This window comes from Akebia trifoliata, chromosome 8, assembly GCF_017979445.1.
Source record: "Akebia trifoliata isolate Shusen 1 chromosome 8, ASM1797944v1, whole genome shotgun sequence".
NCBI classification, from domain to species: domain Eukaryota; kingdom Viridiplantae; phylum Streptophyta; class Magnoliopsida; order Ranunculales; family Lardizabalaceae; genus Akebia; species Akebia trifoliata.
Window position 1 is genome coordinate 47,392,111 of NC_141382.1, and position 116,299 is coordinate 47,508,409.

The 116,299-nt window shown below is 34.2% G+C and overlaps 7 protein-coding genes, 1 non-coding gene and 2 pseudogenes across 11 annotated transcripts; 4 read left to right on the forward strand and 6 right to left on the reverse strand.

The window, feature by feature from the left end:
• Positions 1 to 2,928: 2,928 nt before the first annotated feature.
• On the forward strand, positions 2,929 to 4,832 carry LOC147397306 (putative UPF0481 protein At3g02645 pseudogene; annotated as a pseudogene).
• Positions 4,833 to 15,844: 11,012 nt separating this feature from the next.
• Positions 15,845 to 17,713, forward strand: LOC147397307 (putative UPF0481 protein At3g02645; annotated as a pseudogene).
• Positions 17,714 to 23,870: 6,157 nt separating this feature from the next.
• On the forward strand, positions 23,871 to 25,254 carry LOC147397308 (uncharacterized). Its single transcript, XM_086449800.1, has 5 exons — positions 23,871 to 23,998; positions 24,130 to 24,176; positions 24,301 to 24,379; positions 24,734 to 24,789; positions 24,904 to 25,254. Exons 1-5 carry the CDS (start codon positions 23,941 to 23,943, stop codon positions 25,099 to 25,101), a joined length of 438 nt encoding a protein of 145 aa, XP_086305926.1. The 5' UTR covers positions 23,871 to 23,940; the 3' UTR covers positions 25,102 to 25,254.
• Positions 25,255 to 29,849: 4,595 nt separating this feature from the next.
• Positions 29,850 to 33,864, reverse strand: LOC147397309 (putative protein phosphatase 2C 27). Its single transcript, XM_086452863.1, has 4 exons — positions 33,549 to 33,864; positions 32,572 to 32,772; positions 31,141 to 31,352; positions 29,850 to 30,627 (listed from the first exon to the last, which is right to left on the reverse strand). Exons 1-4 carry the CDS (start codon positions 33,726 to 33,728, stop codon positions 30,066 to 30,068), a joined length of 1,155 nt encoding a protein of 384 aa, XP_086308989.1. The 5' UTR covers positions 33,729 to 33,864; the 3' UTR covers positions 29,850 to 30,065.
• A 9,892-nt stretch (positions 33,865 to 43,756) lies between these two features.
• Positions 43,757 to 48,070, reverse strand: LOC147397310 (small ribosomal subunit protein uS17-like). Its single transcript, XM_086452864.1, has 6 exons — positions 47,954 to 48,070; positions 47,647 to 47,687; positions 47,459 to 47,559; positions 44,310 to 44,454; positions 44,132 to 44,221; positions 43,757 to 44,026 (listed from the first exon to the last, which is right to left on the reverse strand). The coding sequence occupies exons 1-6, from the start codon at positions 47,963 to 47,965 to the stop codon at positions 43,933 to 43,935; spliced, it is 483 nt and encodes a 160-aa protein (XP_086308990.1). The 5' UTR covers positions 47,966 to 48,070; the 3' UTR covers positions 43,757 to 43,932.
• LOC147397311 (small nucleolar RNA snoR143) lies at positions 45,788 to 45,964 on the reverse strand. The gene has a single exon (XR_015181264.1). It is a non-coding gene; the product is annotated as a small nucleolar RNA snoR143 (small nucleolar RNA).
• A 3,348-nt stretch (positions 48,071 to 51,418) lies between the features above and the next one.
• Positions 51,419 to 59,336, forward strand: LOC147397312 (Cyclophilin-like peptidyl-prolyl cis-trans isomerase family protein). 3 transcript variants are annotated; one of them, XM_086452868.1, is made up of 3 exons: positions 51,419 to 52,210; positions 56,296 to 56,515; positions 56,672 to 59,336. In XM_086452868.1, the coding sequence occupies exons 1-2, from the start codon at positions 51,436 to 51,438 to the stop codon at positions 56,502 to 56,504; spliced, it is 984 nt and encodes a 327-aa protein (XP_086308994.1). In that variant the 5' UTR covers positions 51,419 to 51,435; the 3' UTR covers positions 56,505 to 56,515; positions 56,672 to 59,336. The 3 variants fall into 3 exon arrangements, with proteins under 3 accessions (XP_086308994.1, XP_086308993.1, XP_086308991.1); XM_086452867.1 differs by having other exon boundaries at positions 56,700 to 59,335; XM_086452865.1 differs by lacking the exon at positions 56,672 to 59,336 and having other exon boundaries at positions 56,296 to 56,633.
• A 5,816-nt stretch (positions 59,337 to 65,152) lies between these two features.
• Positions 65,153 to 65,575, reverse strand: LOC147397313 (uncharacterized). Its single transcript, XM_086450195.1, has one exon. The coding sequence runs from the start codon at positions 65,573 to 65,575 to the stop codon at positions 65,153 to 65,155; it is 423 nt and encodes a 140-aa protein (XP_086306321.1).
• Positions 65,576 to 69,636: 4,061 nt separating this feature from the next.
• Positions 69,637 to 74,010, reverse strand: INH3 (inhibitor-3). Of its 2 annotated transcripts, XM_086452869.1 has the most exons (4): positions 73,876 to 73,998; positions 73,591 to 73,792; positions 71,089 to 71,509; positions 69,637 to 69,849 (listed from the first exon to the last, which is right to left on the reverse strand). In XM_086452869.1, exons 2-3 carry the CDS (start codon positions 73,593 to 73,595, stop codon positions 71,116 to 71,118), a joined length of 399 nt encoding a protein of 132 aa, XP_086308995.1. In that variant the 5' UTR covers positions 73,596 to 73,792; positions 73,876 to 73,998; the 3' UTR covers positions 69,637 to 69,849; positions 71,089 to 71,115. The 2 variants fall into 2 exon arrangements, with proteins under 2 accessions (XP_086308995.1, XP_086308996.1); XM_086452870.1 differs by lacking the exon at positions 73,591 to 73,792 and having other exon boundaries at positions 73,876 to 74,010.
• A 25,448-nt stretch (positions 74,011 to 99,458) lies between these two features.
• LOC147397315 (uncharacterized) lies at positions 99,459 to 109,613 on the reverse strand. Its single transcript, XM_086452871.1, has 5 exons — positions 108,997 to 109,613; positions 106,859 to 106,906; positions 106,455 to 106,517; positions 106,291 to 106,359; positions 99,459 to 101,802 (listed from the first exon to the last, which is right to left on the reverse strand). Exons 1-5 carry the CDS (start codon positions 109,324 to 109,326, stop codon positions 101,545 to 101,547), a joined length of 768 nt encoding a protein of 255 aa, XP_086308997.1. The 5' UTR covers positions 109,327 to 109,613; the 3' UTR covers positions 99,459 to 101,544.
• Positions 109,614 to 116,299: the final 6,686 nt, after the last annotated feature.

Genomic DNA, 116,299 nt, shown 5'->3' on the forward strand with positions numbered 1-116,299 from the left:
AGAAGCTATTCATGAAAATCCTAATATGATGGAGATTGCCCAATTTATATTCTGATTATTCACATAGCATAGCCATTCTTGAACTTATCTAAGTAATGGTTATCTAAGTTGGATCAGAATTATAAGTTGGATTACCTTAATCAGAATAGAATTTTCAGAATTAAAATATGTAAGCAAGCAAGAATTTAAATCTACACTAGAGGGATTAATTTGCTATGGCTTCCTTCACTTCTCTAATGAGAATTTAGCCAATCATTGCAAGCATTGTAATTGCAGAAAAATAATAAAAGAGAAAAGAGAGAATAGGTGAAGAAGATGAAGATGATGATCGATCCGAATTCTTCTTTGATTGCTCTCCCAACAATTTACAAAGAAAAAGAATTGAGCACTCTTGATGTTCTCACTACACTCAAGAGATCTCTCAATAGAAAATTACAAAAAATAAAGAGAGGAACAATCAAAAATTAGAGAAGAAGAGAGCAAGGAGAGGGCCTAAGAGGGATCCAAGAGGGGTCCCCTTCTTTGAAATCAACCCTCAAATTTATAATGTTCTTATTCGGGTAATTGGGGTGATTTAGCAGATAATTCGATTCAAATGACTCAATCAGTTACAACCACCGAAGCTTCTAGAAGCTTCTGTAAAAATCTCGAGGATAAATTCCTCGAAATGACCGCGGCGCGGTCTTGGCTAGCCGCGACGCGGTGACGTGGCGCCCAAATCGATCGATATTTTTCTAGAAACTTCCTTTCGGCCCGCGTATTGTAACCATAATTGTTATTTCTTTTGTTGATTTCCGAATGTGCCATTTTCACCTGAAATTAGTAACAAACAATTGTTAGTCACATTAATTTGGGATTTAATAAAATTATTATTATTTTAAGGGAACTAGTATTTATATGATGGTAATCTCGGTGAAATTACGGTCCCAAAATGATATTATTGGGACCTTATCAAATATAAGTCGAGTAATTTTATCTAAGTTCAAGATTTACAAGGATATTCTTTGTTTACGATCAATTTCTAATCGATTTATCTTTCGATCCACGAACAATGACTTGTTACGTGGATTGAGTTAAAATTGAAATTATTAAGCATTATGGATGACTTGCAATGGTTGATTTGAACTCTCTAAACCCCTTTTTTCATTATTTTCAATATCTAATTTCTTGTTTCAATTTCTTATATAAATTAGTTACCGTTTTCTCTTTTGTTTTTACAAATCTGTTTTCAACTTTTGTTTTGATTTTTAATTCGAAGTTTAAGTGAATCACGATTGTTCCTGTGGAACGAATCCTACTTACCCAAGTTTTATTCTCATTATTTGTTCAATCTGCAATCTCTATATCAGTTTTCAATGATCAACGTCTACCAAACTTCCACATAACTCCCAACTTAAAGATGAAATTAAAAATAAAAAATAAAAAATTACTTCTGGGCATGCTTATAATAGGTTGTAATCCTGTTATTTCTGGTTGGGGGTTTGCCTAGACACCCCCCCCCCCCCTCCCCCCTTTTAATTGACAAAAAAAAAAAAAGAAACAGTGAAAAGTTACTTTTTTTTAAACAAAAAAAAGTTCAAAATTCATAGAATTTCTTCTTCATCAACCCTAAAGCATCGGATCATGTTTTTGGATGCCAAGAAGTAAGCCCAAGGACCCTTAGGCTAGGGAGACTCTTTTACTTTTTGTACTCGACAGAAACATTATATAGATTTGTTGCATTTTTTAGCTGATTCGGCCAAGTTGGTGAATTGACTCAATGATCTTACTATGTTGACTAAAAAAGTCGGTTTTGTTGAGCTTCCGGACCGAGTCACCTCAAATTAAATCCAAACAAATTGAGTGTACTCGACCATGTTTCCTGTCAAATTGACAAGTTTTAAAACTATGGTCTATGGTCTAGACATGTGCTTCATTGCTCTTATAATTAAAAAAGAAAAAGAAAAAGAAGCTCATTAACCAAACTAATATGCGATGGGAATTGATAGTTATGAGAATCTTTGCTCCTATCTTTAAAAAGGTGCTTATGCGATATGCACCACCTCTGGGCATAGATTCTTCAACTCCAAATTAACTACCACCATTTAAAATGCAAAGGAGAACATTATCAAAGAACTTATTTTTGCTTTATTCCAAATGGGTTAATTGGAATCATCTTCAATGATGATTAATGGAGAATTTTTAGAAAAAGAGAAAGAATCCACACATGACCATACACACATGATCTTAGCTATGTTTGTCTTGGGTTGGATCCATTGGTTAGAAAGTACAAAGTTTCTACCCCAACTTTGTTTGGAGAAGATTATGTTGGAAGTATACACACTTTCAAATTTCTTGCTAAAATAACTGATATATATCAGTTGGAATTCTTATTCAAGTTATAAATTCTTCTAGTACAATTATATAATTAATTACTATGGGATATATATTCTTTCTGTTTTTTATTAGATGAATTGAAGTCGACTTTAATTCATCTAGAAAGAAAGAAAGAAAAAAAGAGTAGTACAAGATGTTCTAAAGTAGCCACACATCCCTCTTAAAAGATCAAGCATGAAGTCAGGAAAGAGGAACCAGACACAAAGATCATGAAATAGACAAGCAGACCGTCCTCTATTCTCTTACCTAAAATTAGACTGTTTACAATCATGTCAAGCAAGTGAATGACATAGGTATTCGCCATCATATATTTGATCATTTTGCCTTTTAATAAATGACGAAAATAAATCAGATTTAGCTAATTGGCAAGTTTTAAGTCAAGTCATGGTTGGATTCTTAAAGTAATTATGTTTCCACCACACTACATGAACCATTACAATTTACAAGTGGTACTATTTTAATGAGAAAAAAGAAATCGGTTCAGTACTATATTTTTTATGTTTTGAATTCAAATCATAGAAAAAGTTCTTTTATTGATACTCACTTTTATCTACATTGCAAACTCTATAAAAGTCTCATTCTCCTCTCTCTCATCGCATTCATAGCCTTACAAAACATCAACCCTGGTTCATTAAAGTTCAAGACTAAAATATGTCCTCCCCTCTCCTGGCCACCATCAAGACCTCAACTTCCTATCCCGACTTCGACAAGCAAGAACAGTGGGTCATTCATATGTGTCAAACTCTCGAACAAGAGATCGAAGATGATACCATCTCCATTTTTAATGTACCCAAGGCCTTAGTGTCCAGCAAACCAGAAGCGTACTTTCCTCAACAAGTCGCTCTAGGCCCGTACCACTACTGGCATCCCGAGCTCTACGGGATGGGGAGATACAAGCTTGATGCAGCCAAGAGAACCCAAAAACAACTTAACAGCATCAAATTCAAACTCCTCGTTGAAGAATTTGTGGGAATGGAAACAAAGATTCGTGCTTGTTACCAAAAGCACCTCGATCTCAATGGAAAAACACTCGCATGGATGATGGCCATTGACACTGCTTTCTTATGTGAATTCCTAGAAATCTATTCCATCCAAGAGGGTAAGCACCTGGCAAGTATTTCATTTGGGATGCCTAATTTGGTCGAGCATAAGGTAATGAAATCTGTGCGGAACATGATCCTTAGGGACATACTAATGCTTGAGAATCAAATTCCACTATTTCTCTTGAGGAGGATGTTAAAATTCCAGAACTCGTCATTAGAAAGAGCTGATGAGATTTTATATTGGATGCTAATTGGTTTATTTAAGGAGCTCTCCCCATTCAAAGTGACAAAGAACTATCCAAAAATGGATGTCACGAAGCCAGCACATTTGCTAGACTTTCTGTACTACATGATCGTGCCCAAATCAGAAGAATCTCCCGAGATCAATGAGCATGATGAAGATCAAACTGAACCCGCCAACAATGACCAAGAAGTATCATTGGAGCATTTGGACGATGTAAAACAGCTTTTTCATGTGGTATGGGAGTTGCTGTCCAAATTAAACAAAGGGCCAATTCCTTATTTAAAACAAGCCTTGGTTTCTAGACCTGTCAAATTGGTAGAAAATTTTCCTTCGAAAATTATTGATGGTCTTCCAGGTTTTTCAATATTACCACAACACTTCAATTCTGAAAATGAGAATTCAAATTCAAATTCAACCGACAAACCTCCATTAATGGAGGAGATAAAGATCCCTTCAGTCACCCAACTAGCTAAATCTGGTGTTCGATTCTTACCCACTGACGGAAATATCACAAGCATTACTTTCAATGAGAAGAAAGTAACACTTCACCTCCCTACCATTTATTTGGACGTTAATACTGAGGTCATACTGAGAAACTTAGTAGCATATGAAGCATCAATTGCATCAGGACCGTTGATTTTTACAAGGTACACCGAATTGATGAATGGGATCATAGACACTGAAGAAGATGCAAAGTTACTTAGAGAAAAAAAGATTGTTTTCAATCATTTGAAGAGTGATAAGGAGGTTGCAAACCTGTGGAATGGGATGAGTAGGTCTGTGAGATTGACGAAAGTACCCTCCCTCGACAAGGTCATTAAAGATGTGAACAAGTACTATGATGGTAGATGGAAGGTTAAAATCGGGAAATTAGTGAAGATTTATGTGTATGGTTCATGGAAGGTTCTCACATTTCTAGCAGCTATTTTTCTCTTGCTGTTAACAGTTTTGCAAGCTTTTTGCTCTGTCTATCATTGTTCTCCTGTTCTCCATGTTGCAGCTGATGATGGATATTCTGTGATATAGCACATCTCCCTCCAAAGTAATGGTCCCATTGTTCGATCTTTGCATTCATATCATGTGTACTTTCTTATCGATGATCAATCATAATTAACAAAAAGGAATAAACTGTGTTGTTGTGCCTTAAAAGTTTAGTGCTTTTCATTTTGATCATGTACATGATGCTAATTAAGTGGCTATTTGGTACCAGACCAAACATCACCATTACTATTATAAATTGTTTTTATCTTATGGCAAAATCAAAATGCATGGCATAAAGGAAAGTAGTGTTTAATATAATCGGCATGGATTATCTTTTGGCAAAACCCTAACCTACCAACTGAAGAAAAGTGGTCTTTGATCTTGTATATTTATGGTATAAGTTTTGAGAATCCAAAGAAAGGGCTCTTTTAAATCTTTTTTTAAAAACCCTTCTTCAGTTTGGATTGCAGGAAACAACTCGTTTCCCTCAAGTGAGATTGATTTTTTTTTTTGTTAGATTTAATTTTTGATGGCTAGTTATCAAACTGAGGGGTTCCCTAATTTATATATGTTTTCTATTTGACAGAAAAACATTAGTCCAAACCTGGTCTAAAGTATAGCTTTATATATGTTTTCTATAGACCGTAGTTTTAATTAAAATTCAAAATACTCTATTCAAGTTGAATGTCCATCGAGTTATGTCAACAGCTTGCAAGTTTATTCGAATGAGTTTAATTTTTTTTTAATTAAAATTAAAATATTTAAAATCAGATTTAATATTTTAAAACAAATAAAAATATTTTTTTTGTTCTCCACAATCTTGTAACTCGGTTGATTTTTACCAGATTCAAACTTTTTTTTAGCTGTCTCGGCTTAGTTGACATGTGTTGACTCAGAGATTTGCTTAGTTGACTCAACAAATTGATTCTATTGACCAGTTGGACTGAGTCACTTCAAAGTCCAATCCAATCCAATCAACTCGATCAAGTTTTGGGTCCGCATGAAGAGTTTTAAGACTATGGTCTATACCTGCATGTGTTACCAGATTATCCTATTATGCCAAACTGCCAATCAATACGAGGGGAATCTTCACGGTAGAATTCGTATTGGGTTCGTGGAGAACAACAAACCCACTATACCCCAATACTAATTCAAAAATAAAAAAGTCAATTATTTGACAAACCTAATTTTGATCAAATTTTTTGATGAGGTGGGGCATTAAATTTCTCTAAATTCATTGACTTTGGGCAGATAGATTTTGTTAGTTTTACATGGTGCTCTATTAACAAAACAACATGATATGTTTCGCCCCCATCAGTTGGGGAACAAAACATGTTAGAGAATAGGATGTATTGCATTAAGGTGCATGAGAGACATTCTATCATTGCTAATGTATCTCAACGCAAGTAAAAAGTTGTGGTAGGGATTGATATATTTGGAATAAATCACTTAATATTTTCTCTATTAAGAATGATTGGAAAGTAAGATATTTAAATTTAAACATTAGCAGTGATCCGTGTTAATTAAGATTTTTTTATTAGGCTTATCTTTTATATCTTGGTTGCATATAATCTCTATAAATACCTTACGAGGAGGGTTCATATAATGATCATCCAAAAATGATCAATAAGTCATTTTCTTCATGGTATCATAGCGTAAGCTCTATTGAGAGCATGATCTTGGTGTGTTGTTATTTGACGATGAGGCCATTGCTAGGGGTGTCAACGGATAGTCGAAATCCGAATTCGAATTCGAATTTGAAAAATCGAATATCGGATATCGGATTCGGATGTCAGTTTAACATTCGAATGAGTTTTGGATACGAATTCGGATATTGCGATATCCGATTCGATAATATTCACTCCGATAATAATATATATATTATGTATTTATGTTTTACAATAAAGTTTTTATATATGTATATATATCATGTTATGTATTCGTGTCATACAACAAAATTTTATTTTTTAAACTTTATCTTCTCTCAACCACCTTCAAACGTGAAGAACCAGACGACGTAACCAGGCACATACAATGGTTTCGATTGAACTCCATAACCACTGTCTTCTTCGACCGGCGACCATCAGGTACATACTCTCTCTCTCTCTCCGATCTGAACCAGTCGGAGTGATTTTTCGAATAAAATATGTGGGTATCGACTGTGTGAACTCCAACACGTCTTCTCCGGTCGGCGAGTATCCAGGTACATTCTCTCTCTCTCTCTCTCTCTCTCTCTCTCCGATTTGAACCAGTCGGAGTGATTTTTCGGATGAAATTTGTGAGTTTCGACTGTGCGAACTCTGACAAATTGAGGATGACGGTATTTTGTAGGATTTTTATCGGATCGGATATTATTGGATATCCGATATGTTTTTTGGATTCGAATTCGAATTCGGATAGCATTATTTTTTTTCGGATTCGAATTCGGATATAGCACTATCCGATCGGATACCTATCCGTTGACAACCCTAGCCATTACCATGGCGGCACCATCGTCGAACCTAGATTTTTTCCCCACTTTTTTATTATTCTAGTTTTCTTCATTAAAATCACCCTCCTATATCTACACAAATCTCTCAAGTCTATACATTTATATCTTATAATATTATTTTTTTTATCTTAAATCTCTCCAATAAGAATTGTTTTATTTAAATCGCACAATCCTACTTTATATGCTCTTAGGAGAAAACATGATAGACTTGGCCTCATAAGTCATCGGTTTTGACAAACTCAAAAAAGAGCAAAATGCGATAGTGGAGGACTTCACAAATAGACAACGACCACTAGGAGGCACAATTGGATTTTGAGCGATCTAATAGGATATCACTTAATGAGATCAAGGAAAATTATTCAGAGAAGCCAATTGCATATTCCTTCTTCAAAGGACCATGCAATTTCGAGAGGGTGTTACAGAATAAAGTGCATTGCATTAAGGTGCATAAGATATATTGTATCATGGCCAATGTATGAGTATCTCAATCAAATAGAAGGTTGTGATAGGGATTGATATATTTAGAATATATCAATTAGTATTTTCTCTATTAAGAATGATTGGTAAATAATATATTTAAATTTAAATATTAAAAGTGATTTATGTTAATTAGGATTTTTAGATTAGGCTTACCCTTTGTATCTTGGTTGATATAACCTCTATAAATAATCTAATCATCCAAGAATTATCAATAAATCATTTTCTTTAGAACATGACTACATTACACCTATAAAGTCTTTGGCCCAACAAGATACGACCCTGATTATGGAGTAGCTTACTAGTGGCAGTGGCGTGCTATGGTTTTTCCACCTCCGCTTATCAGGTCTCCAATTATTGCTAGAACACTAAGCTTGACTTGATTGATTAAGCCCCATTTGCTAGGCCTCCTCCATTTGCTCCATCTCGCTATTGAGCACTCATTGGTATGGTTTCCATTCCGTCAGGCTTATCTTTTCACCTTTGTTATTTCAAAATTTGGGATGGGATTCGATAATATTGTGATTGAGAAGCTTTGCCCCCTACCTTTAAAAAGGTTCTTATGCACCACTTATGGGTATAGATTCAAATTTTCTACAACTCAAAATTATTACAAGCATCTCAGTATGCCAAAGACAAAGCAGTGGAGTAAAGGATATGACAAGAAGAACATTATCAAAGAACTAATTTAGCTTTATTCCAAAGGAATTAGTTGTTTGAAAATCATGCAAGATGATTAATGGAGGAACTTTAAGAAACGAAGAAGAATCCACATGTGATTTTTATTGCATGATTACATGCACAGGATTGTGACTATACATGGATCAATTAGTTAGAAAGCATAGAGATTCTAAACCAACTTTGTTGGAGAAGTTAATGTTGGAAGGATGTGCACATGCAAAGTCAATCGCACTCCTTTGTTAAAACAATTATCTCACTTTGAGATTCTTATTCAAGTAATATTTACTAATCTTCATGCACAATTATATAATTACGATGGTCGTATTCCTGTTTTTATTTTCATTAAATGAATTAAAGTCCACAACTTGTATTGTAGGACACTATAAGTTTTGTGCAGAGATCCCATCTGTACACTATTTTTTTATCAATACAATTGATTCCACTTAAGCAAAAATAAATAAATAAAATGTGTGCACAGAGGACATGTTAGTGAGATTCCTTGTAAACTTAGAAGGGTCACAACTAAAGGTGATATATTGGACATCGGGTAGCGTTCTTTTGACAAAATCCTAGCCAACATTCTAGATAAAATTTTGTCTTATATGGTTAAAATATTTTGGAATGGAATAATTTTTTGTGAGGATGATCTTTAGAGTCAGTAGATCATCCTCACAAAGAATCAGCCAATTCTGAAACTTCGACCCCCATGAAAAGTGGTCACAAATTAATGGTAAAAATTGATTGTTCACGATTCTTCATCTTATAACTAAGTTTAGCAATTTCAGAATTTGCTGATTTTTTGTGAGGATGATTTTCTCATCATAGATATCATCCTCACAAAAAATCAGCCCATTCTGAAATTTTTGGCCCATATAAGACAAAATGTTTTGTCTAGAATATTGTATAGGATTTTGTCAAAAGAACGCCACCCTTGGACATCCTATATATATATGGCTTGACACACGTGGGGTATATATAAGATCGACTTATTTTTTCCCGAGTCATTAAGTTGACTTCAAACTTAAATACGAACAAGGCACTATGTGAAAATTGAAAATTTTGACAAGAAAATTTAACAGGCCAAAGCCCACAAATTTTAGAAAGTGAATTTTGACGACTTATGGCCGTTGAAAATTTTGATGATCCCCTAATTTGACGGCTTAGAGCCATCAAATTTCTCCCATCCTCCATTAATTTAACGGTTTTGATCCATCAAAAAAAAATATAATGAAAATTTTGATGCCTTGGTTTGTCAAATTTTATGAAATTCGACAACCTTAGGCCATCAAATATAGGTTTTTTTCACGTTGTGAGGATGTTATATTATAGTTTTTTTTCCCAACTATAACTTTTGAGAATAATAAATAGTTATTCTACTTAAAAAAATAATGAATAAATACATAGATTTATAGCAAAATAGTAATACCAATTCGGAAACTAATTTTGTTATAAAAAAGAAACAACTAATTACAACAAAAAAGAAGAAACTGCCTAACTAAGATTTAAAATTTGAAATACTAATTTCAAAAAATAAACATCCTAACTACTTCCTAAAATTTCGACCCACCCCCCTCAAGTTGGTATATAGATATCAATCATGCCCAACTTGCTAATACGAAGTTCAAAATTAGGTTTGAATAATCCTTTGATAAGGATATTGACTATTTGTTGCGTTGTTGGAACAAACGACATACAAATAGCTCCACTATCAGTCTTTTCCTTTATAAAGTGCCTATCGATCTCCACATGCTTTGTACGATCCTGTTGCACTGGATTCTATGTAATGTTGATGTCAGCCTTATTATTGCAGTACATTTTCATTGGTATGTTCACTGGTAACTTCAACTCTTCTAGTACCCTCTTTAGCCATAACATCTCACAAATCCCATAAGCCATAGCACAAAATTTTGCTTCAACACTACTTCTTGCAATCACATTTTATTTTTTACTCATCCCATGTGCAATACCCTAACGTAGATCTCCTGTCAGTAATTGAACATGTCCAATTTGCATCAGTGTAGGTGTCAATTATTTGCTGTGTAGTCTTCTGAAAGAGTAAGCCTTTACTTGGTGTACCTTTTAAATATCTCAGGATTCGATAAGCTGATTCAAGATGTTTCTCATAGGGTGAATACATAAACTAACTTACTAGACTCACGAAAAATGCAATATATGACCGTGTATGTGATAAGTAAATCAGTTTCCTTACCAATTTATAAAACTGAGATGTATTCAATAGGATCGCCTTCTTTGTTATTTCCAAGTTTCTGATTAGGATCAATTAGGGTGTCTGCTGGTCTACAATCACTCATTTCGGTCTCCTTAAGTAGATCAAGAACATACTTCCGTTGTGAAACAACAATTTCCTTCCTCAACTGAGTTATCTTCATTCCGAGAAAGTATCTTAGAGATACCAAATCCTTGATCTCGAACTCTGATGCAAGAGACTTCTTCAATTGGTTCATCTCAAGTAAATCATCCCTAGTGAGGATTATATCATTTACATAAACGATTAACACAACTATCTTTCCTTCCTGCGAGTGTCTTACAAACATGGTGTGATCAGCCTGTCCCTTTGTATACCCTTGGCTTTTAACAATCTGAGAAAACCTCTCAAACCAGGCCTTTAGTGATTGTTTCAACTCATATAAGGATTTCTTTAGTCTGCACACCTTTGAACCAAATTTTTCATCGAAGCCTAGGGGTGCATTCAAATATACCTCTTCCTTCAAGTCTCCATTAAGAAAAATATTTTTCACATCTAATTGCTACAGGGGCCAATCAAGATTTGCTACAAGTGAAAAGAGAACTCTCATAGTATTTAACTTTGTTCTAGGTGCAAAGATTTTTAGGTAGTCAATGTCATAGGTCTGAGTAAATCCCTTAGAAAACCAACCTAACTTTATACCTTTCAAGTGATCCATGTGACTTTTAACTGTGAACACCCATTTACACCCCACAATTGTCTTTCTTCTAAACAAGTCCACCATCTCTCATATCTGATTTTTCTCAAGAGCCTTCATCTCCTCAAAAACAGTCTCTTTCCATTTGAAAAGATTTAGAGTATCCTGCACATTTTTAGGAATCTCCATACAAGACACTTGTGAGGTAAAAGCACAGAAATTGAGTGAGAGATTTTCATATGACACATAGTTGGACAATGGATGTTTGGTACATGACCTTACACCTTTTCGGACAGCTATAGGAATATTGGAATCAATAGACTCAAACCTATGATTAGTACCTAAAGTAAATGAGATTGATTGTACAGGTTTAGAGAAAGCATTACCTAAAGGATTTGTGGACTCATGGCGGTGTGGGAGATCATACGACTTTTCTCCTTGAGTTGTATTCTTTCGCGAGTGGACAATATCAAAGGTTGTTATCTATGTGTTCTTGGTGCTTATTTTCTCCATGCTTATTTTCGGACAGCTATAGGAATATTGGAATCAATAGACTCACTAGGCTCAAACCTAGGATTAATACCTAAAGTAAATGGGATTGATTGTACAGGTTTAGAGAAAGCTTTACCAAGAGGATTTGTGGACTCATGGCGGTGTGGGAGATCATACGACTTTTCTCCTTGAGTTGTACTCCTTCGCGAGTGGACAATATCAAAGGTTATTATCTATGTGTTCTTGGTGCTTATTTTCTCCATGTTTGATTCATTGAATTCATGACTTTCATGTGATGACATTAAGGATGGGCCTGTATTTTCATTATTTAAATACCCTAATTCACAAAAATCTAGTACAATAATGTTTGGATTCTCAACTTCGGATATACGTGTAAGAGACTGGTCAACTTCGGTTATGGATACAAGGGAATGATCAATCGACACATCTTCAAGTTGGAAATATACATCCGAATCTTCATTTTTTCTCCCTCCATGAAGATGAGTATTAAAAAATGAATTTTATTCAAAAAAAAAGTTACATCCATGGTGACAAACAATTTTTTAGTAACCGGGTCAAAACATTTATATCTTTTTTTATTATAGGCATATCCAACAAAAACACATTTTTGAGCTCGGGATTCAAGGTTTCCTCGGTTATGATCATGAATGTGAATAAAAATAGTGCACCCAAATATTTTTAGAGACAAATTTGATGAAAGCCTATTATTAGGATAAAACTTATGGAAAAAATCTAACGGAGTTTCAAAATTTATAACCTTACTAGGCATTCGGTTTATAAGATAGGCTGCAGTGAGAATAGCCTAGCCCCAAAGATATTTAGGTACTTTAGTTGTAAAAAATAATGCCCGAGCTACTTCTAATAGGTGTTTGTGTTTTCTTTAAGCGACTCCATTTTGTTGAGGAGTGTTATTGCAAGAGCTTTGATGAACAATCCTTGTTTCTAAGAATTTTTTTTTTCAAAACTTTGATAAAGTACTCTTTGACATTATCACTCCTAAATATTTGAATTGTTTCACGAAATTAATTTTGCACCATGGTGTAAAAAATTTTAAAAATCGCTTTTATATCAGATTTTTCCTTCAGTAAATAAACCCAAGTTAATCATGTATGATCATCAATAAATGTGACAAACCATCTTTTTCTATAATTTGTAGACACCCAACAAGGTCCCCAAACATCACTATGGATCACTGTAAATGGCTTAGACGCTTTGTAAGGTTGGGGAGAAAAAGAATTATGATAGTTTTTAACAAGCTAACAAATCTCACATTAAAAAAAAAGATGGACTTTTATTTCTAAAAAAAGTCGAAAACAAATACTTTAAATATTGAAAACTTGGATGGCCTAATTTATAATGCAATAACATTAATTCATTATCTCTAGAATCAGAAATAAAATTAAAACAAGTACTAATGTTTAATTTACTTGAGTTGGGTCCATTTTAAAAAAAGTAAAGTCCAGCACACTCCCTAGTACTACCAATCATCCACCCCAAACTCAAATCCTGAAACTCACAAAATGATGGAAAAAAAATTAACACGACATTTGTGAGCAAGGGTGATTTTACTAATAGACAATAAATTACAAGAAATGTTCGGAATATGAAGAACATTATTAAGAATTAAAGAAGAAAAGAGTTGAACAGATCTGATTTCAACTATGGTAGAAAGGGAACCATCTGCAATTTTGACCTTTTTATTGCCTACATAAGGACTATAAGAGGAAAAAAGTTTTGAGCAACCGGTCATGTGATCAGTCGCTCTAGAATTGATGATCCAAAGATCTACAGAATTTGGGAAGACATTAAGGAAGGCTGAAATAAAAGAGTTACCTTTTTGAGCTAAAGAGCAAGAAGGAGTTACAGATGATTTTAGAGATTGAAACAGTTTGTACATGTGCTCTAATTGCTTTTTTGTGAACGGGACCATTTTCAAATTGACTTGATGCTCTTGAGAATACTCAATTACAGCCTGGAATGCATGTCTTTCTCCACTATTCTTCTTCTTCCAATTTGGTGGTTTACCGTGAAATTTCCAGTAGATATCTTTCGTGTGCCATGGCTTTCTACAGTGTTCGCACCACGACTTTTTCCTTTTGTCACCTTTGGAATCCAATCCTCTAGACACAAGAACCAGACCCTCTGGTTCATTGTTTAAACTCGGCCCTAGATTTCGCAGCATTATCTTTCGTCGGGATTCCTTACGTCGAACTTCAGAAAACATCTCACGGATTGAGCGCAAAGGAGAAATAATATTCTAGTTGAGGTATGTATTAGCCTTCAAAACCATGCTTGTATTCTCACATGCCTCTTGCATCAATCCAACTACAAGGAGCATGGGTATGTTGTGTGATGCATTGTACATAATAAGTGATTCGGCTTATCTTGGCCCAAAGAGCTTCCGAATCTCTATCAAGTTTCATTTAACTCAAAAGAACATCTGAATCTAGAATGATTAGGCTCCATATATATTGAATTTATATAGATAATAAAGGAAACAAATCCTATAAAAAATTAACTCCAACTAATATAAGGTAGCATAATCTAATCCCAATCGAATTGAATTTCTATCCTAGTCTTATGCAAACATGATTTGGTGATCAATATGCACCTTATTACAAGATCTTAAACATGATCAAATATACCTTATTACAATGAGTGCATGCACACTATCCCTAATAATCGATTACCCTGGCCAACGAACTTATGGAGATCTCATATCACATAAAAGCCCATGTCGAGTCCAATGAAACATATTAGAACCCAACCTAACCATTCTACTAAGAGAATGTATTTTATTTTATTTTTTCAATGTGTTTTTCTTTTATTTTTTCAAGGAACCTCAACAAAAGTTTAAAATAAAAAAAATTGGAACATTTTAGCTTCAAACTAATCAAGGATAAGCTTTCAAGAGGGATGAAAAATATAAAAAAACGTGATAATTCTAATCACTAATTGAGCATGTTGTTATGTAAGTCAAAGGTGTTGTTATCGGGATATAATATACAGCTCCCTCTTTTGACATTCTCACCAACAAGGAACGTATATACAATAGAGATTAAAGAAAATAAAAGAGTGGGATAAGAAAACTAAACATCGTAGCTTGTTTTTATATTATCTTTATTCAATTAAAAATATCCTCATTTGTCTTAAGCATCCATGTAATCAACAAGCCATTAGAAATTTACATTTATTATATGAATATACAAATGAAAGAGAAGGGGTAATATATACATATTATTCATCATCTATTTCGGATGGACGATCATTTGTGCCCTTAACCGCATATTAGCACTTGAAAAGATTGATCAGTATATCAACATAGAACCAAAGGAGCTTCTGCAATGGGCTTGGTACCATTAATAGGGATGTTCAAATCAATTTTTCTGCTTTTTATATTCCTTTTTCTTGTAGTAATTTTGAACCCAAAAGATCGATAATTACAGATCAATCTTGTGTACTTGATATGTCTTTAATGAAGGGAATGAATGAAATCAGAGAGATATGGAAGGTAAGGTAGCTTCTCTTGTAAAACTTTATGCAATTTTTTTTTTTTAAATGAAAATTTTAATCAAAAAATAAAATCATTGGCCTTAATGAAATTATATTCAGAAAAAAAAAAATTAAAATTAAAATTAAAATAAAAAAATTTGTAGCAATTTGCAGAAGGATAACCAGGCACTCAAACCCCCTGAAAAAAATTTGTATCGCAAAGATTTCCAGTCATACAAAGTACAGTCATAATTCGAAAATAACAGTCCTTGTAACTTTATAACTTCACCCATCAATTTTTTTTTATAACTTCTAGTTGAATTGCTTTTCTTTACTGTTATTTTCAAAAAAAAAAAAAAAAATTTGCATTTTTGTTAAGATTATCGCCTTATCAACATTAAAAGATATTTTCATAGTCTCTTTAACCTTTCTACAAAAATCTAAATAAGAAGCCAAAAGTCTATAGAAATCAAAGTCACCGTTAGACCTTGTATTTCCTCACATTTTTCACCTTTGTAGTACCATTTTCTATAAAATAAGGTGTAGATTGTTGTCCTTTTGAAGTTTGAAACTGTAAACATACGTGGAAAAAACGTTTTATAAATTTATTTATTAATACCTAATGAATTTACATAAAGCCCCATTTGCCTAACTTCCATCACATTTAAACACTCAAAACGGTCACTCCTCACTAATAACCTCTTTGAAGACAAACATGCCCTACTCTTCCCCAGTCAATGTGGCCTCAACGTCGAATCCCAACTTCGACGAGCTTCGATGGGTCATCCAAATCCGAAGAACTCTTGAAGAAGAGCTCGAAGATGACAACGATATACCCGTCTGCATCTTTAATGTCCCCCAGGCCTTAATGTTGAGCAACCCAGAAGCCTACATTCCTCAACTAGTCGCATTAGGCCCTTACCATTATTGGCGTCCCGAGCTCTACGAGATGGAGAGATGCAAGGTTGCTGCTGCCGCAAAGAGAATCCAAAAACAACTCCAAAGTCTCAAATTGCAACAGCTTGTCGAACAATTGACGAAATTTGAACCAAGAATCCGTGCTTGTTACCACAAGTACCTCGATTTCAATGGCGAAACACTCGCATGGATGATGGTTGTTGGTGCATCTTTCTTGCTTGAATTCCTACAAATCTATGCCATTAAAGATGGTAAGATTCTTACTAGAGTTTCATCTAGGATGTCTCATTTGGTTGACTATGCAGGGAGGAAATCGGCCCATAACACAATTCTCAGGGACATAATAATGCTCGAGAATCAAATTCCGCTATTTCTCTTGAGAACAATGTTAGAATTCCAATACTCAACGTTAGAAATAGCGGACGACATACTATATTCGATGCTAATGGGTTTATGCAATGAGCTTTACCCATTCAAGATAGAGGCCCACACGAGCATCAGAGTCATGGAGCAAACACATTTTCTAGACTTTTTGTACCACATGATCGTGCCAAAATCAGAAGAACAAATTGAAATCAACGAACCCGAAGATCAAAATGAACACATCGACAACGAAGAAGGATCATTCACGCGTCAGATCACATAAAACAGCTCTTCAATGTGGTATGGAGGTTTCTATCAAAATTAAACAGAGAACCGATACGTTGCTTTAAAAAGGCCTTGGTTTCAAAACTTGTTACATGGTAATTATGTTACCTTGTAAAATTATCACTAAATTCCTGTTTTTGCGATATTAAAACAACCCATCGAATATTTATTCTGCTCTCGAGATAAAGAAGATATCAAACCAGAAAATGAGAGTTCAAACTCAAACAACAACAAACCTCCATTAATGGAGGAGATCATGATCCCTTCAGTCACCGAACTCGCTAAATCAGGTGTACGATTCCTACCCACAAACGGAAACATCACAACAATTAGTTTTGATGAGAAGACAGTAACACTTTACCTCCCTACAGTTAGTTTGGATGTTAATACAGAGGTCATACTGAGGAACTTGGTTGCATATGAAACATCAATTGCATCAGGACCGTTGGTTTTTACAAGGTACACCGAACTGATGAACGGGATCATAGACACTGAAGAAGATGCAAAGTTGCTTAGAGAAAAAGGGATTGTTTTGAACCGTTTGAAGAGTGATGCTGAGGTTGCAAACCTGTGGAATGGGATGAGTAAATCTGTTAGATTGACGAAAGTACCCTTCCTAGACAAGGTTATTGAAGATGTGAACAAATACTATAGTGGCCGATGGAAGGTTAAAATGGGAAAATTCATGAAGATTTATGTGTTTGGTTCATGGAAGTTTCTCACATTTCTTGCAGCTATTTTTCTCTTGCTGTTGATGGCCTTACAAGCTTTCTGTTCGGTTTATCGTTGTTCTCGTACTCTCCATGTTCCAGTCACTGAATGATTCTGTGTGGCACATCATCATAGAGTAACGGTCCCATTGTTTTCATTTGTTCATTGTGCATAATTTGTTGTTGATGATCAATCATGCATGATAGCTAGAAATGAATAAAGATGTGTTCTAGTTTCTTGGGTTGTTGATGCTAAACATTATCAATTTATCATTGTTTCATTACTGTCACAATTCTTGATTTTTCATGGGTAAGCTGGACACTGGGCCTTTTGTCCAAGCCCAATAAATTATTGACACACACAAACCTGGAATGGTCACCTCTAAGGGTGAGTTATATATATTGCCAGATTAAATGACACAGATCTTAATTGGATTTATATAGACAATAAATGAAACAAATCATGTAAAAAATAAAAATAAAAATCTTATCTAATTAACATAAGATAACATAATCATTTCCAATAGAATTGATTTTCTATCCCAGTCTTAAGGCTAAGATTTCAAGAGAAAAATAAAAAACGTGATAATAATATGAACCGCTTATTAAACTTGTCAGTATATCGGTCAAACGTGTCATTTTCGCAATATGTAATATAAGCTTCCCATTTTGACATCTGCTCCAACGCGGAAGGTATATAAAGTGATTGAGAGTAAAGAAAATTAAAAAAAAAAAAAAAAAATTGAGTTTGTTTTAATGTTAGTTTTATTTATCAGTAAAAAGAAAATCTCTATTGTCGTAGTCATTCATGCAATCAACAGGAGTGATCCTCTGTACCTCTTGTTCTACAGTTCATAGAACATCACATCTAACAAAAGCAATAAAACAGCGATCTTGTACTCATGGTTTAGAGCAGATTTGAAAAAACAAAACAAAAAAATCTCTAATCAAGTGTTTGAAAATGGACAGTAATGTACTAAAACAATATTTGTGGAGTAGAAGAATTTAAGAGGATTTTCTGATGTATCATACTTTCGATGTACAATAGGAGAATTCTAGATGTGGTCCAGGAGAGATCAAAGGAAGGACGTATAGAATATTAATTTACGGAAAGTGTAACAAGGAAAATGGAAAATGGAAAATGTGACGTGATGACAATGAGAAATAACTTTCACTGATATCAATTTCCTACTGCCAGTTATCTGTGAACTCTACCTATGATACTTAACAAAATTAAAATCATATTCAGCCAAGCAAATAGATTTTCTGCATTAAATATTGGCCTAAGTGTGAGCATTCAATGGTTGTTTATTAATACACTAGAGTTTTCCCATCCCTATGGGAATCCTCTTTTGAACTAAAGAGGTAAAAGAGGAAAGATAGTATAGTTAAAGGGATATTATTAAAAAAGAGGTAAAAGAGAAAAGATAATAAAATTAGAGGAATATTATTGGAAGAGGAGTCAGAGAAAAGATAATAAAGTAGGAGTAGTGAACAGAACAAGTAATATTAAAATGGGATGGTGTGGACCTCACTCCATTATAATTGAGTTGGATGTTTATATCCCGAAAAAAAATTATAGTTAGAATGAAATCCACCATTGTGTTTTATTATATATTTTCCTACAATGTCAATTATGACCATTCAAGTTATTTCACAAATGATTTGATTGATTATTTAGTTTTTATTGGCATAATGAAGGCAATGTTTAAGGGGTTGGAATTCGGTAATTCATAAAAAATACGAAATCCCAAACATTAAAAATGAAATATAATGATCAAGAAATATATAATACATATTCTAAAGCCATACATCACATATACCTAGGACAAATGTCAAATATCAGATTGAGTCATGACATGGCATGTGCACTTCATAGATCTTTTTCTTTTAGATACACAAGGAGATATATCTATGGTTCTATGCGCATGCCACGTCAAGCGAGTTACTTTTTTCAAGACAGTTTATCACCATTCTATTAAATTTCGTGCTTTTCTTCATGAGTCAAGATCCGAAAGGTGCCAACTTGCCATTAAGTCGGTACAAGTTTGTGAGTGTTGATACCACAACTATGGTTCAAATTGAACCCACATTCACCTATTAGTTACTAACTAATAATTCCTTTGCTTTAAATAAATCAAAATATTCCTAATCCATGTTTAAATTAGACAGAAAACGGTCTGATAAAACTTTTTGCTCACTTGCTTATTAAAAAAATCCCAACCCCTATTTAAATTAGATGGAAAATTGATCCCATAAAACTTTTAGTGAGACATTTAGGTGGCTCCATCAGTTTGAAATAAAAAAGAGAAGTATAAGAGAAAAAGTAAGAGTCCTGATAGCATGACTCGCCAGGAGGCATACTCAATCGACTCACTGACGTGGATAAGTTTGAAAACCATAGATCTTTTCGCCTTGGGATACACTTTTTTAAAAGGAAGTGCAATCATGCATACCAAGGCGTACAGATCTACGAACTTGTCACGTCAGTAAGTAGATTGAGTATGACACTTGGTGAGCCATTTTCTCACGACTCAAAAAGTAATGCATATCCACAAGTGGGATAGATTAATTCAATGTGTCATTGGGCCAATGACACATTGAATTAATCTATCACATGGCCAATGCATAAAAGTCAATGGTGTGGACTTATCCTAATGTATGTGATGTATGATACATATTTTTGTTAGGTGGTCCCTCTTATGTGGGCCCCACGTGAGTCAAAGGTTTTTTTTTAAGAAAAAAACCCTTGCCAGCTCAATGTCATATAAATCACAACAAATAATAAATAAAAAAAGAAAGAGAAATAACCGTCGTTTTTGAGAGAGAGAGAGAGAGAGAATTAGGGTTTTTTACATAATCCTTTTATTAGAGATTAGAAGATTGTTTATGGTCCGATTTTGATCAAATTCCAGCATATTGTTCCTGATGACAAGTGCTACGCATCGATTGGTGTCGATCATTGATTTTCTTCTTCAATTATTTGGTGAGATCTTTCTTATTCTTGTTGGAATCCACTTTATATAGTGATGAATTTATTTTTAATCCAAGAATAGATATATTCTTGATAAACTGGTAGTCTCTAGATATCTCTCTAGAGAAGATTGTGTATCTTATTATTATTTATAATGGAAGTTTTGACTGGACTAGGTCCCGTGATTTTTTCTCTTCTCCTTGGAGGATTTTCCACGTAAAATTTATGGTATCGTACTTGATTATATTTTCTACACTGTGATTGAGTTATTTTATTGGTATTGACTATTTAATTTATACAAAGCGGGTAGATAAATTTCACTGTGCTTTGTGTTTGGTGTTCACCCACTTAACAATGTTATACTAGTGTGTGGTTTCTATGTGTCCATCCATTAATTAACCATTAACCATTAACCATTATTAAGTGGAAATGTATTTCATACTTATCTAGAAACATGCACCTGTTTTTGTAGAAACGCCAAATTCAAAATAAAAAATTTCTTTGACAACTATGGTCAAGGGTCAAGATCAAACTGTTCAAAGATGTACCCGGCCCAAGGGGGTGGTTCAATGGAAATTTCGAATCTAATAAGTGGTGAGAGTCCGTAGGTTGTGTGTTTGATATCCAACATGAGCAATATTTCCTTTGGGCCACCCATGAGGGCATTCCCTCACTTATCTAGTGCGTTGATGAGCAGGTGTTGCACCCATTACCACAAAAAAAAAAAAATAAATAAATAAATAAAATTTCGAAGATGAATCACCCTTACCAAGGTCAATGCTTCTAATTGAGAAAATTCAAAAATATTAATTGAATCAGGGTTAGAAAGCAAGGCACGTACAATGGGATTCGCACAACAAAAGAAGTGGAACAATACAGTGTGCATGACACCAACTTGAGCCAATATTTTTTTCAAAGACTTGCAACCGTTGTCAAAATTAGAGCTTAGACCTTCCCTAAAAGAGCCCACCACGTTGCCTCGAATCAACCAGAAATCCCTATCTCCAAGTAACTTATTATTGATCATTTTATAGTTTATATGTCTGTTTAGAGACTCAAATGACATGTAGTTAGCAAAAATTAATGTGAAACACTGAGTCTCGATCTGGCTTTCCGAGGTTGAAATTAGAAACCCTATTTGATAAATATTAGTTTGACTTTGACCAATGTCTCTCTAGAGTCTAGCCTGGGGCACAACCACAGGTGTGTCAGCTGGACTTCCACTGGGATGCACTTTTATAAGAATTGTGGTTGCAAAATTTGTTATGTGGTGATGGTGCCTAATGGATAGGATCTCCTATTTGATCCATTTGCTCGTTAAACCCAAAAAAAGGTTTTTTCACCTTTGGATTTAAATTTTAAATCTAAGAGCTCAATTGCCATCTGCTTTTAAACTTATGATTTAACTTTAAAAATAAAAATAAAAAAAACTCTTTTTTGGAGATTTTTTTTCTCAAACCCAATCTACACCATAAACAAGAGGGTTGAATTGTCATTTGGACCAAGAGGATAGTCCATGTGGCCAGAATGTGGGCCTTGGTCCATACTGTACAGGCCCATGCCGAATGATTCATGGGATAACATGTGACCTCAACCATGTAAATATGAAATTCAACGGTCTTGATTTACATGTATTCATATAACACAAATCTTGATGATAAATCTCAACCGTTGGATTTTATGTTTACACGGTTTAGATCATGTGAGAGTCATTCTTCATGAGTCAATGGATCCAGCAATATAATCTCATTCAAATCGATATTTTTTTCATTTTAAGAAAAACAGTAGACCAATAATGGGCCAAACATTATTAATGGGTCATTGGACTAAAAGAATATGCCAAATGGGGAGAAAGAACAATCGAATTTGCAAAATTAATATCTGATCCAATACAGGTTTGAGCGTACATCAAACTCTTAACAGTTGAGACGTATGGAATATCATTCATCTATTTTTTCTGTAATTTATTTTACAAACATTGTATCAAGTTGAACTTATCTCCTTTCACGATAGGCACATTATTGTTTGGAAAAAGAAAAAAAAGAAAAAAAGAACTGCATATTATAGGTACATTACCAATTAAAAAAACTGCATATTATATCTCTTCAAGACTCGACCAATATGTTATTATGTTATTTCTGAGATAATTTTAATAGTTTTTTAGATTGATTTCTAAAGATCTATTTGCCAATCACATATGTTTTGTCACCCATATCAAGCATCTTGAAATTCTTGGCAAGATATTTATAAGTTTCATAAAACAAACCAAGATCATTGTTGGCTAACAGGATGTCACCCACATATAGAACTAACATAATAAATTTGCTCACGTTAACATTCAAATATATATACAAGTCAACAATGTATTCCTTAAATCCAAAGGAGATAAGCATTAGAGCTAAACTCTAATATTTGTTACAAAGATTTGCAATGTGAAAAAAATAAAATAAAAACATTTTTCTTACTAACTTAATTAGATTTTAACTATTACTAACGTACTTGACCTCAAATTGATTGTCATATTGGCAAATCCAACACAACAGGCCTCTAGATTTCATCGAAAAAGTAGGATGTAAAAAATAAATTTTGGGGCTTGATCATTTTTTGAAAATGGATGACTACCGAACTCCCAAATTTGAGATTTATAAATTTATAATTAAATTTCAACCGAGAAATTTAAAAAAAAAAAAAAAAAAAAAAAAAAACATAGGCTTGATCCAAGGTTTTGTCCTCTTCAACCCCGTAGCATGGGATCATGTTTTTGGATTCCACAAGATGAGCTCAAGAACCTTTAGTAAAATTTGAAATCTTACTAAATTAGTAAGGCTAGTCAAATTAAATAAAATAACACATCTATCGGTCTGTCTCCATTGGAAAAACACTTGACATTCACGTATGGAATTTGGGCACATTTCCTTAAGTTATTTGGTATATTAACTTGCTTGCCCAAAACAATAAAGGACCTTTTCACGAGTTAGACATCAAGTGGATGTTTGTTTGGTGGCATGAAGAGGTTACTTTGGAGTACTACACCATTTGCAATATGTTGAGAGATGTGGCGGGAGAGAAATGGCCGTATCTTTGAGAGGAATCAAAAAGATGGCACAGAAACGATTATTTTCATTTTGGACCTTTTGTTTTGTTGGTCCAAAGTTTTTAGAGAATTTAGGGGGATCTTCTTTGAGGATTTTATCTATAACTGGGATGGGATGCTTTGTATTTCTGGTGAGTAGTATGTTTGTAAGGCCTTGCTAGGTTAGTCACATTGGCTGGCCTAGTATTATTTTTTTTTCATATGAATATATTGCTAGTTATAAAAAAAAAAAAAAAAAAAAACACTTGACATTCTAGTAGGTTCTTAAAAGGAAGAAAGCAACGAACCTTTTCTTTTTCTTTCTCATTCTCACTTGTGAGTAGTGTCCAAATCTGTTCTCATCCCTCAATCTCTGCTCTCTTCGTGTTCTGTTTCCACTACAAGTTTCTCCAAACATGAGACCTGTTTTATTAATCTCTCTTGTTCTGTTGGTCCTCCTAGTGGAGGCTCAAGGTCTGTACCCTCTACAATATATCTCTTGAACATTAAGATATATGATTCTTATGTGAAACACTGTATCTGATTGGTTAAGATGTATGATTCTTATGTGAAACACTGTATCTGATTGGTTTTTTGTGTTCAAGGGATTGGTTTGCAAGGGTTGATATTTGTTGGTCATCAAAGAACCCAAGTAGGTATTAAAATTTTGAAGTTCTAATGATCCATTTGAAGATAATTTTGGTTTTCTGAAATGGGTTTTTTTTTTTCTTTTCTTTTTATAAGGGTTTTAATGGTGACAGTGTGATTGTATGCAGAAGTTGAAGAATACTAGGTTGATTGAAGTTGAACTAAGTAGTGGTGATGTGGTTCTATGCAAAGGTGGGCCCTATTCAGGTACCTTGAAGAGAAGATTATCTATGGTAGCAAAAGAAGGAAGTCCACCTGCCAGGATTTCATGAAGATTACTTAGGACCTAAGGCTCACCAGCCTAAGCACCACTAATTTTTCTCTAGTTTCATTACTTACTTTTAACTGTTAGTGTTGATTGAAGTCTGATGAGAACTGGGTTTCTAAAGATACAAACCCATCAACCATATGTAATCTATATAGCAATTTTGTCTCCAAACATCTCTTAGCTCTTATCAACAAATTATTTCTTAAATGTGCTGATGTTCACTTTGTTAGTTTTTTTTTTTTTTCTAGGTTTCAAACCATCTCTCTAAGTACCACTCTTATATGTTGGTGCAGTGGGGAGTAGAAAACTTATGATCGCCAGGCCACCCTCTACAACTACTACTTCAAAGGTTGGTGTGTTGTTAACAAAAAGAATATTAAAAAAAAAACCCAGTTTCTATCTCTGGGGTCTTAATTCTTCTTCTTCTTCTTCTTTTTGTTATGATTCCATGCTTCATTTCCAGACTGTGAAGAGTGGATGGCTCAAAGCCGAAGACACTGCTTCAAAGCTCCAATCGAGCAATGAAGGGCTCGGTAATGTCCAGCATCAGGAGGCCGCCCCCAAGCACTTTTCAGATACCATAGATATAGCTTCGAGTGACTATTCACCTCCACAACACCCCCGAACAATAAAAAGTTTGACAATGGAAAACAAGGACTAGAAGGATATTTACAGAAATAATGCAGGTTTTTTAGAGTTAGGGTTTATTTGATGATCACTTCATAAGGCTTTGTATGATAGCCATCAAAATAACTTGAGTTTAATGTTGGTTGGTGACCCATTAAGCCTCTACCAGCTTTTGCATTTTCTAATTGTGGTGGGTTTTCTCCTTAAAAAAATAAATTAAGTCAATAATGTATGGATAAATTGAGTGTTTCTAATTTTTGGGAAATCCCTATTTGGAAAGGATGATCTACGCCCTCTATTCTATATATTTAAATATGGATCTCCTTAAATATTTTCAATCAAGAAAATGAAGAACTTCAAGAACTCGTAGCTGGGATATACATCCAAACTGTAGAGAATTCGTTATTCGCAACAATCGATTCAATGACAGTGGCTAAGATTCCATATAAGTATCCAAAACCTTTTGGATAATTATTGGTTAATGTTCATCAATCCGAGAACCAATCCTTAATCATTCTAGAATAGTCACTCGATTTAAATTCCATATAATAGATTGTGTAAATCGTGTTAAAGATTACGTGAGCATGTGAATGATGAACCAAATTGATGCTTACATTTGATGTTTTTAGTGTGTTTGGTGAATGATTAGCTGGAAAAGGTGTATTGAGAGAGAAATCCCTAGTTGTTAAAAAAATAAGAAATAAAAAACTTGAGTCGTTCTTAACTGACTTCCCAACACTCTGCGCTTGACATTGCACTGACCTGGTAATTTGTAGAAAAACATTTTTTACCTCAAGATACAACTTAAAATTTTCCGTTCTCTATATATCGCGACATCAAAACAGTGTCGAAGAAAGACAATTCCAAACGACAATGCTGAAGTGACACACCAGGACTCTACGTGTGACACTGAGATGGCGTAGAGGTGTGCATGGAATCATGGATACTATATGAAAATGGGGTAAATTTGATGGACGTTGACGTCGAATTTACCCCTTTTTCACGTAGTAGATGCTTCCCTCGAGATACTAGTAAAAACATCATCGGATCTACGTTCACTTCCACTTCAACTCAATGTCAAATGCAATGTCCAGCGCAATCACTTTAAGGAAGCTCTTCCTAAAATCTTAAACCCCAAAAGCCTTGGTGAGATGGCCATAAGCCCAAGTCCAATGGTTTCAAATCTCGGTTTGACATCTTGTCTCATCCATGGACGAGACTGAATTTTCTCGGAGAGTTAACTCATCTTGGACGAGATAAACCATTTTACTCAGTTTATTTACACACACAAACACATACACACAGATGGGGTTACATGGACCACATGTCAACATGGCACCCAAATACACCATCGGATACCACATGTATGTAGAGCACAAAATTTTATGAGCTCCCAAAATAATAGAATGGAAAAAATGAGATTTTTCTCACCGTTGGATTTAATTTTTAATCTCGGAGTTCAATGACCGTCCATTTTAAAATCAGAATCTGATGCCAAAAAATATTCTCTTGGGAATTTTTTTTTTCAAGCCTAAACTAGACTACAAACAAGAGGCCGAGTTGTCATTTGGACCAACCGGGCAATCCATGTAGTCGAAATGTGGACCATGTCCTACATGGTCCCTTGGTCCATGCAATCTTTTCCCCTATATATAAATAATTATGATTCTTTATACAAAATGAGGTAGATTAGAAGATGTTTTATTATAAAATCATATTTTATTTAGATAATAGATGTTTAAATTCTATAGTAAATAATTATTTTTATGAAAATAATATAAAGTCTAGGTTGATTCTGGCAAGTTTTACTGAATTGGAAGAGATTGTCAAAATATTATCCGAGTCAACTCGTTTATCTCGTGAGATTCTTCAGATGTGAGATGCATATCTCGTTCATGGACGATATCGACTCAAACGAGATTTAAAACCATGCCAGGACCACGGTTCATGAGGTGAAGGTCTTGAGTTCAAATTACACCTGTCCCAGGAATTCATGGGTTTTGTTAACATGTGCCCTAAGAGAACACGTCGAGATCTATTAAATAAACTTCCAAACTTTGTTTCTCTACTAACAATACCTCCACACAAAAAAAAAAATTCATTAAACATGTGCCCATACGGCACACATTAACAAAACTTATATAGTATTTTTATTTTTATTTTTTTAAAACTGAAGTATCCGAGCCTCACACTCGACTATTTCTCGAGAGAGGTGCAGTCCACTCCTCCCATATGCACCAGGTAATTTCTAGGATAAATTGGTGGTCCCAAAGGGAGATTCGGACTCAAGACCTCCCATTTCCTGACGTCTGGGCTAAGATGGGCCTCTTATAATCAGGTGCTCTATAAGACGTTTGGACACCTCGCTATAATAAATAAAAAAAAGTAACAAATCTTATATGGTCACACAAACTTTTCTACTTAAACAGCTATGTATTTTGCATGATCACCCCTAAGGAAGTGGAGGTCTTGAGTTAAAATCCCTCTTAGGGGCCACCCTCGGCGATTTATCTCAGAAATTACCTAGTGCGCATGGAGGGAGGGGACTGCACGTGCTCCAATGATTGATATGATGCTCTAAGAGGACCAGACACCTTGGTTAACGATCAAGACTAGAACCTAATATAATACATTTTGGATTCCAGCTTGATCTCTGGATCCTGTAGCTTAGTTTGCCCTTTAATTTTATGAACCCTTTTGTACAGCCTGATATAGTCGCCAGAGCAGAGCGGTGAGCACACCCATCTCAACTTTAAGGAGAAAGAAATTAGTTGCTTCTCCGAGGAGGAATCTGGAGGCGCAAGCATCATCAAGAGAACAATTCCATGGGAAATTGGCAATTCCCTCGATTTCGGTTTATAAAGAATTCCTTGTTGTTGATGTGACTGTTGTTGCTGCTCTTGCTTCTTCCCTCGTGGATGTGACTTCTGTTATAGATCAGATATAACTCATATTTAAAATCCAGAGAGGCAGTTACAAGACTATAAACTAAGTGACGACTCCACAAATCTAGAAGATCCATTTGACCCAACCAAAGCCCGACAAGATGAAGCAATTCCTCGTATACCATATTTGGGTGGAGCTTAGGCCTGAAATTTGAACCTGATTTACATTTAAATGAAAGCTAATTACCACGTGCATGATCTTATTTACCACATGCATCTGATGATTGAATTGGATTAGAGTGCTGATAATCTGACTTAAGCACGTGGCAACTCAATCGACTTACCTGACGTGACAAGCTTGGGAACTGTTGATGTGCTCTTCTCAGGATATAGAACTATAGTTCCCCATTAAAAAAATATATACAGTTTTGTATCCCGAGGAGAGCAGATCTACGGTTTCCAAACCTGTCACATCAGGTAAGTCGATTGAGTATGCCACGTGCCTAAGTCAGATTATCACGACTCATTGGATTAATCTCATAGGCCATAGATGCATCCTGCAATTTTTTGCCACATACATATAAAATATAATCGATGGATCACATACGATCGGACCCTTTGGTTGCACAAGCATGATCAAATCTGATGGCCATGTATTTGATTGACCCAAATGTTCGAACAAACACAGTTGGCATCTGACGATCATGCATATTTGACCTCATTGATTAAATCCACTCAACCCCATTGATTGTTCAGAGTTGTTTCATTGTATGCATGTTGATGACTCCCAACTTCTTTCCCTGACAAATAGAGGGACTAAATGTGATTAGCATATGTTGGAATCAGTAAAATGAATCTTGTTCCTTTTTTCATTTCATGAATAATGATTTTGTGACGCACCCTCCAACACAAACCCCGTGATGACTTCCAACTTCTTTCCCTGACAAATAGAGGGACTAAATGTGATTGGCATATGTTGGAATCAGTAAAATGAATCTTGTTCCCTTATTTCATTTCATGAATACTGATTTTGTGACGCACCCTCCAACACACACCCCGTGATGTGGCAAGTGCCAGAATCATATATTCTTTACTCGAGATACACAACTGCACATGTTTATGGGGATGTACAGTTGTGTATCCCGAAGGAAAAAAAAATCTATGCTTCTAGACCATGCCACGTCAAGAGGCATGTGTCAGAGGGGGTGTCAGAAAATCACAACTCTTATTTCATTTTGTCCGTAATCAAGTCTTTTATAAGATTTAAGATATTTATAGCAAAGATGAGGGTGTTGAGATAGATGTGTCTGTAAGATAAAGAAAGACAAAATCAGAAATGAGAGAAATTCATGAAATGTAGGAACTATCCCAATGTAAGAGAGAAAATAAAGAGAAGTTGTTCAATTTTGAACATATAAAAAGACAATTGACCAAACTTGTAATAAAATGTACTTAGGTGGTGTGAGTAAAAGAATCTAAAAAGAAAAGTAAGAGGCCGAAATGAAATGGATGGAGATAATAAGATATTAATATACATCCTCAGATTGAAGCTTCGGCCCAAAATAGAGAAGGATGAAATAAGTTGTGTTACCAATTCCAATGTTTGGGACAAAGTGCAAGACCTCACTGAAAGCCAACTAAACAGTAATTCAGTCAAAGAGATTCCGAGGAAACCAAATAAAGCATATATTTTTAACACCATCTATAGATTTTGCGTGGAGTACCAAATATTTTCAATGGTATTGAGAGGCAGTTTAAGAACTTATTTGATCTAAATATTGGAGTGCCTATAGCCACTGTGTCACATAATTTTTGATGATTGCTGATGAGCTAAATACATAAATTTGTAGACATAGACAGTTCAAAAGAAAATGAGGAAATAAACAATAATAAAAAATGAACATAAAACTAATATTTAAAATTGCCTCATCGGCTATTAAATGTTTGTACAGATTTCCGTATATATAATTTCAGAAAGGCAACAATAGCAATATTATCCCTTGATATGACACAGCCTACCCCTCTCAACAATACCCAAAAACTGGTGGAAATATAAATGCAAATTTTTGCTTCCCACATAAATATATACAGAAATACTTAGCTTATAGCACTTCTATCCTTCTAGTAGGCATTTGAGATTATGAATCCCTTCTAAAGATATGCTTCTTCGGATCCTCGGCCTGTGAACTACAGCATTTGGAGGTAAATTAGAATGAAAGCAAACTATCACAATTGTCAGATTATCTGTTGCTTCTCGCTTTATCGCCTCCTCCACCATTTCCTTGCAACACAACTTGACGTCATTGTGCTCTTGTAGTCTCCTCCTAGCGAAGTCTATTGCATTTTGGCTTCTAAATACCTCCCAAATTCCATCGCTGCCGATGATCAAGAACTCATCCTCTTTTGTTAGTGTAATTAGTTTCAGTTCTGGCTGAGCACTCAAGGGCCCACCTTGTTCACTAGCTTCTTTCATCCCTTTGATGTGCCAATCACCAAGAGCTCGAGTTACACCCAACTGCCCATTCAAATAGCCACCAATAATGCACCCACCCAGAGATTCTATGCGATTCTTTTCCTTTGTACAGCAGGGTCTGTGATCCTCAGACATTTCAACAGCCACCCCAAGTCGCGATAGCACCGCCCGACAGTCTCCAGCATTTGCTACTAGAAGAGATCTGTTCAAAATTTTCCATTAAACAATTGGTTTTTGCTAGTAGAATCCGAGTCGGCTCCGGATCAAAAAAATTACGGAACTGGATATGGATATACTCAGATCCTACCCAAACCTGACCCATTTTAAGCACTATCTGGTACCCAATGGATGGGAAGACCTCAACCCATGGTACTACTAGGAATGTCAAACCCTCGACCTCCCAACAAAGGGATGGTACACATCAGCAACTCAATCAAAAAGCAATGTTTAAGGGAAAATTCGAAGACAGATATATGAGGAGAGGAGGGGGGTGGGGGGTTGAGGATTTTTTATTTGAGTGGAATTTCATATGTAAGGCAGCATTGTAAGGTGAGGGCAATAATGTTTATTGTTTTTTTCTTTTTATTCATTTTCTGTAACTGGTAGGTGTCCTCTACCTCTTTTATCCTTCTTTTAACAATAGAATTTTTTACCTAAAAGGGAAAAGATACATAGAAGCAGAATGCCCAATCAGTTGGAATGAACAGGAACTCACCTCCCAAATATCATTGCACTGAGTGCAGTAGTGCCGGAAGCCAGGGTGGACTGAAGAGAGCATTTCTTTGCAAATGCAGCATCTGTCTGCATAAATGACCTTGCAACCACTTTTTCAAGTTTCAAGGGGAAATCAGCATCTTCCACTATGATCCTTGGCAAATTGTCACGAACAAAATATGCGGCATCCTTTCCTTCATGTCCATCGAATACCTGTGAGAGAATTCAGGTCAAACTCTATTTTAGACAGTTAATCCTGTGGGGTGTCTTTTATGTTGTGCTAATATCATACATTTGTCGAAAAAATTGATTTGATTCAATTCAATACCATAAGATGATATATGCCATACTATCGTCCTGGAGGTATTTGAGTAATTCATTATGGCAGCACTAATCCTCATCGTAATACCCAAAACCACCTAATATAAGGCCATCATATCTTCTTGCTCCAAAAGTTCTGACTAGAATTTTGTATGTCGTAAGGTTGTGTTTAGTTCATAAGTATGCTCGTTCTTCAAAGAAACACATATTTTTAATTCTTTAAAGGAAAAAAAAAACACTTTCCAGCAGAATATCCTTCTGTGATCCAAACAGATCCTAGCTTTATTGGTACAAGTAGTTCATAACAATATGTATTCAAAGAAATCAAAGGGTTTTCTATAATGTGTTCTCGAGTAGAAAAAGAACCCTTTGGGCCCTCACCCCTTTGGCCAAAAGAGGTCAAAGGCCAAGGGGTGGATATTAATTTTCAAGAATTGGTTCTGGAGGTTTTAGGGTGATTGATCTTTTGGAGTAAATTAGACCCACACTTTAAAGAGGTGTTTTTTGAGGAATTTGTCTTTAGATGGGAGTCTTTGTGTTCAAAGTAGTGTCGTAAGCTTCTTTTTCTTTGTACCGCGGCAGGTTATCTCAATTGCTGTTTTTTCTTTGGATTAACAAATTCATTTACCTATAAATAAATAAAAAATCCACATTGAAAGACCAAAAAAACTTCCCAGAAAAATATCCGGACGTGACCCAAAAAGATCCTAGCTTTATTGGTACAAGTCATTCGTAACAATACAAATTCATATTTGTATCATTGTATCAATTGGTAAGGCCGGCATCACTCAATGAAAGTTCTTGGGTTATCTAAAGTGCAAGAAAGCAACTCTATGTTGGGAGAGGGATCATCATCAAAAACTAGAAATTAAACTATTTTATTGCTGGAATCTGAAGCAGGAGTGGCATGCTAGATTGAAGATTCATTTGCACATTTGAGTAACTGATCTTACTAAAAACAAAGTTCGTAAAAAAAATAAAAAAATTTAAATCTCCTTGTCTAGAACAATGGATTAAGAAAGATAGGTTGGAACCAATATATAGACTCGAAAATATATGGATCTAGATCTAATGCAGCATGAATAGTTCAATATGATTAAGTGAAACTTACACCAAAGAAGGATATTGTCTCCCCATCAAGGAAATGGTAACCAAAATTCTTTGCCAAGTCAGCAATGCAGACATGGGTATCCTCCATATCGGATCGGCCGCCAATATCGGACCACTCTCCTGACCGAACAGCAGGTACAAAGTTTTCCAATAGATTCTGTTTTCCATCTGTAACCTCTGTATCCTCACAAATGCTTCCAAGCTGCAAAACCCAGTCTCTTCAGCTTTTATCACAGATCATGTACCATTCTTCCTAAGAAACTCTAATTAACATTAGAAGAAAGTATCAAATATGGGTCCTCAGGAAATTTGCATACAAAACCAGTAAAATAAGATTGACGTTAGTAAACAAAAGAGATAATAAATATCAATCACAAACCTAATTGGGCCTTACCCCTCAAAAATTAAAAACCTAGATCATTGAAATTGTTTGTAAATTGATTTATTGTCTTGTTCTTAAATGTTTTTAATCAACATATAGTTATAAATAAAAAAAACAGAATTTGGTGACAAAATTATTTCTACTTAAACTTTAATGACCTCATTTAGTCCAAATCTATGGGGATCTCTCTCTCTCACTCCCTTCATACTGAACCCAAAGAGGACAATTTCAGAATCCCTTATCAGTCTCTTATTTCTACACCCAAAAAAAAAAAAAGTTCATTTTTAGAGTTTCTGAAAGACCAAAAAAAAAAACTACAAATAGGGCAAGTGGAAAAATAGCAAAATTTGTGCTTCCAAACAGGACTTAAATTTATTGTCCCTTTTTATTTATCTAATTAATGTCAAACTGCCACACTCACACACACACACAGAGAGAAAAATTTTAATTAAGAAAGAATTACGACTACACATGCTCATAACTCTGATTTTCAACATCAGATCATCCATCTATGGGTTTTAAAAAAACCCAAAAAAAGAGAAGAAGAATAAAGAAAGAAAGAAAAAAAATTAGAGATGAAAGAAAAGAATTGCTACAGTAGATGAATTGGTGAGAAGCGAATCATTTCCAGAACAAATCCGATCCAGAGAATCTTTGTCCCAATTTTGAATCTGGGTGTTGATGAAACCTGAATTTAAAGGGCAAGATTGCTCCTTTTCACAGAGACTCAGTTCTTCCATTCTTTCCCCAACCTCTTCTGCGTCCTTCACACACATGCTTTTACAAATCTCAATGGAAGAGAGTATTGGATGGAGAGAAGAAGATTAAATGGAGCCGTAGTTTAGCTGCTTTTATGAGAGAGAGAGAGTTGCAAGAAGTCCAGATTTTTCTACGAAAGCGTGGCTGGAATCAGCTGTCGTTGGTGATCTTTTTAAAATGCAGTTTAATCTCAATTTACCAAATTACCCCTCGTCTTCTGATTTTTCAGGCTCTCTTCTTTTTTTCTTTTCTTTTTTTATCTTCTCTAGAATATTTCTTCATCCAGTAACTGTTGAAAGGGATAATTGCGTATGTGAGTGTGACTCAGTCCGAAAGATGGGACTTTTATTCTTTTTTACAGTTTACTTATAATTTTGAAAAATATTTTCCTTACTAACTTAGTAAGATCTCAAATCTTACTGAGGGTCCTTTTGCTCAAATAAATTATCACATTAACAATCCAATATAATATCCCTCTAAATTTCATAAAAAACCTCATATCCCAAAATATATATATATTTGAATTTGGTACAAGATTTTTAAAATGAATGTATGGACCTTCAAATTTTAAAATTAAAATTCAATGATAAAAAAAAAAAAAATATATATATATATATATATATATTTTAAAACAATCAAAATTCATAAAACGTTGTCCTCTACCACCTTGAATCATCGGATCATATTTTTTATGTCACAAAGATGAGTTCAAGGGCTTAAACTCATAGTTCAACTAGTTTGACATAGTGCAAAACAACTTTAAGGTCGTGGGTTCAAGTCCTGCTTACCCATAAAAAATAAAAAAATGAGTCCAAAACCCCTTGGTAAGAATGAAATCCTTGGTAAGACGTGGTCGGACTCTATAATTTTCGTAATTTTTATATTATTTGAAAAAAAGATTAAGTTGTGAAAAATAAGTTATTATATTTCCAAACCAACTTTTTTTTATAACACATCAAATAATAAAATCAACCCATCCAAATTACTTTATACACGACCTGGGATCAAAAGTTAGTTTCACCTATTAATTATCGATCACTAATCTTGTTACCCATGCAAACAAAAGGTAAAAATGGGAACAAAATTTTCTATCCAAAAAATTACTCGAAAGATCTAAAATTTTGGAATAAGAAAAATTATTAGTCAAACTTTGTAAATTTGCATCGATTCCATAGCTAACCCAAAGGATGGGTAAAGAATAATTATTAATGGTGAAGAAGTCATAATCTCCAAAAAGTGTGTGTATAATAAGAAAAGAGCCTCCACCAAAAATATAGCTATCAGAAATTTATAGGATTATTTCAGGTTGGTAGTAAGTGGAGGAAAGCGAAAATATTAAATGGGTACTTCTTTTGGAAAGACTAATGATTATCTAACGCGAAAAGTTTTACTCAATTGATGTGGCAAGTGCACAGAATCGTAGATCTTTTTCTTGTGTATCCCGAAGAAAAAGATTTATAGTTCTGTGCACTTTTCATGTTGATCGAGTGAAATTTTCGAATTACAATATTGCGACTCTTTTAAAAAATATACATTCATTTATATAAATTTGAAAAAAAAAAATTTAATACAAAGGTAAATTCAATTTAATATCTTCACAATAGATATCCACTTTCATTCAGTCGATGTGGTAAGTGCACATAACCGTAGATCTTTTGTCTATCTCGAAGAAAAATATCTATAGTTCTGTGCACTTGCCACGTTTTCCAAGTGAAATTTTCAAGTTAGAATATCGTGACTCTTTTGAAAAATATCCATTCATTTATATGAATTTGAAAAGAAAAAAATACAAAGGTAAATTCAATTTAAGATCCTCACAATGGATATCCATTTTGGTAAAAATAAATACCAAAAATGGATATATGGCCCTGTTGATAATATCTCAAAAGCTTGACTAAATTATGTATCCATTTTGGTAAAACATCCAGGCAAGACTTACAATTATATACTAAACCATTTATCATATTTATGGAAAGTCAAAAAATGATGATGATGTATGGTTATGATCATCATATCATGGTGTGGGGTTCACAATTATTGAACCCTTAATTTCATTTATAAAATCAATTAGTCTTTGATCATCAAAGACTTTCTTTAAAATTTTAGAATTCTATAATCATTGGAGAGGAGAGAGGAAAGTTAATTCTTATTTCGGCTTGGCTTGTACGCAATCACATACAACAAAATATACTATTTGTTACATTAAATATTGCAACGGATGTAACTGTTATTGTTCGTTTAATTCTTATATACAAGTGGTGTAGGTGTCAATAAGAGGTGGAAGTCCTTCTTAGATCCAGACCGTTAAAATTTCCTAGGGATAACATCAACGCTGAGTAGTAGATCACCACATGTTTTATGTGCACTATTATTTTATAATTAATTTAACTTTAAATATAGACCAATAATAAAACAAAACACCCTTTATATATGATCATGGTCATTTCTATCCAACCACTATCTAGGACTCTTGGCTTTCGATCACATATATAATTCATATATATTCTCACATATCCAAATAAATTATTAATATAATTTATATATTTTCTCACATATTATTAGATTAGGTCATAACATGATTTTAAATTTCGTTCGAGACCGAGATAACTCGTTTTATATATCTCGATATCATCTACCAATGAGATGGATAGAAAAGTCAAACGTATCGAATAAGATTTAAAATTATAATTCATTTTTCTTATTGTTGAATGAGACAACTCAAACGTATTTAAAATGAGTTTCGAGACGACTTTGTCTCGTTCAAAGACGAGACATTAAAATGAGTTTTTAAATCATGGGTCCTAATTAGATTGTGCCGTAGTTGATCCAAGATTAATCCGTTAAATTATCAAATCGGATTATTATCAGATTAAGTTTTTTTTTTAATTTAAATCTTTAAATCTAAATCTTAAGTTATTTGATCAAAATGGAAGAGACTTAGCGATTGTTATATTTTCAATTTTCAACATAATACAAATTTCGAAAGTTATGACAACATATAGAGAATTAAATTATGTAACAATTGTGGTAAAATTCAAGTTCAATAAGACCTTATGAATGATTAATGCCACGTCATAAAACATGAATAGATCCGACCCAATTGGATCATTGAAAGTTCTGGACCTTTCCTTGTGAAAATATCTCATTCATTCAAATATTTTCATTTGTGTGTTCAACGTTTGAATGTTTTAGACATGAAAGGTCGTTTTCAGGGGTTGATACTTTTATTCAATGTGAAAGGGATGTAGTTGGTTGGATTGAAAAGTGCCACGTGAAATCAACGTGAAGGTGTTGGTGGAATGTGACGTGGCACAATACCAACCAATTGTGTAGTGACATGTGACGCAACAAGACAGGTACTAATGGTATCTGACGTGTTGCAACTCACCCAATGGGCGTTGAGGTGTTGTACGCGCGATATTGAAGTCCACCTTCCATTAATGCGTCTGCAATATATCTTGAGCGTTAGTGTTGCCACACAACCATTTACAATTATTAGGTGATTTACATGGGAATTAGTGTGATATTAGTAAAATTTGGAGTGGTAATAGCAGCTCTCTATATTTTAAGCACTATCATAGGCACGACGCATTTTAAGGGTGCAACTTGGTTCGATTTGATTCAGTTTGAGGTCAAATTGAAATTGAACCGACATAGGGTTCCACAAAATAAGAACCAGAACTGAACAAAATTCCACTGAAATCAACGAATTAAAATCAATTTGGTTTTGTTTGATTCTACAGATTGCCAATATTCTATAAATTGTAAATAATATTTTTTAATGAAAAAAACATAAAATTTTATACAACAAATCATAAATTTATTCATAAAAAATCATAAATTTACTTATAAAAGATCATTAATCTATGTCCTAACTCTTAAAATAATTCATAATAATTATTATATACATATATATTTATTTAGTGCATAGGGGTTCAATTTTCGATTTGGTTCGATTTTATACAAGAAGGGGCAGAGCTAGTACGGAGACGTTGGGGGCAATTACCCCTACTCAACTTTTTTGGGCATTTTAGATATCCTTGAATTTATGCATAAATTTGAGATACCCCTGCATTTTGAACTATTAACATACCTCGTTTGACCCTGTTGCCCCCACTCCCTCCAATTTTTGCCCCTTCCCCCTCCAATGAATTATAAGTTTGCCCCCATTAAAAGAAAATCTTGGCTCTGCCCTTGTATACAAGCTTGATTCGAGAATCAAATCAAATTGATCGGTTCTCCATTTTCGTAACCTAGAACTGAACCAAATCACCCCAAAGCTATCAATTTGGTTCGGTTCTCAGTTTGAACAGGACCAAGTTGCACCCCTACGACACATGCCATTTTTAGTTGGGTTTTGTTAACATGTGCTCTAGGGAACACATTAAGGTGACTTAAATACACCTTGGAAATAAACATTTAAGGGTATTTTTGGTAAGAAGATATTTTTTTGAGGAATAGAGATAATCTACCTACACTCAATTGACTTCCTTGCATGACAAGTTTGGGAACTATATACGTCTCGAGAAACACAATTGCACTCCCCCATAAAAAAGAGTATCCCAAAATTATGTATCCGTTCCTTAACTTGTCACGTCAGGAGACTCGATTGAGTATGCCATGTGGGGTAGTGAGATTATCACGATTCTTTTTTTGAGTAATGATTTTATGACTCTTCCACGTGACAGACTCAAAATACTCTCCTAATGTGGCATGTTCTAGAACCATAGATTTTATGCCTTCGGATACACAAATGCACATCCCAATAGAAGTTGTGCAGATGTGTATCCCGAGGTATAAAATCTATGATTATAGTACATGCCATGTGGGGGAGTCATATTATCACGACTCTATTTTTAAAGGGGTCCTATTAGGGCACACGCTAAAGTGTAATAAATACACTTGGAAAATTGAAATTTGTATTGAAAATACCCTAAAAAATTCTTTTTTACTAAAAAATCCCCAAGATGTTTATTCCCAATGAGTATTGAACTGCTTCCCCTTTCTAGAGAGATTTACCCAATTATTGCATTTTTTTTTTACAAAAACTCTCTTGGAGTTCTGGCAACTCCAAGGGAGCCTTACTTTATCAAATTTGTCACCCAAAAAACCTTGAAGTGGAGATATACATCATAAAATTCAAATTAATGCTATAAATTGTTAGTCAACATACATTAGAGTGGATCTTAACCACATCAATTTGTGGTACCCAAAAACATAATCTTATGCCACATGATTATAAATAAAAATAAAAAATTCTAACGACTTTGAAAAAAAAGAGGTTAATTTTCATCGTTGAATTTAAGAGCTCGGTAACCATCCATTTTCAACACTTTGGATCAAGTTCAAAAGATTTTTTTTTTTCTTTCTTTTTAATCTGATGTTTTTCATGAAATCTAGATGTTCAAAATTAAGAGAATATCATTCTCCACTCTTCGTTCATGATCAAAGATCATCAAAAATGATTGCAATGCAATCATTGTTGGAAAACCTAATTATGTGAAGAAGATGAGAAAATTGTAGTTTGGATATTTCAAATACCTTGTATAAGTGAGATGAGGTCCAGGGACCATTTCGAAAGGAAAAGTTTACTAAATGTCTAAATAAGCTATAGTAAAAAACGTAAGGACTATTTAGAAAGAAGTCCCTCCATGAGAGTTCTTTAAGTAATTTTTCCTAAAGGGAGTTTTTGTAATAAAATTGCAACGGATAGATCTGCCCGATAAATGTCTGTATTTTTTTATGGAAAATAAATTTTTAACGTATGTTTAATTAAGGGTGCACATTGGATTGGGTAAATCCGAGAATCGAACCAATTCGAAACCTTTTGGATTAGATTGGTTCGGATTGAACATGGTTTGGTTCGGGTATGGATTGTATATAAAAAAATCTGATTGATTTGGTTCAATTTCGGATTAGGGGTATATTAGAATCGAACCAAACTAATCCGAAGTATATATATATATGGGGACGGTTCAGTAGCCCTAAAGTTTGCCAAGTTTGGTGCTAAACATTTTTCAAAATATGGGTTAGAAGCTTTGGAATGAGCTGATTTTTTGTGAGGATGATCTCTATGAAGAGGAGATCATCCTCACCAAAAATCAGCCTATTCCAAAACTTCTAACCCCATCAAAAATGATTTACAAAAATTGGATGGTCCACGATTCTTCAACTTGTAAACTAGGGTTAGAAGTTTCAAAATCAGCTGATTTTTGGTGAGAATGATCTCTTCACCGTAGAGATCATCCTCATAAAAAATCAGCCTATTCCAAAACTTCTAACCCCATTAAAAGTGATTTACAAAAAATGTTTGGCACCAAACTTGACAAACTTTAGGGCTACCAAACCGCTCCCTATATATATATTTATTTATTTAAAAATAAAACTCTTTCTTAATTTCATTATTCTATCATCTATTTCTCTCTTCTTTATGTTTGAAGAAAACATAGCCGTCGTTCATCTCTCTCACCTCGCCACTCACCACCTCATCGAAAAATGAAAAGGTAACCCATCTCTCTCTCTCTCTCTCTCTCTCTCTCTCTCTCTCTTTCTCTCTCAATTATATTAGTATGTTACGAAGAGGTAACTCATCAAAGTCTTCAACTTTATCTCCTCTATTTTTTCTAACAAAAACTCATAAAAAAAATGTACACAAATCTCTCTCTCTCTCAACTCTCAAATGGATCAACTCATTTATGGAAAACCTTTTCAAAGAGTTTAATTCCTTTTTTTTTTTTTTTACGAGAACATTTATGTTGTGTTTGTTAGATGAGATAATACTATACGAACCTAGACTTGAATTCGTTAATCTACCATTTATAGATTAATTTTCTCACTAATCCATTAAAAATACTAATTTTAAAATTATAATTTTTTTTTTAGTCTCATTGAGTTTCCTCTAATTTTCAATTTATATAGATTTTAGTGAAAATTTAATCATAAAATCATTTTCATTTTTAAAATAGGTATTATTTATGATATGATCCAAACGGTTTCTCTTTACTAATTTTTCTGTTTTGAAAGTATGAGAACCGAGAATCGATTCGAACCAATCCGAACGAACCAAGGTTGATTTGGATTGGTTCGGTTCTATAGGGTAATTGAATTGACTTGCTTTCAAATTTGTAGAACAGATCATATTTGATTTAAAATCCGAACCAATCCGAACCATGTGCACCCCAGTTTAATGCACCTTAACGTGGGCCTTTATTGCACATGTTAACAAAGCCCAATAAACAATCATAATTAACAGGACACCTGGCACAAGGTAATTTTAGTTCCGGTGATAAATAGAGACGTCCTTTGTTTTCAAAGAGAGAGATTCGAAAATGAATGACTAAAACACCCTCATCTACAATGACTTTAGTCCTACTCCCATCATCTTCATCAAAGTAAATATTTAAGGATAAAGCTGAAGTAACATTACAATGTACATTTCAACGAGGTGGTGCACACATTACCATACATGTTTTTCACCTGTATCTGTGCACACCATCACGTCAGATTGTCAAAATCGATGTCCATTTCAATTACTACAGCACAACTCAATATTTAAACAAAATACGCTGAAGTGACCTCAAGATTGTACTGCACGTCCTGACGTGAAAGTGTATAAGAATCATAGATACCTTTCATTGAGATAAAAGTGAAAAAGCATCTATAATTCCTATCCGCTTTTAAGGTCAAGATGAGCAACATGAGGAATAAACTTGAAGCCACTCCAGCACGACTCTTAAACAATCTCTACTACCCAACAAACTTATCTTGTTCTTGATGTTTGATGGCTTGAGTAAAGAATCTTTAAGTTGAAGATGATGAATTAAGGGAAATATCAAGGTGTTTTGACTAAGTTTGGGGATAAGGATACTTCAATCATTTTATGTCTCTCATAAAAGACTGAAGTCAAGGAAGGGTTAAGTCTTCAGGTTGAAAACACTGGAATTATCCAAAACCTATAGAGCTTCTTCCTCAAAATTATTATGTGATTATATAGTGTTTTAACATATATATATATAATTGACTTGAGCTCTGATTTTGCAGAGGAAGGATGTGTAATCACTTTATCGTGATTTGTGAATATGGGGTATAATCATAGGTAATGGTGTGATAATACACCATAATTGAAATGATCTTTGATCAAAACCATCCATTGAGAAGCCCTACCTTCAATTATCGATGTCTAAGATCTACTATCATGCAGTGGAGATTAGATCTACATTGAAAACAATGCCTAGCGTTAATGCTTATGTATATAAATGCGAATCCATAGTTGTTCGCAGTTGTCGTAATTTTTTGTAATGATTTGCAGAACATCCTATAGTTGTTCAGAGATCTTTTCATGCATCACGTCAGATAATCAAGGAAAATCCATTCTGGCTTCAAAGGGGATTTCTCTAACTTCTACAATCCAGATTACAAAGAAAGCTTTTAGTAGACAAATCCAACATACCTCAAGAGTTAACCATAGTTGGAAACCGTTGATTAGAATGTCAAACCTCCACACACACACACACACACACACACACACACACACAAAAGGTTATAAAAGAGAAGAAAAAAGGGCTTTACATTGCCACACACCAAATTATCATTAACCATTAACATCAAATAGTAAAACTATTAATTACACACCAGATAGGAATATTTTAACACATTCTAAGGTACTGTGGGATAATATAAATAAATAAATATAATGAGGAAAAAGTGAAGGAATGGTTCTTCAGCTATCCAGCATCTAGGATGAGCCAGAACCAAACCAATATAAGCTCTTTAAAGGAATAGAAAGATAGGAAAATGATCCCAATAAATAAAATTTTATTTAATGATTTTTGCAATAAAATTTGGTGGCTATTTAAGTTAAACCCTCTAAAGGAAGGGGGAAAAGGAAACAAAAATTTGCTATGGGAACATGAAGTCAATGAACCAAGATGGTGTGGCAATACATGTCACTAAAAGAAATAGAGGCGCAATGTATGCCGCCTCTAAAAGAAATATAGGCAGATAACGAGCATCACACACAAACACAAGCTGCTATTGGCACCCCAATTCCATTTCCTTGTTCATTTTAATTCCCAAAAAACATGCTTTTACAGTGAATTCATCACTTTTATGATCTACAAATTCGTAAAATACAAACATCAAATACATGGATTATACAAGTGACGAATTCACTTGAAAAACACATTTTGAGAATTAAAATAGATAAATCAATGAGATTAAGTAAAAGTTAGGGTGAAAATACTCTTTTTTTCAATTTCTATTTGCTAGATTTAAGATTTTATATGAACCTAATCCAGTGTCAACAAGCAGAGAAGTTCTGATTGTGTTCTAATCAGGGGCGGATTTAGAGTGGGGGCACTTGCCCCCATAAGAATTTTCAAACCTTTTGTGGAGTATTGAGCTATTATGACAGATAATAGTGGTGGATAAAGAAATCTGCTGCTATTACCCTCACAATTTGTTTTACACTCTTAATTGCCCCCCACAAAAAAGTTTCAATTCTTATATTGCCCCCACAAAAAAAAATTACAAACTTTTTTGCCCTCACAAAAAAATTTCCACACTTACGTCGCCCCCACATGAGTAAAATCCTGACTCCACCCCTGATTCTAATGGTTTGTAATATTGAGGTAATAACTTGAACATAACTTAGTAATATTCGAATGGTGAGTTTTAGTCTTTAATTAGGGTGAAAAACTTTTAAGGAATTGGGATGTAAAAAAGTAGAAATTGGGGCGTTATATGCACATTCCGAGCACCCATATTGGAGCCTTGTCCTCCAAAATAAAATACAAATTCATCCAACTCAAAAGCTTCATTTATCCATGAGCTAACCCCTATTAGCTTAAACATGAAGTAACCTAACTACTCTCCAATCTCCATCACTGTAAACAACTAAGATCCAAGAATTTCATACAGATCAAGAATAACAAAATACGAAAAATGAAAAAAATAATGCTTGGGAGTACACCCAAACTACACAACAAGAAGAAAACTCCCAAGGAATGGCTTAAAAAAAAGTAGAATAAACCAATCTACGCGAGAATTGAATATCTTTAAGAACATTATGCATTAACAAAAAGCATAAAAATAGTTCTCACACATAACACCATTCTGCATGCCGTTCAAAGTTGAAAATGTTTCCTCTGGCTTACACAGTTCAATCTAAATCCATAACCTATAATGATAATCCCTCGCTAATCAGAGAATTGGAAAGCAAACCTAGAATGCAGTAAAAGCCTTCTTCCCACCTCCACCAGAGGATCCGGCCGGAATTACTTTCAAAACATTGAACCTCACTGTTTTTGACAATGGCCTGAAATAGAAAAAAAGAAAAATATATTCGAATGGTGTAAGAAATGAGGGCATGTGAACCACTTAAATGTACAAATAAAGAGTGCCCTTCAGTTGAGTATATAACCTGCACTGGCCAATGGTAATGTGGTCTCCTTCCTTCACACGGAAGCATGGGGATATGTGTGCCGGTATATTAGAATGCCTCTTCTCATATCTGAAGGAAATCATACCACACATTTAAAAGCCTCCCATATTAAAGAAAAAAGATAATTAGTGGGAATAGAGCAGAATTTAGTCCTCACCTTTGGTACTTCTTGACATAATGAAGGTAATCTCGTCGGACAATAATGGTCCTCATCATCTTGGCACTGTGGCAAGTGCCCGACAGGATGCGACCCCTTATGGAAACATTGCCAGTAAATGGGCATTTCTTATCGATATACGTACCTGAACATTTGTGTAATACACAATCACAATTAATAATCCAATGCTTATAACTAGTTTAATGGAAAAAAGTAAGAACCACTACAGAAAAAAGTTCTTAAAAAAAATTAAGGGTATTTGTGTGAACAAAATACCAGTCTTTCATAAATTATAAAATAACAGTCTTTTAATGTGATATCTGCCTGAACAAAATATCAGACAACCTTCATAAATTATACAATACCATAGATCCAAACTGTATGGAGCCTGACAACTAAATAATATAAAAAAAAAAAAAGGTGGCATTGCTTGCGAGATAGAAGTTCAGACTATGAAATATACCAACAGTATATCGCTAAGAACACTTTCTACATAAGAAAAGAAGTTTGTAAAGCTCTTGGGGATAAATATGGATTGCCTATAATGTTCCCTTAACAATAAAACTACGTGTTGGAACTTCCAAAGCTTTCAAATCTCAGGTTCAATGATACACTAATCAGAATTTAACCTACCTAAATTGTTGGTTATTTTTTTATAGCCAGTTCTACACTATATTAGAATTTCTAAACAGCTGATAAATTTCCTTCCCACGTAAGGTTACATTATGTGATATATTGAGGATGCTGCAGCAGTTGGTTTCACCTCTACATCATGCAGGCGGAAAGGTGTTGTGTCTAGGGTAAGGGGTATAAATCGGTCTGGACCTAGCTTCCTTCAGGTTGGGCTGGAATCACCTAACTCAAGTCCGACGTGCAGTCCTACCCTATAGCGAGCTTCAGGCTCAACTCAGCTCTATTTTGTATAGAAATAGAAAAAATAACTAAAAAATTCAACAACAAAAAAATTCCAAGAGCATAAATGCTTTGCATGAGGAACACATTTTATTAGAAAAAATAGAAAATGAGTTACCAAAGTCCACCTACAATGTCTATGACTTCATGGATTTTGATGGGAAAATGTGATTTGCAGGTAACTACGTAAATGATTGCGCATTTTACTAAAAACTAATTTCTCACAAAACGATGTTTCTCAAATGGTGGATAATGTGATTTGCAGGTAAATTTGTAGATGAATGCCATTTTAACTAAAAAACATATTCCCACACAATGATGCTTCTAACTTGGTGAAAAATGTTATTCCAAAAGGACCGAAAAAAGTATGTTTGCGCAATGACAAAAAAGCATTTTCTCAGGAAATCCATGCTTCTATAACCAATTATTAATAACATTTCACTTCTCAAGAATCTATCTCTATGCAATCATACAAACCCTTAAATTTTAATCATGCAATCCAGGCTACGACGATAACAAATTTTGATCCAATCACACAACCTTAAGATGAGAAAATTGCAATAGAAAACTGTGAGATGCAATTAGTAGACAAATCGGGACTTGATTCAACCCGTCATCTGTGGATATACACCTCTACGGTTGTCTGGCCGCTGCCAATATTTTATTGGCTTTCTCTGTATGCACTGTTGATTTCGACAAGAGAAATTAAGGGGGAAAACCCCATCTCTCCTGTCTATCTGTAACTCAACAAATGCAAATTTTTTTTTTTTAAATTGAAAAAGAAAATCATTTTTGGTTCGGCTCATATCAAGTGTAAATTTTTGGAACTCTGTCATGGTGGTAAACCCATTAACAAAAGAAGAAAATTTAATAAAAGAGAAGATGCCTAAGCCTTCACTGTAAAATAATACAAAGAGACGGCACCTTCTCCTTCTCCTCTAAAATTGAAGGGTCCATGAAACCCCACTCGAGCCCTCTCTCTTTCTAATCACAGCCATCAAAAATTAAAAACAACAAAGATACAAAAACCCACTGAAACACAGAAGAGACAGATGAATTTTGGTAAAACAATATAGAGAACATCTCCATTGCAATGAAAACAATGATAAAGGTTCCTGATACTACGATTCCTACATGTAAGGCTACTTTTGTCTGCAAAAACCTATTTCCAATAGAAGGAAACTAGGGTTGTAAGCAAGCTAGTGCTGCAGGCCAGTAAGACCAACTCTATATGCTTCTACATTCAATAATAGAAGCAAAGCAAGTTACTCATGTAATATTAGCAAACATGGTCATAGCCTACCCAAGAATGGTTTTAAAACTCATTTTGCCGTCTCATCTTGTCCATGAACGAAATCAAGTCGTCTCGGATGAGTATTCCAATTGAATCGTCTTGTTCAACAATGAGACAAATGAACCATGGTTTTAAATCTCGTCCGATACATCTGACTGGTTTATCCATCTCATTGGTGGATGATACCGAGATGTATCGGACAAGTCGTCTCAGACTTGGACGAGATTTAAAACCATGCACTCAAGGAAGTCTTATTTGATTAAATAAACATACCACCCCACTTCAACATTAATAAAGATTTCTATGCATATTTTGTTCAATTATTTTATTTTATGCATTCATAAATACTTGTATGCAATGCAAACATGATAAATTACAATAATTTTTTAGTTACAAAAATAACTTTCAGATTTATTGCAAGAATTACAATTTTCCCCAATATTTGTAGTTTCTTTTTTTTCCTTGTAAAAAAAAATATTTTACAGGCTGTGCGCAATTACCAGCATATAAGCCCGCAACCAGCTAATACATAATTCATTACAAACATGTATGAGAAATGGGTAAACAAATTAGGGTCCTCAAACAATCCCCAATGCAAACCTACTTGGGACTTCAATCCAAGCTAACAATGTGAGGATCTGGGAGACAATCCAACCCCATTTCTATAAATCTTAAATACCGAAAAATAGTTAATTTTTTTAAACGTTCATCCCCCTTTACTATATCATTTTTATCCATGAATTAAATGCTAGCCTTCTCAACCTTGTTTGTATCCAACCATAATAAACAACACATTTGCAAGCCTCCCCAACAAAATTAATTTTTAACTAATCTGAAAAAACACTCAAATAACAAATGTAAAGACACCTATGACTCATCAACACATATGAATCAAAAAAATTATATAAATAAAAGGTTGAATATATCTAAGCATCAATCAAACCTTCAATCGCCTCTCTGGGAGTCTTAAAGCCCAACCCAATACTCTTATGGAAGCGGTTTCCGCCCTTTCCAGGCCTCTTTCCCTTCCCGGACTTCTTCGAGCTGCAAAATCAAGAAACAACTTCACAGATCAGAAAACAAGAACAAAGAGAAAAGGAGAGAACAAACAATAGAGTAACTGTTTCTCACCAAAGAAAAACCTTCGGCTGCTTCAAGAACGCCTTCTCCGTCTGCAACAGCAGTAAAATCACGAGATCAGAACATTAACAAAATCAGATTTAAGCACCAATCGTTTTTCAAAAACTGTAGATATATGGATGAAGATCAACTTCGAAATATCCTAATTTTTCCATCAAATAAAAGATTTAAAGAAAAAAAAAAAAGATAAAATATTTCCGTTCATTCTACAATCGTTCAGATCTTACTGTTTTAAAACTAAGATCATGGAGAAAAAGCAAAGAAACATAGTTGCAGAGAGAATGATAGAGAGACTAACCTGTTCCGCCATGATCGAGTATCTGGGTAAGAGGAAGAAAACTGGAGTATTTAACTACTGAGCCAGAAACCCTAATCCGGAAGAGAACGGAAGCACCCCCTTATATATGCATTTATAGAGTACGCCCTAATACTTTTTAATTGACCAAAAAGCCCCTCTCTAAATAGAAATTTACGCTATTTTAACTCGAGTGGGTCTATTAGTATCGAAAGTTTGACTTCGGTATGGCAATGGATTGGTTCGGTAATATCAAACCACTACCGATCCAAAATTGTTACCCTATGATCCATATCTGATTTGATCCGATCGAATTAATAAATCTTTGAACCAAATTCGAACTGATTAAACTTCTACTCAAACCAGAATCAACCCTATGATTCATATCTGGTCTGATCCGATCGGATTAATAAATCTTTGAACTGAATCTATTCTGATTAAACTCCCAATCAAATCAAAATTGATTCGATCCAATTCAAAATCAATAATATTATCTTGTAAAGAACCTAGATTTTGGGAAGAAAAACCTAGGGTTTGTGATAGACTTAGAGTTTGGGAGAAGATAGAATATAAAACTTTCAAGAAAAAAAGCTCAACTCTACCATGGATCTTTATCTCCAATGAGAGAGAGGCATAATTATGAAAATACATGGGTAAGCACATATCGGTGTTCTCTGGTGACCTTAATGTTTTTGTTGCTTGTGTATTCTAACTTCTAAGTGCTTCAACGATACACCTAGTGTTTGCAACATCATTAAAGACCTTCACAAAGCTTTTCTCTTATATGTAAAAGTGTCGAAGAGAGAGAGAGAGAGAGACTTAATCGGACATTGTCTTGTATGGGCGGTTTTGACGATAATGACTGTAGTGGTGGCTTCAGCGACTATGGATCTTTGTGTTTGGATGAGTAGACAAAAAAGGAAAAAAAAAAAAAAACATGAAACCCAAAAATCCAAATGAGGAAGAGTGATATGTATGAGAAATTAAAGAAGGAAAGTCATAATTAAATTGGTTATGGGATTTCTTAACCAAATTTAATCCAAAAAATCAAAAATCAAATCCAATTTTTTTTCCTAAATCAGAATAGATCAAGACTGGATAAAATCCAACTCATTGTCAACCCTAGTTTAACTCTGGCGAATGAGCGAAATAATGCTTTTTTATATGAGGACAAATGTTTTGAAACTCTTTAATTTCTATTGCTCTTTTGATCCGAGTTAGGTTTAAATATTCGTTGTTTGATCAACGACTATCTGTAATTGCAATCTAACAATCAAATTAATAGAAAATTGTGTAAAATAAGAGATTTAGGAAAAATAAATCGATTATATTTTACCTCCAAATATTATGTTATCACTAAAATCTATATACTTGAACGTATCAAAATATTTCAACTTGTATCATGTTCATAGACATTGACACATTCTATCCAATTCATGTTGGCATCATACCAAGTTGTACCCCCATTGCCAATGTGATGTGGGCACGTGTTAGGGCATCATTGTGCATGTCTTTCATAGGTTATCAACCTTGAGAAGTTAACAATTCCATATGAGAGTGTCATTGACGACTATCAACAACGTGTCATTACGTTTGATTGGACATGTGAATCACATGTCAATGCGCATGAATGGTTAATGACACGTCCAACTCTCTTAAATTGAAACCATCTTGGGTGAATTTATCCCCATATCAAAATAGAAAAGATTTAGGATCCAGTATGGTGTCTTGTTCTTATAAAATAGGAATGGTGTTTACATGACACTCTTTAGCTGGTGTTTAAAACACCTCGAGCTCCTAACACCTAGCCCAACATGTTTATTTTCCAATTATATCGTGCCTTATAGACATTGCCTCTATAGGAATGGGATATTGCATTGGATCACGACTCAAAGAAAAACCGTAACTCATACGTCCCATACTCAATATGTCCCCCACATTGTCAAATTTCACAATGGGTACTTGAGGCACTTGGGATATGTCTCAAACTCATTTGGACTTATATGGACATTTTTCATTCACCCACACCATGATTTAGATATTCGTGATCTTATGGAAGAAAAAAATTTGCAACCGGCCATCTACTAATTATTAATGTAACTTATAATAAAAATATTAATCATGATTTTCATATAAAAGTAGAGATCTTCTATTGCCACACTGAATTTTACTAAGAGCACTCCAATCATAGCTATTAGCAACAGTTGGTGTGGCAATAGAATCTATCTTAAAAATAATATTTATGAAAAGGGACATGCTATTGACACCCACTTCTTTGCTCGTTACACCCACTTACCCGTTTAGCCCATCGTTCTTGTGTGTGTATGCAGCAGTTATTTAATCACTGTTTCACCCACCGAATTGTTTTAAAACTAAATTTTTGTCTACTGAACATTTTTAATATGGTTCGATATGTACTTGTCAAACTAAGAACGATACTTTTAATAAGATCATATCGAAAATATGAGAGACCATATGGTAAATACATGCTAAAATATATGCTTTCGGTATATACCTACTAAAATAATGTTGATGAGTTTGGTACACGCTGGGAATTAAAAAAAAAAAAAATTAAATGCAAATGATCGGGGGCAGATTTATAATGGAGGCAGTTGCTCTCACAAGATTTTTTAAAGTTTATGGATTAGTGAGCTATTGCAACAGATAAAAAATTTTGCCACTACTACCCTTACAAAATATTTTGCCATGCTTAGTTGCCCCTCACATGGGCAAAATCCTGAGTCCATCCTCGCAAACGATAAAAGATAAAATCGATTTTTTGGCATGGTTCATTTGCAAAACAATTAAAAATAATTTAAAGAATAAACAATGATGAAAATAAATGATAAAAACTCACACCCGTCTACCAAAATGCTTAATTCACACCAAACAATTATAAATATTGGATTTTAGTGAATAATATCCTTCACAGATAGATCAAAACACGATCTTTTGATTAATCTCTCAAGAAAATTCATTTAGTGATGTGGATTCGATTGAACTTTTGTAGGATTTTTTGTTTGAGATGTTCCGATGGGGTTAACATGCTTTGAATTAGTATGATGGAAATTTGCGATGTGTTCAATGAGTAAAACATAATAAAATCAAAAATGATATTTATGTACTTGCATGTTATTGACCACTAAGGTTGAAGTTGGTGAGACGAAGAAAAAAAATAGGTGTCAATAGCTTGCCCATTATGAAAAAAATAAGAATCATGATTTTCTGACGCCCCCTCTAATATACGCCCTCATACACGGCATAGGTTATAACCATAGATTTTTACAAGGTTATAGGACATGCCACGTCAAGGGGCGTATGTTGAAGGGGACGTCAGAAAATTGTTATTCAAAAAATTAAACGATTTCAACGTTTGACTCGTTCGAAGCGACTCAGAGGGGTCAACCCAGTGGCTGGGTGACGATACGAAACGGGATACCGTGTTTTAAAACCATGGTTGAGATGCAAAACTACTTTCCACCCACATGGGCTGCTCAGCAACCACTTCCACCACTCCATTCCGCCTCCACCACAACCTTCCACCCCACATCCCCAAATCCCTTCAAATCTCAGCCAAATCCCAAAACCCTAACCCTAAATCCCACTTCAATCGTCGATCTCTCATCTTCCTCTCCTCCTCCTCATCCCTCTCTTTCCTCTCTCCTCTAGTCCTTGCTTCCAATGAAAATGCCACAAACACACCTCCGCCACCACCACCACCACCACCATCGCCACCTCAACCTGACACCACCATCACAGACCGTATCTTCATGGACTTCAGCATTTGCCCCAATTACTTCCGCAACGAAAGAACACTTGGTGACGAATTCTCCGCTTGCCAAGATGCCGAGCCGTTAGGCCGCATTGTCCTCGGCCTTTACGGAAAGCTCGTCCCCATAACCGTTTCCAATTTCAAATCCATGTGTACCGGTTCATCCGGTTCATCATATAAAGGCACTCTTGTTCAGAAAATCTTCCCTGGTCAATACTTCATTGCTGGTAAGCAAGGGAGGAGGGATAAGGGGGAAGTACGTCCGCCGTCGGATTTAGCGAGGAATACAGAGACCGTTGATTCTAAGGCTTTTGTTCTTGGGCATTCGAGGCCTGGTGTGATTTCATTGTGTTTGTCGGAGAATGACGATGATGAAAATGTCAAACTAGATCCAAATTATAGGAATGTCGAGTTCTTGATTACTACGGGACCGGGGCCTAGTCCCCAGCTTGATAATGGAAATATTGTCTTTGGAACAGTGCTTGAAGGTTTGTCCTGTTTTGTGTGCATTTGGAAGATTTAATATTTTTAGTAGAAATTTACGTTGGAAATACTAACTTTTTACTGTTTTTTGGTAATTAGGTTGTTATTTTCGGCCAAAAGATATGTAATAATTGAGTGGTTTTAATCAATCATGAACTTATATCTATATCAAAATTATTTGTTCTTTGATATGTGGAACGTTATAGGTCTTAATTTGCTAGGAAATCGAGTTTAGGGTCTTTTGTAATTAGTAGGTGAAGGCGGGTTTTGAACACTCAAAGACTTTAACCAACTTAGCAAGCTAGCACCTCTGTCAAACATTATAGTCACTCTCAGTACTCTAGTGGCTTGATCTCATACTCTTTTGTTCTGATTTAACTCAGTAGAAAGAAGATTAAACATAACCTTGGGTTTGTAGATATAGAGTTTTTCGCCTTAGATGGTGCTTGGATGTTCTGATTTGATCTTATTTGAATCCAGTTTCTGTTGTTTAATGTGTTTATTAATGCAGTGATGCTTGTTGGATGATTCGTTATTTTATATTTAATTGTATGTGATGTTCTTTTTTGTTTTTAAAATGTCTTGGAGATTAAAAGACGGGACCTCTGTAATTTCAAGTTTGTGCATTAAATATCAAATCTTTTAACAGCTTATTTTGCTTATGATTAAGAGCTGGTACTCCAATTAAATATGGTTGTTGGCTTGTAAACCAAAGATGGTTGTTGGTTTGTGTTCTTAAGAAGCTTGATGGAAAAATTCAAAGTCCGATGCAGCTTTTGTTCACCATTCAACATGCAACTCTGCGAGAATTGAGATGCTATAATTAAGATGTTCTTGCTCCCATTGGTGGGGTCACATGGAGATCATGTTGGACAATGGAACTATACAACATGTCCTTGCAATCCAGGACAAAGTCAGGATTTTGTCTACGTGGGAGCAGCTAAGACCCTTACAAAATTTAAAATTTATTATGGGGGCAATATTGGCGGATTTTGTTTTCCACTGCTATTATCGGTCACAATAGCATATAAATCGTATGATTTTTTAAAATTCGTGTGAGGGGTAACTGCTTCCAATGGCCCCACTATAAATTTGCCTCTGCTTGCAATGGTGAACATTATGATAAGTTAACGTGAAGTAGTAGTTTAGTTGGCAATCCTAATTATTTTTATAAAAACAAAATTTGCAATTTACGATATTAGGAATGCTAGGATGTGGTGTGGAAAACTTTACATTTTCTTTGAGAATGAATACGGAACGCAATCGATGATGAGAATTCCTACAATTTTATTTCCCTTGTGGCGAAATCTTCTAGTCAAGGAGAATTGATGGGGACATCAAATCATAAAGAGTAGATTTTAGTTTTTTTATTTAGATTTCTGTTTTAGGACTTTATTTTAGTGTTTAGGATGAGTATTTGAAGTTATTTTCATGTTTTATTAGCCTATGGTGTTAGTATAAGTGTTTAGGGGCAATTTGATAATTTTATATTATTTTTTTAATGAGTTTTTATAGGCTGAAAATTCAAAGAAAATAAAGTTATGGGATTGGGATATAGATGGTATTTTTGTTTTTGTTTTATTTAAGTTGTTTTAAGTTTATTTACAATTATTGGATCTCCTTATTTTAGTTGGATGGTTGAGATTAGATTTAGGATTTAGAGAACATTATAAGTACTTATTTCATAAAATTGAGATTGAAGCTTTGATATTCCTATTAATGGTGTGGTGTGAGGCCATTTTGGAGTGAGTCCAATATCTCTTTCTTCTTCTAATCTTTACTTATTTTTTTATTTTTATTTTCTTGAATTCTTGATTCTTGAAACCCCTTTCTTGATTTTTGATTTCTTGAAGTCTTGGATTCTTAGAACCTCTTTCTTAATTCTTGAATCCTTTATTCCTAAACCGAATCTATCCTATATCCAAATAACCCGATTCCCCAATTTTTTCAAAATCAAATTCTATTTTCTTATCTCTTCTATTGTCGCCCAAATACCCTAAACCTTCCTCTAATCCAAATACTTTCAACTTTGTAATTTCAAAATGTTATAATTGGAAATCTTTTGCAATTGTCGCCCAAATCCTTAATTCTTAATCCAATCCCCAATCAAAATTTTCCTAAATCTCTTACTTTTCCAAAATCAAATTCCATTTTCTTACCTCCCATCATTGTCCTGCATCAGATTTGGTATTAGAGCCTAGGTTCATCCAACACTAATTAGCAGATCGTGTTGATGGGAGATAAATTCAATAAAGATGTTCTTAGAGGAGTTGAAATATATATTGTCAGAATTATGTCGAACGCGCCACTCTCAGGCATATTTTCGGATTGTTCATGACTGTATTATAAAGGAAAACGAAGAGCACATGCAATTACATGATACATGGTATGAAGAATTCAGACAACAAAACTTGTGCTTCAAGTGTAATCATTTTAGACACTTTAAATTAGAGTATTCAAATAATGATAATGAAGCAAATGTAGCGAAAGTCTATCCTTCTAAACTCAAGGCGAGTAATGAAAAAATCTATGAGCTTTACATAAGCGATAGTTAGATTGAGGAGTGTGAGGTATCATTATTGAATCTTGAAGAAGATCATGAAGTAGAAATTATGTCCAAAGAGCCTAAAGAAGATCTTTTGGAGACAATATCTACAGTTTGTGTTCATGATGCAGTTGTTCTACCTCAAATCGACCTAATCATCTCAGACAAGTACAATGGAGACTTTGTCAAGATAGAAGATCGCAATTTGAAATTAATAGTTCAGCACAAGATTAAGACACGAGGACGAATCTTCACTAAAAGGGATGAACCACAAATTGTCATGGTCATTCTCAAGCACTTTAAAACTCGAGGACGAGTTTTCTCCAACCAGAGGAGAATAATGCAGAACGCAACCGATGGTTAGAATTCCTACAATTTTATTTTTTCAGTGGTGAAATCTTCTCAGTCAAGGATAATTGATGGGGACGTCAAATTTTAAAGAGTAGATTTTAATTTTTTATTTAGATTTCTGTGTTAGGACTTTATTTTAGCCTTTAGGATGAGTATTTGAGGTTATTTTCATGTTTTATTAGCTTATGGTGTTAGTATAAGTGTTTAGGGGAAATTTGATAACTTTATATTGATTTTTTTAATGAGTTTTCATAGGCTGAAAATTTAAGAAAAATAAAGTTACGGGATTGAGATAGAGATGGTATTTTTGCTTTTGTTTTATTTAAGTTGTTTTTAGTTTATTTACAACCATTGAATCTCCTTATTTTAGTTGGATGGTTGAGATTAGATTTAGGGTTTAGAGAATGTTATAAATACTTGTCTCTTTCTGTAATTTTCTTCAATGATGAATAAAATTGAGATTGAAGCTTTGATATTTCCATTAATGGTGTGGTGTGAGGTCATTTTGGAGTGAGTCTAAGGTAACGTTTGTTTTATCTATCGATTTCTCAATCGAGGTAGGTATTTACTCTTTTTTTTTTTTTTCTTTTTTAACATCTTCTTTCTCACTTTCTTTATTAAATTTCTGTTTTAAATCTCTAAAGCATCCATAAACCCTAGTCAATCCACTCTATAAACCAAAACCCCATCGACATTCTCTTCTCCATTGAAACCTAACTTTAATACCCATAAAAATCCGATCCAACCCTTCCCTACTCACCACCTAAAATCCTACTCACCTTTCGTTTTTTTTAGTCTACAATTTATCCAAACATTGTTAACTTGCTACCCCCATAAATTAGCACCACTTAATTGACTATTTTTGCATTATAATTGGACCTAGAAATCTGTTTTAAACATCTAACTGAAACTTTAGACTAGAGGAAGACTTGTTTTTTATTGGAACCTATTGTTAGTACTTGAATAGCTATTATTGTGGGATTGTGACGAATCTTAGGATTATTTTGATTATCGCTTGGATTCTCTTGCATATCCATGAATGTATGAGCTAATGATTTATATTTGCATTGCTTATGTTAATTCAGTCTGATCTCAGATTTATCATCCTAAGGTAACATTTACGGTCTTGCATCAGAATGATTTGGATTTGAATCAAAGACGTTTTCCTCACCTTTTGGTTCAATTGGATTTCAGGGCTAGATGTTGTGACAGCCATAGCTTCCATTCCCACTTACAAGCCGTCAGAACAGATTCTCCAATTCAATGATTTTGCTGAGTTTATTGGAGATGAAAGAGCCCAGAATGCCCGTACAATATGGAACCGGCCTCTTAAAACCGTTTATATCAGTGATTGTGGAGAGCTTAAAGTGGCCAAGCCTTCGTTCTCTCCCAGTCTTCCTTAAGTACACCATGGGTAAGTTCATTCCAGAACTTTTGCTTTACTTTTTCTGTTATCAATTTTGCTGCAAGTTCATTATGTAACTTAGGACAGAGAACAAACATAGTTCAAGCTATTTCAAGTTCCCCACTTATTCTTAAGCTTATCAATCCTTTGGGATATTAATCCAAGGGAGGTGAAATGCACCCTTGTACGGCAGGGTTGTCCAAGCAAATGACGAAAACTTCGATGGGTCACAATCACACACCGATTGGAGTGGTCCGCAGTTGCTTCGTTAAGAGAATTTACGCAGACATCCATATTTATAGTGACAGTAAAAAGAAAGTGATTAAAGGTTTGATGGTTTAGATCGAGGTTTTAAAACTTGCTTGATGGAAACCAATCATGTTGTTCTTGCCAAATATTGATAAATGTCACACTCTTGGAGCTGTGTCTGATTGTCTCAACCTAGGAACTTTATTGCATTAAGTGGGTATGGTTGAGAGAGCATGAGTGTCAAGTTAAAAGATATCTTAGGGTGTAGAGTGCATTTAGAGTGTAAGCTTATAATCCTATTCAGTTGCTCTCTATCCCTTTGTTTGACCTATTCCTTCTCCATTTACCCTTATACTGATACAACAAAAAATTATCATTTACAATTTCAAATTGAAAATATCTCTAAGATGATAAATCAATTTCATTAGGTAATTATGCCTTGAAAAGAAAAGAAAAAATTCATGGGTTTACTATTGTCCATAATTTAGTTATATTTCCAATCATATCGTATTTGTAACTTGATTGCATTTTTACTCACCTATTGCTATGGCTTGACTAGTATCACATGTGTTGCTACTCTATCAATCTTATAACCTCCAAATAGGTACAACCAAATAATTATTGATCGATATTTTAATTTAGTTTTAATAAATACTTAATATGTTTTTAACAATTAAAATTTTCTTGTACTGGAAAGATTTCAGATGAAATTTGTAATTCAACAGCATTTTAGTGTTTTTTTTTTCTTTCCACTGTTACATTAGTTTTGGGCACATTCAGGATCAAGATTTATTTAATTTAAAAAAAATAAAATTAGTTAATAAGATTGATGGAATATGATTTTTAGAGGGAATTGGGATTCAACATTTGATAGTCTGGGTTTTATATTTTGAAAACAAAATTAGGAGAAGGTTTTGCTTCCATTGGGGTGAGGTTAGGGAGTTGGTCACACCTTTTGAAAAGGATCCAATCACTAAGGATAATTCTCTGGTTCAACTTACACCTAAAAAATCAGTCTGGTTGGTGACTTTAGTAGTTGGATTCGAGCAGTTTTATGTTGGACTTCTTGATCAGGTTTGTGAGTGAAAAGAGTTAAATCCTTAAGGTCTGGATCTTTCTTTTGGGGACGTTTCTGCCTTCAAACCTCTTCTTAACATTTTGGGAGTTGATTCTTCTTTAATCTCCACTTCATGTGTTGGAAACACCACCTCTATTAAGAATTTCGTTTCATTTACTTTATTAACTATTTCTTATTTTCTTAAAGCAAATAATGATTCCTTTATGTGCTTAAAAAACAATAATTGTAAGAGTCGTGCTAGAGTGACCTCAGCGAGGGACACACAGGGGACATCTTGACGTGGTGGTGCGTGCATGTCTGTAGATGTGTTCTACTCGTATCTCGGAGAAAACACATCTACGGGCATGTGCGTGCCACCAAGTCTAGATGTCCCCCGTGTATCCCCCACGAAGGTCACTTCAGCATTAATCTAATTGTAACTAAGAGGTTACAATTGTATAATAGTGGAATAAACTAAATTGTTGAAATTATAAAATTTATCTCAAATCTTTCTAACTAGTATAATTTTTAAAAACATATTAGAGCTTCATTATTAATAAATAATAATATTGATTGTTTGGTTGTAGCTAGTTAAAGAGGTTTTGAGTAAAATAACAACACTGAAAGTATTAATAAATCTTCAGGATGGACAATGGAATGTAAACAAGTAATAGGCATGGATAAAAGTGAAATTGTAATTGTTTTTTCTTTTCAAGGTATAATTTAGTAGATGGATGTGTTATTAGATTTTAAGTGGTAAAAAATGTTGTATTGTTTTAATAAGAGATTGGAATAATGGTAGAATAGGTAAAGCAAAGGGAGACAAAGTAGGACGAAGTTGATATTTGATCATGATACTTAGGGGAGTTTTTTTTGTGAACATAAAAGTCAATTCAGGATTTTACAGAATCTCAAATTGATCAATCACAGGATGTCATGTATATTGAGAGTTATCTTATTGTAGGTATTTTGATAAACTAGGGGTGCTTTCAATACATACGCACCCTACGATTGGCTAATCTGAATTCTGTAAAATCTTGTATTAACTTTTTTGTATGTAAAAAAAATTCTTTACTCAATGGGATGCTAGTTAACTTCATAATCTAGGATTGTCAAAAATACTTTTAAAAAATATTTATTGTTTTGTCTTAATACAAATAGTTAGAGTGTCAATCACTTTTTTTTTTTTATAGCACTAAAGGATAAAATAAAAATTACATTTTAAGGGTATTTTTATGTTGTGGTGGTTATTAATGTGTAGGTGAATCTTGGTTATGGTTAGGGGAAGATAATGGATCTTGGGGGGAAAATTTTCAAGTGTTTGGTTAGGGGCTGAAGAAGAGGGCATTTAAATAATTTTCTATTAGTTCCCTAGAATAGATGGAAGTCAAGGGATATTTCATCATAAAAACGCAGGGAGAACCCAAAACCTTATTACAAAGGGGTATATTTTAAAGGGGAAATTATAAAAAACAACCTAATAAAAAAAATTAATTCGTAAAAAAGTACCAAGTTTGTAGAAATTGTCAATAGGAATCCATTTTGACCCTTTAAGGGTTGTAAATTTGTTCTAAATTAAAAAATAATAATTTTTACGAATAAAAAATTAAACTTTCGGCCCTTGAAGGGCCGAATTTATTTTATATTATAATATTCCAAATTTTGAACCTTAAAGGGTTGAAATTTTGTGCGTCGAAATTTTTTTTTTTAAAATTTAAAATTCACAATTTCGGTCCTTAAAGAGTTGGATTTTATTATTATTATTATTATTATTATTATTTTAAATATTATAAAAAAGAAGTCAACAATTGCGGTCGTTATTTTTTTATTTTTATTTTTTTCTGGCACGTTTATGAGCGATTTTCAATTGTTCTTAATGTTACAGGATATTTTTGTTTTAATTTTTGTAAAATATTTTTTTTATTAGGTTTTTTTATTTATTTATGATTTTCCTTTTGTTTAACCACGCGTTTGACCCCACACGTAGATGACAAAATTGAGGGATAAAATATATATTTCGACTGTTGATCTCGGCTACAAAACATGGTATAACCACTTCACCATAACAAAGTCTCACGAAGATCATCTTTAAGCGATGGAAGAGCAAGTCTATTATGATCTAGTATGCTTCGAGGATAATTTCCTCTATAAATAGTTGGGCAACCCTACTCCAACCATGTCATTTGCAGTGAGAGAGCAGTCCACGTCTTAAATCTTAGTGATGATGGTACCATGCACCCAACTATTTGGGGGTAGATGCTACACTTTGCTCCTATTTAGAATGGATAGTACTTTGGCTAACTACATAGATTTACTCTAAAGAATGTTGATGTTTCTATGATTAGAATGTTCTCTTGTGCCTTATGGCACCAGACTTTGAAAGAACCTACCAAAAGTATAATAGTCCATCCTTCATAAAGAAAAGTTGAGCTTAATGTATTCTAACACAAACAACATAATTAGCTTACTAGTGCACTTAGGATGAACAAAACTTCTAATTACCTTCTTTGCACGTTAATGGCAACGACCTGACCATCTTGTAACTTAGCCCTGTAGACAGTTCCAAAACCCCCTTCACCTATTTGAAGTGATTGTGAGTAGCTTTGATAAACCGGACTCATACTGAGATGTATAGATCCAATTCTACTCAATTTTGGGGACATTGAGAAATGAGAAGGACTAGGAGGTACACCAAGTGGACTGCCTGGAAGCCGAAGTGGGCTGCCTGGAATTCGATGTGGACTCTCTGGAACTTTTTAGAAGTAGTTTTTACTCCCAAAGGAGTAGTTGAATCCACTACAAGAAATATGGTGATTCGTTAGATGAACTTAGTCAATTAAGTTGAATTGGAAAAGACAACCAAAATTGAATCCAAGTCTTCTCATGCTAAATTGTTATACTTCTCAAATTATAAACGTTTGGTGGATTTGAAAATATAAGATGGAAAACTTGAAACATAATAAGCAATTTTTACTCACTTGAACTTGGGTCCTTGGAGAGAGTAGTTTGGGCAGTTTCTTTATTGAGACTCATTCCCTGTTTTATAGTCAAGATCAATAGTCGAAATGTAAATTTTATCTTTCCATTTTTTTCGTCTACACGTGGGGTCAAACATGTGGTTAAACAAGGGGAAATTATAAAAAAATATTTAATAAAAAATATTTTGCAAAAATTAAAATAAAAATATTTTGGAGTATTATGAGAAGTCTAAAATCATTCCTAAACGTGTTAAAAAAATAATAAATAAAAAAGTAGTGGTCGCAATTGTTGACTTCTTTTTTTCATAAAAAATTAATTAAAAAAATTTGGCTCTTTAAAGGATAAAATTGTGAATTTTAAATCAAAAAAATTTGATATTTTAAGGGTCGAAAATTGAAATATTATAATATAAAATAAATTCGACTCTTTAAGTGTTGAAAGTTTAATTTTTTATTCATAATAATTATTATTATTATTTTTTTAATTTAAAATAATTTTTCGATCCTTAAAGGTCAAAATGGGTTCTTATCGACAATTTTCGCAAAGTTGATATTTTTTTTGTGAATTACTTTTTATTATTGTTATTATAATTTTTCCTATTATAAAACTTAGTCTTTCTGTTGTTAGATTCTAAACTCAATTTTTATTTTTTAAACTTGTACAAGTAAAGAAATTATTATTTAAGTATTTTCAGAGGGGTACTCTTTTGGACCATGGAAGGTATGGTTGGATCACCTCTTTTAAAATAACTATATATATATATATATATATATATATATATATATATAGGGTCCCGTTCGCCACCCTTAGTTTTACAACACACTTTAACAAACGCGTTTTGTCTTACACGGGTTAGAAGTTTCGGAATGAGCTGATTTTTGGTGAGGATGATCTCTATGGTGAGGAGATCATCCTCACCAAAAATCAGCTCATTCCAAAACTTCTAACCCCATCAAAATTGATTTACAAAAAATGGACGGTCCACGATTTTTCAACGTGTAAACATGGGGCTAAACATTTCGGTATGGGCTGATTTTTGGGGAGGATGATCTTCTAATCATAGAGATCATCCTCACCAAAAATCAGCTCATTCCAAAACTTCTAACCTATGTAGGACAAAAAACGTTTGTTAAAGTGTGTGGTAAAACTTAGGGTGCTGAACATTTCCCACATATATATATATATATATATATAATTATTTTAAAAAAGTTAAAAAGTTTGCTTGAATTAATTTCAAAAAGAAAAAAATCTAAATTAAAAAAAAAAGAAAAAGAAAACTACTTTCCACTTTTAAAATGTTATTTTCTCTTGAATCAATTTTTATTTTTGGATGACAAGGGTTCTAGATCGGTAGGCCCGACTAGTAGGGGTGAGGTAACTAGCCTCTTAGAGCACCCTATCTCTCCAAAACTCCTGGGTATGTGCAATACACATCCCCTCACAAACCACACATACTAGGTAAGCAGGGAAAAATCGTTATGGGTAGCTAATAAGGGGGTTTGAACTAAAGATCTCTCCCTTTTTGGAGGGATGCCTTGGCCACTGAGCCCAATGTTAATTGATTTTCCATATCTATTTTCTTTTATAGTTAAATCTATTTTTTATTTTGTATCTAAACAAGGTCAAACTGACATTCATTTCAATCACTAAGCCCTATTTGGATACAAAGTAGAATGTAAGTAGTTTCGAGAGAGTAAATTTTAAAAGGTAGAAAGTTTTTTTTTTTTTTTTGCTTTTTAAATAGTTTTTAAAAAAAAATTATTTTTAAAAGTAGTTTTTTAAAATTAGTTCGAACTAATTATTTATCTTTTTTCATTTTCAAAAGTAATTTTTTTTTATTATTCTACTTTTAAAAGTTAAAAAATTAATTTGGATTAATTTTAAAAATTACTTTTAACAATAAAAAATCTTTACTTTTAAAAAGGCAAAATGAAACTACTTTTTACTTTTTAAAAGTTATTTTCAATCAAATTTACTCTCTACTTTGTATAAAATGGATTCCAAAATTATAACTTGTGTGATACAAAAATTAGCATGATTCTTTTAAAAATGGAATTTGCCACTTGGGTAGTCAAATTATCACGATTCTTTTATAAATGGACAGCTATCGAACTTCTACATAACTCTTAAAATTAAAATTCAACAAGGAAAAAAAAACTTTTTTTTTCTTTTCGAATGCCACAATGCCACAAGGTGAGCCCAAGGACTCTTAGTGAGGGTGTAACCCTTAGTTAGGCTAGTCGGACTCAGAGACAACCACCTCTAAGATATAAGTTACTCGTATGTGATAATTTGACATGGCACTTCATAGAATCATAAACCTTTATCCTTGCGTATCCCGAAATAAAGGATCTATAGTTTAGAGCTGTCAACGGATAGGTATCCGATCGGATAATGCTATATCCGAATTCGAATCCGAAAATATTTAATGATATCCGAATTCGAATTCGAATCCGATCGGATATCATTGACCAATATTCGAATTCGAATTCGAAAAGCATATCGAATATTCGAATATCCGATAAAAATCCTGCGAAATTTAGATTCAATCTCTTCAGTCTGTAAAAAAAACCCTTTTTGAAATCCAAAACATCATCAAGTCGCATACAAACCCTTATTGAGAGAGAGAGAGAGAGAGAGAGAGAGGGAGATGAAGTATGTACCTGGAATCATAGACACTCGGTAAACGGAGAAGATGGTGGTCATGGAGTTCGTCGGGCGGAGAAGATGGTGGTCATGGAGTTCGGACAGTGAAAAAAAAATGGGTTTGGCTTTAAGAGAGAGAGAGAGAGAGAGAGAGGAAGGAACTATCAGCTGGACGTGCTAACCGGCCGGAGAAGACAATGGTGATGGAGATCGTCCGGTCGAAACCACGAAAACCAGAACGGAGGTCTGGTTCTTGCGTTTAAGTTTAGAGAAGATAAAGGTGAAAAGTAAAACTTCGTTGTATAACACGAATACATAAGACTATATATATATAGAGATGAGTTTTGTTATATAACATGAATATATAACATACGTATTCAAATCGGAGCGGATATTATCGAATCAGATTTCGTAACATCCGAATTCGTATCCGAAACTCATTCGAATGTTATAATAACATCCGAATCCGATATCCGAAAATTTCGGATAATATCCGATTTTTCGAATTCGAATTCGAATTCGGATTCGGATTTCGACTATCCATTGACACCCTTACTATAGTTATGTGAAGGGAGCATTAAAAAAAGATAGCAGATAGTCACGACTTGTAAAGTAAATAATTGAAAATTGGAACAACATTACTGCCCAAATGTTACAGTAGTTTATCACTTCCAGAGCGGGGGTGGGATCACTCTTGTGCGCCCGTGCCCACACACAGGCAAGCACACCTGTAATTGAAATTTTGAGAGTTTGTTCAGTAGTCTTTCATTGTCAAAACCTTGGATCAAGCCCAAAAATATTATTTTTTCCATTGAAATCTAGAGGATTATTGGCACTTGGCTCACAAGAATTTTAAAAGTCTATAGATTAATAAGTTATTATAACAGAAATTAATAGCGGATTATAAAAATCTATCACTCTTGCCCCCACAAAAGTAAATTCACTCTTAGTTGCTCCTATAAAATATTCTTTTCACTGTAAATTGCCCCCTTAAATTTTTTTCTACTTGTAATTAACCCTCACACGGGCAAAACCCTGGCTCCGCCCTTGGCTGTGGTGTTGATTGCCAAGGCTTAACTTGGCTCTAAACACGACCACCAATATATTTATCCTTTCCCTCACGTATTGAAATGGGTGGAAAAATGATGATTGCTGCCATTAACAACAACTGGTTAATTTCAGAAGGATCAATGTGTTATAAGTAAAAGCAATTGTGTTAATGGCAGCCTCGAAATGATTTCTCCCAAAAAAGAAAAAAGATGCAATTTCATATGTATGATTCAGTATTTTTCGGAAAACATTTTCTAATCCAAACCCATTCTCTATTCCGGGAGAATTTTTTCCCAACCTACGTCAATTCTCTCTGCAAAAACGGACTCATTTGGATATTTTGCTTTGGTGCAGTCAAAATTCAAATAGCAGAATATATACATATTTCTACAAAATTCATTTTCTCCTGCAGTTTTTTTCTAAAAAAAAAAATATTTTCTCTTGAAAACGAATTCAAAGAAAAATCATACAGATACCCTCGTCTACTATCCTCAAGAAATTACACCTCTAGACAGGTAAAGTTACACCATCTGTTCATGTTAGCACATGGACTCAACAAGCGCATGATAGCAAAAAAAAAAAAAATTTAAAACGAAAGAGAAGATGATTTCAAGTGTTTTTCAAATGCTGAACTCGAAAGATAAAAAAGCAGAGAGAACCAAACCCTAACGAAAAACTGTTATCTCCCTCGAAACCGCAACCGGCGGAGAAAATCTCTTCTCCGATGAAGACGGCATAGGCGGTGAATCCGGCAATCTTGCGGAGAAATTCCTCAACTGGAATTCGTCGGCCTGAGTGTCGTCAGATCCTTCGTCGAAATTCAAAGCATAGCTCAACGGATCGTACCTGAAATCTCCCGAATGTCTCCGTCTGTTCCTCATTCGACAGAACAGATTCAAACACTTTTCTTTAATCTCTGGAAACTCATGAGATCTTGATCTCAGCCACAAAGATGAGGATCTGAGCAGCTTTGGCTTCTGGTTTGGTTCTAGGGTTTCATGATGACGACTTCGAAAACAACATGAGAGGCATAGAGATGATCGAAGCTTGTGTTTCAGAGATGGAGAATGATTGCGAGCGACTTCCATGGAGGGAGGAAGAAGAACGTAGGAGAAGCGCCAAAATGTGAGGATGGGAGAGATGTGAGTGGGCGTTATTTAAAGAATAATGATGATTGCACGTGGTTTTGATACGTGGATAGGTACGCGGATGACGTGGTAAGGGTACAGAACTGCACATCTTTTTTCTGTGTATCTCGAAAAAAAACATCTATGGTTCTGTGCTCTTACCACGTCATCCACGTACCAATCACGACAGATAGGACGGCTGTTTTTGCGGTTATTGGAGGCGTGCGTTTGAGAGGTTTTGTTGAGACCTTTGGGTATTTTCGTCATTTTACGGAAGAGAAGTAACGGTCAGTGTATCTTTATGTTACAGATGAGAGAAATAATTAACTACTACCGTGGGTACGTTAATAATTAACATCTGGTTTGGTTTGGTTAGGTGGAGGCACGATATTATAAGTCATGTGGTTAGTTATCATACTAATAAATGCGAGATGTCAAGATTCAATTTTTTTTTGCACTACTAATCAGTCAAATTTATTCAAACACAGAACATGTTGAAGGTTAGAGCCACCACTTGATCATGGAACAGAAATAGTAGATGAGTCCAACTAGCCTTACTAAGTCAGTTAGGATTTCCCCCTTCCTAAGGTGCTCAACTTGTGGAATCCAAAAATATGATCCAATACTTGGGGGTTGTAGAGGACTAAATTCTATCAACTTTTGAAGAAGAATTTAAAAATATATATATATATATATTTCTATTTCACCACTAAATTTTAATTTTAATTTTAAATTTGGGACTTAGGTGTAAGTTTGGTATCCGCCCATTTTCAAAACCTTGGATCAAATTCAAAAGAATTTTTTTTTTTTCTTTCAATTTGAATTTTTTTCCATGAAATCTAGAGGGATGTAGTGTTGGATTGTTATTGTGACAATCCATTTGAGTAGAACAACTCTTAGTAAGACTTAAAAGAGCACTAAGTAAGGAAAGTGTTTTTCATAGGAGATCTTTCGAGGTTAAAAACCAGGCCAACTTCATGGATGATCAGGATTATTGTTGATCATCTAACATCAATTAATTTGTGTTATTAAGTATTCAGTTGACATGGCAAGGGCACAAAATCATAGATCTTTTTCTTCGGGATTCACAAGGAGAAGATCAATGGTTTTGTGCAACACATCATCCGAGTATAGATTGAGTGAAAATTTTCGAGTCAGAAAATCATTAGCGATTTGATAATGACATAACCCATATCTTATATCTCATAAACAATTGATTGGATTATACCCATTAAATCAAAACAACTACTAAGCATGGTTGAACCAACCAATGATGGCTGCCCATATAACTAGTGGATCAAGTTGAAGTGCTAACTTAGCTAAGTGGTAAAGCATGTGGAGTGTTATTCTCACGTTGTTTTAAATTCAAACCCCCTTGAACCCTACTTCATTTGTTAACCACTAATTCTATACCTTAAAAAAACCTAATGGTTTAAGTTTTATTTTTTTAACAATTACCACAAAGACTTATTGTTTGAAAATATGTACTAAAAAGTCTTTTCTAAAAAAAATGGACTCATTAGTGCTCACTTTATCAAATATTAGTCTAAAAATAATTTTTGAAACATAAATATTGTTATTACTCTTTCATTAATGTTGTTAGAATCCACTCCAATGTATGTTAAGTAACAAATTAAATGCAAAAAATTAAAAATTTATGACCTGGATCCATCTCAGGGTTTGCTCGGTAATGAACTTGATAAAGTGAGGTTTAGTGGGTAATGACCTTCATAAAGCAAGGCTCCGTTGGAGTTGTCAGAACTCCAAGGGAGTTTTTCTAATAAAAGTGTAACAGTTAGGTCTGCTGGATAAATCTCTCTTTTTTGAACTAAGGGAGGAAATTATTTTTCGTCCCCTCTGGCACTCAAGCGTCTCAATGTTATAAGCTTTGTTAGTAATTCAGAATTCAATAAAATTTTGATTCGTGAAAAATTCGAGTTCTGTTCAATTTTGGATTGCAAAAATCAAATCTAAAATTCAATAATATTATCCGTTTCATTTTAAAAATTCAAAAATAAAAAATTTGACCATATGATAGTGATGTTAATAGTGATGGTGCCGATGAAATTGGTGGTGGTAATGGTGATGGTAATAATCATGGTCGTGATAATAAAGACATTGAGGTCATTGTTCCATTGATTTTTGAAAAAAGACCAAAAGTCAAGGGATAAATCATCAATTTGAAAAATTAAGGTGTAATCTCAAATAAATATTGAGGGGTATGTCATTATTTTTTTAAAGATAAAAAGGACATTTGTCTCTTAAAAAGATGGATTACTCCAAAATTTTGAAGTATGACCACTTCAAAGTCTGACTTGTGTAACACGTCACAACTTATAAGTTCACACTTTGCAACATATAACAAGTTATAGTAGCATTTTTTTTTTCATCGAGTTTTATAAAAATTCATAAAAAAAACATTTTATTATTTTCAAATTTAAAATCCATGAATTATTCAAAATAGTTCAATAATCCGTAGAATAATACTTTCAATTAAAAACGAAAAATTTGTGAATTTTTCAAGAATTAAATGGGAGATTGCTAACATAAGTTCTTTTTTGAGTGCTGACAATAAGACACGGTTTTGGCGCACGCACTTTATGCGTTTGCTCATAGCCCAACAAACGCTTGACATGTGACATAAATTAAATAAAGAGATTCTCACTCTTACTCGCTACTCACATATTTATTTTTTTAGATTTCAAATCTTAAAAAAAGCCATTGGGCCCACATTGATTATCACATTTACAATCCAACAATACAACCTTTTAGATTTCATGAAAATATTCATATTAAAAAGAAAATTATTTTTTGAGCTTGATCCAAAGAATTGAAAAGAATGGTCAGCGAACCAATTTGTTCTTTAAAATTCATATAATTATCCTCAACAACTACATTGCATTGGATCATGCTCTTAATGACATTGACGATCAGATAAGAAAATTTTCTTTATTTCACTATGGGCTGGAGAGAGATAATGGCATTAATTGCGTTAGCCACAAACTGCATCTTATTATGAAAATTCTTTTTTTTTTAATGAATATTTATTTGTTATCAAATTGATGAAATACCCTTTGATCTTGGTATTTTCTTATAGACTAATGAAAATAACCTAAATACCCTTATCTTTAACGCTAACCCGAAAACGGACAAAAGTTTTCTTTATTTCACTATGAGCAGGAGAGAGAAAATGGCGTTAAGTGCGTTAGCCACAAACTGCGTCATGTTATCATCTTTTTTAAAAAGATTATTTATGTGTTATCAAATTGATGAAATGCCCTTTGATCTTGGTACTTTCTTATAGATTAATAAAATGACCTAAATACCCTTATCTTTAACATCGAATCCAAAAGCCCTTGATATTTCACGCAAAAAACCTGTTATCTTCCACCATCTATTTTATATTATTTTTTAATTTATTCAATTCAACTTCACCATACCCCCTCATAGAAAACCTTTGTTTTTTTCTATTCAAAATTCCATTGACTTCTACTTCTCCAAAATGGGGTGTCTGACTACAGATTGAAGACTGCATTTAGCCCATTTTTCAATAGTCTATTAGAGAATACTGGGTATCTCAAATATTTACCAAAACATTGAGGGGTATACCTAAAAGATTTCATTCCAAAAGCGAGAAGAATTATATTTAAACAAAAAAAATTGGCATTCCAAACGAGCCTTGAATTTCCTAGATCTCTACCAATTACTCTAATAATCTGCTTCTCTGTTCTCTCTTATTTGAGTTTTTTTTTTCCCTAAACATTTATATCGAAGAAATAGTGAATGAACCCAGCTTATAAGATGCAAAGAGGATTGGATTTGGTGGGAGCCATTGAACGATTGTGCGGGAAGAGAGGCTTCAAATGAGTTCTTATTGCTTTTCATTATGTTCTATGGGTATAATCTATTTTATAGGATTCCTTTATTAGGATAAAATCTTCTTAGTGTCTTCAAATGGGTTTTCTTATTTAGTGTGACTTCTTTCTTTCCTCACTTATTCCAGGCACCTAGACAGTTACATGGACAGAGAAAAAATTTCTATATATATATTTTTTATTTGTCTACCCCACTAAAAGTTCTACAATTGAATAACAAACAATACCAGCAGACAAATGCTTCATACCAGACACGAAAAACAGGACAGAAACTTCGAAAATCTGTCATAGAAGGCAAAGCATAGAAGAGATCCCGACTTGTGTTCTGAGTGAACTCCATCGATTATTATTCTTGTTAAGCTGTCAACAGAAGATCAACAAGTAAGAAAAAAAATAATTCAACCAACAAAGAAACTGGAGAACAAGATCAAACAAGCTGAAAAAATAGATCGCTACTTACAAGAACAGAATAAACAACATGAATTTGACATAAAAGCTGCTAAATATTTTGCATAGCTATGGGATCACTAAAGAAAATGTTGACTCATTAGGCAATAGAGGGTTATGGAGCCCGTGATGATTTGGACTAGGGCTTCGACTTGGAAACAAAACTTAATTCTTTTCAGCGATTATTTATCTATACATAGTTTTGGAATATCTCAGCTTATTTACATTCACTATTTTTCTGTGGTGTATTTATCACATGATTTTTAAGTGATTCAAAAAACTCTCATCATATGAAATAAACTATACATATAAGGTTTGTGTTGGACACCTACACACGTGTCCAAGTCTTTGTTAAATTGAACTACGTCTGTAAACCAGGCTCTAACTGGATATTGTGGTCTTTCTATTGAGCACCTCTTGCCTATACAAAGCACAGAGGAAATCCTGCCAGACTACAATCTCGTCTGTTTTTTGAAAACTTTTGGTGGTTCAGTTTAAGCTCCTCTTTGAGGGTCGGTTCTACATTTTCTTCTGTACAATATTTACTTAAGACCTAATAGGATGAGAAGCAGAGAAGTGAGATGAAAGTGTAGGAGATACTGCAGTCATACTTTTTTTTTTTTTTTTTTTATAATTATTATTAATACCACAAAGGGGAGAAAATAAAGAAGGCTTCACTGGGATTTATCCCTGCTTACCTGATATGTGTGGTTTGTGGGGCATTGCATGTACCCGGAGGATTTGGGTGAGATATGGTGCTCTAAGAGATCAGTTGCCTCGACCTTGATAGTCGGGCCTACAGGTCCGGAACCCCATCATAAAAAAAAATAAAGATAAAGAAGGCTTCACACAGAAAAACAGACAGCCTATTAAGGAGCTGCTAACAGTATTCCATAAAGTGCTCTCAATATAATCATACATGGGAAAACCCAGTCTCAAATGCATTATAGCTGTACAAGAACCTAATATCTGATCAGACAAGTTCGGTATTCTTTTTCCTCAAGAAGGAAAAACAATATTTAGTGTTCCTTTTACGACCAAACTATCAGAACCAGGTATAGAAGACATCAGCAGAAACTACACATCTAAAACACCAATAATGAAGAATAAAATCCACATTGTTTTCTAAGAAGAAAAATATTGTACACTTACACAACATTCAAACTTGATCAATGCCTATTATGCTCCATGACAGCAACTACTTGTGCTTGCCTCACTATCCTTCAAGCAACAACCACCATTGTTGACATGGGCATCTTTTTTGGATTGGTCAGAATCATGGTTGTGCTCATCATCATCACTGTCATCCTCATCAAAGGGCTTTTGTTTGTGGAAGATGCAACACTTCTTAGAGCTCTTCCTTTGAAGGAACTCATTGTCAACTGTGCCTTCCTTCCACGTGACCTTCTTCTTTGTTGATGGAGGACGAGAAAGACGCAGTATCAAGGTTTGCTGCTGCTGGCGTTGCTGGGAATGAGATGGGTTTTCAAGGGTTAGGGTTGTGGTGGAAGAACCCACTGGTTGACTACTAGCTGGTCTTTCCATGTTGGTCCAAATTTGGATATGCTCAGTACTGCCACCACAACCAAGGGATTAAAGACTTAGTATCAAACTGTGACTCAGCAGAAATAAAAATTGTACAAATCTACTGACTTAGAAAAGCCTGGTCTGATTTGGCTAAAGCATATCAAATATACGAAATCGAAAGAACCTTTCACGGTTCCATCTTGTAAAAAGATTAGACTAATAAACACCTTTACCAAGTGATTATTCTTTTGGATAGTTCTCATGATAAATTTCTCCTCTATTGTCCATGCTTACTTGCCCCCACAAAAAATTTTCCACTCACGCTGGGCAATATCCTGGCTCCGCCCCCGAGTACTACCATCTTAAAATCATTGACGATGGTAAGAATGTCACTCTTATTTCATCTACAATTCTTTGAAGATAAAACCAAGAATGACTCAAATAAATAAATACTTTTTAGAGCTTAAACACTAAAACACACACACACATGCAACGAGAGAGACGTGCATGTGTGTTTGTGTGGGGACTGGGGGTGGGGAGGGAGGAGTGCAGGGAAGATGGGGCAAGGAAGTAACGGTTCTTCATGTTCAAAGCAGAGCTGCTAATGTCTCAAAAACACTTGGCGCTCATTGCAGGTGGTTAAGACGATGTTGTATTCTAGTGTCAAGAATTAAGACATCATCAAAACTATAACGAGACGGCGAGAAACTATATACCACAATCAACAATCCCCAAGGAGAAATTCAAGTTCAAGGTTATAAACTTTGAGCAAGAAGCCAGATAGCTGAGACCAACATTGGTAATGAAGTCACAATAGCATAGAGCCAATTCAACAATAGGTCAGAGGTCAAAGAGTATAAGAAGTCCTCAATCATCCAAAAGTTTTCTAATTTGACCAAACTAAAATTATCTCCACTTCTCTCAATTCAGGAATCAATTACAGACGGAACTTAAAGCTTCATCTGCAGAGTAACAACCTAGCGAGATTCCATTTGTTCTTTCTCCACGCGTTTGCATGCTAAAGACAAAAAATTCAGGTCTATGATTGTCTTAACTCTTAATACTGCACAAAATCTCCCAAAGTAATTGGTAAGGTCCCCCATCAAAGCCATAATTTTCCTTCTTGTCACTAACGTAAAGAAATTGGCTTCAACCTAACATTAAAGCAAAGCCCAAATGTTTTGTTCTCTATCAAACTCAATTACATGATAAAAACCCACCAAAATTGTTTCTGACTCTATGTTAGCTGTCCAATGCCTAAAAGGTGAGTGCATCATCCCTTGGAGGATTAGAAATAGTGTCATGAACATTAAGGAGCGTATGAATTCTCTTCACCAAGTTGACATCTCGTTTAGCTACAGAGAAACTAACAGGGTGGCAGACCTTCTAGCCTCTATTAGATCTTCTATTGGGATATCTGAGTTCTTTCCTTGTGATTTTCCAATTGAGCTCATTGCCATAATGGAGGAGGATGCGAGGAGGCACTCCTATGTAAGAATCTAATTGTTTTTATTTCGTTCTCTGGTTGGGGGTCTGCCTAATCCCCGACTACTGTCCAAAAAAAAAAAAAAAAAAAAAGCACCAAAGTATGGAAACTTTAGAACTTAAACAACTATGTTTTCGTGAATGCGTTCATTTCCAATTTTACCTTTCTTAGTCTTTCCACCCATCCATCTCAACAACTTTATTACTCCAAATTTATGAACATATTGTCTCTTGATTGCCTAACATTCAGATATTTAATGGCCATCAGTTTTTTACGGTCATTCCTCACAATGTATACCACTACTAGAGTTATATTCAATATTATTTGGCTGGTCACTACTTATTCTAAAGTCCTTGGAATCCAATACAGCTCTCTCAAGTTCTAGTTTTGGGTTGATTCCTTCTTTAGTCTAATCAAATAACACTCCAATCTCATATTCAAAATAAATGAACTAAACCCATAACTCCTTTCCAGCACAATAAACTTGATGATTAAATCCCCCCCAAAACAAAACAAAAAAAGACTGATTTTTAAGAAAAATATCCCATTAAAGCATAAAAGATTAAAATTAAAATTTTATTTTATATCCTCAACAAATACCCAGATGATATCTAGAATCAACAACAATACAGGACAAATACCTCATATTATATCATCAACAGATGCCTTTTTCCTCATTTTCAATGGCAAAAACCTAAGTTTTCTGAGATCACTGATATAAATCCAATCTCATAAACAGAACCAAAAAAATTCCAAATTTTCCCATTCGAAAAGGTTACAATCAGAGATTCCAAATAACCAAAATTGAGCAGTTTCAGAGACGAAAAAACAGAAACCCGAGATCTGAAATCAAATCAATTTTGTGTATTATTATAATACGGATCTAAATTAAAAGAGAAGAAATAACAGAATTTACGAAAACTTACCCGAAATTCGATAAAACCAGGTGAAGATCAAATGAAGGTCGTATAGATTGTGGCGGCTAGGTTGATTATCTACGCGCTTTATTTGTTTGATAGAAATTCCTAATTTCTCAATTTCAGAATATCTTAATAATCTATAAATAAAAGAATAATAGAATATGCCCTTATACTATTTTCAAATTATTTTTGGGCGATTTAAACATTACCCTCAACATTTTGGTAAATGTTTAAGATACCCCTGTGTTTTCAAACTGCTGACATATCCTCTTTATCTTGGTCTTCTCTCAGAGACTATAATAAAATGACCTAAATGCGCTCATCGTCAATCTTAATTCAAAAATCATTAATTTTTCTTTCCAAAACCAGAATAAAATGATTTTACCTTCATCTTCAAACTTAGGACCTTAGCTCTTTCAAATTTTAAGAACAAAATATTGTATTTGGGGATATAGAAGTCGTTGAAAATTTTCATATCGTTAGTATTGATTTAGATTTTAAAAGTATTTAGTTTTTGTGCTAAAATCAGATTAATCGATGCTACAAACACAAATCAACCCCAAAAAAAAATACAATGGATTGAAGATAATTATAGATGTTGAAGTATGGTTCAAAATCAACTTTAGGCCCGGCTTAATTGTGTTTCATTTTAGATAGGTTCAAGATAGTTTGGGTTGGGCTTATGATTTATGTAAGTGGTCCACTTATGTGGTACTTCCAAAATTAGAGGAGAGGTTGGGGAAGAGATTGAGATCAAGAAGAAGTTGGTGAAGTTAAGTAATAGAGGTGATTCTCTTGTATCAATTTACTCATTGGCTGGCTTTAATGATGTAAGTTTCATGCATGTAACAAGGTGGTTGACTACCTTGCTTTTTTTCTTTCCTATTTGGGTCGTTTGGAGATCGCTTGTGGATCTTCGCCTTATCTTGTTTCTCTTCTTTCCCAAGATAAAAGGGGCTGTCTTTTCTTGAGGTTGTAGCTGGTCTGGGTTTGCCTTAACCATGTTGACCTTTTAAAAAAAAAAAAAAAATCAAACACCAACGTTCATACCTTTGTGGATGTAGCCTTTGGGTGAATCACATGAATCTTCTCTTGTTGTATTATATTTTCCTCTTTTATTTATGTGATTTTGACTCATTTTCTATTTGTTACTATTGTTTGAGTTTATATTTCATTTTCATTATTAAACAAGATCTTGAAAGTGTGGCATAAGAGGTGTTTGTTGAAATACCCAAGAGGTATAGCTTCCTTCAATCGAGAAGTTGATTCCCACTTAAATTCTAATTTTATTTTTATTATTTTATTTTTTCTAAATGAAGATTGATTCTGTTTTCAAACTGTGTTTCCTGTTGTCTAATACAGAATTTGATTTTAATTTTTTCACTTTATCATTGCATGAGGTGGACATCCTACATAAGAAAATTCATTATTTGATCTAGACTACTCTGAATTCGAATTTGTCAAGTATGTTTATAATTTGATTGAGTGTAAGTTAGTACACCCACAATATTCATTTTTGATTCTCAATTGATTGACTGCCCCCACTTAGCGGAAGAAAGCTATGGAACAAGAAGTAGTAATTCTAGTAGCTTTTGTGGTCATCCCCATCTCTCTCAGTACATTTTTTTTGTTTGTTTGTTTGTTTGTTTATTTTAGAAGCTCATCAAATTTGTTGAGAGCTAATATATAAGTGTAATTTGTGTAGATTATGACTTATCTATGGTTTAAGTCACTCTTCATTGGCCTCAAATCAATGTTTCTTTGACTAACTTTCTTGGACTGATTTGATCTCGGTCAATGACACCTATATATAAAGTGCTAAAATTAGATACTTAATCTCAATGGTCCATTTTTTTCTTCTTTCATGTATTATGATATTGTACTTTGAAGAAAAAGGCTGTTTATTGTTTCTTAGGTAGCATTCCACATGGAAACCAATGGAAATCTCATATTTTTTTTGTTATATTAAAGCATCCATCCATAACTTATTATCATGTCTTATGTATATATCATGAAAATGATTAGTTTGTAAATTATCTAAAATACAATGTTGAATCCATTAGTATATTTTTTTTTTTGGGTGGGGATTTTCCAAAGTCAACATTTTGTATAATGTCATTCCAACGTCACATACATTTAGTTCGAATTATAAAAATGAGTCTCCCATTATCAAAATCTGATTTTTAGCTAAAAATTGAAATTAATAGGAATGTTTTCTTGCAAAAACAGGATTTTGTTTCTTGAGTTTTCGCGCTAAAGTCACATTTTTACGTTTTAAGTATATTATACTTTGTAACAGAACTGTAACAAACAGAATCCTAGAACCATGTTTCTAGGACATATTTAACTCATACCATTTATAGACAACTTTTCTTATACATGGTTCAGATTCCAGCCTTTATCTTAATTAAGAATAGGTGATTGTTATCTGCAAAAACTAATAGGCAATCACCTATTAGTATCAATTTTGAAACCAAAATCTGGCAATCACACATTTTCTCATAAATTTGTGTTTTTATACATTTCGGGTTTAGAAGATGTGAAAGTGCGTTACCCTCTATGATTAAGAATGGTACCTTCAAGGTGTGAAGTGAGAGAAGAGATGTCATAATTGGGGTTTGAATTTTGTTGATTTTTTATATAACATTTAAACCGAACATTTGTTCATATAAATTTAATATCTATGGGAGTTGAGGGATATTATTTTACTCAATTTGTCTTTTTCTTTTCAATTTTTATAACAGTCATCTTCAGAGTCAGAGGATTAAGACAAGGGTTTCTAAGATTCATCACTATGTTGAAAATAACCGTCTAATCACCCTTAAAAAGTAAATGCGTCCGGAACATATAAATTATAACTAATCATGCTTGTGGAACAAGGCACAATAGTGAAATTCGGAACTGGGAAAAGAAGTTTGTCCATTGCCCTTAAGTTAAAGAGGAAGACGGAGAAACCGAGGAGAATTGGTGTTGGTTAGCTCACCTAAAATACTAATTAGCATGAGTAGAAGTGCATCTACTTAAGTTATAAAAATTAATATTATTCTAAATTTTATTATTAAACAACTTAAGCTTGAACAATTTCAGCTTTGTTCAACTCAATCCAATGGAGCTCACTAAGCTCGACTTTTTTCGTTTTCATAATTTTTTTTGGGTCGAGTTTGGGGTGGGGGGTGGGGAAGGATTTGAACTCATTAACTGTGAAGTTGCATTGTAATATGTCAACCTTCACTAGGTTCAACTATTTTCCTTCCATTTTGGCAGGGGTGTTATTCTACATTTTCCCTAATGAACATTTGTTTCTTTCTTTCTTTCCCAAAAGAAACGAAACAATGTGACAAGTCCCTGGTGGCAAATGAGAAATGCTGACAATGGGCATTTGGAAAAGGTTGTGGAGAGCGACCTACCTGTTCAACGGCGTCGAGTTTAATTTGGTAGAGGAGATGCAATATGTGGAAATCAAGGATCTGTGCCTCCCATTCCTCTCAAGGGGATAAGCCTTATATAACTCTTCCTCTTTAATCTGTGGCAATTAATATTACTTCCATATCGCATACAACACAAAGAAAACCAATTAGACTGCAAAGAGTAAGTCAAAATTCTATCCAATTTACAATGTGGAAGAAATGGGTACACTCTTCTTCTCTCTAAACCATTTGAATTCTAAAGAGAGGAAAAAAAAAAAGATGAAAAAAGCTAAGAAAAAAAAAAAGGGAATCCCTATAACCCAATCAAAACTCCCTTGTACTACTCTCCTGAGCTTTACAGTATCCCAATTGTGTCATGGTAGTTTCTACCTGTTGCGACGCAATTGTAGGTGAAGAAGACTGAGAGGAGAAATGGGTATGATAGGCCATGGACAAGTGACACTTGCTCCACAAACGTTTGGTTGGGTATGAGATCGTTTTGGTACGAGAACATAAGTTGGAGCAACCACTCGTAGACTTGTGCAGAGCACAACTGCAGTTTCGATGGTATGGCCTCCTCTCTTTCTCCATGTCAAACATGGATATACATCCTTCATATACACATCGAAGTGCGTCTCCTCCACCACCCATTCTCTTCAACTCTCACTTACACTGTAATTTGTGTTTTTGTTGTGAATGTGTGTGGGTGTTTGGCCAGTATTAAGTGAAGTGGTTACTCAAAGTTTCGAGTGTTTAAATAGAAGCACGGGAATCATATTTAGATGTCTCCAAGGATGATGATTTCATGGAAAACTCCGCCTTAGAATTGTAGAATGTGTTGTTGTCTTGGTGATGATGGCTAAAATATTAATGTAGAGCTTGGAATGCAACTTAAGAAAAAAAGTAGGGGGGTAGAGAGAGAGTGGTTGGAATCTTGCTTGGGAGAAAAAGAGAAGAGTGTGGCATGCCCTGTACTAAGCGAAGATCACTAAGTTTGCCTACTAAGTAACTTCTTTTTTTGTGTGTTTGAAATTTGGAATGGACTCATTATCAATCACATGGACAACAATATTATAATAGATGGGCCTATAATCAATAGGTTACAAATCATTCAATATATATTTATTTTTTTTACCAATATGACGTTTCAAATGGTGGTCCACACTATTCACTGTCTCATATTTTTTTTCCAAATGAACCATCATATAGTGTGTCCCAGTACCTTTCTTAATTGGCATGTGTTGCTTGTAATGTTGTTTCATTTTTATGTTAAGTGGGTGCAGGTAAAATAATTATGTTACTTTGTATGGTTCATAGTTAGTAAAAAAAAATCAAAAGTAGAGCATTGTAGAATTTTGTATCTAAATAAAATACTTACATCCAAACGATAATGATATAATAAGGTAATGCCCTCCTAAATGATAATGATATATCTTAAGCATTTGCGATAACTCTAAACAAATGAAAAAGTTTGTCTGGGTTACTTCATGCATTATTATGTGGGGAAAATTTCAGTTTGTTTCGATGCCTTGAGATTCTCTCCACGATTTCAATCGAAAGGGAGCATTTGTTTTCACATGCACAAAAATCAATGAAAGATAATTTAAATCAACGACTACATCCCCAAGTTCAAGAGATTTGCTATTTTAATTGGAGTACGTGTTTATTTGGAAGCATTGGCTTCTTGATATCTTCTTCACCCATGAACAGAGTATGAAAAATAGATGGACTCCCTCTTCAATTCTATTTGTTTCTAATTGAAGATAGATTCTCTTTTCCAATAATATTTCATCTAATTTAATATAGATTCCAATTCTTTTTTTCTTTTCTTTTTTTAACTTTATTACTTGTGCCGGGTGGACATAGAGTAGATGAAAATTCAGTATTTGTTTGTCTCACGAGCAATGAGTCCAATTTTGTGGTCATCCCTAATTAATTTTCTCGATAAAAAGATTATTTTTATTTTCTACTTCCTTTTTTTTTGTGGAAGCTCATGAAATTTGTTGAAAGCTTATATAAGTGTGATCATTGTTTGTCTCCAAGAAATCTTTCTTTGACTAACACCTAGGATTAATTGAAGATGTTTCTTTGACTAAAATTTTCTTGGATTGTCCAATCTGGATCAATATATAAAGTGCAAGAATTAGATACTTAAAAGTGCAATGGTTAACTTTTTTTTCTTTGATGGTTATATTGTAGTACAGTAGTTTGATGAACATGACTGTTTATTGCTTCTTTAGTAGACTTCCATATGGCCCACCATTCAAAACCTCATATTTTATATTGAAGTGTCCATCACATAATCCATTGTCCATTTTTATATATGAAATGAATAATTTGTTCCAAGTTATTTAAAATACAATATCAAGTGCTTTAATTGTTTTTTTTAATCGGCAGGAGGAGAGGTGGTGGGGTATTTTCGAATTTAGCACTGATGTCATTCCTATTTTACATTTGAAACAAGATACAAGTCGCTTCTTGCAAAAATGACATTCTGTATCTTGTGTTTTCGCGCTAAAGTAACATTTTTGCTCCCTGGGTATATAATACTTTGTATTACACCATAGAAATAGTGTCACCAAAAGGAGATTCTGAAAACATTTAAGGTTAGGGTTCATCCTTTATTTTAATGACTGCCTATGAAATCATGTTTGTAGGCCCTATTTAACCCATTAACCTAATTGGCAAGAACTTTCCAACACTTGGCAGAGTTCATTTTTTCAAAACCCAATCTGGCAATCACACAGTACTCAATACATTTTTTATTTATGTACATTTCGGGTTAAGAATATGTGAAAACATGTTTTCTCTTTATAAGATCCTTGCCTTTCGAGGTGTCAAATGGGAGAGAAGAGATGTCATAATTGGGTTTCAAATAATATTGTTGGTCTCTAATACAATACTGAAATCCAACATTTGTCATATAGTTCTTGTTGTCAATATCTTTGAGAGTTGTGCAATATTTGATACAATTTATCTCTTACCTTTCATTATTTAAAACAGCCGTCTTCTGAGTTAGAAGATGAAAAAAAATTCTAATATTCTTCACAATGTTGAAAACTACCGTTCCTTTAATCTTAACAAAAATTAGTAAATACATCCGAAACATATAAAATATATAATTAATCATACTCAAGGACAAGCTATAATAGTGAAAACAGGTGAATACCCAGAACTGAGTAAAGAAGTTTGTCCATTAATAAAGTGAGGAGAATTGGTGTTGGGTAGCTCACCTAATTAGCTAGTATGAGTAATGGTGCATTTTCTTAATTAATAAAAATAAAGAGTCGGATGATGAGGACACAATTTCTAATATTCTTCACAATTTTGAAAACGTTCGATCCTCTAACCTTAAAAAATAAGTAAATATTTCCGAAACGTGGAACAGGGTATAGAAGTTTGGCCATTATCCTTACGTTTAAGAAGATTACAGAAAAAGCAAGGAGAATTGGTGGTGGGTAGCTCACCTAAAGTCCTAATTAGTATGAGGAATAATGCATCTTCTTAAGTTATATTATTAAACAATTTAAGCCTAAACAAAATTGAGCTTGTTAAGGTTCAATCTGAGTTGCAGCTTAGCTCACAACTCAGTCCAATGGAGCTCATTAGGCTTGACTCTATTTTTGGATGGATAAACTGGACTTGAGCCCATCGCCTCAAAGTGCATTGCAATACATGTCAATCAATTGAGATGGGTCTAAACCAATTAACGGGTTCGACTCACATTTGCCTTCCATGTGTGTTATTCCACATTTTCCAGAAAGAACATTCTTCATTTGTTTCTAACCCAAAACAAATGAAACAATGTGGCAAATCCATACTAGAAAGAGAGAAATCCCAATGATGGGCATTTGGGAAAGGTTGTGGTGAGCGACCTACCTGTTGAATTGGGTTGACTTTTACTAGAGTAGAGATGCAATAATTGGGAACTATGGATCGATGTCTTGCATTCCTTTCAAGGGGATAAGCTATCCTCCCACTTCACCTGTGACAGTATTACTTCCATATCACGTACATGACAAAGAAATCAATTAGACTGCAATGGGTATGTCAAAATTCTATCCAATTCACAATGAGGAAGAAATCTGTACACTCTTCATCCCTCTAGACCATTTGAATCTAGAGAAAGAAGAAAAAAAAGGAATCCCAACAACCCAATCAAGACTCCCTTGAACTACTCTCATGAACTTTACACAAACCCAATTGTGCTGTCGTTGTCTCTACTATTTGGGATGCAATTGTAGATGAAGAAGGGCGAGAAGAGTAATGGGTATGGGCCACAGACAAGCGACACTTGCCGCACAAGCTTTTGGTTGGGTAAGATATTGTCTTGGTTCGGCATAGGTTGGAGCAACCACTTGTGGACTTGTGCAGGGCACAACTGCAGTTTCGATGGTATGGCCTCCGTTCTTTCCCCATGTCAAGCAAGGATATACATCCTTCATATACACATCGAAGTGCGTCTCCACCGCCCATTCTCTTCAACTCACTCACTCACACTGTAATCTATGTTTCTGTGTGAATGTGAATGTGTGTGGGTGTTTGGCTAGTATTAACTGAAGTAGTTACTCAAATTTCCGAGTGTTTAAATAGAAGGGTGGGAATCATATTTAGATGTCTCCAAGGATGATGAAACCATGGATTACTCCGCTTTGGAATTGTAGAAGTTTGTGTTGTTGTCTTGGTGCTGATGAGTAAAATATTAATGTAGAGTTTGGAATTCTACTTAGGAAAATAAGTGGGGGAGAGAAATTAAAAAAAGTTTGGAATCCTTCTTAGGAAAAAAGGATAAAGGCGTGGCATGCCTTGTACTAAGCGAAGATCACGAGGTTTGCCTACGAAATAACGTATTTTGAGTTTGAAACTTTTCAGGTCTCATTTACTTTGTATGGTCATAGTTATTTTAAAAAAATAAAGTTCAAAAGTACATTATTGAAAAATTTTCATCTAAATAAAGCACTTAGAAATTGTTATTGTTGCAACAATCTCAACTAGTACTTTTTAATGGCTCTACTTCTATTACAAATCGACCGCAAAGTATTCAATAGGCATGTAATTGATTGCAGTAATGGTAGTTTTTATAATAGGTTGGGATTCATAGAAATTCCGGATGCAAGCCGTTAAAATATAAAAATTCTATGGTTAGGGTAAAACACAAATCCCAAGGATACATCACATATCCCTATGATTAATCTTGACCATTTATAGGTTTCTTCTAGAATTCATTTTTTTCATGAGAATACAGATCCCAACCCTTAAATAAATTTAGACAGCTTAAACGGTAATTGTAGTGTCTATTTAAATTACCATAATATGATCTAAATGATATGGAAAAAAATGCCCCCAATTGAAATTATAAAATTACCCTAAATGATAACGATTCATAAGCTAATACCCTTATTATTTATATTGAAATTGTGTGTGCACGCACCGATTCGTTTAAGAAATAAAATGGGATTAAGTAAAAATAAGAAATAATGAAGGACAAGAATCTAAATTACTCTTTTTATTATTATTTTAGATTGCTCTTTCATGGAAATGATTTGCCATAATTCTAAACAAATGAACAATTTTTATATATTTTAATCATCATTATATGTTGGGGAAAATTTCAGCTTGATTTTGATTCCTCGATATTCTCCATGCTATCTCAATTGAAAGGTGTTAAAAATAAACCACAAATCCGAAGTATAAATCAACAAGAACACAAATAATCTCACAAGACACAAGATATACATGATTCGGTCAAAGCATCGACCTACGTCTATGGGTGAAAAACGACGATTTCACTATGACAACCAAAGAAGAATAGGGTTACAATTTCTCTGCCACTAGTACATCTCTTTCTAATCTCTTTAGGGTTTCATCTCTTACCCTTTATATACTTAGGGTTACAACACTACGTGAAAACTAGAAAATTCTACAGAAAAATTTGACAGGCCAAGGCCCACGAATTTTAGAAACCGAATTTTGACGGTTTAGGACTGTTGAAATTCTTGATGTTCCCATATTTGACGGTTTAGAGCAGTCAAATTTCTCTCATCCTTTATTAATTTGACAAATTTGATCCGTTGAAAAAATAAATTTGACAATGAAAAATTCGATGCCAATTTGACCTCTTGGTCCGTCGAATTTTATGAAATTTGACGGCCCAAGACCGTCAAATTTGGGCTTTTTTCACATTGTGCAAAGAGAGTAAACGGGTTGAATCATGCGGGTCATTAGCGAATCATCAAAGATCCGGGTTGAATTCATGATAACTCTTTATATACCAAGAATAGAAGACATAACCCAACAAAAGAATACCGATGAAGGGAGAAAAGGATCTGAAGATAATTTTTGACAATTTTCTTCACCTAAATCAACAACTACATTCCAAAGTCCAAAAGAACTAATTCATTATTTTTAACAGATTACATGCGTTCTTTACAAGCATTGGCTTCTTTGAGTCTTCTTATTTCATTGGAGAGTTAGACAAATAGATGGATTGAATATAGTTATAAAACCCCCTTCAATCAAGGAGTTGATTCCCTCTTCAATTCTATTTCTTTCTAAATGAAGATAGATTCTCTTTTCTTCCAGTTTAACATAGATTCCATTTATATGTACATTTTTTTAACTTTATCATTTGCCCCAGCCAGACATCCTAGATGAAAAAGTTCAGTATTTGAGATGGCCTACTTTGTATTGTTCCGAATTCAAATTTCACTAGTTATTTTATAATTATTTGGTTCCCAATGCACACATCTTAAATTCCTACATATACGTTCGGCTCCAGATTAAGTGCACCCTCCATGTTCATATCCGATTAATAATTGATAGACTGTGGATATGAGAGATGGATCTGATCCTAGTTCACTTTTTTTTTTTTTTTAGTAACTTTTATTGGTTGTATGACAATGTTGTAGTTTGAAGAACAAGACCGTTTATTGCTTCTTAAGTCTTTCACATGGCCCCACTAATAAAAACATCATAATGTTGCATTTGTTTCTGATTATGAAAATGACTCTCCCATAATCAAAATCTGATTTTTCTGCTAAGATCCCTCGGGGACACCCGCGAGGGCGCTCCCTCACTTACTTGGTACGTGTGATGTGCAGGCGTTGCACGCGCAATGCCTGCACCTATATGCCTTGGCTCCAGCCCTGGCTGATCATCCGGTTCCCCTAGTCGGATGTAAGTCTGGATTTCGGATTCTGAAATAGACTTTTTGTTTTATGATTTTAGATTCCAGCCTTTATCTTAAGATTAATGGGTGATTGTTAGCTACAAAATCTAATTGTCAAAAGCTTAATTTACAACACTTGGTACAGTTCAATTTTTCGAAACCCAATCTTGCAATCACACATTTCTCGTACATTTTTGTTTCTGTAAATTTTGGATTTAGAAGATACGAAAGTGAGTTTCGTTCTATAAGAATGGTTCCTTGAGGTGTGAAATTGGGAGAGAAGACATGTCATAATTAATTGGGATTTTGAAATTTTGGTGGTCTTTTATACAATGATGAAACCAAACATTTGTTCATAGAATTCTTGTTTTCGATATCTTCGGGAGTTGAGGAACTATTTTATGCCATTTGTCTCTTTCTTTTCAGCATTTATAACCATCATCTTCAGAGTCAAATGATAAGACAAAAATTCTAAGATTCATCACAATTTTAAAACAAACATCTATTTACACTAAAAAAAGTAAGTAAATACGTCCAAATACATATAAAATATGATTAATCATTCTTGTGGAAAAAAGCAACAATAGTTGAAATAGGTGAATACCCAGAAGTGAGTAAAGAAGTTTGTCCATTACCCTTAAGTTAGAAGAGGAGGGGAAAGCGAGGAGAATCGGTATTGGGTAGGTCACCTGAAATCCTAATTAGTATGAGTAATAGTGCATCTGTTTAACTTACTAAAAAACCAACAATTTTAAGTTAAATTATATAATTAAACAATTTGAGCCTGAACAAAACCGAGCTTGTTCATGTCAAACTCATTCTGAGTCACGGCTTAGCTCGCAACTCAATCCAATGGAGCTCATTGGGCTTGGCGTTTTCTCCCTTTTTTTCATTTTTCTTTTTCTTTTTTCCCGAAGAGGGATAGGGGAAGGGAAGAATGCATAAACTGGACTTGACCTCATCGCCTCAAAGTTGCATTGCAATATGTCAACCAATTGAGCCATGGGTCAGGTTCTACTCACATTTTCCTTTTTCATTTTGGCAGGTGTGTCATTCCACATTTTCCGCAAACATCATTCGGTCATTTCTTAATTCTTAGGCAAAACAAATGGAAGAATGTGGTAAATTTGTACTAGAAAATAACAAATATTGATGAAAGCTCTTGGTGAGCGACCTACCTATTCAATTGATTTGAATACTTTTGCTACAGATGAGATGCAGTATTTGGGAACCGTAGATTGCTGTCTTGCATTCCTCACAAGGGGATAAGCTATCCTTCCTGTTCTTTGACCTGTGACAAATAAAATCAATTAGACTGGAATGATGGGTATGTCAAAATTATATATCCAATTCACAATGAGGAAGAAATATGTACACTCTTCAGCCCTCTAGACCATTTGAAATCTACAGAATCAAGAAGAAAAAAAAAGTTGGAAAAAGAAAAGAAAAAAGGGAACTCCAATAACGCAATCAGGACTCCCTTAAACAACTCTCCTGAACTTCACACAATTCCAATTGTGTCGTTGTTGTTTCTACCCTTTTGGAGGCAATTGTAGATGAAGAAGACTCAGAGGAGTAACGGTTATAGGCCATGGACAAGCGACATTTTCTCCATGAACTTTTGGTTGGATAAGATATTGTCGTGGTTCGAGAACATTGGTTGGAGCAACCACTTGAGGACTTGTGCAGGGCACAACTGCAGTTTCGGTGGTATGGTCTCCGCTCTTTCTCCATGTCAAACATGGATATACATCCTTCATATACACAAAGAAGCGCATCTCCTCCTCCCATTCTCTTCAACTTACACTCTAATCTGTGTTTTTGTGTGAATGTGTGTGCGTGGGTGTTTGGCTAGTATTAACTGAAGTGTTTGCTCAAATTTCAAGTGTCTAAATAGCAGGGCGGGAATCATAATTAGATGTCTCTGATACCATGGATTACTCCGCTATGGAATTGTAGAAGTGTGTGTTGTTGGTGCTGATGAGTAAAATATTAATGTAGAGTTTGGAATTCTACTTAGGAAAAAAAGTGTTGGAGAGAGAGAGAGAGAGGTTGGAATCCTATTTAGGAAAAAAAGAGAAGGGCGTGGCATGCCTTGTACTAAGCGAAGATCACTATGTTAGCCTATGAAGCAACGTCTTTTGAATTTGAATGGAGTCATGTACGACAATTAATATATCATCATATGTGGGTCCATAATCAATTATAACTGATCCAATATTTTTTTACAAATCAGACAAATATTTATATCAAAATGAAACATTTATAAATGGTATTATTGTAAAAATCTCGGCACACTTTCTAATAGTACTATAGATCACAAAAATACAATGGGCATGTAGTTGGTTGCAACAATTGTGATTTCATAAAATATTAAGGGTTGGGATTTGTAGATATGGAAGCAAAAAAAAAAAACTTATATACAAAACACGCATGGCTGACAAATACTGTTCATATTATTTCTCAACGTTTTGATGAAAAAAACTTATTTCGGAAAACGGTTCTCAATTCTTAGTGCATGTTTTGGTAAATTAGCCCATCTTTTACATGGTTCATTACTTGAATCAATGACTACATCACCAAGTTCCAGACAACTAATTCACTATTTACTATGGATTACATGTGTTTCTTTACAAGCATTTACTTCTTGATGTTTTATCTCCCATGCAAGTTAGAATAACAGATGGACTAAATAGTTTATAAATCCCCTTTCAATCAGGGTATCAATTTCATCAGCAATTTTCTTTCTAATTGAAGATAGATTCTCTTTCCCAATTAATTTCCACTAATTTATTTTGTGTTATTTTGAATTCAAATTTCCCAAGTCCTTTTTATAATTATTGAGTTCCTAATGCACACATCTCAAAGAATCGTACGTCTTGTCCAGCTCAGATTAAGTGCAAGTTAGTGCACCTTTCATAACTAATTCTTAATTAGCAACTGTGGTCAAATCCCTATGTAACTGTAATTTATTTTTTTTCATGAAATTTATTGATCAGAGCTTATATAATTGTGATCTTGTAAATCATAAGAAATGTTTCTTTGACTAACATATTTGGATCAATTGGAGCTTGATCAACCCACATATTTAGAGTGCTAAAATTATTTACATTTTCATTTTTTCCCCTTTAATGGTTGATTCTAGTATTGTAGTTAAGACTGTTTATTCCTTCTCAAGCAGCCTCCCACTTGACCCACCAATCAAAATCTCATATTTTATGTTAATTAAATTGTGTACTGATTTCTTATGGAAAGAGAGAGAAGAAGTTTGAAATAATTCCTGATTTTTTAATTAAATGTAACAGAAAAACATTATCTAAATTTAATGATTGAAGCATGCACAAAGCACTGTCATAAAATAAAATTCGCCCCTGCTATGGTACCACAGTTTGTAGGCATTTGTTTTTAAAAATAAAACAACTCACGTTTTCAAGAGGGATCTCTAATTAGAATGTAACTTCGAACTCAACGATGTTGTATGCTCTCACAACGAAGAATACAAGTGTACTAATGGCAATAAAACAACGAAATTTTTTTAAGTAAGAGATTAGAATGTTAAATTGACTAAACAGAAGCGTATATAAGTAAAAGAGAAAGTGATCATTTGGTTCAGAACATACACCAATACAAAGAATTTTAAGTAGGGTTTTTAGACCGATGGATCAAAATCCCAATTGGAACATTGGATTTTCCTCTTGGGACCCAATGTGTGCGTGTGAGCCCGTTCACTACTTCTATCAACTTTAAAACTATTAGAAATATAACTATTTAAAAATTGCAAATCAACTCTTCTCCTAATCGATGTGAGACTAAAATTACACAAGGCAAAATCAATACTAACAATTAAAACTTAAAGCATAAAGTAAAAGTGAAAAACATAAAACATAAAGTATAAAATAAAAAGTTGGGATTAGTTTACCCTATGGTTTAAACACATTGAATATTAAAGGGTTTTCAAATTCAACCCTCTAAATTTCAACATTTTCATGCATTGAAGTGACCATCTCATAATCCATTATTTGTTTATGTATGAAATTAGTGTTTTGTTCTTAATTAATTCTTTCAAACAAACACAATGTCAAGTCGATTAATAGTATTTTTTGAGATTCTCTGAATTGAAAATTGTATTATGCCAATGCTATATACATTTTGTTTGGATTATAAAAACGAGTCTCCCATGGTAAAAAATCAGAAATTTGATACAAGTTTAGATTCCAGCCATTTTCTTAAGAGTAGGGGTGATTGTTATATGCAAAACTTAATTGGATAGAGCTTTCCAACACTTGGCAGAGTTCAATTTTCGAAACCCAATCTTGCAATCACGCATTTCTCATAATTTTTTTGTTTCTGTAAATTCTAGGTTAAGGAAATGGTTGGAGCGCATTTCTCTCTATAGGAACGATGCCTTCGAGGTGTAAAATGGGAGGGAAGGGATGTCCTAATTAATGGTTTTTGAATTTTGTTGGTTTTTTATACAATGCTGAAACTTACCATTGGTTCATAGAATTCTTGTTTTCGATATCTTTAGAATTGAGGATTCTTTTATGCAATTTGTCTGTTTCTTCTCGTCGTCTTCAGAGTCAAATAATAAAGACAAGAATTCTAAGATTCATCACAATTTTGAAAACAATCATCTATTTACACTTAAAAAAAGTAAGTAAATAGGTCCAAAACATATCAATATAATTAATCATGATTAGGGAAAAAAGTTGCAATAGTGGAAATATTTGAATACCCAAAAGTGGGTAAAGGAGTTTGTCCATTACCCTTAAGTTAGAAGAGGAGGGGAAAGCGAGGAGAATTGGTATTGGGTAGGTCACCTGAAATCCTAATTAGAATGAGAATTAATAGTGCATCTGCTTAAGTTATTTAAAAATTAACAATTTTAATTTAAATTATATTATTAATCAATTTGAGCCTGAACAAAACTGAGCTTGTACCATGTCAGGCTCTCAACTCAATCAAATGTAGCTCATTGGGGTTGACATTTTCTTTTTCTTTTTTTTTTTTTTTTTTTTTTTTTTGAAGGGGGATAGGGGAAGAATGCATAAACAGGACTTGAGCTTACCGCCTTGAAGTTGCATTGCAATGTGTCAACCAATTGATCACTAGGTTCGACTCACATTTTCCCAAAACAACATTCATTCATTTCTTTCTTAGCCAAAACAAATGAAACAATGTGGCAAATCCATACTAGAAAATGAGAAATTCGGATGAAGGGTCGTGGCAAGCGATCTACCTGTTCGATTGAGTCGACTTTTGCTAGAGATGAGATGCAATATTTGGAAACCATGGATTGGTGTCTCTCATTCCTCTCAAGGGGATGAACTCTACTCCCTCTTATTTGACCTGTGACAAGTATTACTTCCAAATCGCATACATGACAAATAAAATCAATTATATTCAATTCACAAAGGGCGAAAAATCTGTACACTCTTCAGCCCTCTAGACCATTTAAAATCTAGAGAAATAAAAAAATAAAGTGGAAAAAATAGAAAAGAAAGAAGAGAACCAATAAACCAATCAGGAGTCCCTTGAACTACTCTCCTGAACGTCAGACAATCCCAATTGTCTCTTCGTTGTTTCTACCCTTTGGGACTCAATTGTAGGTGGAGAAGACTCAGGGGAGTAATGGGTATAAGCCATGGACAAGCGACTCTCGTTCCATGAACTTTTGGTTGGGTAAGATATCGTCCTGTTTTGAGAACATAGCTTGGAGCAACCACTTGTGGACTTGTGCAGAGCACAACTGCAGTTTCGATGGTACGGCCTCCGCTCTTTCTCCATGTTGAACATGGATATACATCCTTCATAAACACATCGAAGTGTGTCTCAACCACCCATTCTCTTCAACTCACTTGTGAATGTGTATGTGTATGGGTGTGTGGGTGTTTGTCTAGTATTAACTGAAGTAGTAACTCAAACTTTCGAGTGTTTAAATAGAAGCGCGGGAATCATAATTAGATGTCTCCAAGGATGATGATACCACAGATAACTCTGCTTTGGAATTGTAGAAGTGAGTGTTGTTGTCTTGGTGCTGATGAGTAAATATTAATGTAGAGTTTGGAATTCTACTTTGGAAAAAAAGTGGGGGAGAGAGAGAGTGGTTGGAATCTTGGAGAAAAAGAGAAGAGGGTGGTGGCATGCCTTGTACTAAGCGAAGATCACTAAGTTTGTCTACGAAGCAACGTCTTTTGAATTTGAAATTGAATGGACTCATGTGCTTTGTATGGACAGGACAATTTCATTGTATAGGTTACAAAGATTAATGCTGGAGTGACCTCAGTGGGGACACATGGGGGACGCCTTGACATGGTGGCGCACGCATACCTGTAGATGCGCTTTTCCGAGATACGAGTAAACGCATCTTTGGACACGCACATGCCACCACGTCAAGGTGTCCCCCCGTGTGGCCTCCACTGAGGTCACTCTAGCACGACTCGGTTACAGATGATTAAATTGTTTTACCAATCAGATGCTCACCTTTCTTTGCCAAAAGTCAATTGATGGTGAGTGAAATCCACTAACTTGCATTTTTAAACTATAAGGATGGGCACAATGGAGTGCTTTAAAGTTTAAATCATCCAAACAGACTAATCAGGTTGATTTTTAAGGTAATAAATCTGTCAGATGTGACTCATTGAATAGTGGGTCTCAGTCCTTCCTTAACTGGCATGTTTGCTTATGCAATGATGTTGCTTAGCTTCTTAATGTTTAGGTGAAATTAAAGTTTAAAAGGGAATCATAGAAAATTTTATATCTAAATAAAATATTTATAAATGGGTTGCACCTTATAATGAACTTTTATCATGAATCGACCATAAAAGATACATAATGGGCATGTAATGGATTACAGTAATGATAATTTTTATATCTAAACTCTATTAAAAAATTTGATTCCCTTATTATTTATGATCCTATAAAAAAAAAGTGGTGAATAGAAGAAATAAAAAGTAACAGATGGGGAAGGACGAAATCTAAAATTATTCTTTAAGTTTAATTAAATTAGCCTTTCATGGAAATATTTTATTTCCTCTTCAATTCTATTTCGTTCTAAGTGAAGATAGATTCTCTTCTCCAATCATATTTCCTCTTGTTTAACATGGATTCTGATTTATAATTTTCAAATCCATTTATAATTATTAGGTTACAATGCACACATCTCGAAGTACCATACGTTCACCACAAATTAGTACTCCCACAATATTCACATCTGAATTGATTGTGATTATGAGTGGTGGGCCTGATCCTAGTTCATCAACTTAGGGTGCGATTGATTGCGCTTCAAAACGCAAATTTACCAATGTTTGCGTTAAAACGCGGGTTTTTTTTTTTGAGCATTTGATACAGCGTTAAAACGCTGCGTTTTGAAATTTTTAACGCAATTTTGCAACATTTACCGCTGTTTTGAAAAGCGGATGTGAGGAGCTTCGCGGAACAGCGTTAAAACGCGATGATGTGAAAAGACTATTATGCCCTTCGACTTTTTTAACATTTACATCACTGTCCGCGATTTAACCTCGTTCACACTTCACCCTTCGATTTCACAGTCGACTGATCTCATTGAAGACGACGACCAGCCGACCGATCTTATCGACGACGACGACCATAGAATCACCGATCTAACCCTTTGACGACGACGACGACGCCGGTTTCTTTGTTCAAACGAAACCCATCAACGACGACGATGCTAGCTTCGGTCAAACGAAACCCACCGGCTTGAAAAATCCACTGTCGATCGACACCATTCATCTCTGTGAGCTCTCTCTCTCTCTATCTCATCGATTTCATTATCTCTTTGTTGACGAAATTGCATATTAACCGAAAATATTCTGTTAGGGTTGTAATTTTTTGGTTGATTTTTATTAAAATAAATTTTTGTTAGAAATATTTGTGAATGATTGTTGTTGATTAACGCCTCTTAGAAATTTTTTTATTAGAAATTGCATCGATTAACGCCTTTTAGAAATTTTTGTTGGAAATAAGCAATATTTGTTAGAATAGGATCCAAACATTTGGGATATTGAAATTGCTTGGGCCTTTACAACGTTGGGATTTCAGCTTTGGGGAGGATTTTCTTACATATGACCTTGGAAATTTCTCCCCAATTCAATGAGAGTAGTAGCTCACCTTAGAAAAAATTTCAGCTTTGGGGAGGATTTTCATGAATGGCGAGATCATGCCATGTCCACAGCTTTAATTTCAAAAGCAACTCGAAAACCAAATTTAACAGGTTGGCTCCTTGGAATAGATCTGAATAAAAATTTAATGGTTTAATGCCCCTTTATTTGGATCTCAATATGGATCGATCATTATCTGAATAATATATTACTTTAAAGTATTTTATAATATGAAAGGATTCTAATAGTAAAATAGTAAGAGAAAAGGGAAAAGAAAAAGACCAAATGATTCATAAAAACTGATCCACCCGAATTAAATAATTCCGATCATATCAGTTTTGGATTTGGGTAAAAAAATCCAGATCTCAATATGGAAAGCTTTAGATCCGACTCGGATCTGACACATTTTCATTTTATGCCATACTTTTGAGAGCTGAGATTTAAACCTCGAAAGAGGTTAGGTTCTCGAGTTTTATTTTGTATATAAGAATACTTCATACATAGGCTCTATGAAAGGCATAAGGATTAAATGTCTATGAAACTATAGAAACTATATACCTCATAAATCTTTTCTTTCTTATTGTGGGTATGCCACACTTCGGGTAAGATTAGTCACACGGTCACATGATCTACAGTTTAACTACCTAGAAGACCTCGAAATGGGATATGATTTCTAGATCTATGAAAATGTTGGTTGGGATTAAGACGTCGTACATTGTTGGAGGTAATTAGATTACCTAGGAGAACAAGTTCCAATTTATGTTTGCTTGATTTAGTACATATAATTGCAAGGTTGGTTTGGATTACGACATTATCCATTGTTGGGGGTAATTTTTGATTACCTAGGAGAACAAATTCCATTTATGGTTGCTTGATTTCACACAGTTATAGAGAAAAAGCATATGCTGCATGTGGGCTAGTTTTGTTGAGGACACTGTTTACTCATTAGTAATTGGCCTCCATATGGACCTAGATTATGACAAGTTGCAATCCATAGACCATATGAATCATGTGTTTAAAAAACACATGACCATGTTGCGACGATGTGTCCCTTTCAAAGTTCAAATATAAAAGTAAAGAACTAAAGCTTTAGCTTTACGCAACTGTAATTCTGAATCTATAACCTTTAGTTTACTAGCGCATTGTGAATTGCAAGGAAGTAGACCAACTCCATGTTGATTTTTTGAGATTTCCTTGGGATCACAACCGGTGTTGCGATATGTTGTCTGAACATCTTGACATAGCCACTCCTTTTTGAGGTTTTGACATCCACAACGAACATTTACCTTACAAGAGGGAGTTGACAAGGGAATAAAATAAAAATTAGATAAATAAAAAAGTAGAATTGTTGTTATAGTTGTTAAAATGTTTAGAATAGGATCCAAACTCTGTTATTTGAATCTTGTATTGATACACATTGATTTGTTCTAAACATTAGTACTGTTATCCAAACTCTGTTAGAAACAAGCAATTTTTGTTAGAAATTGCATCTATTTGGAAAAATAACTTGGTTTTACTTATTTTAATTATGTCGATGAGAGTTATATAAATTTTTATTTTTCAAAACTAATCTAAAGGGGGTTAAGAGATCATTTTCAAACTATGGTCACTAGTTATACCCAAAAATAAGCTTACTTTCTGGATTGAAGAGCAAGAAGCTTTACTAGTGTAATCAGCAAAATCCTTAGGTTTTCTTGTTTCTTAATAATTTTTTAAAATACTTTAAACAATTATCCTTTTCAACATCTTTTATAGATAAATAAGGCATGTGCGAGTCTGTTTTGCTTGGCTAACCTTGTGCCATATTATAAATTATCTTTTTTCTTCATCTTCATCTTTATCTACTTGAGTGGGTTTGCTACTTTTAATGGAAAAATGTTCGGTATGTATGTTAAGGCCTATCTTGTATATCATTTTGAATTACATTGTTAGTCTATTACTCTATACTAACGTTAAGGGGCACATGTTCCCCCAAATGGTAACATTAGTTTTAAAAATATTATACTCTTTATAGAGTTGACTGGAAATATAGGATTCTTATTACCCTTTAATTTTGTCAAAATCTTAGACGATCTCAACACATCTTATTACAATGCATTATTTTTACTATTCCTTGTGGCCATTAGTCCACTTTTAATGTGGATGTGTTATGTAAAATGTGAAATTTAGATTGAATATTATGCAGGTATTTTGTTTATCAGGAAAATTTCATATGTTCAATTTTAAGAGGAGATGCTGTCGAAATTTTTATAGAATTTTATTATATTTATCTATATTTAGTGTAATTATATATTTATAGGGGTATTTTAGTAATTTTTGATGCATTCTGCGTACATTATGTTGGATTGTGTATTATGCAGGTATTTCATTTATTAGGAAAATTTTATATGTCTATTTTTAAGAGGAGATGCTGCCGAAATTTCTATAGAATTATAAATTTTTCTATAATTTTTTATAGATTTATAAACATTTTAAAATTAAAATAATTATTTTTTTAATTTTTTATATAATTTTATTATATTTATATATATATTTAGTGTAATTATATATGTATAGGGGTATTCTGGCAATTTTTATGCATTCTGGTTGCATTATCAACCTTAAGGGCATTCTGGTCATTTTACCCTACTACAGCAGATTTTAGAAGCTGTATCAAACAGTCCACAGTCAGATTTTAGTCAACAGCACAGCAGTTTTAAAAAGCTCTATCAAACAAGTTTTTCAGCTTTTCAGATTCTGACAGCAGAATCAGACAGCAGAAGCTGACAGCAGTTTTAAGAAGCTGAATCAATCGCCCCCTTAGTGAGAAAAAAGCTATAGAAGACTTCTAGTAGCTCTTGTCCCCCTCGCTACATACGTGTCTGTAATTTTTTTATTTTTTTATTTTTCTATAGAAACTTGTGAAATTTGTTGAGAGCTTATATAAATGCTATCATGTAAATCATAAGCAATGTTTATGTGACTAACTTTCTAGGACTCATTGGAGCTCGATCAACCCCACATACATAAAGTGTGAATAAGATACTTAAAGCTCAATGGTTCACTTTTTTCTCTTCTTCTTTAATGGGTGTATTATATTCTAGATGTTGAATGAACAAATCTGTTTATTGCTTCTTCAATAGCTTTCCACATATCTCACTGATGGAAACCTCGGATTTTTTATACATTAAAGTGTCCATGACATAATCAATTATCATTTTTCATATGTATGAAAATTGATGTTGGTTTATGGACGTAACTTGAGTTTTTTTGGGGTATCCTGTAGCCGGGGTGTGGTGGTAAGGGTTTGGGCGTCCATACAACTTCTGGTGGTATTTTCATAATTAAAAATGTGTGTTTTGCCCTAGAATGCCATATATATTTCAAGCTTAGAAATCCTAAAATTTGTATTGTATTTTTGTAGTTTTCATCAATAAAGAATTATAATCACCACCCATGGACGTAGACAATTTTGCCTAATCACGTAAATCTCTGTGTTCTTTGTTTTCTCTGTTTTAATCTTTGTAGTTTATCAATGTTGATCGGTTGAAGAGAGCTTTTCAGCAACAAATGAATAGTTCTTAATTATTTAAAATATATATAATGCAAATCTATCAATAATATTTTTTTGGGTTTTTTGAATTCTACTCTGTAACGATGTCATTACAATGTTACATTTTGTTCAGATTATAAAAACAAGTCTCTCATAGTCAGAATCACATGGTCAAAATCAGAAATAGGCTAAAATTGGAAACAAAATACAAACAGTATTTTCTTGCATAAATAAGATTTTGTTTCTTTCTTTTTCGCACTAACGAAGTTTTGCTCCTAAATATATGTCAATTTGTATCACTAGTGTAAAAATAGAGTCTGCAAAATGAATTCTTAATCTGATTCTGGATTCTGAAAACACTTGGGGTAGTGTCACCCATTATTTTAACTTTCTATAAAATGACTTTCTATTGAACCATGTTTCAAGGGCCCATTTTACCCATACCATATATAGATAATTTTTCTTATACAACCATGGATCCCAGCTTCATTTTAAGAGAACCAAATGACCTTAAGAGCTTCCCAACACTTTTTGAACCCAATCTGGCAATCACACATTTCTCATACCTTTTGAATCAACAAGATATGAACGGTGCCTTCCGAGAAGTGAAGTGGGAGAGAAGGGATCTGATAATTGGGATTTTGAATTTTGTTAGTTTCTTATATCATCTTCAGAGTTGGATAATGAAGACAAAATTATAATATATTCTTCAAAATTTTGAAAACGACTGTTCGTTTACCCTTAAAAATAAGTAAATACGTCCGAAACATATAAAATATAACTAATCATACTCATTGAACGAGCAACAATAGTGAAAATAGATAAGGAAGTTTGTCCATCACCCTTAAGTTAAAAGATGACTACGAAGAAAGCGAGGAGACTTAGTATTGGGTAGCTCACCTAAAATCCTAATAATTAGTATGAGTAATAGTGCATCTGATCTAGTTATAAAAGAAAACATCAACTATTTTATTTTAAATTATGTTATTAAACAATTTGAGCCTCAACAAAATGTGCTTGTTCAGGCTCAACCGGAGTAGAAGCTTAGCTCACAACTCATTCCAATGGAGCTCACTAGGCTCGAGAAAAAAACTTTTTGTTTTGTTTTTCTTAAATTGATAAACAGGACTTGAGCCCCATTGTCTCGAAGTTACATTGCAATATGTCAACCAATTGAGTTATTAGGTTCAAATCCATCATTGGGTCATGATGGATTTGTACCCACATTGTCCTTTCATTTTGCCATGTTTATTAATCAAATTTTACCCCCAAAAAAAAAAAAAAATTCATTTTTTTCTTATCCCAAGCAATTGAAACAATGCGGCGAGTTACCTACTTGTTGGATTGGATAGAGCTTTGCTATAGTAGACACACGATATTTGGGAATCATGGACTTGTTACTCTCCTTGCTATATATCTTCCCTCCTCTTTGACCTTTGGCAACTATTACTTCCAAGTCGCATACACCACAAAGAAAATCAATTAGATGACAATGGGTATGTCAAAGATTATATCCAATTTCACAATGAGGAAAAAATGTGTACACATGGATTTTCGGATCGGATTGGAATCTTAGATCAGAAACAATTTTGGACTGGATTCGGATCTACCCCAATCCACTCTGAAAAAAATCCGATCCAAACACATTTTAATATTTTTTTTTTGTTTTTCTTAATTTCATATATATACATATAGGTAAAACGTTTAAGGTTTTTTGGTCTCCTTCTATATTTGTAGTTGGAAAGTATATTTTTAAATTTTTTTGAACATTTGATCATTTGAAAATAAGGCATGTATTCAGATCGGATCGATTTGGATTAAGGATGAAATGAAATGAATCAGATTCGGTTCACATATTTATTAATCCGTTCGCATCAGATCGAGTGTACATGTTTAAAAAATTCGGATCGATATTGGAGTGGTACTGATCCAGTACCGAACCAATCCGTTGCCAGCACTACATCGATGACTCAAATTGTAGTTAATGGTTCAATTGCGATGGTCAAGTGAAACAATTAACATATACACGTTTCCCAGGATTTTTTACTAGATTAATTAGATTGACTTTTGATGTTAGACATATGTTTGGTGAGACCCATTGAACGGTGGATCCCATTGCTTATATGATTAGCATGTGTTGTTAATGCAATTTTTTTTATTTTTGGAAATAAGAATAAGAGAAATTTATAAGAAAGCGAAGTGGGAGTAGTTGAAATAATTAATCATATTACTTACGTATACATCATTGTTATAAGAGTCATGATGAATGCACGCTATAAGTCATACCTGGTTGACGTGGCAAGGGCATAGAGTCATAGATCTTTTTCTTCGGGATACACAAGAAAAAAGATATACAATTAGTAAGACCAACTATGTTTTATGAAATTAAATGTCAGTCGGTCAAGAAACATCATGTTTATAAATTGTATGTGGTAGAGATGAGGATATGGAGAAGAATGAGTGGAAAGACAAAGATGAGTATAGTCCCAATTAGAAAACATCAAGTATAAGGTAGTATATATTATGTACATAACACCTGAGCACACATTTTACTTGGCAATAATATCTAGTGTTGGATTTGATAGGGTGGACACATGTTATACCTATTTCAATACAAAAAATGCTTGAAGGGGTTCTTCAATATCAATTATTGGTTTATTAGACATATTTCTTGAGGACTTTAACTATTGAAGGAAACGTAGGTACTTGTTCATTATTTCTACCCAAATTGCTCAATTTGAGGGAACATGTATAGGATAAAGAAATGAACTTTGACAGTCATGTGTTTTTTCATAAATTTCTAAAATTTATTTCTATTTTATATTTTAATGCAAAACAGTATGATTTTTATTGTCATTGTGCAATGGTATTTTAATAAATAAAAAATTGAGATTTTGCGATATTTAAAATTGTCATTAGGCAATAGCACTAAAATATGTATTCATTTTTGCATTAAAGATAAAATAAAATGAAATCTTAAAGGAATTTAAAAAAGAATATAAATTAGCATTTCCCTTTGTATAAATTCAAGCAACTTAAAGATTGTTTGTGTTGTTTCTTTGCCCAACAATTTTAATGGTATCATATTATTGTCCTTGATAAAATGATGAAACTATCTTAAGGAATCATATTATTGTCAGTATTTTAAAAATCAGATCAAACTGATGGTTAGACTAGGTTCAACCAGATTTTGTAATAAAATTGGTTCGATAAGTGAAACATTACTGATTTTTTATTTATTTATTATTTTTTTTATTATTATATTGGTTTGGTCCGACCGATTTGATAAATTTCGAGTTCAATCAGTGGTTTGATTTTTAAAAAAGGATTTTTTTTTTTTTTTTTTTTTTTTTTGGGTGGGGGGGACTGCTTCTTTGATGTGTTTTTCGAAAACCTACCCAAACCGTAATTTCCAAAAGTTACAACTTCATTACACAAAGTTAATAAAAGCAAGCTTGAGAAACAACTATAAAAAGAAGAAACAAATAAAAAAAAACATCAACACATCCAAACCCACAAAAGCTAGTCTTTTACAAATCACTCATTCACTTCTTTATACAATTCCAACTGGGTCTTCTCTCCCCCTACTAAAACATTAGCAGGTGAAGAAGAAGGAGAAGAGTAGTAATCAGAAGCAGCTAAGACCAAGCAACCCTCACTCCATGACCGTCTGATTGGATACGATATTTTCCTATTCCGCTTACATGACTTGTCAAAACCACCTCCAGACTTATGCAATGCACAGCTACAATTACGATGGTATGGCCTCCGTTCGATCTCGACATCGTAAGCAGATATGCATCCTTCGAAGACACACCGTATCAGTCCCTCAGCAGCTCCTGTGGCCATCTCAAACTCTCTACTCTCTATAGAAGCTCATGAAATTTGTTGAGACTTATATAATTGTTTCTAGCAAGTCTCTAGTGTGGGAAGAGACAAGAAGGTTAGTAGAGACTTAGTGAACGGCCATGGACCTTATCGATAGATGCTGAAGTGTGTGTTACGCTTAGGAAAATAAGTGAATGGTTTTGGATTTCTTTGTTGCATGGTAGTCGTGTCATGTTTGTCAATAAGTTCACTCTTTGTTTGCCTCGAAGCAATGTTTCTTTGACTTGATTGCTTTCTTGGAGCTCGGTCCCACATGTATATATAAAAAGTGCTAAATTTAAATACCCAAAGCACAAGACATCACTTTTTTTCTTTTCTTTTCTTCTAATTTTTGTCTTTGATAGTAGTAGTATTGAGTACAAGATTGTTTGCTTCTTCAGTAGCCTACTTGTTATGTTCTGTTGGTGGTAGCTTTGGGGCGAAAATGATTCTGCGGGTCCATCTTTGTGCTGAGTTAGGTGGAGTCTCCAACTTCAAATTTTTAGGGATGATTTTTTACTCAATTTCGTAACTTTTTCCCTAAAGGAAACTTTATTGTTATGTGGTTTATACATGTATAATCAACTCGTTTGAGGGTCTCTTTTGAGGGATTTTCGGTTTTTCTGAATGAGATTGAGAGATTGTAAATGGCATCCTCAACTATTCGAGCTCATAGTGTTCCTCACATACTTCAATGCAGTAATGTTCACTTGCAAATTAGATCAAAGAATGAAAAACCCTGTTTTTCAACAAATAGGATTCCTATTTTTCAAGGTTTGTGGTCATTGCTGGACCTATCTAAAGTAGAAGACCATTTTGATTTTGTTAAATGTTAGTGCTTTTACATACAAATACCAGTTGCAAGGTTAGATCTACACTACTTCTGGACCGATATTAGGGCGTACCCAATGTGTGGCAGCAACTCATTTGGCAAGCGACTATGACAGAGGGACGGCAGAGAGACCTGAGGCATAGGGGGTCTTACAGGTTAAAGATGAGGGCATTTAGTTCATTTTCTGTTAGTATATTACAAAAGACCAAGGTCAAGCAGCATGTCATCTGAATGAAACTCAAATATTCCCCAAGGATTTTCAAATGAAATAAATTCTAAGAAACTAGTGAGGAAACCTGTGCATTGTTCTCAAGGAAGTTATCAAAGGGTCGATTCCGCCTTTATAAACAATTACAATTTATCTATAAATATTTCGATAAAAACTACAAAAGAAGTCATAAAGGTTGGCCACAAAGAATCAAGGACAAATATAAAAATCTAGATTAAAAGAAGAAAAAAATTATATAAATCTATATGGTTATTTCTACACTAGTTTCTTCGTGTATCACAACCAAGTTCCCTTCCTCAGAACATCATCTGGGTTTGAATCCTACTGAGAGATCCACTAAAGATAAGAAATTAGTGAAGAAATAACAAGATGAAGCCAATGAGAATCAGTAATGGAAGCGGGTACCTTCATCTGCAATGGAGGATGGATTCTTCGTATTTACAGTTCCGATAATATTATACCATTAAATGGTCTGTTAACACTTGCTCGAAAAAAGAATTCCATGCCCATTTGATCATTGTCAGCTCATTCCATATAAAATCTCAGAGCCAGAATCATCCTCAAACAGTAAATTTAGATCAGGAAGCATAAGGAAACCATCGTGATTCGCAGTAGCCTTCTTCTTCTGTGCTTCAAAAGAATCTGATGATGGGTAAACAATGGCCTCTGGCTCACTGGTTGGCAAGATCATAAAAATGCTATCGGTAGGTGCAACTGTTGTGTTGTGTAATTGATCACTGTTCGATTGCTTAGTTCCTGTTTCCTTGGCTAATTGAAGCTGTAAAATCAAAAAGTAATAATAAGGATTGTTACATCAGGTTTGCAAAGAGCGTAAATTTTTACATCTAATGCAGTGAATCCTTAACGTTCATTTCATATACAATGAAAGGACGAACAGGATTCGTTCAGCCGGCTCCATATATTTGGATAAGGGTTTGATGACGATGATTACTAGAACAACAAAACTTATTTGCTTCATCATGAATCCTAGACAGAAAGTAATGCAAGGAGATTTTACTAGCTGAATTCTGGAACAGCATGTTTTAGAGGGTTTTTAGTTTTTTTTTCTCTCATGTCTTCTGTAAAAACCAATCACTCACGACAGGGACAGGTTTTATAATGAAAGCCCAGTCAGGAATAGCCCCACCTGTAGTTGGAATAGACCACTTTCTAGTTTTTTTTATTTTTTTATTTTTTTTAGGAGGACAAGATGTACTCAAGGAGAAACAAAGCTACAAAACCAAGAGTTACTCTCACCCTTTACAAATCAAATCTCACCTAGAGAGGAAATCCTCAAAGAAGAAACCCCTAAACTCATGTAAATTGTTTATACTCATAGAAGATATAAAGCCGAGAATAATAATCAACACATCATGAGTAGGATGCTCCTTCCCCTAAAAAGTTCTTCCATTCTTCTCCTTCCATAAGCACCGGCAGACAATGAACGTAACAAGCTTCCACGGTATACTCTCTCTAGCAGTCATATTATACTAACCTTGAGACCACTATCTAGGCATTCACCCATCAAATCACATGGGTTTCATTCTGCCATGTTACTAGTCCCCAGTTGAGCCCACAAACCCAATAAAAAATAATCCCTCACAAAAAATTAACTCTTAATGCCTCGCAAAAAATTAATTATAATCGACATCTTTTTAGATGGGTAAGGGAACTCGTATCCGGCATCAGAGAACAACATCTTGCTGCGCTACGCTACCTTCCTTCTGTAGCGGCCTTACTCTCAACGTCTTTAGACACAATGATGGTTCCGGTGGCAATTGTCCAAGACAGGACCTGGGTGCGCAGACCTAGGCCTAAGCGCTTAGTCGGCCTCGCAAGGATCTGCAGATCTTGGCCCAGCCAAAAAATGTGAACACTCCTGTGCGATATGGTGACATTACAGAATAGACTTTAGTAGGCCCAGGGGCCAAAACGAGTGTAGTGAGTCGATGAAGCGGTCGAGACATTAAAGAATAAAGAAGGATACTAGTGTCCTCCTTCCCTGCGGTACACATGTTATACATACCGTATTAAGTTGCACCACCATTGGCTATTTTGACCCATGAGATATTATAATTCAAAAAATCAACCCCTCACGGATGACCACATGCATCTGACTAGTTCAAATTCAGTTCTGAACCATTCACCACAATTTTCTTTTTATCTCTGATTGTACCCACACAAAAAAATATGGGGAAAATGTTTTTTGAGCTATCACCACAGGTTTTATATTTAAGGGATTTAGTTGCAAACAACCATCTTCTACTTGGGTAAGTACATCCTTTCTGAAACCTTAAACCATACATAATTTATTTGATTCCACCAACTAGAAGACTCTAGGCTTGGAAATCTTTGTACATCTAAATTCCCTAAGCCTTCAAAACTACCAGAAGAGCACTGGTCTCAAAAGCTTGTAGGCCTTGTTCAAAAGGGAAAATTGATTAAAGAACCCCTATAACTATATAACAAAGACACACCAATTTTAAAAAAAAAATTGTTGCATCAGATAACAACCCACTCAGACACCCCCTGAAAGAAGGTGGATGAAATCGATCACACCCTGGGTAAAAAATCCGATACGCCATTGATGCCTTGAGATTTGCCCCAAAAGTCACAATTTGATTGCACACAATGGATCAATCACATCAACCACTTTAATAAATTAAAGAGACGAGAGATCAAAGTACAAGATTTTGATTGGATTCATTATTAATGTTGACAAGATTCCCGAGGCTCTTGGAACCAACTCACTGAAATATTTGAGTTATATGGTACAATTTTACATTTGAATGTTTTGATTACCCAAGAATCCTCCAAAAAAGCCCCCGTTTCCTTGTGTTTCTGCCCTTATTTATGATGAGATGGGATAGTTTAAGTATAACATCAATAGGCACGCAGACAACAACAAATGTGGTAGATTAAATTCCTCATCAATAGGCATGCAAAGAACAACAAAATGTGGAAGATGAGACGTCAGATCTATCGAGCCAATTCAGAGATCATGCTTTAGTTGGTAAGGTCTCAGATCGCCTTGTCACATCATGCCTAGGGGCTAGAATAATCTCCCAACTAAGAATTACCTTCCAACTAGGAGTAATTTCTCAAAAACTCTCTTCCGACTAGGGATTGCCTACCTTGGAATTGGTGACATCTCAAGATCTTTATTCAGAATGCAAAACTATTTCTACAACCCAGAATCTATACTTCTAACTAAGGACATCTCAGGATTCACATTCATGATGTAAATCTTTTCCTTGAAACCCCTTTCCCTCAACCCTAAATATTTTCCCTTATTCTATAATCCAAAATCCTTAACCCAAATCCCAAACTAGATTCCCTAACCTACCCGTTATTTAATTTTCTTCCCTCTTCGTCCTGCATCAACTTTCAATTTATTTCTTTTATTTTATTAAGAAAAAACTTTTAACTTAAATATAACTATAGTATTATGTTATAATGCATGTATATTGTATGCGGAAGTCTATTCATTTCAAGCTTCTTGAAGGCATCATGTCAGACACATCGTTACCTGTGCACTATGTCAAGCTTTGACACATGTCTGTGTCCTTGTTACATAGCTCTAAGTTTATAATAAAGATTTGTTTCCTTTCTTTTACTAAAGTGATAGGCAACTACCAAACTTGCCAAATCATGGAAAATATAAGTATGTTCATATCATTGCACTTTACATCACAGAGAATATCCTCCGGGGTTGCAAACCAAATCCAAGTGATATTTTAGGAAAAAATAAAGTCAGAAGCTACAAATGTGCTCGCTGAGTTGAGATACCTTAGGTTTGCAAAATAGAAGGAAACAAAGAAATGAATGGATGGCAATATGCTAATTGTGGTAAATTAACAAGCACCTTATTGGATTTTTTAGAAGGGTGAAACATTTCCAAAGTACTCTTGGGAAATTAGTGCCCATAGACAGAATCAGAGTTATACAGTTAAAATAGAGGTGTGCTTCTGGAGTGTTACGTAGCTAACGCATACCAATCAAATTAAAAGAAAATTTCTGTAGGACAGCAGTAAAACCAGCTATGTTATATGGAGTCGAATGTTATGCGGTCAACAAGCATCATAATAAATTGAACATAGTTAAGATGAGGCTTTTTGAGATGGGTGAGTGGAAGGAATAGGGAAGATAAAATTAAAATCGAAATCATTCACGAAAACGTAGGAAAGAATGGATAGAGATAGTGAAAGCAGACATAAACTCACTTTCAATAACAAAAGATGTGGCTTTAGATGGAGTGGAATGGAGGAGCAAGAGTTGCTATTGTTGCTGCCTCCTAATGTATCTTTTTTCATTCTTGAAAATCAAACCAATAGTAGTATGTTTAATGCATCCATTGTTTTTTGCGACAGTTGAGATATAATTTCATTTGTTCTAAGTAACTAGTAAACTTTTTTCCATTAATATTTTTAATTTTTATATTTATCAAACGTACAAATGTGAGGATGTGTGAACTAGGGGTGCAACTTGGTTCGGTTTGAGGCCAAATCAGAACCGAACCGGCCTAGGTCGGTTCCATTAAATGAGAACCGGAACCAAACCAAATTGCCATAGAACCAAACCAACCCGAACCTAGCTAAGCTCGGTTTGGTTCGGTTCGGTTCTACGGGTTGCCAATATCTTAAAAACCTAATTGAATCAACTGACTTTTAATGAAAATTACTAAATATGAATATGAAATCTGATATAATGAGACATTAATCTATCCATCAATAATTAAAAAAATCAGTAATGTATTCATTAAAAAAAAAAAAGTCAAATAGTTTTCCCATCAATTAAAGAAAGTCATTAATCCATCCATCCAACAAAATGTCATTAATCTATCCATAAGAATAATAATCAATTTATCCATAAAACATCCGTATAGTTTATTAAAAAGATTAATAATATTTATTTATAATTGTATTAATATAAGGATTCGGTTCTCCGTTTGATTCGGTTATATGCAAGGCATGAACCAAGAACCGAACCAAATTGGTCGGTTCAGTACTTTGTTAACCTAGAACTAAACCGAAGTTCATTCTAAACCAAACCAAAGCATTCGGTTTGAACCGGACCAAGTTGCACCCCTAGGGTGAACTTGTCATTCTGAGGTTAAAATGTAATAAATTGTTTGCATGCGTAAGAGAGAGACATATGCAACCTTTCAAAAAAAACATGTGTAGACTCTCCTTATTGGAAGAAACAAAAGTAATTAAATCCACGCAGCGAAAAAATAATACCATAAAAGAAAAAAAGATGTGGGCACCTTGATTCTCTTCAAACTCTCATTTCTTGCCTTATGTTCCTCATGAGTGATACGTAGTGTCGCTGTTTCCTGTTTGAAGATCATCAAAAAACCACAACTTAGGGGATCTCCAAGAAGCTAAATCTAGAGGAAGAAAAAGGTCCCACTGAGAAAGAAAAACATACCTTCTTCAAATGCAATATTTCCTTCAATAGCAAACTTTCTTCCTCTTTAAGTTCAGCAAATGACTGGCAACAGTCAATAAATATAAGATTAGGTAACATATGAGGTACCCATCAAGTAAACTCTTAAAAGCTTATAAGGCATTGTCACACTGGCAAATGTTATGCAAGTGGGGGTATATGGGACTGAGGACATTATGGGTTCACTTGGGAATTAATTTTTTTACTCCACAATTGATGGTATACAAATGAGCATAACCATCAAATAGGCTACATTCTTTGTGGATATAACCTTTTAAAGCACTTAGATTTCGCAAAGAATGTCTTGCGTGTGATACCATCAAATAGTATGCAACGGGTCTAGTATATGAGCACCTTAGATATTTGCTTAAGATTATTACAATTACCTTCTTCTTTCTCGACCGTCTGTTGGCGGTTTTACTTGTCGCAGTGACCTGAAAACACCATAACCAAATGGCATTACTATATAATTAAGGGCACTACAGTACACTAACAAAACAATTTTCAAAAAGAACAATGCTAGAATGGCTGCGCAGGACATTGCATTCGATATTGCACTGACGTGGAGCTGTGCTCTGAACTATATTGCTTTTCACTCAAATCTCAAGGAACAACATCTATCGTTCTGAGCACAGCTCCACATCAACAAAATGTCAAACACAGTGACACAGGAAGTCACTCTACCATTTTTCTTTCAAAAACAAAGAATCTACATTAATTTGCAGAAATTAAAGATTCGTGGATAAGAAATGAAGGAGCAATTTCATGCATTATTATCAGTTTTTTTATCAATTAATACACATTTATTCTTGCAATTGTCTAATGCTAAAGGGACTATACAGTAAGGCCATTATCACTCAGTCCCTTTATATTTAGCTTGATTTATGTTATATTGTTATGTTTACGGCTTGTATCATGTTGGCAAGGGACCGTGCAACAAACCATCATTAATTGAATAATGCTGAAGTGACCTCAAGATTATACCTCACATTGCACATCCTGACGTGGAAGTGTATACGAACCATAGATGCTTTTCATCGAGATAACAGTAAAAAAGCATATAATGGTTCCTATGCACTTTCCTGTCAGGATGTGCGAAATGAGGTACAATCTTGAGGTCACTCCAGCACGACTCTTGTTGATTTCTTCTCCGGTCACATTTCATCAAGTTCATCTCGATCTTCAACGAGTTTTAAAACCACGAAGTCATCCAAATAAGTTTGTGGAACCACCATCTAATGGATCCTACCAAGAAGAACTCCCAACGAAAAGAAATTAACCATCTGTTCTCAAACTTATATTCCAAACCACTAGATCAAGGCAGGCCCACCAGCGAATAATGCATCCCAACTTCTAACCACTGTATACGTGCGAATTTGGGAGTAAAATAAACGCTTTGAACAACCCCATTAAATTTGACACCTCGAGATGCGAAATTTAGTATTGAAACAGGTGGCACATTAAGTTAGGTAACCAACGCTCAGTCACACGCTAGACTTCCTTCTTTAATAAAAATACGGAGGAAGATACCATAGGCTGACACGTAAAGAGAAATTAACGAGGGAGATAGATGGGACAGATGGATAGGGATAGATCCAGAGCCGCACACCAAACACCGCATCTACACAATAATATCGCGAACGAACAACACTGCAACCGAATGCTGACCTAACTCCACTCTTCATCACCCACCACCCCCTCTCCACTGTGTGGGGGCGTGGGGACCACCTAACCCTCGCACACACGCGAGGAGACAACGCCGCCGATAAAATAGTACAAAGAAAAATTCTCTGACTCAACTGCCCCTCTATTTAACCTCACAAAGCAAAATCAGTTTAGGGGCGTTTTCGTCATTTGAAAACGTTAAAGTCGGTCCACAGTCCACACGCAAAACCTTGTAGAAAAGAATGAAAAAAACGACGACGACCATGGACACTGTCCAGGTTATTTATTGGTAATTACCAAACTTTATATTTAGTTGACAAATCTGCCCTTAAGAGATGAGTAGCCCGGTATTTATGACATTGTAAAGGATAATTTGGTAAATTTAGAAAAGAAAAAGAAAAACAAGTCACAAACGAAACGACCGGAAATTTACGAGATAAAAGTAAAATTGACGAAACCTTCTATGTACGATGAACATAACTGCATGAGAGAAATTCGTTAGATCGTAGGGGTATTATGGTCAGAAAAATAGGTAACTGAAAAGGTTCTATGCAATGACCGCAGAGCCTGACTGATCTGATTGTAAAATGACTGAAATACCAGGTGATAGACTAGATTGCTAATCTTTGGTTTATAACCTTCGTTAAGGGTATAATCGTCAATTATGAAGAGATCCCTCATCTCCTACGGCATAGGCAAACCAACGAGTTTGATCGATGAAGAGAACCGCAACACACCTCCAACTACAAAGATCTCTCAAAGTAATAACGTTCATTCAACAAGGGTATTTCAGTCAACCGAGAAAAAAGGTCAGACCGGAAAACTGACTCCATCAAGAGAGAGAGAGAGAGAGACTAACCTCAGATCTCCTACTGTAAGGACGCTTAGCCGACCGGCTCGATTCTTCGTAACCATCGCCGATTCCACCACCACCACTAAAAGACGTTCCGCCGCTCCACGAGAGCGGCGTTGTTGGACTTGCTCGTGTTGACTCACCTTCCTTCTTCGCCTCAACCGTACTGCACCGCAGTATCTGCCTCGACCGAGGCTGTCGTACCCCCCACTTGATCGGTGGTACCACCATCGCTTTCCTCTTCGCATGCGCTGTCGACTGGTTGAGTCGGCTAAGTAGCTCCACCACCATGGAATCGTCCTCCATGGCCGCTTTGACCCACTCGTCGTCTTTCATATCTTCTTCCCTCTTTGTCTCTAGGGACTAACAAAAAGGAGGGAGAGGGAGAGATCTTAATAGAAAAAAAAAAAAAAAGTGGAAATAGAGAAAGACAGGAGGAGATGAGAGAAAATGGTTGGCGTTGGCGCTTTTGCTGGATGCCAACCCCCTCTCCTACAAGATCTTGTCCCACCATAGACACGTGGCTTCCATCGGCTCTTCCTTTTTTTACTTGAGGTGCAGGCTGACTGTCGTCCTTACTTTCTTACCTCTCGATTTATATTTGATGGTGTTGATCTTAGGACGACACTCAGTTGCGTCTGACGCCAACGTTGCTTAATTAGTATCCCTAATTGCAAACACTGAAAAGAGCGTGACTGGTCTGACTATGTCGCCAGCCCTAAAGTCCATCGCTCTTCATCTTTCACACGTGTTTCACCACGTCAGAACATTTTCTCACGCGCGCGTTTACGTTTCCACGCGGCATGATTGAAGGCTTTCGTGCGTGGTAAGGCAATCTTTTGGCTGATATGTATCTGCTGCACTATAGTTATTTGGATTCCTTGCTAAAATACGCTTGATGCGAAGTACATTACTGGTCGAGACCGTGGAAAACGTTAGGGTTTACGCACTAATGAGTTGCCTCGAAAAAACTGTGTTGCCTCCGTTTCATAGTTGACTTTGACCGAGTCGAAACAGAAAGCTACCCAAGCCTCCTTTAGCGGCCCCTTTTGGTCAGGTCTGCCGACTCGTGAATGCTTGGCTGACTGCCATGGTCGCAAAATTCTCTTACGTTTTTCAAAAACTCGTACAATTCTCCGAATTGGGGCAACATTTTTATCCTTCAATTTCAAAGTTGTATATATTTCATCAACCTTCAAACCTAGAAAACAAGATATTAATTTTTTTAGGAGGTTAAAGATGATGGGTTTTGGGGAAAAATCTACACACAACATTTGAATAATTTCAAAATCTTTCTTCCAATTTTTTTTTTTTTTTTTTTTTTTTTTTGAACTTATCTGATGAACTAAAAGCTAGGGCTGTCAATGGATTACATCTCGTCCAAAATTCAACCGGTTCCATGGGCTGTAAAAATCGGGCGGGTTGGGCCGAGTTAGTGATCAACCCGTGTTGAACCCACACTTGACAAATGTCCACACGCCCAACCCGATCTTGGGCATGAAATGCTCAACCCAAGTCAGGTTGATCCGATTGGCTCATTCCTTGTTATAATTAAATAATTTAGTAATTGTGGAGACCCTTTTTTGTCGCATTATCGAAATTTGGACACTTGTTTTTAGGTATTGGGTGGGCCTGAGTTTCAATATTGATCTAGTATCAACGAGGACACAATTTTAACACTTTATAAAAAGAACATTTAGTAAATTGCAACTCAACGTCTTAAATTAAATGAAAAATAATAAGTATGATGATATTACTTTTAACAAGTTAGTTCAATATTATTCAATGAAAGCATGAACATAAGTGTTAAGATAAAAAATCGAGGTGATTAAAATAAGGATGTAAGTTAGATTTTGGGTTCGCGTACGAATAACCTCAAATAGTCTAGTAGGTCGATAAAGCAACAAATTGGGTTTAATATGTACATTAAAATAAAATAATAAATTAAATGTGATATGAACCCTCGCATGTTTTAAATCTCCCCATTTAATGTAATATCTGAGAGTGTTTATTAAATCTGATATTTGAGCGACGTGCTCTAATTCACCTACCCCTAAATAGTGAATTATACAAATTCATTATTAATTAACATGATATGATATTAATTATACTCAAGTATCAACATTAATAAATGATGGAAACAAAGCCCAAGAACAAAGTTATAAATAACTCTCATCCAGTTCATGTCCATATGGCACTACACTTGGACAACATATGTGATGAACTTGTCCTTGGATTTAGACTTTAAAATCCCTTCTCAAAGATTGAGAAAATGTTGTAAAAATTTTATCTTTCACCCTCCTAAGAAAATCATATGCATTTTCACTGTTCATGTTCATATTCATTTTCATCTAAATTTTATTCATTGTCTTGATTTCAATTATTTTTACTAATCAAATCTTCATAGGATCTTTGGTAGGCATCACACTAAGATTTCTTCTTTTTCTCTTTCAACTGTTTTGAACCATTGAAACCTTGAAAATAAGAATTATCAATTAAGATTGTCACCAGAATCATCTTCATCAAGGTGCCAATTTAATCTCGAGGAGTGGAAGCCTTAAACAACAATGGTAATGATTTATAAATAAGTGGTATGTAAAAAAATCTAAAATTTACGATTATTTATCCTAAAAATATATTTCAAAGTTCATATATATGAAATTATAAACAAGTGTTAATAAAAAGATGATTAAATAACGTTTAAAATGTGAATTGTAAATGGAAAAGGATCAAAGATATTTTAAAAATCACAACCATTTTAAGTTTGGGTTCGAGTAAATCTGATAACCTGGCATTAATGCCTGAACTCAACCCAGTTTAATTGGTCAAATTCTTTTTGCTCAAACCTGACCCAAGGTCAAGTTGAACCCATCAGGTTTGGATTTGGGTTTGGCCTGCCTGAGTGTTAGCCCAAGGATTTGGGTTTTGATGATGGCCAATCGGATAAGCATTTGATTTGATAGCCAAATATGTTCCAAAGAAAATAACTTAATTCTATGATATAGAAAATGTATAAATTATAATATAGTATTTTAGATACATAATCCTGATGTATGTTTGTATTTTATATGTCAAATTGGATTGGATCTCTACTCAAACCCAATCCAAGGGTTACCAGATTAAATTTGGTTGTGATCCTACAAGAACCCGATCCAGTATGCATGGAATAGCTTTGATTCTTATCCGAGCCAATCTATTGACAGTCCAACAACACAAACCATCAATTTTATTGATGGTTTCCAATCATTAAGGCTTATTTTGGTATACCAACCTCAAGAGAATGAGCCACTTTTAGAAAGAATGTTGTTGGTTGGGCAAAATTTGGGTGGTAAGAACAACGATCATTGAGGTATTCAAGGCCTATATCAAAATTATCGTGATTGAGTTTATTGTCCAAAGGAATGCAAGTAGTTGTCAATGCCATTGCCCACAAAGATCAGCAAGAGGCGAGTGCTTTTATGCTTCTATTAATCAAATCTTTTTTAGAAACATACACAGGAAATGCAGAGCGGAGCTATTAAAGAGCCTATGGGGACAATTGCCCCCACAAAACTTTTTTTTGGATGGTCTTAAATATTCTTTAATTTGAGATACCCTTTATATTTTCAACTAATTACATGCCCCAACCACTTTCCCCTTAAATTTTTGAAAATGACATTGTCTCTTGACTTGAGCCTTCTCTCATGGATTAAATGGAAATGACCTAAATATTATTTTTTTAACTTCCAACCAAAAACCTTTGAATTTCTCCACAAACCCATTCATCTTCAAACACTCCAATTGTAGCATTAACTACATTGTGCTCCCACTACAAGAAAATCCTAACTCCGACCCTGAGGATATAAGAGGGGAGATGCCCTTGCAGCAAGACAATCATGCTAACAATATTATGCGTCTTTGTCCAAGGTTGTTAAGGGCAATAGGCATGGCCTAAGTAGTGGACCCCTTGCTAGCCTAAGTGAGATTGAAAAGCCAACAATTAGTTATTTTTTTAATTTATATATATGGGTCAGGTTCCATGTACACACCTATCTACTTATATATCTACAACGTGTTTTGTCTTATGTGAGCTAAAAGTTTTGGATTGAGCTGATTTTTGGTGAGAGTGATTTCCATGGCAAGGAGATCATCATCACCAAAATCAGCTAATTCTAAAATTTATAACCCCATATTTATGAGTTGAAGAATCGTGAACCATCCCTATTTTGTAAATCACTTTTAATGAGGTTAAAAGTTTTGGATTAAACTGATTTTTGGTGAGGATGATCTCCTCGTCACAGAGATCAGCCTCACCAAAAATCAGTTCAATATGAAACTTTTAGCCCACAGGACAAAACACATTGCAGATATATGAGTAGATATGTGTGTACACGGATCTTGACCATATATATATAATGATAAAAAGGTAAATGTTATTATCAAGATAATACTAAATTATAACTACTAAGCAAACTTGTAAGTCAACACAATTAATATATAAGCAAAATGGCAATAATGTAATTGTAAATATTAAAGTAATTTGATGATCCACAAATCGTTATTATTATAATAAGGAGAAGGCTAGATAGGTGTTTATTGACGCCAAAACTTGGAAGAACAAAAATGCCTTACCCTTTACATCTAACTTATTATTATTATTAAGGTCATTTTTATCAAAATGAATAAAATTATAATTTCACAACCCTATAATTATGTTAGTTAGTTTTCTAAAATAATAAAATTTCTTTTTTATTATGTTATCTTCAAAATAGTCTTAGTTAATATTTTAAATTACAAAAACACATTTACAATATATTAGAACAACCCCAATAGTGTCTCAAATTTGGGTGACTCCAAGAAATATTATCCAACAGGTCAAATGCCCTCTAAAAAATGAAATATGTTAAAATCAATGTTATATTTGACATTAATTTTGAAATATCTTAAAATTTGTGAAAAAATAGCATTGTAATTTTTTTATTATACCAAATTACCATTCAAATCATATCAATGATAGTTTTTGAGATAAATCATTGGTTACACACGTGCTATATATATATATTTAAAAGAAATTATTATTAATTTTTTTTTTTAATATTTGAAAATTAAAAAAAAAATTTAATATTGTACCTCATGAAAAGTATTTTATATATATATAATACATCTATTATTCCAATGGTATTGGATAAATAGCATTGCTATTGGATAGGCTCTTAAATGATTAAGTAGGAAAAATAAGATTATATATTTGAAAATTAAAAAAATATATATATTTTTAAAAAATAATTGTAATAATATGTAAATCCTAAATTTTGCAATACATGAGCATTTGCACATGCCACCTATTAATTTTTCATTATCTTAATAACACTCGCACGTTCAGTTAAATAGTTGAGACTAAGTACTCTTTAAAGCACAATTTATACAAGATTATTTTATAAAACTATCCTTTTAATACCAATGTTTGAAATCCCACACGTAATTAAGGCCCAAGCTTAATTGGATGATCTTAGTTAGTTGGCTTAAGTATAAATTTCTCCGACCTAATCAATTAAAGACATCTCTCGATCAAGTATCCTCATCTATGCTATTTATTAAGATCATAATTATCCCTATCGGTATTAGTTATAAATCTGACTACTTATACCAACCAATGGTCTTTCACCATATTTTAGGAAATGATTAAAGCTTGGATTATTTATTTATTTATTCATTTTTGTGGACTTAGATTTGTGGTTCAATTTGTCGACGTACCCACCGCCCAAAGTGCCCTACTGGGTTGGTCACCAATGATTACTAAATTACGCTTTTGCACAAGCAAGACATTCAAAAAGAATATTGTAAATATAGATCGTACAAATAAGGAAGCACTGTCAAAAGTGCATTACATGGGTCGATTCCGATAGTTACATCTTCTTTCTACCTCCATTGTTATTTATTTTTATGAATGGCAAATTGACTCGATTGACAATCGAATCCCTTTCATCTCATCGGATGATGCTCAATTGAATCGATTCGATTGATATTCAGATGAAAGATTGATGCCCTTCGAAGCATTTAAAAAGAAAAAAAAATTGAATTCCTAAGAAAAATGTTTAAGCATATTTTAAAAGAGGAAGTTAATTAGCTACCCTTCCGCGAGGCCCCCGAAAGTGGGATGTACGTATCAGGCATGACTAACCATATATCCCCTGCTCAACATGTAAGTACACCCTCACTTTAACCATCTAGTTATGTTATGTGTGAAACATCTTTCCCCAATCTCTCCATTGTACCTCATCATGAAAAGTATCTAGGGTCGTCCTAGAACACTCTATTTAAAAAAAAAAAACTTTTATTTGACAATATTTTCCCTTAATAATAGGTCGTATTAGATTTACATTTCATTGAAGAGAGGTAAAACAATATCAACTTGTGTTTGGTTACAGGACAAGTAGCGTCTTTTCTAAGCACAGTTTAACAATTATCACCAACCACAAGCATGACAGTTTCCCCACAACCTCACAAATTGCGAGTCTCCTTATATCATATATAGTAAGAAAGTTAGAACTAGGTAATTATTAGGTTAGGATTCGAGCAGGTTGATTCGGAATTTTTTTAATAAAAAAATTAAAAAAAATATACAAATGATGTTTTCAGATTTCTTACCAAAATTCATCATCTTAAATTCGGACTCAAATTTTGGATAAAATTCAACCTATTTTATGCCCTATTGGAAGTTCATGGAGATCAATGTGTAAATAGGCTTGAATTTAATCTTGAAGGATTGGCTCAATGACAATTTTGGACTAATAAGCGGTTAATGCCTTCAATTTTCAGTATGAGCATTAATTCCTTAGGGGCCACCTGCGAGGGTGCACCCTCCCTTACTTTGTGCGTGTGATGTGCAGGTGTTACACGTGCCTGAGAACTAGTCCCATGATTTATGGACAGGGCAAAACCCAAATATGGGTCCGGTCCACTATCTACAAGGATATTCGGTTATTAAAAAGAAAAAAAAGGCTGATTTTCCTTAAAAATGCTGTTAGCGCATTCAATTGGGCCCACCAGCAGATCACGACTTATTATAGTTTGTGAAACCCTTTCCTACCAATATAGTAAGATTTTGAACCATAAGGGCCGCTTTACTCGAATGGATTCCTACGTCAAATCCAACACCACAACCCTCTAAGTTTTATAAAAGAAAATTTTAAATAAAAAATAGATAAAAATTCAAAAAATAATTTTTTTAAAAACTAAATTCAAGATTTTGAAAATGAATGACTACTGAACTTCCACATAATTACATTAAAAATGAAATTCAATGATAAAAAATAACAGTTTTATTTTT

What these genes read in the sequence shown, in the direction of transcription:
- LOC147397308 (XM_086449800.1), top strand. Translation starts at nt 23,941, where the DNA reads ATGAGACCTGTTTTATTAATCTCTCTTGTTCTGTTGGTCCTCCTAGTG. An exon ending in TTGGTCATCAAAGAACCCAA is followed by an intron (nt 24,177 to 24,300) that starts GTAGGTATTAAA and finishes GATTGTATGCAG; the next exon opens with AAGTTGAAGAATACTAGGTT. An exon ending in CTACAACTACTACTTCAAAG is followed by an intron (nt 24,790 to 24,903) that starts GTTGGTGTGTTG and finishes CTTCATTTCCAG; the next exon opens with ACTGTGAAGAGTGGATGGCT.
- LOC147397313 (XM_086450195.1), bottom strand. Translation starts at nt 65,575, where the DNA reads ATGGAAGTCGCTCGCAATCATTCTCCATCTCTGAAACACAAGCTTCGA.
- LOC147397309 (XM_086452863.1), bottom strand. Translation starts at nt 33,728, where the DNA reads ATGTGTGTGAAGGACGCAGAAGAGGTTGGGGAAAGAATGGAAGAACTG. An exon ending in TTCTCACCAATTCATCTACT is followed by an intron (nt 32,773 to 33,548) that starts GTAGCAATTCTT and finishes TGGGTTTTGCAG; the next exon opens with CTTGGAAGCATTTGTGAGGA. An exon ending in AGACAATATCCTTCTTTGGT is followed by an intron (nt 31,353 to 32,571) that starts GTAAGTTTCACT and finishes ATTCTCTCACAG; the next exon opens with GTATTCGATGGACATGAAGG.
- LOC147397312 (XM_086452868.1), top strand. Translation starts at nt 51,436, where the DNA reads ATGGGCTGCTCAGCAACCACTTCCACCACTCCATTCCGCCTCCACCAC. An exon ending in CTTTGGAACAGTGCTTGAAG is followed by an intron (nt 52,211 to 56,295) that starts GTTTGTCCTGTT and finishes ATTGGATTTCAG; the next exon opens with GGCTAGATGTTGTGACAGCC.
- LOC147397315 (XM_086452871.1), bottom strand. Translation starts at nt 109,326, where the DNA reads ATGAAAGACGACGAGTGGGTCAAAGCGGCCATGGAGGACGATTCCATG. An exon ending in GACGGTCGAGAAAGAAGAAG is followed by an intron (nt 106,518 to 106,858) that starts GTAATTGTAATA and finishes GACTGTTGCCAG; the next exon opens with TCATTTGCTGAACTTAAAGA. An exon ending in AGAGTTTGAAGAGAATCAAG is followed by an intron (nt 101,803 to 106,290) that starts GTGCCCACATCT and finishes TTGATTTTACAG; the next exon opens with CTTCAATTAGCCAAGGAAAC.
- LOC147397310 (XM_086452864.1), bottom strand. An exon ending in CAGCCGAAGGTTTTTCTTTG is followed by an intron (nt 47,560 to 47,646) that starts GTGAGAAACAGT and finishes TTGATTTTGCAG; the next exon opens with CTCGAAGAAGTCCGGGAAGG. An exon ending in TATGTCAAGAAGTACCAAAG is followed by an intron (nt 44,222 to 44,309) that starts GTGAGGACTAAA and finishes GATTTCCTTCAG; the next exon opens with ATATGAGAAGAGGCATTCTA.